Source organism: Schistocerca americana, chromosome 3 (assembly GCF_021461395.2).
Source record: "Schistocerca americana isolate TAMUIC-IGC-003095 chromosome 3, iqSchAmer2.1, whole genome shotgun sequence".
In the NCBI taxonomy this organism is placed as follows: Eukaryota; Metazoa; Arthropoda; class Insecta; order Orthoptera; family Acrididae; genus Schistocerca; species Schistocerca americana.
In genome coordinates, this window is record NC_060121.1 from 660,149,124 (window position 1) to 660,293,302 (window position 144,179).

General features: G+C 41.8%; 2 protein-coding genes and 1 pseudogene across 2 annotated transcripts; 2 read left to right on the top strand and 1 right to left on the bottom strand.

Moving 5' to 3' along the window:
• Window positions 1-14,731: 14,731 nt before the first annotated feature.
• On the bottom strand, window positions 14,732-14,849 carry LOC124607843 (annotated as a pseudogene).
• A 10,667-nt stretch (window positions 14,850-25,516) lies between these two features.
• On the top strand, window positions 25,517-69,480 carry LOC124607274 (trypsin-3-like). The gene is made up of 2 exons (XM_047139552.1): window positions 25,517-25,909; window positions 69,114-69,480. The coding sequence occupies exons 1-2, from the start codon at window positions 25,517-25,519 to the stop codon at window positions 69,477-69,479; spliced, it is 759 nt and encodes a 252-aa protein (XP_046995508.1). The 3' UTR covers window position 69,480.
• Window positions 69,481-94,958: 25,478 nt separating this feature from the next.
• On the top strand, window positions 94,959-107,484 carry LOC124606284 (trypsin delta-like). Its single transcript, XM_047138266.1, has 2 exons — window positions 94,959-95,369; window positions 106,924-107,484. Exons 1-2 carry the CDS (start codon window positions 94,959-94,961, stop codon window positions 107,269-107,271), a joined length of 759 nt encoding a protein of 252 aa, XP_046994222.1. The 3' UTR covers window positions 107,272-107,484.
• The last annotated feature ends 36,695 nt before the right edge of the window (window positions 107,485-144,179 follow it).

The window sequence follows — 144,179 nt, forward strand, 5'->3', positions numbered from 1 at the left end:
GTAGGGTGGATTGGGACATCAGTTGCGGTTTGATAACAAGGGTTTGGCTGTACAGTAAGATGAATAAGTGGGATGGTACTGGTCGTCTGTATGCCGGTGGTGTGGACTGGAGGTTGGGACAGTGTTGATACACGTGGCTGTGTCTGCAGTGGGGGAAGGTGGGAGGATTTTTGCAGTCAGAAGTTAAATGATCACTGTCAGTGAGGCAATTGTTGCTATCATAGGCTTGGGCTTGGGATTGGGAAGACTCAACTTTGTGTTTGCGGTGATACATGAAGACTTCATTCTGTAGGAGGTTATATATGATTGACAGATCTTCAGAAAAGACGCAAATGAGGAATGTGGACCCTGAATGGTGATGAATTACAAGGGCTTTTCGGATTTTGAGGCCAATAAGGCGATGGAAGGTACTCACTGTGGTAGGTAGTTTTAGAAATCAGGATGTGTGGATTTGATGATTAACGAGTCTTTGTGGAACATCAGTTGTGATATGTTGACGTTTGGAAGGCACTTCTGTATTATGAGGTAAAGTGTTTTGAGATTGCGGAATATTACATTGAGATGTGATAAGATGAAAGAATGTGTCAGAGAAGATGTGTTGGATGAGATGGGATCAGACCCCATAGGTCCTGGTGAGTGGGGCTCGTGGGACACCAGTTGGATATCACAGACAGGTGGTCTGTCTGTCCTAGGTGAGTTGCAGGAATCGTTTGAGAATGGGATGTCAGAGGGTATTGACTGTGGAATGCGAAGGGACTTTGAAAGACTTTTCTTAATTTTTCTTACCTGGAGCTGGTGGGTTGAAGCTGCTGCAGATGTGGCTGATGTGGGCACTGCTGCACTATATGTTGTTGATGCTGGTCTGGTCTTTGCTGATGATGGGGGACAGTGGTCATGGCAGTGGCGGTGGCAATGGAGCTGCAGTGTATTCTGGAGTGATGACATCTTCACATGGGGAGTTAATTAAGTCTGAGGATGCTGTAGGCAAGAGTGGGAAGGTAGGTAGGTTTATCTGAGCAGTTGGTAAGGAGGGAAGAGCAGGAGTGGACAGAAAGTAGGGGTTAAAGTAGTAAGTAGAGGTAGGAGTGGAGTACAGGTGTGAGTAGATGATTGTGGATGTTCTTGTAGGTATTAGTTTGATGCAATTAACTGGTACAGAGACTTGGAATTCTCTATGTTTCAGCAGGACAGCGATGATGCAGCTCCTCCTTCATATGGTAGACGAGCTGGTGATAGATTATTAGAATTTCTGTCCTTACCATATGTTGTATGACTTGCTGCAGTAGAACTACCGTATTAATCACATACTTTATTAGCAGTCAGTGAAGTACTTTGAACCATACTGTAGACAATTCCTGTTGTACAGTCTTGATATGGGCAGTTACTTGCTCATACAATTTAAAGTAACTTTAATTTGTTCTAATTCAGATTTTAGCGATTTGTCAGTATTGCTTTGCAAGGATGTGGCACCTGTGACCTTTCAGCTACGACATGCTCTAGCTCTGAATTTAGGTTGTCGTTTACCTCTAATCCTTTTTGAAAAATCCATCATGGAAAATCATTTGCAATGTGGTTGCTTTGTTCATTGAACTGGTTTTGAGCCTATATTCCTTGCTCCTCTACGGAAGTATCGACTTCATTTTCCTGCTGCACAGTCGTAGCTTTTAATTTTTTTAAACTTTAGACAAGGTCTGTACAACTTCCAGACCATGATAAGTTTTCTTTAATTCTTATACATCATTTGCTTGAGTTTCATACTGTAATGACAATGTGTTGAAATTAACAGCCAATTTCTCTATGTTACTAGATTGTTCTCTTTTTTTCAAACTGTTAGGATGTTATTGTAAGTCTTTGGGTTGGTTCTGTGATTCTTTGGATTGTTTATATGATTATTTATGAGCCATTCAGCATGTTTACTCTGCAGTTGGCTTCGTCAAAATACATTTTACATATTCATAAAACGATAGCTGTTATTGGTTTTCTTATTCTTTGGAGTGGTTCTCAAAATTGCAAGGTTATGGCATCCCTTGTTGCCTTAAAATTTTGTGACAATAGTGCGATGACATCATTTGGTTGAGGAGCTATTTTTATGTTTGTTTCACGTGAAATATCGCCTCTTCAAGTGAAACATTATCATCACATTGGCGAATTACACTATGTGAAGAATCACCTAAATGAGCGTCATTTCCACACAATGAATTATTTGTTTAATTTCTGCATCAGTTTCAGAGCAAAATTCCATTTCGGTTTCCAAAATGCATCAATTTTAAACTTCCATGTTAGCAAACTCATTCTGTCTACACTAAGCTTTACACCACTATTTGCCTGAGTAGTCATTTTAGAAATCTGTCCTGTTTTCACCATAACATTAATGTAAAGTAAAAATAGTTTTGCTAAAATTTTGAATAACTACAATCCGAAAAAACATCTACTAGGTAACAATATCCAACTCACGATTGCTGGTACAACAAAGTAAAGCAGCATACTCCATTACTGAGAAATTGTTATGGAGTCAGCTCTCTTGTGATTTACATTCAATTCATCTCACTGACGGCAATGCCAACACAGAAGATACTGTTAATGAATAATTTGGACGAAAATTTCAGTATTACACATGATACGCAGCATGAGAAGCCAAAACCAATCGCTGCAGATTTCTCTTACCTCACACAGTGATGCGTTGACACTCTCAAAATGTTACCTGAATCTAATAAGTAGAATTCTCTAGGTTTAATCGGGACTTTTCAACTTTTTTATTGTTTACATTTTTCCCTTTTTATATGTAAACTCGCCTTTGCGATACAGTACATGCAACATAGAAAAATAAACAATGTTATGGTAGATGATTATAAGCCCTTTCGCAATCTCACGGTTTGTAGTCTAACTTTTCGTTTAGTAAGTTGTTAATACTGATTATAATGAATATGAAAGGCAAAAGCAAATAAGGGTGATTATAATAATAAGGGGAAGGACGAAAACCGGTCAAGCCTTAGTTGTACGCCTTTTTCTGGCACGATGTATAACAGTAAAAAGATGATTAATCAGTTTTGTGGGTCAGAATTAGCTTTGCAGTAGAATGACGCTCATAAATCGACATCGGACTTCATTATCATGGAATCGGAAAAAAAAGAAAAAAGTTATTTATCTGGAACGCGCTGTGAGCACTTGAGACTGGGACAATAGCTCCTGATTCATTGTATCATCGTATTAAGAGGACCAACCACAAACATTTTCTGAAAAACATTAAAAATAATCGGAAGAGGACAAAGAGGAAATTAAGTAATATCAATGGATAAAGTAATTATTCATATTAGTGTAACTCAGCTTATTTAAAACAACATCATAAGACACCACCTTTTAGTCTATTCATTGACTAAGAAGACATCAGGAAGCTGATTATAAATTGTGGGATTACAGCTAGCTGAACACTCACCAGTAACTGCAACCTGATTTCAGATGCAAGACTGTGGTCCTGTCTGCCGGTGTTTGAGCCATATGTCAAGTAGAGCGCAAAAAATCATGTGCAAACGTAATCAGTCACATGTTGTGCTACTGGTTTAACTAGTCAGCGAAAGCAGAGGTGTTTCCAGATAGACTAAAACATACGATAATGATGCCATTCCACAAAGGTGGAGAAAGGAATGTAGTGTTCAACTAACAGCCCATCTATCTCTGCCAGTGTACTTAAAGGTATTTGAGAGAATAATGTATGATAGGCTTTATAGCCAACTATTACAAAATGTCTTACTGACACATAAACAGTTTGGCTTTTTCGACGGAATCTCTACAGAGAGAGCTGTAGTTGGCTTACAAGATGACGTTTTGTGACCTTACTAAGGTATTCTACTGCATAGATCCTAGCACATGGTTAAAATGTTCCACATTATGGAATCAAAGACTAATCTTTCACCTGTCTAGAATCTTATTTACACAATAGAAAGCAAAGAGTTCCAGACTGTGGGACTGTAAAATATGAAGTACCTCAGGGCTCGAAACTTGGGCTGCTGATGTTCTTGATCTACCAGTACATTAATGATCTGTCAGTTATAATTAAGGACAGGTTATAATTATCATATTTGCTGATGATACCAGCATTCTGATCAAAGGCCCCAACTCCATAACACAGGGTACCACCCTGATGGTCGCAAACCAAGTACACAAATGGTTTACAGCAAATAGCCTAAACCTAAATTTTTCAAAAACTAATATGAGACAGATTCAGGCAACAAATGAAAAACCTTAATTTCCTGAACGGGACATTAACAATCAGCTAATGTTTGAAATCACTCATACAGAATTCCTAGGAATCCAGATAGATAGTAGAGCTAAGGCTGGAAGAGCAAATTGATCAGCTGATGAAGAAACTTAGCTGAGAATCCTTCACACCAGGAGCCATTTCTTACTTTGTTGGCACAGAAATAATGCTATTACCATATTTTGCATGTTTCCATTCTATACTCTGCTATGATATGATCTTCTAGGTAATGCTGCAGTAGGTGAAAAAGCCATCAAATTTCATAAACAAGCAGTGAGATCAGTGTATGGATTTTCTACTGGAATATCCTCCAGGGATCTCTTCGAGTCTCTTGGGTTATTTACTGTTACATGTCAATGTATCTACTCACTGATAATGTTTGTAGCCTAAAAAAGGGAATTATTTCAGAAAAACGTTAGTACGAGCAACCACAACAGAAGTCAGCATTATATTTCCACCAATCCTCTGCAATTCTTACAAAAGTACTCATGGAATTACTGAGTTCGGTGCAACTGTACAACATAAACTTCCCATCAATACGAAAAGAAAATTAATAATGTACAATTATTCAAAAAAACATTCCTCATTGAACCAAGTTTTTATAATATGAATGAGTCCTAAGAGTTATATAGCATCCTTTAGTGTAAGAACAGAAGAAACCGCTTTTCTAAAAATACACTCTTAAAGAAAAAGTGTAATATTTAGATCAAGATGAAAATATTTTGTATTTTAACTCAAATTATGAATGTAAGTGTGAATTTGGTTTATGTCATTAGGATAAAAATATATACTCTTATGAGAAAATATGTATTTCAATTTGATTAATGATGATAAATGTAAACTTATTTATTTATATACACCAATAGGATAAGAATGTGTGTTTCCACATATTTAAATCCTTTAATCACTTACTTAAACCTATGCCAATAAATAGCAGGTTTTAGTATTATAAGCATAGAACTGTTCTTAGAAAATAAGTAATATATGTCTGTCATAAGTAAAATGTTCATATGATACTGTATTAACCTACTTTTCATATATTAATATTACACTACTTGCACGAAGGCTCACCAATGGCCAGGCTGCTTTCTGCTGCGCCACTCAACAGTTTAATGGGGCGCCCAGCCGGCTCTCGACTTGCAACACATTACACTGTGTAAGCCACAGCTCCTTTCTTCTACAGCCACTTGCACCTGCCACACCACCTAACAAGTGTCGCAAGTACTGGGTGCACCCTACCTATCTTCCCATGTTACTGTGCAGTCTACGTGCCTGTGTAACTGAATATGTTCGAAGCAACCTTAATTAATCCACAACACAAGTTTACACATATAACACTTCTTTATCATTGTTCAATAAAACAATCAAGATAAATACATGCTATTGTCCTTATAAGAAGCAAATCTAAGACTAGCCACACATTACTGACACTATTTATTTCTAACAGTCACTTATATCACACTGAAGTCTTATTTTTTCAACATTCTTAATTTCCTGTTCTATTTTTCCCTGCTTCCTCTCCTAAGACTGTCCAAGAACTTAAAAAATATTTCTTTACATTATCAGTATCTTCATTGTCATAGTGCTTACCACTTTATTCTTCAAGTTAGGATGTTTCAAGTTAGGATGATTCAATGCTATTATTTTATATGGTCCCTTACAGACACAGTGGAACTTTTTTATGCTTCAGCCCTCTAAAAGTCGTGTGTTCAACCCTCTCGATCTTTTCTTCTCATATAACATCTTAATCTGGAGTGTTTTGTAACTTTTCTCTAATTAGCTGCTCACAACTTAGTTAAAGACCATCTCCACTGGGGCACAACCCCATCAAATCATGAGGGACATTGTTGATGAACTCTTCAAATGTGCTAATCCATTGTAACCAATTGCTTCGTTAGTTATGACAATATACTCTGCATAACCTGCTGATTTCCTTCATTACTCTTTTGGCAGGGTCTGAAGCAGGTCGGTATCATGATGTATGTAATGGGACCACATTACATTGTTTCAATACATCGTTCTCTACCTTACTAATGAACTGACTTCCATTGCCACTGATAATGCTATTAGGCAAGCATATCTTGCTAAAGGAATCTTTGTCCAACTTCTCAACCATCTTTCTACTAGTGGCTTTCTTTGATGGGTGTAACCAAACATAATGTGAAAATATACAATGGCCATCAATATATAAGCTATTAGCACACCTGGGGGTGTTAGGAGGTCTACCACAATGTTTCTTTTGGTTCTTTTGTACTGTAGTAGTCCTTATTTTTTGACATATTTCGCATTTACACAAGCATTTTCTTATTCACCTCTCCATATTCAAAAACCAACATTATTGTTTAAGGTTTTCCATAAATTTCTTCAGACCAAAATGCCTGCAACTTAAGTGGGTATACCTTGTTCCATGATACACATTCTCCATTCCTGTTCATTTGCACTGTTTTGGTCGTACAATACTCCATCATACACAAAATGATATGTTTTGATTCTATCTTCCTCTGAATTTTTACATTTTCTCTTGATTAGCACTAGCTCTTCATTTTCATTTTGTTCTCTCCTAATGTTTCTTAACATTCTTTGCACCACTCCTTCGTGAGTCACCTCTTTATAAGAGTAATACTATTTTTCCTTGGTGGAGGTGGTGTTGGTGCTTTCTCTAGCCCTCTAGGCAGACATGACAGGGCATCCGGCACTAGCTGTTGAATACTGGCACGTAATGAATATCAAAATCAGCATCCACCTTATCAGTCTGGTGTGCCAAAGTCTACATGTTAGTAGTTGGCAGCACTGGCGCAGATCGCACACGCTTGAATATTAAGCTCTTCAAGATAAGTAATTAATTCTATAATAACTGTCAATTAAGTTAATATTACACTATTACGAAGTTAATTAGAGTCTGTTTTATATTATCTATTGAAGGTTTCACTCGTTTCAAAGAATTTCTCGAAAAAAAAAAACATAAGGGCCAGTCTCCATGTACTTTATTTAGACATAGGTTTACATACAAGTTTAAGACATTTCTTTAAGTATTAAGTGACGAATTTTGGTTGTTTTAATTACACATATATTTAGTAGTACCGTACCTACTCGAGGAATTAAAGGTTTTAACTCCTATCTATTTCCTTTCAAAACGCGTAAACACGATCTTAGGCCTAATTTTTTGCTATACAAGTTTTGATTTTTAACATTAGATTGACTGCATTACATTACTATATTAATAGTATACACATAACTTTGGTTGCTTTTATGATCTGCAGTTAATAGAATATTATTGTTATTACCTAGATAAATTTTGTAAAAAATATTGTAAACAACCATGAGCAAGAAGTGTTTGAGCTGCCATAGGAAAGTCAGTTCTGGGGTTCTGTGTTGTGGCAGATGGTTACATTGGGGTGAATGTAGTGGCATGGGATTCAGGGAAGTAAATGGGTCTCTTCCATGATATTGCAGATTATGTTCAAGGGATAGGAAAATAGCAGAACAGGAAGGGAAGATTAGAGCCCTTCAGACTGAACTGGACAGTGTTAGGGAGGAACTGATGAGGTTAAGGGGGGAGGAGGGTGAAGACAGGTGGGAAGTGGTAGCAAGGAACAGGGGCCACAGAAAGAGAACCGTATCAGACAGTTTCATCATTGGCACAAACAATAGATTTGCCTTGCTACCTCAGTCAGCTAAGGAAGAGGCTCAAGTAGATGTAAGTGTAGTCAGCACTTGACAGACTTTCACTAGGAAACCAACTGCTGCAAAAAATGTAGTAAGTAGGAGGAAAGTCCTGTTGTAAGGTAGTAGCCATGGAAGAGATGTGGGCCAGATTTTGCAGGAAAAATTGGGTGACAGGTACCAGGTCACAAGTATTTTCAAGCCCAATGCATGTCTTAGCCAAGTGATAGAGGATGTAGGATCATTGTGCAAAGAAGGATCATGTTTTGGTAGTGGGTGGAGTGGGAAACAGTATTGATAGTGATCAGGGGTACAATATTGAATGTGACCTGGTAAAAATAGCACCTCCAACGGACCATACAAATGTTGGCTTGGTTCCTGCTTTCATGCGGTATGACTGACCCCATTTTTACAACTCTGTCAGGGGGTTCAATATGGAGCTAGATCAGCTGCTTTGGGTGGCTACTTTATCAGGGATAGGTTTGGTTCCTGTTGATGGTATTGGTAGGTGGGACTTCACAAGACATGGCCTGCATCTCAATAGGAAAGGGGAGGGTAAACTGGTTAGGATGATAGCAAAATCATTAAGGGGGGGGGGGGACTGAAACACGTGGGAGTACTTTTTTAGGATAAGATTAGTATCCAATCATCCTACATTGATAGAAATTAAGCTTAATGAGAAGTTCAGACAGGCAGGTACTAGTGATGTGAAAATATCATGAGAGAATCGCAAGATTCTCATAACAGCACAGTGAAAAATAATGTTAGTATGTCACAAGATTCACATAAAAGCACAGTAAAAAAGGCGCTGTCAGCAGCAAATTGAAGGAGGTGAACACACGGGGGAGGTTTGAGCATATCGGCAACTTATAGCAGATAGAGGAAAGGGGAAAGGACAGAACCTTGATGCACTCCAGTGGTGGGAAAGAAAGTGTAGGAGTTGGTATAGTGGATAGTGACATAGAAGGGGCGACAGGAAAGGAAGGAAGTAACGAGACGGACGAAATCGATGGGAAGAGCAAAGGTCTGGCGTTTGAAGAGGAGCCTGGGTTGCCAGCCATGGTTGCGTTCTGGATGATCGAGGGAAACAAAGACAGTGGAGCGATGGGAGTTAAATTGGAGGAAAAATTGGTAAGGTTAAGGAACTGGCCATCTGTGATACATAGTACTTACTGGAATTAAGGAAAACGTCGAAGGGAGGACACACCAGTATAACTTTCTTTTCACACAACCTGTTCATTTAACAATATATAAACTGTGTTTCACAGATAATCGAAGCATTTAACCATAAAATTTTCTTTAACAAAATGAACAAATTTGCAAAATTGTTTTGACCTTAAACCTTAAGTTGAATAAGCTTTTAATCCTTGCAAAAGAAATCTGAAGTGCTGTATTGTAAAACAGAAAACAATATGACAATGATTACAAGGTGGCCAGACCTGCAGCCCGCCCATTATTGGGTGAAACAGTGATGTTTACTACTGCGCTGGACACAGTCCATCTTATTAAATACCCTTCTGCAACACATGAAAACTATATAAGCACCACTAATGACAAGAGCAATTCAGTTACTCAAAACAGGTGACTTAACTTATAATTTGAAGGGAGTATGTCGAAAGGTTCAGGGTTAAGATGCTCACCTGTGCTTAAAGGTTAAACAGATTAGCAAACAATATGAGAATGACAAGGCTCACTTCAAAGCAACCAACCTCTTAATTTCAATCGGCAGCCAAGGTGAGACAAGATCCCAACCCATCCATTCTGACAATTTTATTTTGACTAAAACCGTGGTGACAGTTAGCTGTTAATATTTTCAAAGTTAAACTGAATGTCAGTTATTAAGACCACTCTGAAGGAACGTCTTAAAACATTACTTATTACAAGAAAACTCACTTGGTGGAACCACAAAATCCAGCTAAAATACACCAATAATGACCCAGTCTTCACATAAACGAACAGCTTAGTACAACAGCTTGTTGAGGTTATAACTAATGACTAAGAAATGCAATTACAGTCAAAGAATTGAACCAGTTAACAGCTAAATCTAACCACATGGTCCCTCTTTTGTTTAACAGCAACTTGTACCTTAGTACAATTGTTACGGTTGTATTTACAACCAAGAGCTGAGTAATTAGAACATTAATGATCTGATACAAACCAGAAAGGGAAGGCAGTATAATACTGGGACAAATTTTCAAACAACATCTAGTGGCTTAGTTCAATACTACTGCCTGTATTTACGACCAGAGAGCTGACTGAGTAAAACTCTGAGGGCCAGGTACAAACCAAGAAGTAATAAGGAGGGCAGGTAGACAATGAAATAAATGACCATGAGGATTACAGGATGTTACTCCCCTTTATCAGCAAGCAGTTCCATGGATCCATTATGCATCACAGCAGTTACTGAGTGATGCCGATGAAAGCCAGGTAGGGGAGGGCAGCCAGGGCATGAGTAGTTGGCCGACACAAATGTTGCCAACCAACTGATGTGATGTCGGCCTGCTGCTTGTAGTCGATGCTGACACCGGCCCTCATTGCATAGCTCATGGCTTCGGCTGTTTGGACCTCATAACCACCTCTTGTCATGTCACTACCACTAATCCCCAAACTTCATGCCTCACCTCATGGGCCACGGATCCCTGTATATATATCGGGAAATAAAGACGTTCTAAGGACAGAACCCTCAGATACCAACTCTTCCTCATAGATAATGGCAATGGAGCCTGCAAGAGGAATAGTCGATGCTACACCTGAGCCAGTGGCCAGAGAGAACAGTCTACTAACTGAATGGCGCTACAGCTCAGTCTGTAAAATAAGGCCAGAAGCCACACTGGGTAAGAGGAAGGAGGTGGTGCTGGTTAAGGTAGGGATGAATACAGTGGGGTAGGATGGCCTCACAGACTTTACTGAACATGGGGGTGAGGCAGGTGGGACGATAGGAACAGGTGTCAGAGGGGCATTGTTGGGTTTATCGAATAGCAGGACACAGGAAGTCTTCCTCTAATCAGGGTAAAAACCAGTGGAGAGGAGGACATCATACATGGCAGCAGAGACAGCTAGGAATGAGGGGGGAGCCCTTGAGGTGGCAGTAGGTGATACCATTGTGACGAGGTGCGGTGTTGCATTTGAAGCGTAGTGTGGCATGGTGGTGTTAAAATAGTTCACTAGCACCGAGTGAAGTAAGTGGCAAATTAAAATTCACCTACCTCAGAATAGTGTCTGCCCAATGTCTCTTCACTCGGCAATGTAGATACTTAAAAGATGATGTGAAAGAAGTGTTGATGAAAAACACCAACTAATATCCACAATTACTGAGGCCGCAAAACTCTAGTTATGAAAGAAATTTCTGTAGAAATACAGTACTAAAATATAATTGGATGGTAATAAACTGGACTGACTTCTGGAAAATAATGTCCAAAATTTCCACACAAAAATGTTTATTTTGTTCTTCATAGCCAAAGAAAACGTACTATTTAGTCAACATTTAAAATATTGGCTATTTCCTTCCAGTTCACGATTCACATGCACAGCAGCAAGAAATCTGTCCAAACCCGACCTGAGTTAAACAACGTTTTCACAGTCATTAATCTCACCGCTAATATGAGTTATTAATTTCGGTCCTTCTTGTGGATTTCTAAAAATCTGCTCGCCAAAAGGTGCTCAGTGGTCAAATACTGAAACATGCCATGCAGATACTATGAAGGCCAATATTTCACACGCAAATATCTGTCAACAGATTTAGACAAAATCTCTGAAATGTTGCCAAGCAGTCCTCAACAACAAGTGCTATCGACTTAGCTCACCAATAGCTCAAACACTAAGTAATTCTTTATCTTACACATTGTTTTGATGGGCACTAGTAACATGACCGACTGCATTCAAAGCTAGCCAGCAACTCCCTTCTTCCAGCCTCACTCACAGTATAACTATTAGGTAACGAGCGGGAACTGCCTCAATCCTGATTGGCTGACCAAACTCGCTGCCAATCAGAATGCTCTCTCATGATCAAACTCTCGTCAAAACTGACCTGCACCAATCCTTACACACAGACGCATTTGCGTCAATCTGACAAACAAATATTAAAGTAATGTTTAGTAAACGAAAACGAAAAGACAATAATTCTGGAAATACTCTTTAGATACAGATTTTACTCGAGGTGACTTTCTGGCTGCTCTGTTACAATAGTAATTACACCTAGACTTACGTCATCAGCAAAGTGGGTAAATCCCCTAGAATCATTTTCCCACGACAGGCTCGTGTAACTCTTGCAGGTTACTAAAGACGGTATATAACGCAACCTTAAAATTTTACGAATGTTCCACGTACACACTCTCATTTACTCACATTTACTCCTACAGCAATATTAGACACAAATAATAATTTTGTCTGATTTTTATAATACGAAAACGAAAAATAATTAAAATTTTAATATTAATAGGCCGCTAGATGTCAGCCTCCGAAATTACATGCAGCAAGCTATCCTAAAACAAACGTTCGCTCGGAACAACTTGCGATGCTACACACCCCCTAAGAACATAAAACTTCTTTTAATTACGTGTTATAGTTCTTACTGCATCCAAAGTTGAATTTTTAACTACCATGACACTGTCAATCAAAATGTGTTTTCCTCAGTTAACCAAATATGTAAACTACATGACAGTATTATATACAAATACATTGAATATCAAAAGCTAGGACTGAATAGCATACAATCAAATTAATTTACAAAAATTTCCATCTTTCTCCAAAATAACATTTTTCTCACAAAGTTATACTCTTGAATATTTTTCCCAAAACCGAATTAGCAGAATATTTACATTGAACTCTTCTTGAAACTACAATTTGCTCAGAACTAAAAGCTCTCTATCTTTCACATTGACATTAATCACAAATAGTAATTTTATTATGTCGCTTTATCAGCATTCAGTAAAATACAATTGATCCAGTGTGTAGGGTGACCTTTCCTGGACCTTAACATAATATATTCACTTCGATATGTGCGTCGTCTCTGAACTTCTTACAAAATCTTCACGTCGATATGGGGGCCGTTTCGTTTCCTGATAACTGTCTCCCATGAAACAAATGGATTCCAATTACTTCAGATCAAGACTTACATATCGGTAGCATTACGTTCTCGTCACTCGGGTACATAATCCAGCTCTCAGTCATAGATTGGGGTTCTCTCTCGGTCATGTATCAGGATCTGTACAGTTTTTTCGTACCTGCAAAACACAGTATGTCTAAGTGTCCGTACTTAATATCTACATCGTAAGCTAACACACAGATATACTTTAGTCAGCACTTGCTCCTCTCCATTCAAAACCAAAGAACTCCATGAAAAATTTTTCTAAGACTTTACTGTCCTCTACAATTTACTTCTTATTTACACAAAGCTTTTTTCAGACAAATTCATTTTCTGAAAAAATCTATCATCTTATATACAGTAGTGAAATTTAATACCAATCCTCTCAGTAAAAAGTTAATTAACTGTCCCTAAAAAAAATCAGCTGTACCCAAAATTGGCACCACCACTGAATTTTTTTTCCAAAATCTATTTTAATCATTAAGCAGGTTACTGTTACAAATTCTGCTGACTCAAAATATTACTCTTTCTTAACTCTCTTTCAGAAAACAAAATTTACTACTTGCCTTCACACAAATAAGCTATTGTACACAAAGAACAAAATACAACAACATAAAATATCCTGCAAAGTTATCTCCGGCACCACCAGCGGCTCTGAAAAACAACATTACACATTATGTAAAGAAATATAAAATTATTGAGCACTGAAAATCATTCAGCCCACCTCTTACAGTCCTGCAGCACCACCTATATACATCATACAAAAAGAGATAACAATTTTATCATGTTACTAAAATTTACTTCTGTCGGCTTCAGTAGCTCTGAGGCACATCTTACATACTACTAAATACAAAGAATACCTAGTCTATAGAAAGTCCTTATAAAATCTCTGAAAAATATCCTTGCCTTCATCTGTGGCTGGAGCAAAGTCCTCACATTTATCCTATTCAAGAAAATTAAAAAGATCCTTATAGAACAGTACTGAACCTGATAGCCAATTACAGTGGCTCTTCATCATCTCATGATCAAATTACAATATATATAACACATACAAAAATGGTCCTCAAGTTATTATATATATATATATATATATATATATATATATATATATATATATATATGCAAGAAAGGTCCCTATAGATAAACATTAAGCATGACTTACGCCAACTAGTGTGGCTCTCCAACACATCTCATTCACTATATTCAACAAAACATACATTACTGACAATATTAAATACATTTAAGTCCACCTCTCTCTGGCTTTCAAGTCATGTAATTTATCTTTATGTTAGTTTTGGTCAGTATCTTAGTTCACTATTACAATTAATGTGTCAATGTAAATCTGTGCTCTTTGGTTGAATAACTATTCTGCCGATCACCTATGTCAAGGATAGGAGGGAGGAGTATTGTTGCCAAAGTGTTCACATCACTCAACAGGTGCATAATCTGTTGGTAGTGCTGAGTGGCAATATAAGGAATTGCAATGGATGGATAGAAAAGTGTTCCTTCCCCACTTCCGAAGGTGGGAAGCACTCCGTCATCAGGCCACAAGTGGCCCATCCAGACCATCCGACTGCCGTGCCATCCTCAGTGGGGATGCGGATAGGAGGCGTGTGTGGTCAGCACACTGCTCTCCCAGTCGTTATGATGGTTTTCTTTGACCGGAGTCGCTACTGTTCGGTCGAGTAGCTCCTCAATTGGCATCACGAGGCTGAGTGCACCCCGAAAAATGGCAACAGCGCACGGTGGCCCTGATGGTCACCCATCCAAGTACTGGCCACGCCCGACAGCGATTAACTTCGGTGATCTGACGGGAACCGATGTATCCACTGCGGCAAGGCCGTTGCCTAAAGGTGGGAAGCAAGGTCGCATAGATTAAAGAGGCAGATAGGCGACCGGTTTACGAAAATGAAAATTGAAGGAATAAACCGATCAGCTGGGCGCTCTGCGGGCGCCAACCGCAACGTGCAAGACACATGGCCCTGGAGGAAAAAATCAGGATGGAGAATAGGGTAGTAATCCCGTGTAGTTACTACGGTTTTAGACTTCCTTCTGAATCTATCTTTTTAAATCACTAATGTTTCTTAATCCAAAAAGTTTATGTGATTTCACGTACTCCAGTCTATAGGCATTAGCATGCGGCTTTTCTATAACTCTAAAGGGTCCTATATACTCGTCCGTAAATTTCTTAGTTTCAGCCGTAAGCTTCTTAGATTTTTCCTTAGTCTTTACTAGCACTAGATCACCAATCTGAAAGCTCCGTGGCGGCTTCTGTGGCCGAGCGGTTCTAGGCGCTTCTGTCTGGAACCGCGCTGTTGCTACGGTCGCAGGTTCGAATCATGCTTTGGGCATGGATGTGTGTGATGTTCTTAGGTTAGTTAGGTTGAAGTAGTTCGGAGTTCTAGGGGACTGAGGACCACAGATGTTAAGTCCCATAGTGCTTAGAACCATTTGAACCATTTCATACCTCCTTGGATTAGCTCTCGCATCATGTCTCCTTTTTCTTTCCAACACCTTTTTTCTAATATTGGCATGAGCTACCTTCTTCTTTTCTTATATAGCCAATTCTGTGATTTTAGGGAATTCTACTAAATCAAATAGGATGTTGTTAGGTCCAATCCCTTCCATTAATTCTACTGGAGCAAAACCTTTGGCTTCGTGTTTTAAATTATTAATTACTTCCTCAAAGCTCCCCAAGTAATTAGCCCATGCTGAGTGCTTCTTATGACAGTATGTCCTACAGAGACGGTTAACGTCTTTCATGATTCTTTCACACATTTTTCCCTGTTGAAAATATGCCGAAATTTTGATGTGCTCTGTGTTTTTCTTACTTAAACATTCTTCAAAACGCTCAGATATAAACTGTGGACCATTTGGGACAAAATAGCTGTTGGCACACCAATGTTGACAAAATAGTCTGTCTCTAGTTTACTTACAATTACCTAAGAGTTAGCCTTCTTAAGCGGATAAAATTTCAAATATTTAGTAAATCCATCCACCAGTACGAACACATACTGACAACCTCCTCTTGAAACTGGTAGTGGGCCGAAAAGATCTGTTGCTACTAAATCTAGTTTGTTTTGGGGTTCCACAGAGTACATCAGTCCCTGAATAATTCTGTTACTAGCTCGTACCTTTTGAAACCTGTCACAGCATTCCAGCCTCTTCTGCACACTGCGCCACATGTTGTCAAATATCACAACTTCACTTAACTTTCAATGCATTTACGAGCTCCATAATGCCCATATTTATTATGTACAAAATCAATTAACACATCCACATGTTGTTCAGGTAAACAAATACGCCAATCCTCATTAGTGTTCTTTCTCCTCCTAAAAAGAATGTCTTTGTAAACATGGAAATATTATGCTAGTTTTGGAAAATCGAGGTGACCTATTCTACTTTTCACCAATTTAAGATTATCCTTTTGATTCTGTTCTCGTCTAAGGTTCTTACATATGCGTTTAATCGATCCCTCTTCCTGTGGTTGAAATACTGCGATCAATATCTCATCATAATCCCTGTTCGTTACTGGATCCACTCCCTACTCTTTATTCTTTTCACTTCTGGATAGCACATCTGCCACTACGTTTTCAGCACCCTTTATAAACTGCATCTCATAGTTAAATTGTTGCAAATACACAGACCACCTCCTGAGTCTACCATGTTTGATCTGACAAGTATTTAAATAAATTAGAGCACTATGGTCCGTAAAAATCAACACTTTATGTCCTAACAGGTATTGCTCAAACCTGTGCAAACCGAAAAGAACCGCTAAAGCTTCCAGTTCAGAGATGCTGTAATTTTTCTCCGCTTGTTGTAACGATCGACTTGCAAATGCGATCGTTTTGTGGACCTGTTCTTCTCCAGCCATCTCAATCTGGAAAAATTCTAACCACAGACATCTGATCCTAGACAAAAAGGTTCTGAAAAGTCAGGATAATTCTAAACCTGGCTGTTCACTAGTGCTTCCTTAAGTTTTTCAAAAGCGGTTTGAGATTCCGGGTTCCACTTATAGGGAACATTTTTCTTCAACAATTCCCTTAAACAAGGATCGTTAAATAATTGCCCTGCCACAAATTAGCGATAAAATTCAAACAAACCGAACATTCCTTTTAATTCCTTACGTGTGGCCGGTGCTGTATAGTCCCTAATAGCATTTATTTTACTTGGACTCGGCATAATTCCTTCCCCGCTTACTATATGTCCCAGCAATTTAATCTCTTTTTTTCACAAATTCTGTCTTATCTAACTTCATTTTCATCCCCCCCCCATCCCCCACCCCCCGTTTTAATAGCATTTAACACATTGTCTAATAACAAACAGTGCTCTTCCCAAGTGGAAGTCTAAATCAATTCATCGTCCACATAAATAGTAATTCGCCTCAATAACTGAGCACCTGAAACCTGAGAGATTGCCCTGACAAATGCACAAACACTGATATTCAACCCATAAGGCACAACCTTATACTGGTAACATCGTCCTTCAAACAGGAACGCTGTATACTTTCTGGATTACTTAGCCAGAGGTAGATTCCAGTATCCATAGAAGCAAAAAATTTAGCCCCTTTGAACTTTTGTAATAGTTCTTCAATGTTTTCTGGCCGGTCACTCTGGTAAAACAATCTTATTCAACGCCCTAGCGTTTAAAACCAGCCTAACTGAGCCGTCCTTCCTAGGTACTACAACCAATGGGTTATTGTATACACTAACAGCCTTTTCAATTATCCCCCAATCGAGCATTTTCTGTATTAAGTTCCGAACGGCTTCCTTATGCACTTCTGGAACGGCAAACGGTTTTTTGAAAATATATGCATCTTCTTTGCATTCGTAATTTCGAACTAATCCAAGCTGAGCTGAAAATACCTCACAATGTTTATTCAAAATTTGTCTTAAATTGACCTTTCGCATTTCAGTTAATTCTGTAAGTTCCTGTAATATCTCCACGATCCTAATACTGACACTCTAACTCAGAAGGATCCACTTCTTTTCTTTCACCATATTCATTATATCCTTCGATCAATGTAGCTACCCTACAGTATCGTATTGGAATGTCACTTTGTTGACGGCCGGAGTGGCCGAGCTGTTCTAGGCGCTTCAGTCTGGAACTGCGCGCCCGCTACGGTCGCAGGTTCGAATCCTGCCTCAGGCATGGATGTGTGTGATGTCCTTAGGTTAGTTTGGTTTAAGTAGTTCTAAGTCCTAGGGGCCTGATGACCTCAGCAGTTAAGTCCCATAGTGCTCAGGGCCATTTGAACCATTTTTTTTTGTCGCTTTGTTATTCGTTTACACTCTGTCTTTTTCCAATGAATGGAATAACTACAGGTTTTCCACTGATTCCTATAATTACATCATTGAGTCCAAAATTTAACCATCCTTCGTATTTATGCAAGAAGTCAGTACCCACCAACATTTCCACACTGAGTCCATTTATAACTGGAAAACTCTGTTTTATGGCTACCTCACTTACAGTTATGGGTAATAGGACTTCTTATTTAACCACTTTCTTAGTTTTTCCAGTAGCTGCAATAATGTGTAAACCACTCTCTGGCATGACAACTTCTTCTTTATTGTTTGAGAGAGTATCTACCAAAATCTGTGATACAGCACACACTTCCGAACCGGTATCAACTAGACAAGGAACTTTTTCTTCAAACAACATTACTTCAATAATCGGTTGTCCTACATACTCTCCCCTGATTACATACTCAGGCTCCTCTAACAAATCCTGCACCACTTCTCGTCTGTCAAAGCCTACCTCCCTTGTGGAAATCATACTAACATTTACTGAGTCCTCCTTTTGCTTATTATTAGTAGTGGCAGCTTCCACAAGTCTGTCCACTATTGATGACTTAAAATACTTCTCCAACTTCTCGCCATAATTTTCCTCTGATTCTGCAACCCCTTCCAAGATATTGTCAGAAATTTCTACACCACTTTCTTCTTCCCCTTCTTTCGATTATCCATTCTCACTTTCAGAAATTACTTCAATTAATTTACTCAAAACTTCCTCGACCCTTATTCCCGCATTAATTCCACAATTCATTGGTAGCCTCTCATCTGTTCCGCAGTGCTGATTCACCCCCATTTCCTCATCCGAGTCTTCACTTAAATTTATTTGTTTCTTATGATTATGGTCCTTATGATCTTTATTTGCACTATCTGTATCATATAATGCTACTGTATTTACCGGATATACCTTTAGTTTCTCCGTGTCACTCCCCTCTGCTCTCTCAGTGGCGAAATGATTATTACCAATATTTTGTTTTGTAGGCGCCTTCCTTAGTAAGGGTGTTCAAAAAAATGGTTCAAATGGCTCTGAGCACTATGGGACTTAACTTCAGAGGTCATCAGTCCCCTAGAACTTAGAACGACTTAAACCTAACTAACCTAAGGACATCACACACATCCATGCCCGAGGCAGGGTCCGAAACTGCGACCGTAGCGGTCGCGCGGTTCCGGACTGAAGCACCTAGAACCGCTCGGCCCCACCGGCCGGCGAAAGGGTGTCGCTAGCGGGTTTAACCTGCAATGTTTTCGTCTGCGAGCGCCAGCTTCATCGCAGACAGCTAACAGTTTTCCTGTCGGGTGTTGTTATTGTGTCTAAAATGCCTGCCATCGGGTGGGCATCGCCTCTCTGTTACATCAGCCAACAGCTGATGGCAGTCATAATACTGAACCCGTTCGTTGAACCTATTCCCGTTAGTATCTCCTCGTCCTCTAAATCTACCTCTGTATCCATTACCTCTTTGGACGATAATTCTGTTTACATTAAATTCAACACTGTTATCATTGTGTCTGACAGTAGGCCTATATTCTCTCCTAGCATTTTCTCCTTCCTTTAAAATACTTTCTACCTTTTCCAAATAGTGGATAAATCTATTAAGATTATCTCTAGGAACTGAAATTATTTTGTTTCTCCAGTACAAAGGCAGCTTCTTTTCTATCCCCATAATTATTTGCTCAGTTTCTACTTTTGAACTTAGATACGATAAAGTAGTTACCCATTTTTGTACAGACCTTTTAATATTATCTTTCTTGGGATTATATCTCTCCCCTGACCAAAACTTATTCAAAACATCCATGTTTCCTCTTGCCCCAATATTCTTCAAAAAATGCCTGTTTGAAGTCCGCGAACTTATCATACTTATCAGAAGCTAAATTACCCCAAATTCTAGCTTCTCCCATTAAATTAGATGTAATAAAACATATTTTTTGGCTTGTCATTCAATACTTTAGGTAACACATCATCGAAGTCGCTCCAGAATTCTTTCGGATGCACACTCTTGTTTGGATCAAATTTCAAAAACTGTCGATGAGTTACATACGCTATTTCAGATGAGTCTATTACACTGTTAGATGGGATACTACCACTACTGCTGTTGACTCAAGGTTCTACTTCTGTTACGCTACTGTCATGTTCACTCAACTGTTGATTCACACTGGTACCTAACTGACTAATGTTAGTTTCTAGGTTAGTGATTTTATTAGACACTTGTGCTCCAAACTTCGTACACCTGTCTTTCCCTTCTTTAATTTTACTTTCTAAGGCAGCATGGTTAACCTCACAGTAATTTTCTACACGCTCTACATGTTCATGAATTTTATCCACTTCGGAATTTACATATTCTTTGAACTGTTCGCTACCCTCAGCAAACCTGCTTAATTTGTGAAGTCAGTTCACTTTCCGCTGTTACAATTACAGCATTACATTCTAGCCTGTCCTGATTAATATCGCTCTTAATATTATTGCCACAGTTCCCTCAAATACGAAATTTTATTTTCCATTTTGGGTTCCATTTCTACAACCTCACTGTGTAACTAATTTATATCCAAACCTAGTTTATTCATTTTAGTATCAATGTCAGAACTTATTAAAGCTTTAATTTCTGAACCCATTTGACTCATTTTAGCGTCAATATTTAATCTCATTTTATTGATTTTTTCGTCAGTATCAAAACTCAATGACGTTTTAACTTCGCAACCCAAACCATTTATTTTACTATAAAATCTGATCCCATTTCTTTCATATGCTGGAGAATATTCACAAACATATCTGAAACACGATCTTTTGGTTCACAAGCCACTGACATTGGCTCCTGTTTCATTTCTTTAACAGTAACAGGTATATATTTAGCATCGGCTTCTACCACACTCAGTTCATTATCGACACCATTGTTAGACGACATTGACTCAAGTAAACCACTGTCATTATATTGTGATACATTAAAACAAAAATTAATGGCATCATTTTCGTCCTTTTCCTTATTTAATTCTGTCTTCCCTCCTCATCCACAATTTTCTGCTTACTTTCAGTGATTTCAGACAGTTTTTCAGAACACACACAATGAAGTAAAACACTAGTTAACTTTTGTCTTCAGACGTCTCCACTACAGCAAGATGGAACAGCAGGTTCATACAGCAGGCTCACCAAATTCAAGTCCAGTGTAAGGGCTACCACGTCTGCTATGGCTCCAACCTCCCCATCTGTTTGGTTTGTTTACTGCAGAGGAACGGCGACTGTCGGTCGTCAGTTGTCGGCACATCGTATGCTACAGTGCACCATCAATTGTTCTCGCTGCTTGGTACACTTCACTAATAGCTTTGCACTCGAGTTCTTTGCTGCTGCGCTCCAACAACAATTCATTAGCACACGTGTCTATTGTCCCACAATAGTTCCTTTATCACTCGCATGTGAATACTTTACTAGTCCATTTAAACACTGCTGCTTTTTATAAAGTTCCTACACAGCTGAACTTTGCTATTGTTTTTTTAACGTCCGATAAAGCACAAATTGCGGCGTGGCGGTTTTAAAAAGTTCGCTAGCACTGACTGAAGCAAGTGGCAAATTAAAATTCATCTACCTCAGGACGGCGTCTGCTCAATGTCCCTTCACTCGGCAATGTAGATACTTACAAGATGATGTGAAAGAAGTGTTGATGCAAAAGACCACCTACTATCTACAATTACTGAGACCTCGCAACTCTAGTTATGAAAGAAATTTCTGTAGAAATGCAGTATTAAAAATTTTACTAGGTGGTAAGAAAATGGATTGACTTCTGGAAAGTAATGTTCGAAATTTCCTCACAAAATGTTTATTTTGTCCCTGATAGGCAAAGAAAAGGTACTATTCAGTCCATATTTAAACTTTTGGCTATTTCCTTCCAGTTCATAATTCATACAAACATTTCACATGCACAGCAGCCAGAAATCTGTCCAAACCCGACCTGACGAAGTTTTCACAGTCATTAATCTCACCACTAATATGAGTTATTACATTCAGTCCTTCTTGTGGATTTCTAAAAAAAAAAACCTGTTCGCAAAAAAATGCTCAGTGGTCGAATACTGAAACATGCCACGCAGATACTGTGAAGGCCAATATTTCACATGCAAATATGTGCCCAACAGATTTAGACAAAATCTTTGAAATTTTGCACAGCAGCCCTCAACAACAACTGCTATCGAATTAGTGACTCCCTTCTTCCAGCCTCACTCACAGTATAACTATCAGGTGACGAGCAGGAACCATCTCAATTCTGATTAGCTGACCATACTCGCTGCCAATCAGATTGCTCGCTCATGATCAAACTCGCGCCAAAACTGTCCTGCACCAATCCTTACACACAGATGCATTTGCATCAATCTGACATATAAATATTAAAGTAATGTTTAATAAGCGAAAACGAAAGACAATAATTCTGGAAATATTCTTTAGATACAGATTTTACTCCAGGTGACGTTCTGGTTGCTCTGTTACAATAGTAATCACACCTAGACTTACGTCAACAGCAAAGTAGGTAAATCCCCTAGGCTCATTTTTCCCGCGACAGGCTTGTGTAACTCTTGCAGGTTACTTAAGACATTATATAATGCAACATTAAAATTTGACGAATGTCCGACATACACACTCTCATTTACTCAAATTTACTTCCACAACAATATTAGACAGAAATAATAATTTTATATGAAGATATATATCTATTAGGTACATTACGTATGTAGATTGTGTACAGTTGGCAGTGTTGGTCTCACGGTAAGCAGGCAAGGGATAAGTCCCTGCAGTCGCGCTATTCATCTGTGTCCTCAGTGGCTCAGCTGCCGGCACGGTAGCTCAGTATGTTCGGTCAGAGGGTTAGCTAACCTCTGTAATAAAAAAACTGAGTGAACGGATCAATGAGAAACATGAACGGGTGTCACCGGATGTTCGCCCTGAATGAATTGAACGAACAATATAGAACAAAATGAGATAAAAATAGATGGATAGAGCGTCTGCCATGTAAGCAGGAGATTCCGGGTTCGAGTCCCGGTCGGGGCACACATTTTCAGCTGTCCCCATCGAGGTATATCAACTACACCTGTCGGCAGCTGAGGGTTTCAATTAATAAAAATTTTGTCTGATTTTTATATTATGAAAACGAAAAATAATTAAAGTTTTGATATGAAAATTGAATTAATTAATTCTGCACAGTGAGAGTTCTGTTTATGCTTTTTTAAATGATACCAAAAGATAAACTATTATAGTTCGTAACTGAATTTAATTCCCTAAGTGTTGGTTTTTGACTTTCCAAGTAATTCTTTCTATCTCTGAAACTATGATAGTTACATTGTGAAATTTTTGTACAATCTTCTCCTGAATAACAAAAGGTAGTCTACCGATTTTGAAAATGATTGAATAATATTTAATATCGTTTATTTGTCTCCCGAGTAGGCAGCTAGATGTCAGCCCCCGAAGTTACCTGCAGCAAGCTATCCTAAAACAAACGTTCGCTCGGAACAACTTGGGACGCTGCAATAGGAGGGGGTTGATGTCGTATGCGGCAATGGGAGTGTTTTGTCTGATGGGGGTAACTGATCCAAGTACTGGAAACTGGGGGCAAGTGGCAGGACAGAGATATCGGCGGGTTGAAGGACTGTGGGGAAGAGGGAGTAATCAAAGTGGGGATGTTGGTAATGGAGAAGACCTCTGAGGGGTGGGAAGCAAAATGGTTAACCTTACTGAGGTTGTCAGGGAAGGGGCCGTTGTTGTGGAGAAGAGGGTAATGCGGGTTGGGATGGATATCAGTAAGGCAATGGGCGGCAGACCAGTACTTGGAGCAGCTTGCAGGGAGGGTGGAGTTGAGGCATGTACATGTCTGGCATCAGTTTCAACGTTTCTTTGGTGTAAAGAAGTTTGGATGTGTCGATGTATTTTCCTGTGGCAGTGGAGTGTATTCTGTCCACGGGTATGGAGGAAGGAGAGGTAGAGCCTGTGGGATCACGGAGAAGAAGGAATGCTTGTGGAGGAAGAGTAGGGCAGTGAGGGTGGATGAGTTTGGTAGGAACATGGGCCTCCACAGCGTCAGGTGTGGTGGAAGGTGAGGAGGTGGTTTCGCCCTGTGAGGCAATGGATTCCCAGTTCGCATCCCAGTCAACTCGGTAGTAGTCGAAGTCAGACATTAGAGGGGCAGCTGGGTGGGGGCTGCATCATGCAGTCATCACGTCATGGATATCTGGTACAAATTTGTTCTCCTTCAAATGTATAACATTGTATTAAATGGTACCTCAATTCGAGGAAGCATTTTGGAAAAAAATGCATCAATTTCTTTGTAATTTTTTTTAATAACCCTAAGCAGGTTCAAAAATATTCAAAATACTTTTAATTTGCTTAGAAAGTGTGCTGAACTACCTGATATCAACAAAAAAATCTGTAAAACATATACATTATAAACAGTGCCTGAATGAAATAGGTGTTGATTTTTACATAATATTGTGTGAAATGTGAATCTGGTGCAAGCTGGAATACAGAAGAAAAGGAACTCGTTCTGTTTTATATTGTGGACTTTACCACTAAACTAGGTCTGGGAACCAGCTGAACGCCATGATGAAACGAGAACTCAAAGAATACAGATCAGAAATGTGCGCAAGCGTATGCCAGTATCTTGACCACAACTAGAACACATTTAAAAAGAGGGAAGGATTAACTCGCACAGCAGAACCTCCATTACTCATTGAAGGAAAATCACATCAGGCGACAGTGATTAAGCGGATATTTTCAAAACTATTCTGTTGGAGGGATACAAACTTCAAATAAGAACGTGAACAACTCGTAAACAGAAGCATGGAAAACCTACTACCCACCCAAAACACTCCAGCTGAAGAGGAATCAAAACTTAGAGCTACAATGACGCAAGAAGGACTCGAACAATCATTACTAAAAGTCTGAAATCCGTACAGTCATTCGCTCATAATTAAAGGACCTGCACACGCTTAACGACAAATCTCGTTCAAGTGTTTTCCGTTTCTTCTTGTCATTTGGAGATCACTATCATTAAGAGTCGCTTGGTTGATCGTATCGTCTGTGGTCATAAAATGACGTATTCCTGAAACCCGAAGTGTCGCTTTCCGTGATGTAGCCTCTTAACTTGGTAGTTGTTCTTGACTTGTTTACGTTACAGAAGCAGTCCCTTTGGAGTATGTCAGATAGCTGATAAGAGCGGCTCATATAACAATCGTAGTGCTATGCAGTACCAGCCAGAGATGAAGTCAGCCATTGCTTTGTTGCTGTTAGCTGCCGCGTGCAGTGCTGCGCCCTCCGTGAGGCACCGCCCCCTGGGACGCCGTCCCGGCGGGCGTATAATCTCTGGTGATCTCGTGGACGTCTCGCAGCACCCGTATATGGTCTCGTTGCAGTATCTGAACGAACACGCCTGCGGCGGCTCCATCATAAGTTCCTCGTATGTGCTGACTGCTGCACACTGCATCTATGGCGTCGGCTGGAGTTATTTCTCAGTTCGGGCAGGAAGCTCAACGCGCGAGAGCGGTGGGACCGTGTACGAGGCCTCTGGTGTTTTCTGGCACAGCGGCTTCAACCTCGCCACGGGAGAGTACGACATCGGCTTCGTCGGGTTCTCCGACCCTATCTCATTTCAGGTATGAAAACCAGAATATCTTACGATCATTTCCAAACTCTAATGAGGTTTCCTGTGTCACGCTGAAACGTGTCTGCCTCTCCCCTTCCCCCCCGCCTTTTCATTAAACCGTTTCTGTGGTAATTTGATTATGTTTCGAGTGTATCCAACAGAAATTATAAAATTTTGAATAAGGCTGCCATTTCCGAAGAAATCTGACACCGATTACTTGGCAGAAAATCCTAAGAAATTTTGGTCTTACGTCAAAGCGGTAGGTGGATCAAAACAAAATGTCCAGACTCTCTGTGACCAAAATCGTACTGAAACGGAGGATGACAGACTAAATGCCGAAATACTAAATGTCTTTTTCCAAAGCTGTTTCACAGACGAAGACTGCACTGTAGTTCCTTCTCTAGATTGTCGCACAGATGACAAAGTGGTAGATATCGAAATAGACGACAGAGGGATAGAGAAACAATTAAAATCGCTCAAAAGAGGAAAGGCCGATGGACCTGATGGTATACCAGTTCGATTTTACACAGAGTACGCGAAGGAACTTGCCCCCCTTCTTGCAGCGGTGCACCGAAGGTCTCTAAAAGAGCGTAGCGTTCCAAAGGATTGGAAAAGGTCACAGGTCATCCCCGTTTTGAAGAAGGGACGTCGAACAGATGTGCAGAACTATAGACCTATATCTCTAACGTCGATCAGTTGTAGAATTTTGGAACACCTATTATGTTCGAGTATAATGACTTTTCTGGAGACTAGAAATCTAATCTGTAGGAATTAGCAAGGGTTTCGAAAAAGACGGTCGTGTGGAACCCACCTCGCGCTATTCGTCCACGAGACTCAGAGGGCCATAGACACGGGTTCACAGGTAGATGCAGTGTTCCTTGACTTCCGCAAGGCGTTCGATACAGTTCCCCGCAGTCGTTTTGCCGGGATGGTTCCTCTGAAAGGGCACGGCCGACTTCCTTCCCCATCCTTCCCTAATCCGATGAGACCGATGACCACGTTGTCTGGTCTCCTTCCCCAAACCAACCCACAGTCGTTTAATGAACAAAGTAAGAGCGTATGGACTATCAGACCAGTTGTGTGATTGGATTGAAGAGTTCCAAGATAACAGAACGGAGCATGTCATTCTCAATTGAGAGAAGTCTTCCGAAGTAAGAGTGATTTCAGGTGTGCCGCAGGAGAGTGTCATAGGACCGTTGATATTCACAATATACGTAAATGACCTTGTGGATGACATCGGAAGTTCACTGAGGCTTTTTGCAGATGATGCTGTGGTGTATCTAGAGGTTGTAACAATCGAAAATTGTACTGAAATGAACGAGGATCTGCAGCGAATTGACGCATGGTGCAGGGAATGGCAATTGAATCTCAATGCAGACAAGTGTAATGTGCTGCGAATACATAGAAAGATAGATCCCTTATCATTTAGCTACAAAATAGCAGGTCAACAACTGGAAGCAGTTAATTACATAAATTATCTGGGAGTACGCATTAGGAGTGATTTAAAATGGAATGATCATATAAAGTTGATCGTTGGTAAAGCAGATGCCAGAATCCTAAGGAAATGCAATCCGAAACCAAAGGAAGTAGGTTACAGTACGCTTGTTCGCCCAACGCTTGAATACTGGTCAGCAGTGTGGGATCCGTACCAGACAGGGTTGATAGAAGACAGAGAGAAGATCCAACGGAGAGCAGCGCGCTTCGTTGCAGGATCATTTAGTAATCGCGGAAGCGTTACGGAGATGATAGATAAACTCCAGTGGTAGACTCTGCAGGAGAGACGCTCAGTAGCTCGGTACGGGCTTTTGTTAAAGTTTCGAGAACATACCTTCACCGAAGAGTCAAGCAGTATATTGCTCCCTCCTAAGTATATCTCGCGAAGAGACCATGAGGATAAAATCAGAGAGATTAGAGCCCACACAGAGGCATACCGACAATCCTTCTTTCCACGAACAATACGAGACTGGAATAGAAGGGAGAACCGATAGAGGTACTCAAGGTACCCTCCGCCACACACCGTGAGGTGGCTTGCGGAGTATGGATGTAGATGTAGATGAGATGTAGAAGATGTGTTCAACAAGCTGTTTTAAAAATAACTTGTTCCTCTCCTAGTACTCTGCTGCTATTATACTTTATGTTGTCTCAGTTGATAATTAGTGCAATCGCTCGCGTGAAGTACTAATAGGAAAGGAGTGTCATAATGATCGGCTTGGCCATAACAACTCATGCGTAATGATTTAAGATAATTAATAATTACGGTCACCAGCCCATAGGGCATTTACTGCTCGATAAATTAGTAATGGCCTGAACAGCAGTCGCTTGAAACAATATTGAAATAATCGCAGTGCAGCACAAGGTGTACACAGGCATAGTTGAAACTCCAAGCAAAAAATAAAAATAAGTGATTACTGCCAGAAATAATTTAAGATAATATAATATAGTTAAATGAAATAATTAGGAATGTGCTATGAAATACACGACACTCAATTTCGTAGAAGTGTAGCTCGTTATTCCTACGACAAAACTTACGGAACCTCACGCTGCTGGTAACTAGATATTTGCATTTCTGAGAAAACATAAATTAATTGAAGTTTAACAAAATATTTTCTAGTAGAATTCTTCATCACTTTTGAAAGTTAATTGGACTGGAAACTAATCATGTGCTTGATTATGGGAACTGCAACACATACCGATAATGAACTTTGAACCAAGCCCATACACTCAAGGGTAATGACATTCAGAAATTATTATGTGCAACTGCTAATTAAATTTTATTCTAAAACTCAAAGTGAACAGTGCCTCTGATTGTTATGCAAGAAAACTGTTAGCTAAAAGAGGCATTTCTACCGGTTGCATTTAACTAAATTTTAAATAGAAAAGCTAACTGACAGACTTACAATTTACTTATTCAGTTCTTTTCATCCACTCAGGACACTCGGATTAGCACACATAGGAAAGGTTTGGACCCTATCTAGGTTACGATGACTTAGATTAAAGAGTGTAGTAGGAAAATGATATTGTCACACTTATTATTTGGAAAATGATCAGAATCAAGTCACTGGGAAATTTCTCACAATATCTACATAACGCGAATGATTGTATAATATCTTGCAGCTTTTTGTAGTCGTCGAAATGCTGTAGTCGGCGTAGGCGACAATGTTCCAACAACTCCAACTTCGACGAGCGCACTCGCATTAACCACAGCAGATTTAGGGCCACGATCTCGCTGTATAGGTGTTTCCTTAATCTGCTCGCACCCGCCATGGAACAGTGCCTCGCAGTATATTATATTAAGTGGCTTCACATAACCGTAGCCACATAGAGCACGCCACTTGTGCGTGAAACTTCTTCCACCACTCAGCCCTCAGTGGATGTCTTCAACCTCGCTTGTTCTCTGACGTCGCGTCTGTCATTGTCAGTTATCCAGTATCATTACAATGTCTGATATTAAGAAATATGCATTACATAACACAACATCTGACGTATTTACAGTTCAAATAAATGCAAAACATTACAATTTTTCATAATATAGATTACACAGTACATAAACTGGCGAAAACTTATCTGTCCTTTTGTATTCTATGCATCACAAGATCAGAATCTGTGATTTTACAGTTCAGTAAGTCTGGTAACAGACCAGATAAAAATTAGGTAGCATTACAACTACTGTGGCAGACATATAAACAACCCAAAACAAATTTGGTACCATGCCAAGGGTTTCTATCTCAACATGGAATACGCAAAACTGACTTACAGCAAATTATAGTCATTCCTTAACAAATTAACGAATTGCTCATTATTGATACACCTAGGAATGGAACACAACGAAAAGACAGAAAGCATAAATGAAACTTTCATTATTTCTTAACCATTTTTCTATTACTAACACCATCGTACAAATTCATGAAGGTGTAATACATAAACATAAAATTAAAGCATATAGAATGTATTGAGCTAAGAACAGAGGAAGTAATTTGTCAATAAACAATAACCTTAGTGCCGAAAAATCCTTTGTGTCTAAGGTCGCCGGCCGGTGTGGCCGAGGGGTTCTAGGCGCTTCAGTCTGGAACCGCGCGACCGCTACAGTCGCAGGTTCGAATCCTGTATCGGGCTTGGATGTGTGTGATGTTCTTAGGTTAGTTAGGTTTAAGTAGTTCTAAGTTCTAGGGGACTCATGACATCAGATATTGAGTCCCATAGTGCTCAGAGCCATTTTTTTTTGTCTAAAGCCAAAGGCTACAATAGAGCTCAGGCTTATCTCAGTTTTCAGAGAGCAAGCCTATAATTTTATTCCTAGTGTTGAGGTTCAGGTCCTGTTTGCTATTAGTAAGCTGCCAGAAGAGAAGCCGTTTACTTAAATGGTTCAAATGGCTCTGAGCACTATGGGACTTAACATCTGTGGTCCTCAGTCCCCTAGAACTTAGAACTACTTAAACCTAACTAACCTAAGGACATCACACACATCCATGCCCGAAGCAGGATTCGAACCTGCGACCATAGCGGTCACGCGGTTTCAGACTGAAGCGCCTAGAACCGCACGGCCACACCGGCCTGCCCGTTTACTTAATTTCGGTACAGAAGAGGTACACAGGGTGTTACAAAAAGGTACGGCCAAACTTTCAGGAAACATTCCTCACACACAAAGAAAGAAAATATGTTATGTGGACATGTGTCCGGAAACGCTTACTTTCCATGTTAGAGCTCATTTTATTACTTCTCTTCAAATCACATTAATCATGGAATGGAAACACACAGCAACAGAACATACCAGCGTGACTTCAAACACTTTGTTACAGGAAATGTTCAAAATGTCCTCCGTTAGCGAGGATACATGCATCCACCCTCCGTCGCATGGAAACCCTGATGCGCTGACGCAGCCCTGGAGAATGGCGTATTGTATCACAGTCGTCCACAATACGAGCACGAAGAGTCTCTACATTTGGTACCTGGGTCACGTAGACAAGAGCTTTCAAATGCCCCCATAAATGAAAGTCAAGAGGGTTGAGGTCAGGAGAGCGTGGAGGCCATGGATTGGTCCGCCTCTACCAATCCATCGGTCACCGAATCTGTTGTTGAGAAGCATACGAACACTTCGACTGAAATGCGCAGGAGCTCCATCGTGCATGAACCACATGTTGTGTCGTACTTGTAAAGGCACATGTTGTAGCAGCACAGGTAGAGTATCCCATATGAAATCATGATAACGTGTTCCATTGAGCGTAGGTGGACGAAACTAAAATGAGCTCTAACATGGAAATTACACATTTCCGGACACATGTCCACATAACATCTTTTCTTTATTTGTGTGTGTGGAATGTTTCCTGAAAGTTTGGCCGTACCTTTTTGTAACACCCTATATATTCCTGTCATGGTCATGGGCATTCATCTGCACTGTATGGTAACAGAATAGATAATGTGTTGAAAAACTCAAAAGCATAAGATCTGACGAGAATAGTTCTGTCGAAAACGGCCATTCAATAAAATGTTTTTTTTATGTTTTTTTTTTAGCGGTCTTTGCTCATGACGTTTTATTTAGTTACCAAACAGTAGAGGTAATTCCCATCATTATTCTGACTTGTTTCTTAAAACTGGAAACTATTAACTTCGATGATTTAATTGTCGCTGCTTTATCAGGTAAAAAAATGAGTAGTGAAGGAGAAAACAAAGGATGATGATCAAAGCTACATGGAATTAAGGATTAAAAAGGGTTAATTGCTTTGCCTGATAAGTGAAGGTTCTTTGTTTCTCTCTCGGTTCGAGACAATTTTTCAAGCAGTCAGAAAGTTCATCACAGTGTACACTCCATTGCACAACTGTCGAATCATTGTAATCGTGACAAATGAAAATATACTTTTACCTTTGTTCCACAAGTCCTTCTTGCACAGGTCTAGATTTCACTTTCCGACAAGTCCATCTCCAGAGCACATTGTTTCAGCGATGTTACTACACAATAATGTTCTACCATCAATCGAATTATCTACAACCAACACAAAATATAAATTATAGTTCTGAGTACACTGAACATCAAACACGAAAGAAATAATAATAAACAATTACGAATGTTACGGCATACGAATTACAACGCCAGTTATCAGTGCACCATGTTAGCATTGTTTATTACAGAACACAGAGGATGGAAATTTATCAATGTTTTTGAGCTATTCCCACAATATTTCAAGATGGTATGTTACTATGAAGTACATGAACCATAGAGTGGTACTACACAGGGCTTAGGAAATCAGAGGTGACCCCTCCACTATTTCAGCATTATGTAGAAAAGACAAGCTAGAAAACTGGAATGCTAATTCAACTGCTTTGGTGTTTAATCCAAGACTCAATGTATTTAGAAATATATCATAGATTCTTTTCTGACTGTGTATTCATCGCTGAGAATGCAGTGATGACACATCTGAAATACTGTAACACAAAAGAATCGTATAGAACATAAATTGCAGGTCGTTTCACATTTCCTTACATTAATAGTGCTCCGTGGATACCACAGATAGTGGCATCTTGGAATAGAAACAAGTCAAAGAAATCGATGTAATTTAAGTACAGTACAATGTAATGACTTACACTGATGAAAATTATTGTATTATAGTGCTAGTTCTAACTACAAAATGACCTAAAATATTAAATTATGAGTTTCTATAAAAATTCTCTTTAGTGGAGTAGAAGTTGTCCAATAGAAAACTCTTTTATTGAATCTTACAATCCATCATATTATCTACATTTCATTTAACATGCTCCTGCAAGTCACTGAATACATGCATCCCCTTGTTCTGACTAACTTAAGTTAACCCCTTGAAGACTTTTGAGAGATATTTTTGGTCCTATTGTGTTATATATGATGTATGTTGTGAAGAAATTGCTAAAATAATAAGTTTCTTTGAACAGGTCTTGGCAGGATATTCCAAAATTAAAAGCAGGTATCACTGATATACCATTCTCCTTTGTTTAAAAAGATATTGACCCTTCAGGTTCAGTATTCCCAAAAAATAATTAGATAACCCATTACAGATTGAGAATATGCAGAATAAACTAGCTTCTTCAATTTAAAATCACCTATAGTAGTCATCATACATACTACAAAAGTAGCTGAAAGCATGGTGCACCATCAATCCTAAGCCATCAGTTTCACAAAAAACGTTGTGCTCTGTATGTAATTTTCAACCTCTTAACACTTCCAACTTTTTATTTCATTATTTGAGTGTTATAGCTCTTGGAGTTCTATCAAATTACCGAACTGTGGGTACGATCTCGCCAAAATTTTCATCATTAATTTTTATGAGATCTCATAATGCAGACAACTTATCTTGGAGGTGTAGTGATAAGCTGAATGATATCAGACTTATTTGGGATGGTGTTTCTTAGATCTATGAACTGTCTACTGTGTGGATGAAAAGTTAGTGAAAAGTGGGAAAAAGTGCCTTTTCTTGTGATAAAATATATACACATGATCCTTAAATGACCATAAAATACGAAAATATGAAAATTTCGCTAACAGATTGCAGTGTACAGTCAGGGAAGTGCAGGACATCAGTGCAGAATATATCACCAGTTCTTGCTCATAGGACACGGATATGAAAACTGTATTATTGCGGCCCTACAAATTAATTGTACTCTTGCGTTAGGTGGAACTGTTTGAATGAACGTAATTTAGTAGTTGTAATCACCTATTACGAAACTAGTGACGGGAATTCGATTCCTAGTCCTGAGACACCTAGGAATTTGGTTCACTAGGAACGTATTGTGGATGTGAAAGTCACAAAAATTTCATGTAAAAGCTTTTTTCTTAGGATAATTAATTTACTTTTATACTAATGTGTGTGTACTGAGCGTAAAAGATCTTTCCATAGATATGAATACCCAAACAATTTAATATTCTTATTTTTCCTCAGACATCATCCACTCGTGTTTTGCGTCATTTAATTAAGGAAGACTCCACTCCTGTAAACACACACACACACACACACGCACGCACGCACAAACACACACACACACACACACACACACACACACACACACACACACATTCTCACATACTCATAAATGCTCTGTATTCAGAAACAATTGCGACAAATTATCTATGGCGCAAAATTCGTTCAATGATTCCATAAATACTCTGAAACAGTCTGTCACAAGACTTGAAAATAATTCAGCATAGCTCTAAACAGAATTATTTGGTACTGCTTGAGAAAATAAGAGAAATTTGCGAAAAAACTTTCAGTAGCGTTCATTTAACGTGGAGTATTTACGATTACATCTATTTATTAATTTTGATTCCATTTCACCAACCAACCACTCAGCAAATCTACTTAGACTACCATGATGACCTCAGCTTTATAAAATCTAACGTCATTTTTCATGGTGCTGGAGTTAGTTACAAGAGGAATGGTCTTATTTAAGAAAAATGACATCTTTATTCTTCGCTGAGTATATTTTGTTTAAAGATTTGTGGTTAGCTAAAGCTTTGTATTGTATCAGAACTAGGAATCAGAAATGTGTCATTTTCCTTTAATGCATGCAGGCATACATCATAGACTGACTCAAAAATTGATACAGTTTGGTAGATACGGACAGAATCATTTGACTTGTCCAGTAGGTTGAATGATCACAGCGTCTGTTACCTCGGTCTGTCATGCATAAATGTACGTCAGATATAGTGTTTTCTGAAACGTGAAATCCACAGTTTCCTATTTTAGCCACTATTATGCTGATGTTGTCACTCTACCTTGTGCATAATTTTCCTCTTGCCTCATTTATCTTCATAGTCAGTTGTATATTCCTGTGTGACAAAAAGAGTCAGCTACTTCTGCTTGAATCATGCTGTGATAGCTCCTAGCATCCCTCGTTACGTACTGTTGCGTTGACATTTAATAGTATTGCAATTGTTACTACTACTTCTTCACTTTTACTTTTTCTACCAATACTGATTACCAGCGCTACTACAATTACAACTTCGGGTTGAAGACCCATGATTCTATGCAGAAAAAATTGCTTCTACGGCATGTGCCATTACGACGCCTTTCACGACTATTTAAGTTTGTCAACATCTTAGCACCTGTCAGTGAACTTAATAAAATCATGAAATGATGTATTTCATTGTTTCAGTTTCATAGTTGTCCACATACACATTATTTGAAAATGCACAGTACTGTTCAAAGATCGCATCTAACTTGTCATTATGTCCTGTAATAAGTCGCCCATGTCATCTGATTCGATGTTATTTTACCGAAGCCATTGAGGGATGGATCAGAATATATTTTCTGGGACAGGAGCTTGTCGATTGTTTTGTTACATATTACCTTCCTCCTTTCACATCTGTTACTGGTGCAAGTGGCCATACGATTACCGTTCTAGATCTACTTCTATATCTATTCGCTGCAAACCACTGTGAAGTGCATGGCAAAGGGTACGTCCCAATGTGTGTGTTATTATGGTTTATCCCATTCTATTCCTGTATGGAGAACAGGAGGAATGATAGTATAACCCCCTCCCCCCCCCCCCATGCAAGCTGCAACTAATCTAATGTTGTCTTCATGATCTCTACTGGAGTGATACGTAGGGGACTGTAGCGTATTCCAAGAGTTGTCATGTAAAGCCAGTTCTTGAACCTTGTAAGTAAGTTTTCTTGAAAAACTTCAAGAGTCTTCAAGAGTCTGCCAGGTCAGTTTCTTCAGCATCTCAATGACACTTTCCGGTGGGTCAAAGAAACCTGTGACCATTCCTGCTGCCCTTGTATAAATGCCTCCATATATGCTGCAGTTAATCTAATCTTGCCCCCACAGTCCTACTGCAGAGATATGTGTGGTGTTGTAGTATATTACTAGACTCATCATTTAAAACCAGTTCTTGAAACATTGTAAGGAGGCTTTCTCAGGATAGTTTACTTCTATCTTCAAGAGTCTGCCAGTTCAGTTTTATCGGTATCTCAGTGACACTCTCCCATAGCTCAAACAAACCTGTGACCTTTCGTGCTGCTCTTCGCTGTTTACTTCCGACATCCCCTGTTAGTCCTATATGATATGGGTCCAACACATTTGAGCAATAATTTGGAGTGCGTCCCACGAGTGATTTTTAGGCAATCTTCTTTGTTGACAGACTGCATTTTCCAGTATTCTGCCAGTAAATTGAAGTACGTCAACTACTTTACCCTGAACTGAGCCTATGTGATCATTCCAGTCCTTATCTCCACAAAGTGTTACACCCAGGTATTTATGTGAGTTGACTATTTCCAACTGTGACTCACTGATACTATACGTTTGCTCGTTCTGTGAAGTGCTCAGTTTTACAAGCTGTCAGTTTCTGCACCACACTGAGATCTTACACAGTGACATTTATGGAACTATATGAAAAAAAAAAAATTACAAACTACGGCGTGCACACACTTTATTCGACACGTAAAAGTCACTGCAGATATTCGAATTTAAGTTATTACATGTTCGATGCGCCTGCCACTATTGGCGATGATGTGGCGCAGATGAATAGCAAAATTCAGCATGACCCGCTGAAGTGTCGGAACATCGATGCTGTCGATGACCTTCTGGATGGCTGTTATCTGCTCAGCAATTTTTTGGGGTTATTGCTGTACACCCTGTCTTTAATATAGCTCCACAGAAAGAAGTCTCATTTGTTCATATCCGGAGAATCCAATCGAGGACCTTGCCAGTGGCCTCTGGGCACCCGAGAGCCAGAATGTAGTGCTCAGAGTGAGTGCTCCTCCAGGACATCAAACACTCTCCTGCTTCGAAGGGGTCAAGCTCCGTCTTGCATGAACCACATCTTGTCGAAATCAGGGTTTCTCTGGATAATGGGGATGAAATTATCTGCCAAAACCTTCACGCACCGTTCGGCAGTCACTGTGCCACTAAGGAATATCGCACCGATTAGTCCGTGACTGGACATTGCACACCAAACAGTCACCCGCTGAGAATGAAGAGCCTTCTCGATCGTGAAATGCTGATTCTCATTACCTCGAATGCGACAGTTTTGCTTATTCACGAACCTGTCTAAATGAAAGTGGGCTACGTCGCTAAACCAAATTGTAATAATTTCCATCATGCCCTGTGGACAACCGTGTAGTTTGAACGTCCTAACTCAAACTGTTCAGGAGTTATGACGATTCTATTTGATATAGTTTAATAACTGTCACCATGTATCAAGATCTGACTGAAAATTTATTCAGCTTTTCTCAGACAGGACTTCGTTATAGAACATTGCACCAATTGCAGAAAGTCTGATGTTACTATTAACTTTGTTCGTAAGCTCATTAATATATAATATGAACAACAAGAGTCCCAACACATTTCCTTGGGGCACACTCTAAGTTACTTCTACGGCTGTCAATGACTCTCTCAAAGATAGCTTGCTGCGTCCTCCCTTCTCAAAACTTCTCATTCTAGTCACAAATTTCACGTAATATCCCATACGATCGTAAGCTAGCCTTACTTGGCATAATGCTCCAGCACAGCAACAATATACAACATAGGCAAGGCGATGGCTCCATTGTTGGGGTTTCCATGGTGTTGCGACCAGGAATGGAACATAGCTACTAAAATTGCGCTGCTGTCTGGCACAAATAACCCTTTACTTTGTAGCGGTCATTTAGAGTCCAGCAGTACCACCAAAATGTAGGTACTGTGCCAGATGAGGAGAAGACACGGAGACGCCAGCTGCAGCTGCAGCCACATGTTTGATTCCCAGCTGGGCTGTCTGCCTCCCACACTAAGTTCACACCCCTCTCCCCCACCCCTCCCCCAGAATTGGTACCACAGCGCAGCAGGCCTGTCGGTCCACTACAGTAGTAGTCAGGCTGCTGCCAGGAAGCAATGCGTTGCACCCCAAGCACAGCAGCTGCCTACTGAGGACATGGTGGGCACACCTCTTGCTGCTCGCCTTGGCCACCTGTGTGAGCTCATTTAGCACAGAGTGGCTACGTCTGCAGACCCCAGTATGCACTGCTGACATCAGTGCTGTAGCTCACGCAAAACAACTGCGGGGTTAGTATTGGTTGAAGACATTAGCAAAGCAGGATACCAGCAAGAGCTGTAGCCATTTGGATGGGCGCTGGCTACCAGCGTTCACTTCTGTGGGGCAGGTGTGTGGTCGCTTCCCCACCACGCCGCAGAACCGACGTGGCAGTTGGAAATAAAGTGTTAATTCCGGCAGCCACTTCTTGGACCCTATCGGCCTGCCATTCGATCTCACCCACGGCCACTTAACCCCCGTCAGCGTTGCTGCCTAGGGTTGGCTATATAGTGGTGTCGTTCTGACGTCGTTTCAGTGGGTAGCAGGGTGTGCGTCGTCCACACAGCATGATGTCTGAACCACGGTCGTCAGTATCGACATAGGGGGTGAGTGGAGAAACTGTTTGTTACTTTTTGTATGTGTGGCAGGCCTAGGATTAAACAGTGAGTGTCATCGCAACTTTAGGGTGACTTTGTATAGAGCAGAAGAACTGGCTGATCTTTCTGAATTACGTGGTAACAGTAAAGAGCAATGTTTAGAACTGTGATGTGTTCATAGTGTAATCTGCTTGGTCATTCTGCACCTTGTGCTGAATCTGTGGATGTTACTTCTTTTACATGTCATAGTTTGGGTCATGTTGGGAAGCAGTGTGGGCAATGTAGATAGTAGATAATAAGGCTCAAGGTGTAATTTTTTCTTTATTTTTAATTTTTTTAATCAGTTAGTAGTTATTACGTATTTGTATTGCATGTGAATGCAAAATAAATTTGTTGTAATAGCAGAGACACAGGGCGTCACTGAGTCAGAGGCAGTTCAGGCATTAATTAATGAGTGCGATGGAGATCAGAAAATTTAGTCTTGATTAATAAGCTTGTAGAAAGAGGTGAGGAGTTTGCTTTGCTCAGGATACCGACCCTTCTAATAGATCCAGCTCTCACTAACCTAGCTAGTCCCTTTTCTAAAAGATCTTATCAGGATCTGATGTTGTTTGTGGAGGAGCTGACAAAGTCGGCGAGTATTGGGTGTTGGTCCGATAAACAGTTGTTGGATGTCGGGAATCTGCGTTTAACGGGAGATCCGAAGACTTTCGTGAAATGTACAAACGAGTTGAATAAGGTGGAGTAGTTTGAGTTGTTGTAACAGGGGCTTCTGCAGAGGTGTAAGAAGCTGAAAAATGCGAGATTCTTTTGGGAGCAGGTCTGTGCTACTATGAAGCGGTAATGCGATCCCGTGCAAGATTTTGCCGACAGAATAAGAAAAGTGAATGTCTAGGCATATGAACTGACTCAGAGTGACGATGCGAATAAGGTTTTGCTGCAGGAGGCCGAGCAGAGGGCCCTCGAGGCTTCCCTAATAGGTTTGACACCGGATATGTCGAGGTGGGTGCGCAAAGAGGGGACTAGGGATCTACATTCGTCTGTGAGTTTAGTGATGGAACGTGAGGAGATCGATGTGTCGGTGGTTGTGAGGTATAGACGTGGTGTACTCTCAGCAAGTATGAAATGTTACAACTGTTGGTGTACAGGGCATGTGTAGAGGCTGTGCAGCCGCCAACCAGCAGTTAAAAGGGTGGTATGGATCATCAACAACATTATTCAGTGGTCGCAGGGGTGGACAGGGATGAAGCAAATAGCAGTTAAACACAAGAGGGAACTGGAAGTCCGCCGAAAGGTGTTCCTGTTAAAATTAGATGTAAGAAATGTTCATGCAGAGGCGGACTGTGCAATAGTGGGTGTGGTGAAGGAACGAAAATATAAGCTTTTATTAGATACAGGGTGCATGTGTCGGTAGCTACTAGGGGCCTGGTTGGTCAGAGGTGATGGAATCCATCACGCTGTAGGTTATGTGGGGGCATGGGACAATGATATAAGACCACTGGTATCGATGGAACAGATTTTTCGTCATCCTGGGACTATTACATCTGAGGATGCTGTACCTCGTCTCCTACCTTAAAAACTTTACAGAAGCTCTCCTGCGAACCTTGCTAGTTCTGTAAGGTTCGCAGGAGAGCTTCTGTAAAGTTTGGAAGGTAGGAGACGTAGGTACTGGCAGAAGTAAAGCTGTTGAACCGGGGCGTGAGTCGTGCTTGGGTAGCTCAGATGGTAGAGCACTTGCCCGTGAAAGGCAAAGGTCCCGAGTTCGAGTCTCGGTCTGGCACTCAGTTTTGATCTGCTAGGAAGTTTCATACCAGCGCACACTCAACTGCAGAGTGAAAATCTCATTATGTAGTTACTTTGTATCTGAAAATACATTTGAATAAACCCTGATTTAATTTCTGCAAAAATTTCTGAGATGCAGCACGAATAGTGCTACTGACTAAAGGTTGCTATTATTAGAGCATTAATAGTCCAATATTAAGAGTAAAAATTTACTAGCAGAGTCTGGTATATGCAGGATGTCCCAAAAAAATGCGACCAGCTTTAGGGGCAGGTTCCTTATACAGAAACAAGAAAAAAATATCTAGTAAACATGGGCACTAAAATACATACCTCAAGAGCTATGAGCACTTGTTCATCTTTGATACTATCAAACAGATCTCTTCTACTACGAGGACTTTATTTTCCATATTTTATGAGGAGGTAATATGGACCAAACCAAGAAAAAAGGACCAATGAACATGGGGACTAAAATGCATATTTTAAGAGCCATGAGCGCTTGTACATCTTCACTAAATTCTACTGAACAAGTAACCATAGCTTTTAAGGAATGCATTTTATAGCTCATGTTTACTAGACATTTTTTTATCGTTTTGGCCCAAACAACCTCCTCCTGATGTTTTTTCTTGTTTCGGTGTAAGGAAACTACCTCTAAAAGTTGTCGGTGTTTTTATGACATCTTGTCTAATTGTAGAAATTTGCAGAAACATTTTGTCACTCTTTACTGGGAATACGAGTAAGCTGGAATACATGTTTAACCTCAGATTTGGATCTCAGTGACTAACGAAGGCCGCAAATTGTTAATACTATCTGTATCATTACCACTGTTATCTCAATAAGAACGTTTCTAATATATTTTATCCCTTGCTTAAATATTTTTTCATTATAGGCGTTGGCTTCAGTAAAGTTATAAAACATAAACTCTACTTAAATGTGAAAATGTGACATGCATAAGGTGGATGTAATTTCTGACAGCAATATCAAAAACATTTTTACACATGATTCTAATAAAGCTAATTCGAACGAAGTGTTTGCTACCAAACTGATCCGTTGTCCAGCCATGTGTGAATGGTGGAACACTTGATGCATGATTAAGAAAAAAAGGGAAAATCCACTGGATAAAACATGATTACGAAGTACGCACAAAAATAAAATAAAATAAAATGGTTCAAAATATGTGTTTTATTGTTTTACTTGATCGAATATTATAACTATAACTGTTGCATTAGTATTGGGAATTTCTTTAATTCTTTTTCTTCTTCTTCTCATACTCCTTTGCCCTTCCTCCTTATTTTCTATGGTGTCAGTACTGTTATATGGGTTGAGGCCTTGTTAGTGTCAGTGGGTGGCTGGATCCTCTTCCTGATACTATACAGGAAAACTCCTTTGGCGTCCCATAAAACGGTGAGTAGCATTTTACCTGCAGATGGAGTGCTTTTGAACTTCTTTCGGACAGGTGATGATGGATGTTTCCACTCCATGGATGCAGCCTTCGACTCGGGCGTGTAATGGTGGACCCACGTTTCATCCCCCGCCACCATCCGAAACAGGTTATTGCCAGATTCATGGTAACGAACGAGCCGTTCCAGGTTGAACGCCGTGCGTTGTTCCATGTGTGTCACGGTCAGTTGGTGGGGTACCCATTGTGCTGACACCTTCCTGTATCGAAGAATGTCGTCGATGATCTTGTGAGCTCGCTCATGTCCGATTCCAAGTTCTGCCGCTACACCATCGATGGTGATACGCCGGTTCGCTTTAATCATGTAATCCATCTTCCTGACATTTGCACCTGTAGTGACCGTGTGCGTCCGTCCAGGTCTCGGTATGTCCTGCCGTTGCTAACGTCCATCATTGAATTGCTGGCACCATCTCTGCATCATTTTCCTCGACATAATACCTGACCCATACGCCTCAACAAGCCGGTTATGAATTCCTGTGCCTGATACTCCACGTGCCCATTCATAGCGGATAACAGCTCTTACTTCCGCCTTTGATAACGACTCCAAAACGCACCTTCTATCCATAGCTTCGGGAAAAGACCGAGCGTCTGGCCTCCCCTTTTCACTGGCACTGCGACAGCGCCATCTGCTTGATCACGGTCGACGTCTATCCAATGGTGTATGGGTGTCTTGCACGTGCGCGTTCACCTGCCATGTCGTCTTTCGCCCATATCACACAACTCTGCCCACAGTCGAGAGGGAAAACTTATTTTCCAACTCCCCCTCGTACATACATAAATTCTTGTTGCAAGCTTCAGGACTTGTAGAGGGGAGTGAGTAAATAATATTTTGAATAGGAACCCATGTCCAGAAATGTACCGCTTCCGTTCTACGACGGTTTCAGTTGAGTCGCTCGAGGAACTGAACTGGGCTTGCCGCAGTACAATTATTAGGCAACAGTTCGAAAGGAAACATAACGCAACAACCATTTATCACTTCTGTTTGTATTAACACTTAAACATTACGTATTTACGTTATTCCAAAATAAAAAAGAACCCAGCATACTGCGCATACAGAACAGTAATGATGCATTACAACAGCGGCTCGATGTGCAGACTTCCAACGTTCTTACAGACCTTAAACCGACGAAGCAAGTTCTAGTACACACTGTCAATCCCACCTGGTCCCTCTTTAATTTCTAGAGCAGTGACCAGTGGCCAGAACTCTTGCAAGCAGATCTTTCTTTGTCTCTACACGAGTCTCGTAAATTAAACATTGCATACGACCCCATAAGAAGTAGTCCATTTGGGTTAAATCCGGTGATCACGGCGGCCACACGGTTGGACCACCTAGGCCTATCCATGTCTCACCATATTGTCTGTTGAGATGTCCCTGAATGGCACGTGAGAAGTGAAGGTGGTGCACCATCATGATGAAACCATATACGCTGACGGACATTCAGTGACACAGCTTTCAAGAACAGATCACATGCGCTTTGAAAGAAGATCAAGTATGCAGGAAGTGGGTATGACCCAGTAACATGACCGTCCAGAATATCTGCCCACACGTTAATATCAGACCGCTGCTGAAATCCCTGCACCCGTGTCACACGACAGTTTTCGTCTACCCCGACATGTTTTTTCGCAAATTCAGAACACACTCTCTTCAGAACTAACATTTATCTGTGAGCAGACCTCGAGATGGGAACAGAGATGTGTCGATGCAGCAGTGCGGGAACCACGTTCAGTAGGCAATAAATTGTAGAAAATCGGTTGGATCCGTAGCGAGGATCCTTTTCAACTGCTGCGGATGTAGTTGTTGCTCACGCAGAACGTCCCACGATACTACTACTCACACCCGTTTCACGCGTACTTGTTCGAGTACTCGTTGACGGATTCTTTTCAAGGCGATGCAGAACATTATCTTCAAACTCGGGTGTGCGGCATTGCCATGGAGCACAGTACCACAATTGTGCCTTCTCGCGGTGAAGGTACCTGTTTCTCGGACCCGTTGCGTAACTTGGGCAAAAAGTTTGTGCGATTGGGTGCTACATTGCGAAAACGTCCGTGATACAGCCGACTAGCAGCTCTTTCGTTACCTCGAGCTTCGTCATACACAGGAGCGTGTCAGTATATTCCGAAAACTCGTACCGAACCATGTTTACTGTATCGGAGACGCATAGGCAATGAATAAGTCTCGCAGCAAGGTAGACGTTGAGTGAAATCGGGTGACCATATGACGTAGTACATGTCATCCTGTCTACCCTACTGCATAGCAGGACAAGCAGTTCTGAGACGTTTCTCTTTATCTCAGCGGACGTGGACGCATTACATATCTGAACTGAAACCGTCCTAGAGCAGAAACGGTACGTTTCCAAAAATGGTTTCGTATTCAAAATATTACACACTCATTCTCCTTTGCAAGTCCTAGAAGTTTGTAACGGGAATTTCTGAACACCATGCACACACATACATAAGTTCATATGCACCGTGTTTGTTTTAACCTGAGTCAAGTAAATGACTCGAAACGACGCATCTAGGTGAAAAGTTGATTTTTGTGAAGGGGGCATTGTGTTGCAAATGGCCCCTTCCTAACCAACCCTCCTCCGTGGACAGGGTCAACTTTGTATTTTCAAATGGGATTCCACTATTTTTATTGCGTATTCGCATTCTAAGACAAAAAATGCGTATGGTTTACTTAAACCATTATTTTACATTCGTGGTAGATGGCACTGTAATCGACAAATCACAAATGTGCTTGTCTTTATAATTAAGAACGGATGCATTTGATTCTACATTTCATTTACGATGTAAATGTTAATCTTTGTGTTCTAACGGTTGATATTTATGTTAGAAATTAATTTCAGTGTTATAAATTTGGCTGTACGTTACAATGCGCTTAGCAATTTCTGTGTGTGGCTAGAAACTATACTTAGCGTGATCAAGGAATAACGAAGTGGATGCAATAGTTTTCTGTTCCCATCAAGCCGAAATCAAACACCCCAATGGTGAGAGGCAAGAGGATTCACCGACATCGAAGACTATTACATTCACGTCGTTATTCCTGGATCACGCTAAACGTGGTTTGTACCCAGACATTGAAACGGCTGGCCATATTGTACTGTACAGTCAGATTTGGAACACTTAAGTAAATTACAAACATAAATATCAACTGATTTGATCCATTATAAATGGTTCTGAAAGCCTGCGTCTGTGAAAACAATAGGTTTGTTTATAAATAACTCATCTGCTACCAGACACGATTTTCTTTATTTTATTTTCCGCACGACGTGTTTCGGGAAATGATTCCCATTTTCAAGTGCGTTTTTTGTGTTTGTTGTGTCATTCTATGTGATGTTGTCGACGTGTGAGATTCTGCTTCATTTCGTTGACTTTACTGCAGTATATACGAAAACAGGCGATTTTTAGTTGGTTGTGGATCTTTTTGTGAATTTAGAAGAATTTGTACTTACAGTTTCCTTATGGTCCATTTGTACAGAGTCTCTCACACACACACTACCATCACACACAACTTGTACACTTTTAAACATCGAAAACATTTTACACATACAAAACAGTTACACAGATGTTCCTTCAAGTAGTCAACAGAGATGACACTATAGGTCTTTCACAGAGTATGATGTGCTTCTGTACAGAGATTATTTACCTTAATAATTTGGATCATAATTTACATATGTCTATTCTACAATTGTGCTTATTTCTGTGTGTTATTATTTTTATTTAAGTATACTATCGAAGCATCTGAAGAAATTCACTGATTCATTTTCAAGTTTTTCGTTTAATATTTTATCTTCATATTTTCTGTAATGTGAATATATCTCCAGTTCTTCTAGCAAATCCTTTTTATGTCCTTTATTTAGTCGGTGGAGTACTTTGACATTTTGCTCTATTTTTCCAAATGGGTGTCCTGTATTAAGTACATGTGTTGCTATGGCTGATGTAGTGTGTCTGTTGTGTGTGTAGGATTTTATGTCCTCTGTGCACATGGTGTTGAAATTTCGGCCTGTTTGTCCTAGGTATAATGGACCATAAGGAAACTGTAAGTACAAATTCTTCTAAATTTCGCCACTAACTTCACAAAAAGATCCACAACCATCTAAAAAAGCGTGTTTTCTTATATATTGCAGTAAAGGCAACGAAATGAAGCACAATCTCACACATCGACAACATCACATAGGAGCAAACACAAAAAACGCACTTGAAAATGGGAATCATTTCCCGAACACGTCGTGCGAAAATAAAACAAAGAAAATCATGACTGGTAGCAGATGAGTTATTTATAAATAAATAAATATCAACTGTTAGAACACGAAAGTTTACATTAACATCATAAACGAAATGTGGAATCAAATACGTCCGATATTAATTGCAAAGACAGGCATACTTGATATTCGTCAATTGCAGCACCAACTACCTCCAATGGAAAACATTGGCTTGAGTAAAATGTCTGCATTTTTTGGCATAGATGATGGTTTATGGCGGAGGGAATCGGCATATGCAATAAAATGGGGGTTCCCATTTGAAAATACGAAGTTGCAACGGTGTTATGATAGAGACATGACTCACAGAAAAGAGGATTTGGTGGTCTGTTGGGCTGATGATAGGTTTTTATACCTATGGTCTGGGTTCGATTCCCACTTCTGTCAGTGATTTTAGATAGGGAGAGAAAGATTCCATTCTCTTCTGGCTACACCAAGTGAAGAGGATATAATGGCAGTGTGGTCTGAAATTCACATTAAAGATGATATTCTTTCTCTGCCAAGTACAGGTTGAACCACAATAAAGTCTGGAGTGGCGACATGTAGAAACTCTATCACCAGTAACCTTTCTTATACTAGTTATTTATTTCTATTGACGAAACAAACGCTATGTAGTGTCACAGGACACTTATTCCATCTTTTATCTGAGTTTTTGTATGTCGATGAAATTGGTTCTGAACTGAGAATGCAACTCAGACTGCCCTTAACTCGGAATTTGATCCCTTCGTGACAATACAGGTCGGCTACAATTTGTTGTTTGTTCAAAACTGCAGATTCCTCAGTATCTCCACATTTTACGCGTGAATGGGTTCGAATCCTGGCCCGGCACTGAAGATTTCATTATGTATTATCAGGCTCTAGCATGAGAACACCTATCTGCTGTTGGCTAATAATTTTGATTTTTAATGTTTTTTCATTCGTTGTCAACAGTAGCGATACCTGACGTTTTTGACTCCCAGTGGGACACAGAAATATTTGCGAGATCACTGTAAGTTGTTATTCCGAGCTGCTGGTGGAGAAAAATTCGGTAGCTGACGTCTCTTTGTGTGTAGTCAACAACGATATGTGTGGGGCTCTATTCCCAGTGAGCACTGAACTCTTCGTCATATTATTTCTAGTTCAAACATGCTCACATGTCGCTGCTGGTGCGACCAACCCATATTTAACATTCGTTTTCTCTAGAATATAACAGCCATAGGTGCCGGGTTGGAGTCCTGGGAAGGAAAAAAATAATGTTTCGTCTCGTCATTTCAGTTAAAACATCGAGCTACTGCCGAGAAAATCCGATATGTCACAGTTGGCTGTGCTTCGATATCAATCCGATTAGGTTCTGGGTTCGAATCCCTGTCCAACATAAAGCTTTGCCTCACGGCCTTTCAGGTAAGTTACTTGTGAAGAAGCAATATTTAACATCTCTCGTGGTTCGTTAACAGGGACAGTAGATGCTGGGTAGGAATTCGCGTCCGTTAAAAACGTTTGCGTTATGTAATTTAAAGTTGATATTTGCTAACTGATACTGCCTAAAATCGAGGTATATCACTCTCTGTATGCCTAAACAGGAATGACTGTTAGTTTGCGTCAGTCACGAAATCTTTGCTTAGTCTGCCTGACCTGGGTTTGAATCCATATGCAGAACGAGACGGTTCGTCGTGTCATTTGCAGTTCATACATATTCTCAACTAGCTGCTCGTGGATAACTTAAATCTTTAATGTCATTTTGTGTTAAATAATAAGTACTATATGTTACTTTGAAGAGGACATCATGAATACGACAAACTTACTACGTGCATCACCTATCTGACGTAATAATGAGAGTGGTAACAGTTCAGGTATGTCATTTATTGTAATAAATGTGAGCTTACAAGCCTTAACGACAGTCTTATCTGTGATAAGGTGTTCCCTGATATTTGTGGCATCGTAGTATTACTTTACATCTTGAGTTACTGCGATACAGAGCAGTGTTTTCTAGTGGTGACATGTTGGAACCATTTTCAATAGTCAAACGACTGTACCAAGGAGCGATTAGAGGACCTGCTAGACAGCCGCGTTATGCCGGTAGCATGCGAATCAGGCGAAATGCAGTTCAGGTCGTTCGAAAACTTTTGAGTATGACTGTACATTCATTTATATAATATGTATGATTATGATACATGTTTAGATTCGTATAATCATGTGTAATGATTGCCGATTTCTTAACCGAGTGGGGTGGCACAGTGGTTAGCGCACTGGACTCGCATTCTGGAGGACGGCGGTTCAAACCCGCGTCCATGCCATCTATGTAGATTTAGGTTTTCCGTAAAATCGCTCCAGGCAAATGCCGGGGTGATTCCTTTGAAAAAGCACAGTCCACTTCCTTCCGAATCCTTGACACAATCCGAGCTTGTGCTCCGTCTCTGATAAACTCAGTGTCGACGGGACAATAAACCCTAATCTTTCTTCCTTCTTATTTTTTGCAAACTGGAATGCTCCAAGAAACAATTTGACGATAATTTTTTTATGTTCTAGTTGTTTTATCTGTAGAAGATTATACTACATTAAAGATATCGTGGCACACCAGTGTATCGCAAACCGTGGTTGAGAAACGTTGTGTAAGAACATAGTATGAAATCGTCTCTAGCTAATTATGTTGTGCATATACACTGATGAAAATGGTGTTATGCAGTGAAGCACCAGACCGATAGTTATCGAACAGTGATGCTATGTTTGTCACATAATGGATGCTAAATGATTAAACTTTTATTCTATGCGGAAAGGATGTCCAACATCGGTATCAGTATAAGCTCTGACATTCATGAACAAAAATAAATGTACTAATGATGGAACAAAAGCAAACACCCTCAAGATGTCGCCATGAGCAAATTTCTTGCTAAACCTGAAACATAATGCGTCAGTTCATGGATATTACTGCCTGGTGCTCGTTATGAAAGCGTAAATTTCCCATCGCATCCCAGACATAGCCGGCCGGTGTGGCCGTGCGGTTAAAGGCGCTTCAGTCTGAAACCGCGTGACCGCTACGGTCGCAGGTTCGAATCCTGCCTCGGGCATGGATGTGTGTGATGTCCTTAGGTTAGTTAGGTTTAATTAGTTCTAAGTTCTAGGCGACTGATGACCTCAGAAGTTAAGTCGCATAGTGCTCAGAGCCATTTGAACCATTTGAACCCAGACATACCCAGTGGGTGACAGATCAGGGAACAAGGAAGGCCTGGCAAGAACTCATGCATTCGTCGGGGAATATTTTGGTATGAACTGCAAAGTGGGATCTTGCATTATCCTGCTGGAATACCCGTTTTGGTACCCCTGTCAAAACGGAAGAGCAGATTGATGAGCACATGTCTCTCCATACTGCATCCAATGATGCAGTTAGCAGAGCATGACATGGTGGTCGATCAGTCCCGATTGGCGCGTCTAGGGCCAGAATGCGGAACTTTACCTCCAGTCAAGATGGTGATAAAAATTATGTACCACTCTTGCCTTATACTGGTGAGTATTTAGCTTTCCAACAGTTATCATATGAGTCTTCAAAAAATGGCTCTGAGCACTATGGGACTCAACATCTTAGGTCATAAGTCCCCTAGAACTTAGAACTACTTAAACCTAACTAACCTAAGGACATCACACACACCCATGCCCGAGGCAGGATTCGAACCTGCGACCGTAGCAGCCTTGCGGCTCCGGACTGCAGCGCCAGAACCGCACGGCCACCGCGGCCGGCCATATGAGTCTTCTTGTCATATCAGTTAGCTCCTCATACCATGATTCCAGGTGTTGAAGAAGTGTAGGTCTCGAAAAATAGTGTATTCTGTGATCCCTCAGCAGATCGTCTACATACATGTTGATGTCAGTATCACCACCACAAAGAAGAAGGAGACTCAGCTCTGTACACTAGAGAATGCCAATGTCCCAGTGCCCTCTGGCTCTACACCTTTGAAGTGTCTGTTGGCTACGATGTGGTGCCAGCAGTGCACGGCGCTACGCAAAATGAAATTACTACTTAGCTTCCAGCAGTGCGTTGCTCTGCTATAGAGATCTATCTATTCGTCAGGAGTAGTCCTTCTAGAATAACCCACGCACACTCTTCTTGCCACGTTGTTATCCTGAATCCATATCGTCACCGTCCATTGTGCGTCATTGCACAACAGCCAATTGTATGTACGATCCGTCGGCATAACGTTGCTCTGTCTCTTAAGCGAATGATTCGACCAGTCTCTAATTCCAAAAGATGATGATATGCTGCAAGTTCACTTGCTCTGGGCATGCTCTGCTGCAGTCCCCACCTGAAAAGTTCCAATACCGTTAAATGCTTCCAGCAACCATCGCGTACTCACAACACTCTTCGTGTGAGGGAATTGATTTATTTTCTGTACTGAAATTATTTATTTATTGACAAGGGGGAGTCAAGCGAAACCCTTCAGTAATTTTTAATTTCTTAATACTCCAGCGCATTGGAAATGCACGGATTCCTCTGAAAAAAAAAAAATCTTTTGGTCGTGAGCGCAGCCACTCGCCCGCTACCTATTGCATCTCTTCATCGGAACGAAATTTCTTTCCTCTCACCGCCTCTTTGAGTGGTCCAAACACGTGGTAATCACCCGGAGCGAAGTCTGGTGAGTATGATGCATGTGGAAGAGTAACAAAGTGCAGTTGATCGATGGCTGCAAGTGTTGCATGGGCAGTATGAGACCGGGTACTGTCATACTGCAAAATGACACTCGTAGTCAGAAGTACCCGATGCTTTGATGTTGTTACAGGCGAAGCAGATTTTTCAACATATTGGAATATGAGACACTGGTGATGGTGTTTTCCCTAGTCATGTAGTGTTCCAAGACAATGCCTCGTTCATCCAAAAGGAGAGTGCAGATGGCTGCGTCCGGAACTTTTTGAGTACCGAAAAAGTATACTTTTGTGTCTACAGCAGCAACTTATTTATTTCAGTAGTGTATTGGTTGCTGTTCGACCGAAAACGTGTCAGGAACAGATTCTTGGATGCTCTCTTAGTTTCGAGTTGTTGGTAGTGTACCCAGGATTCGTCTCCAGTAACGATTCTCACGAAGAAACCGTCACGTTCCGCTTCGCCGCAAAAGCTCTTCACAGACGTCAGTGTGTTGCTTTTCAGTTCTAGAGTGAGCTGCCGTGGCACCCATCATGCAGACACTTTGCGAAATTTTAGCATTTCATAAATGGTGTGATATACTGAGCCATGACTAACGTTCAGATGTACGGTTATTTCATCAACCGTCGTGGGATGGTTTTCCATCGCATTGACTTCAACTACTTCAGTAAACTCTGGTGGCACAAAGCGGTTTGCCTGACGCGGGCGCTGAGCGTCTGTCACATAAGTCACGCCATTTTCAAACTCTCTGTGACTCACGGACCTGCTGCTGTGATAGACATGCATCAGCATACTGGACCTTCGTTTGCCGATGGATTTCAGTAGGTTTCGTACCTTCACCGCTCAGAAACGTATGACAGAATGTTTTTCCTTGGTGCATGTCGCAAGCAGAGCAGCCATTTTGAACCGGTACTATGACAGCGTTTCGCTTGTCTGTGATATATTGCGGCCTATAGGACATTTATGAAATCGTTGGTAATAGTACTGCTAACTTATACTGCCACCTTACAGCCCAGCGGGCGAATCGTCGATTTTTAATTATACTTTTTAAGGTTTTCATTTGACTCCAACTCGCATTTAATCTGGAAGGATTAGAGGCATCAGGTCCCATCTTCCATGTAAGTAGGAATTCTACACTCATGCTAATAAATTAAGGATAATGATAATACATGGTGAAACAACGCTCTGGTGCGCTTTTTGTGGGTTTCGATCACCTCGGGGTATGACTGTGCGGTGCATTTGAGCTGCTGTCGTCGCACGGTTGCGCTGGCGGTGACACATACGCACAGGTGTATTGGTGCATGTCAGAGTAAGTGTGCAGACGTTTTCAGACGTGCTAATGGTGACTGTGTGTTGAAAGTGGCTCAAAGAACACATATTGATGATGTTATGAGGGGTAGAATACTAGGGCGACTGGAGGCTGGTCAAACACAGCAGGTCGTTACACAGGCCCTCCGTGTGCCACAAAGTGTGATCTCAAGATTATGGCAACGATTCCAGCAGACAGAAAACGTGTCCAAGCGCTACAGTATGGGACGTCCACAGTGTACCACAACACAAGAAGACCGATATCTCACTATCAGTGCCCGCAGACGGCCACGGAGTACTGCAGGTAGCCTTGCTCGGGACCTTACCGCAGTCACTGGAACAGCTGTCTCCAGACACACAGTCTACAGACGGCTGAACAGATATGGCTTATTCGCCTGGAGACCTTCAAGGTGCATTCCACCGACCCCTGGTCACAGGAGAGCCCGTAACGCCTGGTGTCAAGAACACAGTACATACATGGTCATTAGAACAGTGGTCCCAGGTAATGTTCACGGACGAGTCCAGGTATAGTCTAAACAGTGATTCTCGCCGGGTTTTCATCTGGCGTGAACCAGGAATCAGATACCAACTCCTCAATGTCCTTGAAAGCGACCTGTATGGAGGTCGTGGTTTGATGGTGTGGGGTGGGATTATGATTGCTGCACATACACCCCTGCATGTCTTTGACAGAGGAAATGTAACAGGTCAGGTATATCGGGACGTCATTTTGCACCAATAAGTCCGCCTTTTCATGGGTGCAGTGGGTCCCATCTTCCTTCTGATGGATGAAAACGCATGGCCCCACCGAGCAGCCATCGTGGAGGAGTACCTTGAAACAGAAGATATCAGGCGAATGGAACGGCCTGCCTGTTCTCCAGACCTAAACCCCATCGAGCACGTCTGGGATGCTCTCGGTTGACGTATCGTTGCACATCTTCATACCCCTAAGACACTTCAGGAGCTCCGACAGGCACTGGTGCAAAAACGGGAGGCTATACTCTAGCAGTTGCTCGACCAACTCATCCAGAGTATGCCAACCCATTGTGTGGCTTGTGTACGTGTGCATGGTGATCATATCTCATATTGATGTCGGGGTACATGCGCAAGAAACAGTGCCGTTTTGTAGCACATGTGTTTCGCGACGGTTTTCTCAACTTATCACCAATACCGTGGACTTACAGATCTGTGTCGTGTGTGTTCCCTACGTGCCTATGCTATTAGCGCCAGTTTTTTGTAGTACCACGTTGTGTGGCACTACATTCTGCAATTATCCTTCATTATGAGCATGAGTGTACATATATTGCATTACTTGATTTTCAATGAACGTGTTATATTACATTCATAAATTAAAAATTACAAAAATACAGATAAAAAAACACATGGACAAAGTTTTTGTTTTTACGTGATGCATACAGTAATAATTAGAAATTAAGGTAGGGCGAGTTTTTAATATGAGTGCCAAGAGCAATGTGCATGAGAGAAGAGGGTGGAGGAGGGAACGAAAGATGAACGTGATAACACACTGTTAAAGAATATAAGGGAAAAGAAGATGGCGCGACTCACAGAGAAAGGAAAATAGAAAGGAACATAACTTGGAGGAGACAGAAGCGTTGGCGTCACTATTTGACAGAGAACTTACGTGTTAATTTTCGAGGAAATGTTGTGGGGGTGACAGAAGGAAGTGCTTCAGCTGCATCTTAAAAGCAGCAAGGCGTTGAATTGTGCGCATGATGCAGAGCAGCATGTTCCAGGGGCGGCCAGCAGCGACAGAGAAGGAGTATGCTGCGTTTTCTTTTGTGAATGGCACAACTAAGATAATAAATGAATAGGACCGTGCGTTTCATTACGATCGTATGAAAGGTGATTAATTTCTGATGTGGAGTAATGGGGTCTTTGCACACTCAGGAGCTGGTAAATTTGTCATAGCGTGCTGTAGTCACGTAATTTGTCTGCCCTCAATAATGGTAACTGGGCGTATGAGACAAACGTGGTCATGTCGACAGAGGTTGCATATGTACTTACACACGTATTCTTTGTTAGTTATTATGTGTTAAACTTCTCGTGCCTTGTTGAACTGCATGGCGATAGTGGAAGTTCGATTGAACGAGTGCTTGCACGAGTTTTCGTTCCACATACTGTGGAAATATATCCCGAAACTTTTTGTGGGTATACTACCAAGCAAAAGTCTTCCAGCACATTGCGACAGTATTCTCTGTCCAGTTTAGATGCTCATCCAGAGTTATTACCAAATTCTTCACCGTTTTCTGGTACGGTAATGGAATATCGGCCAGCTGAATAGGAGGTAAGTGTTCGCAGAATTCTGAAGTTGTTAATTTCTGATGGGATACTAAGATTTCTTGCGACCATTTCTTCATTTACTTTAAACCTCAGATTTATTGCCCATGTTACCGCTGGAGAAGGATCACTATTCATGATGATCGCAGTATTTAAAGCTAAACATCTGGCACTTAGGTAAAGGTGGAGATCGTCGGGGTAACATTTACAGAACAGAATCGACGATATATCATTGCCATACACGGACAACAAACGTGGGCATACGACTGGCGTCAGTGGGATGTGGCGTTAGTTAACGGTTTTCTGCTGCGTAATAGCTCTCTAACCAGCAGTCCATAAGAGCAAACCACTTGCAACGTAAACCGATGTTGCTCAAATTGGGCTATGCATGGCTCTGTTTAAAAAGAATACCTCGATAATGGCGTGGGGTCAAGCAGCACATGCCTGCTTTCATGGGTTGAGTTGTTTTGGGGAGGAGACCAGACAGCAAGGTCATCGGTCTCATCGGATTACGGAAGGATGGGGAAGGAAGTCGGCCGTGCCCTTTTCAAAGGAACCATCCCGGAATTTGCCTTGAGCGATTTAGGGAAATCACGGAAAACCTAAATCAGGATGGTCAGACGCGAGATTGAACCGTCGTCCTCCAGAATGCGAGTCCAGTGTGCTAGTCACTGCGCCACCTCGCTCGGTCCTGCTTTCATGCCCAACAGCTAACTCGCTGCAAATGATAAGCTGTACATGTGATCTTATAGTCTAATAGTCTACACATTAGCTAGAATTGCGAATTACTAAAATGCACAGACATGTAAAATAAAGATAAATGAGTATTTAAAAAGAAGGTTCTATTGTAATGTCTGTAATTGATGTAGACCATATCAGAGAATTATGGTGAATAACGTTTATTCATGAAAGTTATCTCAAATAATCGGAAAAGTGGTCCTACGATAATTAAGTATAATACAGACAGAAAATAACCTTATCAAAATTAATAAGGTTGCGCTGAGAGTGTTACAAAAATAGTGGCAGAATGCCCAAGCGAAAGAATCATCCAAGACGTGCGAAAACTATGTCAATTTGTGATCACAACAGACGAAATATTAACCGGCTCATAATAGTTCAGAGTTCAACATGATGATTTACAAAGTAATACACTGGAGATAACGAGTAGAAACTCATATTCCGTCTACTCTCAAGTCCGTAGCGGCCATTCACTGCCCTACACGACCAAATCACTCACCAGGGGCAGATCAGCCTTCTTCCAGAACTCGACATAAAGTGCCTTTTTTCTTCGAGATCTAACTCACATGTGTCTCGAAAGTTAGTAAAGGCCGTTCACCACCCAGAATCCAATCGTTTCCTAGCGCACTACCCAAAAAGAGTCTCTCTCCACTTGACTCCTATGGTGTCCCGCCACTGCCTGCCTCTCCATGGCTCAAGGCCATCCCCGTCAAAAATAAATCGTTCTTAAGTTCTACAGATGATCTGGCTCAGCTTGACCACGTTTCGCAATAAACTAATGTTTTATAACTATATTTAAATTAAGAATTGCTATAAATATTGAGTCACACTTAGACCATTCACAATAATTAGCAATAAAGGTCTGTTCATACATAAACAAGCTAGTATTCTGGGGTAAGTGTACTTACATTAAATGATAACAAATTGTCGTTAAATATTGTTTAAACAATGATTTATGTCTGCATGGTAGAAGCATCCTTTGGTTCTCCTTTTGATGCGACTGGCCACTTCTTAAATTATCATGACTTTGTATTAGCAATTGTAATCAATAGTTAAATAAATATCTGGCAAAAGTAGTAATATATTGAATAGTTAAATAAATATCTGGCAAAAGTAGTAATATATTCACTAAATAAATACACAAATACGACAAGATATGAGGTACTCATGCTGCATACGTGTGCTGTGTTATTGTGGAGAATACTATGTTCTGACACACAGTTGAATAATGAAAGGTTATAAAAAACGCAATAAATCAAGAATTAATACAGATACAGATACAGAACTTTCAGGGATGATAGCTATAACGCAATGCTGCCATCTGACATATCGTTTGTTGAAATCGCATGAACGGTTTAAAAGTTGTTAATTCAGAGGTTCATTGTGAAAATACATAGTCACTGTGAAATATTAACTTCTGTGGTTTTAGAGGCATTTATTTTATTGCTATGTCATTGGATTCATGTCATTTACCCGAGATTGATGAAGCATTCAGATTTGATTTATTATGTAACTGTGATTTACTGCCAAATTTCTTAGTGCTGTATGAGATCATCTTACAGCCTGTATGACACTCTCCCATTTCTGGTGCATTAGAGTTTTTGCCAAATGAGCGACCACTGTACAGCTTCCCCAGCCAATTATAAAGCATACATATGCGTAACGTTAAAGACATTCCTGAGAAAAAAAGTTTCCAGGACGATTTTTCGTTTCCAGAAACAGCACATTGCTATCTGTTTTTCAAAATAACTTTCAAAACACTTCAGTGCATCAAATGAGATATGTAGCTGTTGTATCCTTCTGAACAGTACGTCAAAGATGACAGTATCAAAAGTTTCCCTAAAGTCTAGTAGTATCAATATTGTTGCCGCATGGTCATCGATAGCATATTTCAGATCATCAGATATCTTAATTAGTTAGTGTTGTGCTATGGTGTTTATGAAAACCAACAGATATTTGTCATACGAATTCGTGTACGTGTTCAGTGATTTGCATGTGAACGATGTTTTACAAGGCTTTGGAAACAGCGGATAGTACGTTAATTGGTCTGGAATCCCTAGGCAGTTGTAGGTTTTAGGTCTTAGAAATGGGTCAGGCCATGCTTCTTTTCTATGTGTAAGGCATCTGTGGGAAGTTTAAAGTACCTTTGCGATACTACAGATTTTATCCCCAGTGACCTATAGTGATAGAAACCTACAAATAACGTCATGTGAATTAAAAGGAAACAAGGTCGTACAACAGATAACGGCTTATCTACCGAAATTACCAGGGTTGGTTCAGTTAAGCATGAAAGTATGGGTAACACACTTCACACAGACGAATTCATAACAGAATCCATCAAAATATGACAGGAAACTAATGGCCACTATAAAAATCTTGTTTATTATGAAATGATATAAAATGTTTCATCCACTGAAACAAAAATAAAATGAACTATTAAGGGAACAGCAGATTGAAAACAAATACAACAGTCTTGGCACACTTTGATGGATACATAAAGAAAAGATGTAAAATTGTGCCATAGATATGGCCAGTGATTACGGAAAAGTTATTAAATTAAAGACAGGGCTCGGAAAAGTATGAACAAATACAAATACTTCCACATAAGCGCATAGCGGGGCAGCTAGCTGGTTATGAAAATTAGAATAGGAAAATGAAACCTGAATCCATGATAATTGACTTCACGCCCAATTCGTCTTGGTGGATGCAAATACGATCTATGGTCACCACTTTAATGAGGCATCGGAGTAGAAGATGATTGCAGCAGCAGCTGAGAACTGTAATTTGAGCCACGACATCTGAATCTGCTCGGAGTCATCTCGCTTTGTAGTCCTAAGTTCAAGAATACTGTCTCAAGCAATGTGGAGAGACATCTTCTAGTGCACACTGAGGGGATATACCCTCTTACTCTGCAGTACAAAACTTCGCTGGTTCTGCCAGCATCAGAATCTCGCCAGTCGATTGAAACAGACGTTGAGAGTTCTGACCAATGATAATTTAAAGAAAATGCTAAAAAATTTCCTGCTCTGACGGATTTTTCCATGGCTAACCAGTGAAATATATTTCTCCCTCGTCGTGTGGAAGGAGCAGAAGATCTCCCTCACCATCTAACATCAGCTACAGCCGATGAGAAGGCATTCATGTACACATATGTAAGAGCTCTCCCCCACTACCAAAATAATTGCTATGGAATAATCACAGACCTTCTTACTGAACAAATATTTCAGCTGGCATCCTTTCGGCCTAAAGGCTGTAATCACACTTGTAGCCTCATGTGTTCTCCTGACCTTCTCATCTCTAGCTTTTCTAAAAGGGGTTGCATTTGCTTTATTCAATATGAAGCCTTATGGTAGGCTGGCCAACCTCACTTGTAGCTCCTGTTGTGCTCAGGCGGCAGACTGCTCTCCCACGTTTTTACGTGCATGAGACTCTGGCTTTCAGCAGAAACATTTTCATAACCCTGTAGTTACCCCTAGTCACTCTTTTATTACTCCAACCAGCTTAAAGCACCAAGGCCTTCACTGCACTAAAAGAAAAGGAGTTAGGGTTAATAAGAATTGCAGTCACTGACAGTTGTTACAATTGCAAGCAGTTTTCATGCAGCATAATGATTTGATTTGAGCTGCTAGACAGATTTGCGAACTGGATTATTAAATAGGTTATGTGACAATTTCTGGAAAAAGATGCCATGGAACACATAGTGTGGGAAGTATTCCATTCACAAGACAAAAATTAAATGCGTCACTTAAGATTGGTACTAAGGTATTAGCGACATTCCTGATCATGGTTAAAGCGGTTTCTGGTCTTGCCTTTCCAGCACCCAAGCTACGGGGATTCTTTCAAAGAGTTACAGGTCTCATATCGTTGTAAGCAGGGGAACGAGTGTGCCTGATTTCTGCGTTGTGAACACACTGCTTTATCTTGCTTCTCTAATCTTCGTAAGGTTTGGGGTTTGGATATGCCTTGAAACATCTGTAAGAGCATTTGGCTTAATTCAGTTGTCATCATGGAGCAGGAGGTTTCCCTACACGGATTGTGCAGAGAGCAGTTGCAAATTCATCGATTTTGCCATAGATTTTAGGCTCTGTGATTATTCGATATTATGAGGGTTCCGAGTGTCACAATATATTTAACGTTTCTACAATATATGTAAAGCAATTTGAGCTTCTCGAACTACTCAGAGTAGGTCAGGAATATTAGATCATGTGCTGAGAGGCGTGGAGCTGAATCTATATTTTTGCGTTTGTTAATGTTTCTCGTTGTGGTTAGATCTATACGGATGTGAATGTGCACTTTATGGTGTGTACGTTATAAAGGAAGGATGTCCATGTTGTTGTAACGAAACAATGTTCTTAGGTTTATTGTGGAGGGCATGTCTCTCAACAAACGTATGTACATGTCTGCCATTACAATGATGTATTCGTATTGACATTGCGCTGAATGTAATTTCGACTGAAAATAAGTCAATGGGGTAAGTTTTGGTAGCTTATAGATGACACCTCTGAAGCATTTCAGACTCTGTACACGTATTTCAATGAACAGCAAATCACCATCTCTTTCTTCAGTAGAGTTTGACATAGTTAAGACTTTGAGTCTATGGTTCAAATGGTTCAAATGGCTCTGAGCACTATGGGACTCAACTGCTGAGGTCATTAGTCCCCTAGAACTTAGAACTAGTTAAACCTAACTAACCTAAGGACATCACAAACATCCATGCCCGAGGCAGGATTCGAACCTGCGACCGTAGCGGTCTTGCGGTTCCAGACTGCAGCGCCTTTAACCGCACGGCCACTTCGGCCGGCCTTTGAGTCTATCATTTCTTCTATATGCGCCAACATCCCCATGGCTCTTGTTTGGTCTGCCTACCCTGAGAAATGTACGTCCTTCTGAGAATAACTGCTGTAGCTATGTTTCGGACAAGAGGATTAAGTGGATGTTAAATCGGTGGAAGAGGACTGTCAATTTTTTGTAATGTGCTGCTAAGGACTGGATGTTAGAAAACGCTACTAACATCTCTGATCCATTCTGCCGAGCGGCCTGCAGTCTTTTTGGCAGGTTCACCATTTCGTTCGCCCTTACTTCTGGTGAAGGGTTGCGACTAGCATTTCAGGGGAGCGGCATTACTCGGAGGTTGTCAAGATTTTTCACGCGCTGTTGGTTGTCACTGAAGGGCCCTGAATGAAAGGAGATAATAAGGTTAAGATTTTGTGGTACTACAGAGGTATGGGGAATAGGGAAGGAGTATTCGTTGTGAGGAATTATGCCAAGATAGTGTCGATCTTGAGACAATTTACCTTCTGCCTTTAGGACGAAACGTAATGGTGTTTGTAGGGCTCACGATGGAAAGAAAAAGAGGGATAATTTACAAGGCCGCAGCTGCCAGCAAAGAAATATAAATTTAATTAGCGCATAATCTAAAATTAACTTGTTTTTGTTTTCTGTTATTGATAGTTTAAATCAAGAAGGTGAATGAGTAATGAACCCAAGGAAAATAGCATAACTTCAGTGCTACCATTACAAAAGAAGTAAAGAATTTTTGGACGAACGAAAAATAGTGTTAGCAGTAACTAAAATTAAATAATAGTTACAGCTACTGTTAAAAATACAAAGTGAAACGTCCCCTTTGAACAATTATACAGGACTGTACTTAAACTGACACACAAAATTTTTAGCGCAACGCAATCTGACTTTCGAAAATCCCTACAAATGAATGGCCCTGACTAACATTAACCTATACCTTTCACAAATCACTTATCTCACAAAAATCTTCGTTACTCGAACTACTGCAATACAGCGAGCGCCACTACTGCCAGCTAAATAAAAGATTCAAGATGAAAGATTTTAATAGAGAACAAACAATATATTTACCTTAACAGTCATAATATATATAGCAGTTCATGACATCCAGTCTTACAAATTTCAAAACTCCGCCATTTCTCTCCCCACATCCACCACTGCTGGCGGCTCACCTCCAACTGCCGAACGCTATGCGCTGTTAACATCCAGCTGCCAAACACTACAATGGCAGACAACAATGCAAACTAACCACAGACTGCACACAGCACAGCCAGTGATTTTCATACAGAGCGCTACGTGGCGTTACCAATAAGAAAACCTAAACAGCCTACTTACAAAAGATAATTGCAGAATTAATATAATTACAAGAACATTAGGCGAAGACAGAAGTATGAAGATAACTACAGTGTTAACACAATAACAGGATAGTATTTAAGAGTATGTGAGATGTAACACTGTTTCTATTAAACCAAAGGAAGTGGTGTTACTCGCATAAGTATGAACCAGCATACGCCTCTGGCGTAGAAATGCAGGACTATTAGTTCGGCAGCTCCGTAGCATGAGGCGAAGGTGTTCCAATGGCTCTGAGCACTATGGGACTTAACATCGGAGGTCATGAGGCCCCTAGAACTTAGAACTACTTAAAGCTAACTAACCTAAAGACATCACACACACATCCATGCCCGAGGCAGGATTCGAACCTGCGACCGTAGCAGTCGCACGGTTACGGACTGAAGCGCCTAGAACCGCTCATCAAACGAGGCCGGCTTCGGCGAAGGTGTCTCTATTGTAACACTTTTCATTTCCATTAGTATATAAAGGTTGTTTGCCTGTTATAAGTACAAGGAGAGGGTGAGTAGAAGGCAATGAAACAAGTGAATAACCCTAACAAACACAGGTCCAGTGATCCAAAGTACTGAATGCAACTGAGGACAGTTGAAGTACAAGTGTTCCACGCTGACACAGTTCGTGTAAAGGTAGACAAGACTCTTTGATACCATGCACTTTCTGAATGCGTTGACAATAAGCCTCAATGTGTTCCCAGAGTTCATCGACACTATCAACAGGTCTAAAATACAACAAAAGTTTTAAACAAACATACATAAAAGAATCAAAAGGATACAAGTTTGGGGATTTGGGAAGCTGTGATGTAGGCAAGGCATGATGGATACATTTGTTGTCGAAGTTTCGTGCTGCGTATTCACGAACATCCACATGTAACTGTAACCAGTGCGCCATCATACATTACCACATACGCCTCCTTTCACCACAGTGAGCATCATATAAACATCATTAAAAGTGTTGTAATACTGGAATGGCTGCACTTGTTAATATATCTTATCAGGGAGACCACTGGTATTATAGATATGAAGTGTGTTGGGGTTATAGATACAGATATTTTTCTTACTGACTGACGACAGTGTACTGAATAATATAACATTAGTATTTATTTCATTTGGAGGCTAATAATTATAGCTGGTAGATGATGATGATGATGATGTTTGGTTTGTGGGCGCTCAACTGCTCTGCCATTAGTGACCGTACACATTCCCAATCTGTACACAGTCCAGTCTATCCAATTACATGAATGATAATGGAATGATGGGGACAACACGAACACACAGTCCCCAAGCAGAGAAAATCCCCATCTCGTCCGGGAATCGAACCCGGGACCCCGTGATCCAGAGGGAGCAACACTATCCACTAGACCACAAGCTGTGGACTATAGCTGTTAGAAGTCGTGTGTTAGTAGGTCACATGTGGCAAGAGCAAGCTATTAATGCTTATTTTCCCTTGAGAGCAGGTCAGATGTTGAACTGTGAACACATGAATACAAAATGGTTAGTTTAGAGTGACAGGCGTAGTCCACATAATGGTGCAGCTACAACTAGACAGAAAACAACAGGTAGTTAACTATGTGACGTGTTTGCAGAAAGACTGATAGACGCGGAGAAAAAAACTATTAACAAGTTGAAGTGGCTAATTATTAAGTTATCAATGATCACAGTATTTGCACATACTACATTTAAACGCCTAACATCCTGTACATACGTACAAAGTGTTCCTTGTAACTGAAGACATTGAAATTCTCGAAAACTATACATCGGATCAAAAAAAGTCACAATTCCAATTTGTTTGTCTCGAAGGGGGACATCCAGCGTTACTACACTCGATCCGCCACCCCACCCCATGCATGAGTGATGGGGAGAAACTTTGAAATCTTCAGTGGGAACACCCTTTTTTATTGCAGATTAGGCTTCTGTGGCAAAACCTACATACGTTTCGTATGAAGCATTTTCTTCGTTTCGCCTCAGATGACGCTGTAATAGGCGGAATAGAAATGGGAACACAATCGTAATTTACGACATGCTATTTCATGGCCCTTGAATATCCAATGCACGTTGGATTCCATCACCATGCTACGAGGGTAGGAGAGGCCAATATTTAATATCTTCGCAAAGTTGGGTTCCTCCGACATAGCCGGCCGGCGTGGCCGAGCGGTTCTAGGCGCTACAGTCTGGTACCGCGCGACCGCTACGGTCGCAGGTTCGAATCCTGCCTCGGGTATGGATGTGTGTGATGTCCTTAGGTTGGTTAGGTTTAAGTAGTTCTAAGTTCTAGGGGACTGATGACCACAGCAGTTAAGCCCCATAGTGCTCAGAGCCATTTGAACCTCCGACATATCAAACAGGCAACTACTCGACGCGCCACCGACACCATGTAGTGAACTACGACGTACGCTATGTGATCGAAAGTATCCGGACACCTGGCTGAAAATCACTTACAAGTTCGTGGGGCCTTCCATCGGTAACGCTGGAATTCAATATGGTGTTGACTCACCCTTAGCCTTGATGACAGCTTCCGATCTCGCAGGCGTACGTTCAATCAGGTGCTGGAAGGTTTCTTGGGGAATGGCAGCCCATTCTTCACGGAGTGCTGCACTGAGGATATGTATCGATGTCCTGACGCCTGGTACGAAGTCGGCGTTCCAAAACATCTTAAAGGTGTTCTATAGGATTCAGGTTAGGACTTTGTGCAGGCCAGTCCATTACTGAGATGTTATTGCCGTGTAGCCACTCCGCCACAGTCCGTGCATTATGAACAGGTGCTCGATCGTGTTGAAAGAAGCAATCGCCATCCCAGAATTGCTCTTCAACAGTGGGAAGTAAGAAGGTGCTTAAAATATCAAAGTAGGTCTGTGCTGTCATAGTTCCACGCAAAACAACAAGGGGTGGTAGCACCATCCATGAAAAACACGACCACGCCATAACACCACCGGCTCCGAATTTTACTGTTGGCACTTCACACGCTGGCAGATGACGTTCACCGGGCAATCGCCATACCCACACCCTGTATCGAATCGATACATTGTGTACCGTGATTCGTCACTCCACACAACGTTTTTCCACTGTTCAATCGTCCAATGTTTACGCTCCTTACACCAAGCGAGGCGTCGTTTGCCATTTACCGGCGTGATGTGTGGCTTATGAGCACCCGCTAGACCATGAAATACAAGCTTTATCACCTCCCACCTAACTGTCATAGTACTTGCAGTGGATCCTGATGTATTTTGGAATTCCTTTGTGATTGTCTGGATAGATATCTGCCTATTACACATTACGACCCTCTTCAACTATCGGTGGTCTCTGTCAATCAACAGACGAGGTCTGGCTGTAAGTTTTGTGCTGTAAATGTCAATTCACGTTTCCATTTCACTATCACATCGGAAACAGTGCACCTAGGGATGTTTAGGAGTTTGGAAATCTCTCCTACAGACGTATATCACAAGTGACACCCATGTTCGAAGTCCGTGATTTCCGCTGAGCTCCCCATTCTGCTCTCTCACGATGTCTAATAACTACTGAGGTCGCTGATATGGAGTACCTGGGAGTAGGTGGCAACACAATGCACCTAATATGAAAAACGTATGCTTTTGGGGGTTTCCGGATACTTTTGGTCACAAAGGGTATCAAACAGGCAGTACACTGTACCTATCATTTGAAGAACAGACGTGCAAGTGGACGATGAATGTAGCAATCACAGAAGAAAAAACCGGAATAATCCTGATTTACGAAGAATCTAGGAAAAACGTTGAAGCTGCGGTCGCCTTGTGTGCCAAGAGTTCTTCAGGGAAAACTCGCTCTCGTTCGTTGTTTTGCAAGGTTGTGGACGCGTTTGTGTCTGATGCCAGCGTACAGACTGGCATAAAGGAACGAAACGTGTTACAGGAGATGCTAATGAAATGGCTGCACTAGCGGCAGTACACCACAACCCACGGATAAGGGCCCGGCAATTATACTGCCATTTCTGAATGTTCGTTGATAGTATTGTCACAATACTGCATCGTCATAAGTATTATCCACACCACGTGTCACTGAATCAAGAACTTCATGGCTCTGATTTCCATAACCGGCTAGTGTTTTGTGAATGGGCACGTCAGTAAATGCGAATGACCCCCACGTTCCTTACTGAGGTACTATTTTCCGATGAGTCTACATTCGCAAACCTTGGTACCATTAACCGGCATAACATGGATTACTGGAGAGCAGACAATCCCCACTGGTTACGGAAAGTTGGTCATCAACGTCCTTGGTCGGTTAATGTATGGTGTGACAACATGGAGAACAAACTCAATGGATCGTATTTTATCGACGGCACGTTGAATGGGAGCAAATATCGAACTTTTATGGAACAGGGCCTACTGGTAGTAAGCAGGATGCTGCCGTGGACGTTCGACAACGTATGATATTTCAGTATGACTGTTGCCCAACGCAATACGCACTTGAAGCACGGGAGGTATTAGACTGTTTTTACATTGGTCGGGGAATCGGCAGATGTGGCACTACTAATCGGTCCGCTAGGTTGCCGATTTGACATCGCCGCATTTCTTTCTGTGGGGCTATTTAAAAGATAAGGTGTAACAGCAGGTGCGAACAGCCTGTGAAGAGGTGGTCAACTGCACCAGAACCGCCTGTGCTGATATTCCCGCAGATACGCTTTTGTCTGATATACGGTCATTTGAAGAGCGGATCAATAAGTGTACTGAAGTTGGCGGTACTACTTTTAAACATTTGCTCTAATTGAAAAGCTTTTAGTATTGTAGATCTAAGAGAGGCCAATTCAACAGAATTTCGCTCTTCAAGATCGTATTTGCAATTCTGGTGGAACAGAATTATTTAGAATATTGGATTTATATATTTTGATTACGAAACAGACTGCTCTCTTATGCTAAATTAGTACTGTAGTACGAAACCGTTGTGCCAGTCTGAAGGCACATTCCAGACTGATGCAGCTAAGAGTGTACTTGCAAAAACGCATTAGTGGAGAAAAATTAAACTTAAAACAGATAATCACTCATGGCTAGATGAGGTTGTACCAAAACGCCAACTAGAAGGTAAACGACAGACATCTAAGTGTGATTCACCAGTTAACTATGATAACAGTACAGCTTTAGTTTATGCCACAAGATTTAAGTAAGGGGTGGCACGTCCAACGTCTGCTGCAATACACGTTTGCAGTCAATGGTGGACGGACGTCTCGACAGACTGAAGAGAATCCTTCCATGTCGTTGCAGAAACTGTCACAATGCAATATTTTAAATCCTCTTGGGTCTCGACAGACTGAAGAGAATCCTTCCATGTCGTTGCAGAAGCTGTCACAATGCAATACTTTAAATCCTCTTGGGGCGGTGGAACTGGTGCATAGTTTTTATCCTAGCGTTTACCTCAGAGAAAAAAGATCGCTGGTGCCAAATCAGGCGAACGTGCAGACCAACTGATAAAGCCTTCACGCCCAGTCCAGCGTGGGTGGGCGCTTACCCGGCCACAAGTGAGTAATGACTCGGTCACCCATCGTGCTGTGTTTCAAGTGGTATCTACTCTAAGAGACCTGGTAACACTTCACCGAGAAACTGCGCGTATTTTTTACGCATTCAGATTTCTCCAATGAAGTGAGGACCAATCATATAGTCTTCAATAATCCCCTCACCAAAGGTTTACACGTCACTGCCTCTGATTCATTTGTTCAGTATCTTGTTTAGTTTTCCAGCACACAATCTAACAATTACTAGCAGAGCAACCCACAGTTTTTGAATGATTTTCATAACGAAAGTCCATATCTCACTGCAGTAAGTCAAAAAATCTTCTGACTGAAAGTTTCCAGTTTCAGATACGCTGGAAACTTCATTCTGAGAAGTACACAGTGTCAGTTTTACTGTTCTGTTTACTTTATTTACTGTGTGTCCACTTCTCATTTTCAACCCTTATCAGTAATTAATTAAAGTAGGATCAGATTTCCTAATTTGGAAAATCAACGGGTAAATACTTGAATTCAAACAGAATTTTCAGTGAGTGAAAGAATACCTTCAGGTAACAAAAAAGTCAAGCCAAAATACAATTCCTCAATTTTCGACGACAATGCACTGGAAGTAGGCTTTGATAGTACGGAAGTGGTAACATTGTAGTAAACAGTTTGTGGTGAGTATCTGTTCTTATCAAAAGCGCCTGATGGATGCTGATTAAACCTGCTACAACTTATATAAGTGAAACTAGATCCTCTGTTCTTGCAGAAATGACGACAAAAATGAAAAACCAAATAAATTTGCTACATGACTTACGATACGCCTGAAACGACTACAAATTGAATAGAAAAACAGTGGTTAAAACTTTTCATTGATTCACTAATTATTAGTTTAATAAAATACCTGCAAAACACAGAAGGTTATTGATTCACACATTAAGTAACATAAGCATCATTTAAGAAATTTTAAATGTTTGTTATTTACTTTAAATTTTAGTTAGGTTCTAAACTTTCTTAAGTTGACATATTTTCCCGTTCACGGATGTTGATCTAAGAAAGGTTGGGAACCTCTTGTTTACAACAATGCCTGCGGGAAACTAGGACTTACACAGCTGGGAGGGTTGATTGTGGAGCTCGACTTTGAAGAGGACGTTCTTCGTCACGTAGAAGAAAATTCAACGACGAGTGCTTGAAACATTATCCATGCCGTGGGTTACTTCAGAGCACACACCTCAGAGCTGCTGTGTGTGTACCGTGAACCGAGGGATTTGAAAGTGATCCGATATTCAAACTTACCGTTATTTAACATCGAAACCACAAATTTTCGGACATTGATTGTTTATCAAAACATCATCTGCCAAGTTCCTTCGTAATAGGAATTGTTTGTCAACCTAAGAGTTCTCAGGCGTACTTTCTATGATGTTTTGACAGATATGTGCAATTTACTTTTTGCAGTGTGTAACTGGAGCCAGTCCAAAGGAAAGCTTCTTATCAGGACTTTCATGCGATGCCTGGAGTCGACGAAAAGTGTCGGCTTGTTTCCTATTAAAAATAAAATAATTTTTAAAGCGGAGTTTTACTTGGACATTCGGGAGAGTGGTCGAAAATTAGTACGATATTCGTTTTATCGGTATAAATTAAAAGGGACAGCAAAAAACGAGAAATAATCAATGTTCCGGCGACGGCCGCACCACCCTGGCCTGCAGTGACTGCTAGTACCATACAGCAGCGGTGTTCAGTCCCTAATTTGTCGATTTATACCGATAACCCAAATATCGCACTAGATTAATGTGGGATCGCACTGTCGACTCGGCAGGTAAAATCCCTCTTTAAAAATGATTTTGTTTGTAGTGAAAAACAAACCGATGCTTTCCGCCGGCACTGGGTGTCGCATGAAAAGACGCGATGAGCTGTTTTCGTTTGGGCTGATTCCAATTGGACATTCCAAAAACGAAATTGCAGATATCTGCCCAAACACCAAAGGAAACGTGCCTGACGACTGTTAGTCTGTGTGTATGCAGAGTGTTTCAAAGTCTTTGTGACAGACTTCTGGGGTGGTAGTGCACGTTAAAGGAACAACATTTGTTCCAGACAAAATTTTCGCTGATGCTTCCTGGCTACACTAGGACTCATTTAAGAATGTTACGCCGCTAGAGGCTACAGGGCATGGGTGGTTTGCGGCGTCGGTATGCAATGCATGTTGCCTAACGTCCCGTCACCTGCTCTGTGTGGCTGAGCCACTTGCAAGTTCCATATTCGCTTCTATTTTTCTTGTTGAAAACCACTGTATCAGTTTGCTGGGGTAGGTACTGCGCTGCACGGCTGATTAGTAGACCCTGTTAGTTCGGTGAAATCTAATCGTCCCAGGGTAGGCGAATACTAAAGAACACATAGCGTCACCGAGAAGCGTTAAATGAACATTTCGTCTCTAACTAACGTTACCCCGGCAGGTGACCCAACAGTCAGCACACCGGGGAGTGGTTCAAGTCTGTGTCCGGCCATGCAGTTTTACAGGTTTCCCATGATTCCCATAAATCACTCCAGGCAAATGGTGGGGTGGCTGCTTCGAAAGAGCGCGGCCAGTATTCTTGTGCTCCATCTCTAAGACCTCCGTGCTGACAGGACGTTAAACCTCACTCTCTCTTACTCCCTTTCTAGCGAAATTTGTTCCCCCATTACGTGATCTATCATCCCTAGACGTTGGCAGTAGAGTCTTTGGAACACACACACACACACACACACACACACACACACACACACACACACGCACTTTATTCATGGTTATCTGCACACAGAAACACTGTTGACACCTTCGTCGTTTGTAGGCGGTGAGCCTCGCAACGTCGGAACTTGAGGCTGGCAGTTCTGCGACCGTCACCGGATGGGGCAGCGTGGCTTCTGGAGAGGACGCGTCCGAACAGCTGCGCGCTGTCACCGTGTCCATCGTGGCACGCTCCACGTGCAGAGAGAAGTTGGGGTCCGGCATCACGGAGAACGTGGTGTGCGCAGGCGACGCCGACGGCGACAACGTGGCGTGCGACGGCGACGACGGCGGGCCGCTCGTCGTGGGCTCCACGCAGTACGGCGTCGTTTCCTGGGGCCGGGGCTGTGGTGTGCCTGGATACCCAGGGGCCTACACAAACGTCGCCGCCCTCCACGACTGGATCACTGCGGCGACGGGTGTTTTCTAATTTGCTGATCATCGTTCTTGTTATAGTAAAGTAACTAAATCAAAATAAAAAATTGATTTGTGTACCTTTTTTAATTAACAATATCACTTCAGGTTCCAGAGAAATGTGGGATCATCCATAAGGACACTGGATACGGAAGAGAACATCCATATTAATAACATTTGTAAATGTAGACAAAGCCTTTCGCAGTGTCCTCTGGAATAAACAATCTGAAATTTAAAGTTATCACAGGACTAAACTGCAAGGAGCGGAAGGTTATCTACAACTTGGCCACAAAGCAGGCTATAGGTCCAAGAGCTGCAGAACATGAGAGGTGGACAGTACTTGAGAAAGGACTTGAGACAGTACTTGTGTGGCGGCGGGTTGATTTATCAAAGACAGATGGATGACGGTTGTTTTGTTTGGTAGTTCACGCAAGCTTGGCAACTATTTTTGTGGTCAGCCAGAAAGCGATGGAAAATATACTGACCTTAGTTTCCAGTCTGCACGGCCACATTCTGGTCCAGCCAACTGAAAGAAATGTTTCTATTCTCTTTCTATTTAGCGGGATCAGAACTGTGATTATATATGAAGGTATAAAGTTCTGGTAAAGTTGAGTAAGTTGAGTAAAGTATCTCAAGTACAACACTTTGAAAGTCGCTATGTTCAATAGACAGTACATCTTTCTATTCTAATCAGCACAACTAGCCATGCAGAGGCGACCTCTAGTGTATGTTCTTACCAATTTGTCTTTCGCTCTGACTACTAATACTCAAATAAATATTCAAAATAAATGCTCTCCTGAGAAGTGGAAATAATGGTCACCACAGATCATGCGGATTTGTAATTACCACGGACGGCACACCAACTGTTACCTTACCGAAATCTAAGCAATCCAGGACGGTGCACAGTCCTCACGAGTTCACTATCTGTTATTACAGAATATACGCGTTTTGTCACAGGTCATCTCTGACGTCATCCGAGGCAGAGCGTGATCCGACTTTTGACAGACGAGGATCTTACAGTGGTTGAGTGCGAAGTGAACCTTTTTCCTGCCTCTCGGGCTGTATTTATATAGGTACTGCAGCGGACGGCCGAGAGAACATCTGTTGTCATCTGGCTTATGGACACGTCAACAGCCTCTGAACGACAACTTTCTCGGACACATAACCTTTAATAATAAAGTTATGAATTAATTTAGAATCTTCTTAATATTTACATGTATTTAGGTACGTAGTTTGAAAGCTCCATAGGCTTGCTTGAATAAAAACTTTGCCTTCTATAATTTTTGTAGTGGAACTAACGGTAGATCGTTACCTCTGAAACATTCATTTATTAGAACTTGTATTGGATGTTATTTCTATTAAGGTTCTACAATTTGGTATAGCTTTATTATTTAGTAGGTTTTATCATGTGCTGAAACTAAAATTTTGTATCATTAAAATTAGAGGTACTTAATCTACTACAAATGGGTATATTTTTGTTACAAATTTGGTTTCCATTAAATTACTCAAAAACTATCAGAGGTAGCTTAACGTGGTCTCTTAGTTATGGTTTTTAGGGTGAACTTAAGCAAAAAACAAATTTTTACGTTTCTAAGTCCAATTTTCAGCACCTTCCATTTTTCTTAAAAACGTGTATTCCGGTTTTAATTTTCATTCCTTTACTTTGAAACTTGCGCCAGTTATTTACGAGCTCAATAGGAACATTCTGTCCAAATTCTGGCTTTCTAGCTTTATTATTTAGCGCCACTTACTTTTTTCATAAAACTGCATTTCTACGGAATTCTAATAAAGTCTGGGGAAAGCAATAAAAACGTTCATGTTTGAGGATGATATTGTATATTAGATACGACGAAGGGCTTGGAAGATCAACTGAAAGGAGTGCATAGTATTAGCAAAGATGTTATAAAATGAACACGAACAAAAAAATTACTGAAAGTAGAAGTCTTCCTATTTGGTCTGTCAAACAACTGACAACGGCAGAAACAAAGAGTAAATAAAATTTAGAGACGCATTAGCAGCAAGAGACTTTCAGCACAAGAGAAATTTTTTATGGTAGAATACAAATTTAATACTTGGGTGAAAGTTTCTAAAAGTTTGTAGAACGAATCTTTCACTCTGCTACAAAAGTGTCGTCAAGCAGGCACTTGGATCTTTCCCAGGTAGTTCAGTAAGTAAGAACCCTGCCTGCGAAAGGCTAGCTGTTTTATAACGGATTAGACGATGCAGTCAGTTTGTTTCTAGATTTGTATATGGTACTGACGTTTAAATTCTCTATCAGCACCATTTACTTTAGTTTCAAGTCGTTTCGTTAAACCATGATTTCCAGGACGTACCCTTCATCTTCTGCAGAAGAGCTTTCACCGCAAATGACGCCAATGTTGGTACTACTTCCTTTCTTTCAAGTCAACTTTTATCTAATTGGAGAAAAACTTATTTCGGATATATCACGCAAGCGCAATTTCACCAAGACTAGTCCCTGTTACAACACTATAGTAGTACAGCAGTGCTTCTGTCACAGTAACAGAATATACTCGTGTAATGCAGTCATGTCGCGCCAACGACAAAAATAACACTCGACTGAATTTCTGATTCCGTAAATTCAGTTAATGTTACCCCTTTTCACACGATTGTAACTGACCGTCAACATGTATCTAATTGAGTAAGCAATCGGACTATGAACGTGTTTTCATAACTAAGTCTCGTACAAAATGGAGTGAACTGAACAATAAGGAGATTAGAACCAATGTTCCTCGAATAACAGCAACAATAAGTGGCAAAATGAATAAAGACGACCACCAATTGAAATCTAGTTGATAATTTTGGAACAACTATTGACAGTATTTACACACAAAGAATGAAAGAAAGAATGAAAGAAACTCTCTACTTCCAGAATGCAAAAGAAAAATGGAATCTGGCGAGAACCCACTAGCAGGTTCAACTTTTTACTATCACTTGGCATTTATCTGTTGACAAGCAAGACTAAAGCAATAAACTCTGTTACAGTAACATGTGCTAACGCACAAAGTATGTTCTCGAATGAGCATTATTTGAATTATACCTAGCACACTTTTTAGCATACACGAACCCAGCATCTGTTATGTTGTATACTTGCGCTGTTGACTAAACTTTTATCATACACCAATATGCAAAATGTAGCCAAGCTATTATTATGCGAAAGTTTCTCTGATTGTTAAAACTCACAGTGTCTGACACAAGGGGACCTGAAACTGTTATCATATATAAATGCACTTCTAGTCAAACTTTCACTATGTTCAAACACATAAAAGTTTATCAAGACAGTCTTTAATGAAATTTGATTGATTAAACAATGTGCACTCTGTAAAAATTATGAAGGCCCTCGAACTATTATTCTCTACTACCCACTCTTCAACAAGTGCTTTATTACAGATCAGCTTCTAAAATGTAGATACAATACATTGAGATAAAAGTTCTCTGATTATAAACCTCCATAATATTTACAATATGATGTAATGTGTGTACTACGTATTCAACAAGCAAATGCAATGCATAGTTGCCTCTCTTATCTGGTGACACAAGCCAAGAATGTAAACTACTTTTCTGTAAGTTATTGTGAAAGATAATGTCTGAAATAGGTTTCGAAGTTGCAGGCCCAAACTATTACCGCTATTGATATGAATCTGTACCGTCTCCACTAATTGCTTTTCCAGATAAGAACAAAATACATTCACACCTTAAATCAATTATGAATCCTACCTATCCCTGAAATTTAACTTCGCTTTAATATGGAAACATATCTGAGCGAGTGAAGGTTCGTAATGAACAAGCAATGCGTGAAGAAAAAGTGTAACACCAATTCACATTTATTACTCAATAGACACTTGTAACTTCGATGTTCATCAGCCAATGGAGGAAGCAAGGCAAAAGTGAGTTTTTAGTATGACCGTTCTAAGTTTTATAATAATTTTTGCCAACTAGCGAGTGGTACTAGAAGACGACAGCGATTCATATTGTGCACGATACCTATGGAGGTAAAATTGAGAGCGTCATCATGTCACAAATATAATGCGAGTACATATTCAACAAGTAAACGCAATACATAGTTACCTCTCTTACGCAGATGTCCGCCACCTTAACTAGCGCAAAACATTAGGGTCATCACATTCATACCCCATAGTACACCGCGGTGACACTTCCTAGTGATGTCACTCTGACATGTCCGTCCCCAGTTTCGACCATGTTAGGTGCTATGATGGTGCGGAGACATAGTTATTTCATAAAAAATGCCAACTTGCGTTGTTTACAGTCATACTAATCGATTCGATCGTTATCTTAAGTTTAAACGAATCACATTTCATTCGTAAGTGGAGCAATAAAGGCAATATTATCTTTTGTATACATGAATTATTGTTGCAGTGTTTACTTTTATTGTAATCGTTTTACTTCTGTCATTTGACTTTAGATTTGCCTTACTTTACTCAGTGTTCGTGCTTTCTCTTCTTTCCTGTGTTTTACATTGCCTTCTAAATAGCAAACGCACCGACATCCGGGTTACACTGTACCAACGGTCTCGTCCCCACACAACACATGGCAACGTAACGGCGCTGAATGTTGGGGCAGCATCTGATGGCCCTAAATTCCTCTCACCGATAATTATTATTCATCGTTCATACGTCCTCCCCCTTTAAATAAAAGATATGGATAGAAAAGCCGGAGATAGCGGTCATGTGTGCGTGAGTTTCGTGTGTATGACTGTATGAATGGGCATGTGTGCTGTGGTTTCCGTCTGAAGAAGGCTTTGGCTGAAAACTTACGTGAATACTCTTTTCGTCGTGCCTGCCTTGTGCTCGGTGTGTGAGTAGCAGTTTATCCGTTTCACAGTATAGTTGTTATCTCACGAAGTTTGTTGTAAATAATTCACTGCTCTTCAATAGGAACAATTATGTATGTAATTACAACGCCACAAGAAAAAAATGACATTCATTACACCACATTAAGGTTATCTGTAGCACAAACAGGGGTTCACAATGCTGCTTTAAGAGTTTTGATCATTTACCAATTGATATAAAATGCCTGACACTCAGGAAAGTAAAATTTGAAACTAAACTGAACCATTTATCTTTGATATCTCCTATTCTACGGAAGATTATTTATTACTATAATATCTAAAGTGTTGGGTAGGAATTATTGACTAACATCTGTCTGTATTTAATTAAGAAACGTAACAACCAATAGGTGATCAGCATGTAAGCATATTTATAAAAAGATAGTGACATCAATACATAATAATTTGTTCCATATCATTACGATTTATCGTGTAAATGATACATGGAACATGAAACTAAATAACAAACTATTGCCGCGCGGGATTAGCTGTGCGGTGTATGGCGCTGCAGTCATGGACTGTGCGGCTGGTCCCGGCGGAGGTTCGAGTCCTCCCTCGGGCATGGGTGTGTGCGTTTGTCCTTAGGATAATTTAGGTTAAGTAGAGTGTAAGCTTAGGGACTGATGACCTTAACAGTTAAGTCCCATAAGATTTCACACACATATGAATATTTTTTGAACTAACTATTGGTATATCACAAAACATGGTATAGACTTAAGCGAGTCAAGTATACATCACACAGTGTTCGAACTGTTCCATTTCATTTCGTGGAAGTTATTTCGTTATTCTCTCTCTCATAACTTAAAAAATACTATCAGTAGCAGGGCAGTTGTAAAAGCAAGCAGTGAGATGACAGAGCGCTGAGGGTGCATATTCCATCTAACGGCAGCTGTAAGCTGCTGCCAGCAGCCTGCGAAGTACACAACCAATAATCTGTAACTGTGTTTTAAATGTATATCTGTAAATAATGTTTTTTGTATTAATCTCTATATACTGTTAAGTAGATCTTAGTATTGAAAGTATAATGAACCTGTGTAATTAAAGCTGTAACGACTCATGGCTTTACGCTTAAGTTAAAATATAAAGGGACTTCCCCGCAGAAGGGTGAGGTGGGAGAAACGTTGTGACAGAAAGTTCCAGAACAGTTCTCTTTGTGAGTCAGAAGGATTGTAAAGTAGCTTGTGGTGCGATGCCCATGTACTGCATTGTGTGGTGATTAAAATGAGTGCAGTCATTGTTAAACGGCCTCGGATGGACGGGAAATTATTGCTACACTTAATTCTATAGTATTGAGCAGCTATTTGTCAGCGAAGCAGAAATAGGAATGTTACTATGAGGATCAAAGGGAAGTCGTTGTTTGATGTTAGGGAGGCAGACATTTCGTTGCAGCATTAACCACTGCACTGACCAAACATTACGATGGGAATTACGACTTGGTAGCCACTGTGTAAAAGCTGCTAAACCATCCATCGGCAGCAAAACCTTGTCAGAGGCTGCAGCACGTTGCTCAACAGCACAAAAGGACTGAAGTATTTATTTCTATGGTGAAGTTCAGTATATTCTATTTTTCATACTGACGGACATATTGTAAAAGTAATGATTCGTCGTCCTCTGGTACAAGGCAAGTAACACAAGTTAAATATGTAAAAGCAACAAGCTTTGTCACAGTGTTGTTAATTCAGTGGATGTTTAGTATGTCCTTTTCACTTACTGTGATATTTAACCAGCACCATTTTCACATCAAAAGCTGGTTATATGTAGGCCTATTGTTAGTGTCCGCAGAAGAAAACATAAATATACCAGAGTTCCATGAACTGAAGAGGACTGTATAATGGTTCACATCCATTCAGACTGTAATGGAGCACGAGAGTTGAGATCTTATTATTCATAGGTAAGTCAACAACCAAAATATACATCTTTGCCGTTTACATGGCGCACGTGGCCACGAGCTAAGGACAGCCGCCTGGCCGACAGCCCATTCATCACTGCCAAATCTCTCACGCCGCGGCGAATGTACTGTTGGGTGCCCTTAGAGGGGTGGCCCACTGACTGACCACTGTCTCTCATGTACACATACCTCCAGAGAGGGCAGCACTGTCCAGAGACTCAGTCAAACGTTACAACCGAATATACCGGACGCCAAAGAAATATTAATTTCTTTCCAACATAATACATGTAACACAAGTCCTGCTAAATCACAGAAAATAACGTAAGTAAATACACGTGAGCAAGCTCAGGTTGGCTGTACCTACATCTGGCTGAGGGCGCTTGTGATTGCGGTTACAATCAGGAAATGACCTGGGATGAGGGCTTGGGGATCAATAGGATTGCAAGACAGTGGTGTGAGAGGACGAGAGTTCAAGCAAGCCTCAATCTGGCAAGTCAGGGTTGTCAACTCTTCGAAAGTTGGACATTTGGTTCCCATCGTTTGCCGCAAGTGGTACTTGAAGGACTTCATTCCAGCTACTCATATTCCTCCAAAGTGTGGTGATGCAGGAGGAATGAAGTGCCAGTCAATGCCTTCTTCGCGCATATAACTTTTCACCTGTATCTGCTGATAATGACAGCTCACAGCAGCTTGTAACTCAAGAAGTTCCCGACTAGCTCCCACGAAGTTTTTCCCATTGTACAGGTTTTGGCACCTACTCCGCCATGAAACAAACCTTCCGAGGGCCGACAGGAATGTTTCACTCGTCATCTTGCCAACTACCTCCAAATGCACTGCTCACGTAGCCAGGCACAAAAACAGGGCAACGTAGCACTTTTCCTTTAATTTGGATCTCTGTGAGTCTATTTTCACATAGAGCGGTACTGTGTAATCAATTCCACAATTGAAGAAAGGCGTTACAGCTTCTACACGTGGGTGTGACAGGTGCGAGCACTGGTGCAGAACACGCTGGATTGCATTTCGTCCAGTATCCAGTATTGCTTTCTGAGAGACGTAAACAGCAGTTGACACCCAGCATGGGAAAGATGACGATGTTTACTTTCCACTATCAGTCATGTGAGGTGATGGTTAGGTGGCGGTACGAGTTGATACTTCTACTCATATGACAGATCAGCATTCTGTAGCCTGCCTCCAACCTGCAACAGTCTTATGTCATCGAGGATAGGATGCAGTGATTTGAGCTTGCTATTTTTATCCACTAGCTTTATGGTCTTCAAGTGGTAGATTTCCTTTGCGTATGTATCTTCTTGTGCTATCCTGACACACTGTAGCAAAGTGTACTGAAGTTCATTGCGAGACAATTCAGCGGTTACTCTCATTTTCTTTGCAGTATTGCAGTTATTAACGAAACTAAGACAGCATGCCATAATCCGCTGTAGTCGTGACAACTTTGAGAATCGACAGATGATTCCTTCTCGAATTGCTCTGCTGATGTGACAGAGGATTTCAGCCCATTCTTCTGGCAGCTCCTGGGCTGCAATATCACTAGAGGTGTCTATCACTGACCGTGAAGTGATGTCTTCCTTAAGCCAAGTTGGTCCTTCCCACCACAGGCTGTGTTTATGCAAGTCTGCAGGAGACACGACTCGCGAAGTCAAATCAGTTGGGTTTCCCATTGTAGATACATGGTTCCACACCGCAGCTGCTGTATTTTACTGTATCTCAGCAACACGGTTCCCCACAAATATCTGCCACCACGTGGGTGGAGATGCGAGAAATGCCAGTACGATGGATGGGTCAGTCCACAAGTAAGTTCGTTCTATACCTATACTCAGCGCGTGAACACCACAGAGCTGTAGGCGAGGTAAGGACAACATTTTCAGTGGAGATACTTGTGTTTTGGAGTTTAAGAATTTGACACATGTGATTTCATGATGATTAGTTGATCGTACATATATACAACAGCCGTAGCCCTACTCTGCAGCATCACAGAATCCATGCAGTTGAATGCTGACAAGTTTTTCTTCTGTATTGACTCTCCGATGAACACGAATATTATCTATCATACGAACCTCTCTGTATAGTGTCTGCCACATGCAATTAATTCAACTCTTGAGGCAAGGGCTTGTCCGATGTTAACTGAAGCTGCCACAGACATTGCAAAAAGGTTTTGAATGTGATAACAACGGGACTGATTAATCCCAGAGGATCAAAAATGACGTGACAGTCAGTACAATTCGTTTTGTGAACCTGTAGACCTTACGTGCTGACTTGACATTATTCACAATTTGGAACTGATCTGCAGCTGGGTACCAAAGTAAACCTAAAGTTTTAATATCCTCGTCGTTGTCAAGCCGTAAGGGTACTTGTGCCTCTCTAAACTCTGAGGGGATATTTTCGAGGAATCCCACACTGTTACTAGACCACTTCCGTAATGAGAAACGACCTTTCTTCAAAAGCTTCGTGAGATATTGCTGGACCTTGATTGCAGCCTCTACTGTATCGCAACCTGAGATACAATCGTCCACATAGAAGTCATTAGCAAGAACGTTTTCTGCCTTGTTACATATGCTCTCTTCATGAGCTAATTGTAACAGACATCGTACCGCAAGGAAAGATGCACAGGTCATTTCGTATGTGACTGTCTTTAACTGATATTCCTGCAGTGGTGCAGATCTGTCACTCCTCCACAGTATTCGTTGGTAGGCGCGATCTTCATCCGCTACCAGAACTTGTCGATACATCTTCTCTATGTCAGCTGTGAAGGCAATGCGATGCAGGCGGAAGCGCAATATTATGGAGCACACATCTTGTTGAATCGTTGGTCCGACCAATAAGGAACTATTTAGCGACATATTAGAGCTCGTTTTGACCGAACAATTAAAAACTACTCATGTTTTTGTAGTCGAACTGGCTTCCTGACGAATTTCATGGTGTGGCACGTAGTATGAAATGGCAGCAGGTGTGCAGCTTTCTTTAAGCTTCGGGTGTCTCACCAGTTTCTGTTCAATCTGAGAGAAGCGTTTTGCTGCAGTGTTGAAAGATTCGCCTAATTTATTTGACTCTTCGCGAGTCGGAAGATGGACAACGAATCTGCTTGTGGAATCTTTCGTTGTGTGTTGCACGAACTGTACTTCACATTGTTCCTTTTCTTTCGTCATTAGAGCATGATTTAATTCTTTCATCTCCAGAATTTCTTCAAGAGCGTTTGAACATCAGTATTCGTTTTTACAAAGCACGACATGACCGGCCACCATGACGAAATGTTGTGTTCTACTGGTTGATACTGACCAGCTATGACCCAACCTAGTTCTGTCTCCTGAAGCACAGGATGATCAGTTCCTACGGAGATAGTCCCTGATTTGTGAATGTATGGACAAAATTCTGCTCCTAGCAACAGGTCGATTTTTCCAGGTGACCAAAAAACTCTGGATCAGCAAGTTGTGCATTTGGCAAGTGCCACGTACAGGGATCAATTATTTGTTCAGGCAAGGTGTCAGTTATCTTTGGCAAAACTAAACATTCGACAGATGACATAAAACGGCTTACACAGGAGCCCACTAGTATAGAGACACGGTGTTTTGTTTCTGAGCGGGTTGCACCTATTCCTTGAATCGGTATCTGCTGTGCCACCTTTGATGTATGAGGTGTTGTGCACATGTTTCCGATATGAAGCATGACTGCGACCCAGAATCTAATAGAGCACGACAAGTCTGCCATTTTCCATTGATTCTTGCAACCTTATTCAAGGAGTACTCGTTTGGCCGAACTGATCTTCAATGAACAATAGCTCCATGTAGTTGACTGATGTTTGCCATTGTTTTCGTGTTGCATATCACCTGTACACTCCTTCCTTGCTGCATCTTGTGTAAATTGTGATTCTGCATGTAATAACTTGTGGTGTCGTTTACCACAGGTATGACAGGTAATGGAGTTGCTTTAAAAAGTCCTGTGACCATTCTTCAGACAGTTGTAGCACAAGTTGTTGCGCATCACAACAGCCTTGCTTTCACTACATGTGACTTGTTTGAATTTGCTGCACTTGTGCAGTGCGTGAGGCTGGTAGCACATGACACATGCAGTACCTGTAGCAACGTATGGCTCTTTCGAATGCCCAAACTGCTTGGTGTTGGGCGTATTCTGATGTTTATTAACAGTTGTTTCGTGACGTTGTGGTGCTATAGTCTTGGCTATTTCTAAAGATTTACATTTATTCTCGAGAAGGCACAAGTTTCTTCAAATGTTGGAAAGCTACTCGAACTCAGACTGGCTTCAAACTCGGTTCTTATAGAAAGTTCAACCCTTTCTACAAGGAGCTGTGATGTAATTATGTCTTACAAAGAGACATCTAGCTGCAATGCCATCAGCACATGCACATTGCTTAAAACTTCGTTTAGTAGTGCACGAAGTTCACTTGAACAAGGCTATGTCATTGTCGGTAGCACTAGTAGTTTCTTTAAGTGTATTGATGCAATCGGTCGAGGATTATTGTATCTATTACAGACAAAATCAAAGGCTACCTTAAAGTTAGTGTTAGTCACAGGAAGATGGACAGTTACATTGGCTGCTACACCTGTTAGTGAATTCAGCAAATGATGGTACTTAGCAACTTCCTCTAGTTCCCCATTGTTTATGACGAGATTCACAAATGTGTCGTGAAAATGCCGGAATTGCGTTACATTACCGTTAAATGGTGGCAGTTTTATGGTGGGCAGCTGGATGCTACGTTTTGATACACTCAAGGCAGACTCAGCATCTGACGAAACCTTGTCAACTGCGTTTGTGTGATTCATCTGAGCCAGTCGGAGTGGTCGTGCGGTTCTAGGCGCTACAGTCTGAAACCGGGCGACCGCTACGGTCGCAGGTTCGAATCCTGCCTCGGGCATGGATGTGTGTGATGTCCTTAGGTTAGTTAGGTTTAATTAGTTGTAAGTTCTAGGCGACTGATGACCTCAGAAGTTAAGTCGCATAGTGCTCAGAGCCATTTGAACCATTTCATTCATCTGAATCGCTCTCATTTGTTTAGAAACCTCGAAGACTATATTTTCGAAAGTTTCTCTGTCCCTAGCACGACTCTTCAAACAATTAGAGCTGTGACTGCCCGTCTTCATACTTCTCCACGATCTTTGGCAACTGTTGTAGCCTGACAGTAATGTCCAAAGTGTCCGATTTGCCTGTTACATCGAATTCGTTTGCAAACTTAAACAACCGTGTGAGGCTTGCTTTCGCCACCGAGCGTGTGGTTACAAGTTTCCTTCTTAACACTTCGTCCATCATGGAAAGCTAGCGGTGTCAGGCAACAGCAGAAGAAGCAGTTACAATGAGTGGGAATTACAGGAAGCAGATACTTAACTTTCAGATGCGTCGTCTCGACGCTGCATGCTGCGTCTCCGTGTTGCTCCGTCGACACTCGTCGCTGCCGTTCCGCCGATTGATGGCTGTCTGTGCACTTTACTTCGTCGAATCCATCACAGTCCGGCCCCGAGACCCAAAATGTTAGCGTCGGCAGACGAAAACGTAAATGTACCGGAGTACCATAAACTGAAGAGGACTGTATAATGGTTCGTATCCATTCAGATTGTAAAGAAACACGAGAGTTGAGATAATCACTTATTATTCATAGGTAAGTCCACAACCAAAATATACATCTTTGCCGTTTACATGGAGCGCGCGGCCACGAGCTAAGGACAGTCGCTCGACCGACAGCCCATTCACCACTGCCAAATCTCTCCCTCGCCGCGGAGAGTGTACCGTTCGCTGCCCTTGGAGGGGTGGTCCATTGTCCCTCCAGAGAGGGTAGCACTGTCCAGAGTCTCAGTCAAATGTAACAACCGAACACCTATAGAAGAGCTTAAAATTATTATTGCCATATTAAGCGAAGCACCAGATTGTGTGCAAAGTACAGGCTATTTTATTACGCTGACAAGCATAATAAAAGTAGTGGCAGAAGAAGACAACAAAAGGTACTGTGCACATTTTAATTACTACCAAGAAGATTATTACTGTGGTATTCAGAATATAAGATTTTACTGACTCATGGCGTGTGACAAAATAAAGTTATCTTTCAACAAAAGTGCAGGAAAATTTTTTGTTACGCTGCATTGAATTGCTATCAGTTGAAAAATTCTCACGTTGAAAATTATCAGGAAACAGCGTAAAAACTCATTTTCGGTCAGTGGTCAATTTTGTGTAAAGATAATGTTAAAGAAAGATGTTTAGTAGTTACAAAAATCACAAATAACACTACCACAGTTGCTATGCATCTTCAATGCTTAGGAGAATCTTTTCACTCAACATTTCAATGTTATTATGCATAAAGTGTCCCAAGTTTAAAATAGATTTATTCTGTACTGATGAAACTGACTTTTGCTGCGGTAACGAAAGTAATGCATGTGTAGGATGCATATTGCACATATGCAGTGTATGTCGCTATTTCGAAGTGGTTATGACTTATGTTGTATGCTCTCGTCCCCCTTTGTTTGCTTGTCAGGTTACTATAACGGCTCCAGTTATTCAAAATTCAAGATTGTGTGATAAGAGATTAGCTTTGCAGTGCTTAGAGCGATTAGTGAAATCAGCACTGTGGTCTCACTGCATGTGTGTGTCTGCCCCATTATAATTACGACTCCGGTTGCCAATCGCGGTCATTTATAGGCGAAAACTGATCCATATGAGGAACGAACTGGGTGGGGAATTGCAGCTTTTCGTACGCATTAAAACAAAAGTTAGATTTGCCTTGCTGACACTATGTTATTCATGTGACCTTTATAATTTTTAGTATTTATAGCAGTTTTTGCGCGCAAACGACGGAAATAATGAACAAGAAATAATCGTAAACAGTAGTTGGCTTATGTTTTGGGCCACTTAAAATGGTGGCAGGCTCTGTCCACTCTGGCTTCAAAACAACGTACAGCATTAAGTCTGTAGCGCTACGTCCCTTCTTTTTTTACCTTCAAGGCGAGACCAGTGTGAAATTACATAAGCTCTGACAAAGATAAAATATGTATCGAATTACTGGAATTACCAAAGAGATAGAATACGATTCAACACCGTGACAACAGTGAAGCAAACTACACAAGCTTCCATCATGTTTTCAGAAGTCAAAAGACATGGTATGTGAGAGTGCATAAGGAAGTTACGAAACTGCAGCTGTTATCGTTTATTAACAATATTACCTCTGAGTATAGCGTATTAACACTTTACATACACCATCTTCTGACATTGTTAGTTGCTTTCATCTAAATTCTGTAACATTAGATGGAAACTAGCAGAGCATTTACAACTAAAAGGTACCGTCTGTAAAATTTAGTTTAGGATCCAGTTCCGTTTGTTTTAGTATGCCATTTCCTACAGAAACCTTTCGAAGGATAACAGTCATTTCAGTGAAAAACATAATACAGATAGATTACGTTTGTTTCGATTGTACTTATCATTCATTTCACATTCAAAGCAAAAGCTGTGCTACACAGCGCAGGGAGATACCACCCTATCCAGTAGGTATAGCAAGATCCAAACCACACAGGCACTTGAATATATAAGGATATTTTTGACTGTTGTTGTTGTTGTGGTCTTCAGCCTGAAGATGCATCTCTTCATGCTACTCTATCCTGCCAAGCCTCTCCATCTTCGAGTAACTACTGCATCCTACATCCTTCTGAATCTGCTTACTGTATTGAACTCTTGGTCGCCCTCTAAGATTTTAACCCCCTCCCCTTCCATGTTTCCCTCCAGTACTAAATAGGTGATCCCTTGATGTCTCAGAATGTGTCAGTAGGGGGACAAGCTTCGTTCTGGCGCATTTTGTTAGTGTTGGTTGCCTACATAGGCAAACCTACTGTTCTTCTTTGACTGACAGATCATTAACCTAATGTTATCCTTTGACTGACAGGTCCTTAACCTATTGTTCTGCTAAAAGAATACCTCCTTTTGATTGACAGGTCTTTAAGATATTGTTCCCCACCCCCATCCCCTCACCCTCCCCCGATCCCTCAGCAAACTGCCCTCCCTCACTGTTACAGGTACACTTTCAAGTCTGAGTTATTGGAATATCCCCACCCACTCTTATCAATTTGATTGACTACTTAATTAAATTGATCAATTGATTAATCTCTCCCCCTCTGGCAAGCTCATCACCTCCCCCCTCACCTCCTCACTCCCAGAAAATGGCAGTAAGTTTAAATTCCAGCTGGACATTGTGACACACCTTAGCTACCTCCACTAACCTAAGAAAATGGCGGGAAAGTAGGTCACTTGGGCCATCTCCACTAACCTAAGTCGTCCGACCGCCACCTCTGCCTAGGAATTGGCAGAAAAAGGGCTGAGCCTGTGCTGGGCTGCTGGATAGGATGGATGTAAGTCTTTATTTTGCAGATACTCTTTATTTAAACAATTTGAGGCAGTAGCTTCACCCACTGTGTTCACCATGAGGTCCAGAGTCCAACTGATCTAGTACACAGTCATGCCGCCAGAGGGCGCTGTCGCCCCCTCTGTGATGTAATCCAAGATGGTGGTCTGGAGGGGGAAAATGGCGGGAAAAGGACTCAGCTTGTTCTGAGCTGCTGGAGAGAGGAAGGAGTGTACTTCATTAATTTTTGGAACCGTTTATTTAGGGACTGATTTCACGTAGTTTATTTATTACACTGATACGAAACAATCGCTCTGACATGCTTGGGGTCACAATACACAGCCTACAGACCGGCAAACTACTCGTAAATTATCCAAATAATGCAGTACACTGATGTACGGACATGAAAATAGCTCGTAAATCGTCAAAATAATGCATGTATAACGCTCTGCAAACACGTTTACTAAATGTAAACTGTCAAATAATGGACAGCCCGCAGAACTGCAAACTACTCGTAAATCACCGAAATAATGCAGTTCACTGATGTACAGACACACTCACTAATTATAAACTGTCGAATTAATGCATACAATTTATTTAGAGACGGATCTCGCGTAGTTTATTTATTACACTGATACAAAACACTCACCCTGGTGTGCTTGACGTCACAGTACGTAGTCTAAAGACCTGAAAAATACTCGTAAATCACCGAAATAATGCAGTACACTGATGTGCAGAGACGCAAACATCTCGTAAATTGTCAAAATAATGCATGTAAAAGGCACTGCAAACATGCTTGCTAATCGTCAACTGTCGAAATCATGCATTGCACAGCCTACACACTTGGTCACAAAATAATGCAGCAGACACGAAAACAGCTCTTAAACTGTCAAAAGATAATGCATGTGTAAAACTATGCAAAAATGTTCACAGCATGTTTGCATAGTGTGCATAAGAACCTCTACATAGCAGTGAGAGCGTTTGCGTTTCTGACACATATGTTGAAAGCAGGACATCTCGATTTCCAGGAAGGGTAACATGTGATGGATGGGATTCCATGTTACAACCATCAGGAGGAATGCATTCGGCGTTATTCTGGGCTATTTTCGTAAACAGGTTCTGTTAGGACAAGAATTTCCATGCGGACAAGCTGAGACATCACGAAAGCTCCTACAAAAGCGACCGTTAACCCTTTCTGCAGCACTCCAATTTCTGAGAGGTCGACTTGGCTCTTATTAACATAGCCATGTGACATCAGTATAACATTGAGAACGTTTTAGATGGTGAGTTGCCATATGAAAATTTCGTGGCAATGAGTCAGCCACACTGGGGAGGTAAACGTGTGCATGGCTAGACGCAGCCTGCATATCCCATTAGGATCGCTAGGAACAATACACCCTGTGCTATTCTGTGAAGCATTGGAACAGATTTCTATAGCGCTGCCTGTGACGTCAGTATCCACACGTAGAGAGGTATCGTGCCACCAACGGTAAACATGCACGTGCTGCCCAGAGGCGGCTTTCATATGGGACTGGTGTGAGCAAGCCACACAGTGTGTGCACCTTGGAGTTCTGTAGGGGGACAGTTTGCTGATACTTCACAGTTGACAATAGTTCAAAAGCATTTTCTATGTGCAATGAGTGTTTGTGCACTGCATTATTTTCAGCTATTTACGTGCTGTCAGCGTGTTTGCATAGCGCTACACATGCATTATCTTTTGACATTTTACGAGCTGTTTTCGTGTCTGTTGGATTATTTTGTGAACAGGTGTGCAGGCTGTACAATTCATGATTTCGACAGTTGACAATTAGCAAGCGTGTTTGAAGAGCCTTTTACATGCATTATTTTGACAATTTACAAGATGTTGGCGTCTCTGCACATCAGTGTACTGCATTATTCGGTGATTTACGAGTAGTTTGCAGGTCTGCGGGCTGTCCATTATTTGACAGTTTACATTTAGTAAACGTGTTTGCAGAGCGTTATACATGCATTATTTTGACGATTTACGAGCTATTTTCATGTCCGTACATCAGTGTACTGCATTATTTAGATAATTTACAAGAAGTCTGCCGATCTGTAGGCTGTGTATTGTGATCCCAAGCATGTCAGAGTGAGTCCTTTTTCCGCCACTTCCCCCAGACCGCCAAGTTGGATTATGTCAGAGAAGGGATGACAGCGCCCTCTGGTGCCATTACTGAGTACTAGGTCATTGGACTCTGGACCTCATGTTGAACACACTGGATGGAGCTACTGCCTCAAATTGTTTGAATAAAGACTGCCTGCAAAATAAAGACTTAAGTCCATCCTATCCAGCAGCTCAACACAGGCTGTGTCCTTTTCCCGCCAATTCCTAGGAAGAGGTGGCGGTCAGATGACTTAGGTTTGTGGAGAGGGCCCAAGTGACCTATTTTCGCGCCTTTTCTTAGATTAGTGCAGGTGGCGTGATGCAGTGTTCTGCTGGAATTTGATCTTACCTCATTTTGTGGGGTAGGGGGTGAGAGGGGAGGGGGTTTTCTAGAGGGGGAGAGGTTAATTACAAAACATCTGGGCAGATTAAAACTGTGTGCCGGACTGAGGCTCAAACTCAGGACCTTTGCCTATTGCGGGCAAGTGCTCTACCAACTGAGCTACCCAAGCACGACTCAGGCCCTGTCCTCACAGGTTTACTTCTGCCAGTATCTCGTCTCCTACTTTCCAAACTTTACAGAAGCTCTCCTGCGAACCTTGCAGAACTAGCACTCCTGAAAGAAAGGATACTGCGGAGAGATGGCTTAGCCACAGCCTGGGGGATGTATCCAGAATGAGATTTTCACTCTGCAGCGGAATGTCCACTGATATGAAACTTCCCGGCAGATTTAAACTGTGTGCCAGACCGAGACTCGAACTCAGGATCTTTGCCTTTTGCGAGCAAATGGTAGAGCACTCCATGCTGTGCCTCATTCAACACACACTGGAAATCTTTCAAGAAGATATCCTAAGTGGTGTGTTGCCTTCTGCAGTATATCCTGCAGAGGTTCCCCAACTCGTTCTTTACCCACACGGCCGGGTTGGAGGTCGGGTGGTGGTGCGATGACGTGGTTACTTTCGTCCATTACCTGCAGCTACCTGTGAATTCGTACAACAGATCGCCGGTAGGAAAACCGAGCAGAAACCTACTGTACTGCGATTCGCACCAGGATGCATACAATGTAACTATTCTAAAAATCGGGAACAGGTCTTAATTTGGAATGAAAGGTGGAAATACTGGCAGAACTTCGATATATTCTGTAGTCGAGAGTTACAAGTTCACTGTCAAGCCCGTGCTAATTCTGACACAGTCATGCACGAACCCTTTCATTCTCGTTAGCAAGTTTTTGTTCTACCCAACAGGAGGCCCTAGCCACACGACATTGCATTTCATTTCATTTCATTTATGGTAACGTATTTCCCGAAATCTGAACAGCTACTATGCACGGATTGTTCTTAAATGAAAATGCTCGCCGTATTATTAATTGGGCACCGATCTGCTCGTATGCCACGCGGGATCACTGTCTTTTCTCATACACAAAATTGCTTAACAAATCCGTACTTTCTAATAACACACACCGGAATAAACATGCCTTCACTTTAAAGCACTTTTGAGGCATGTGGCACAACTAAAACCGGCAAACTATAACTTCTTTCGGAGGTCATACTACACACGACCGTATCATTGAAAGGCTGGGCTCCGACTACTTCATACTGCTGTAAGCATTCTCTGTCTCTAAGAGAAAAGACGTGCAAAGAATACTCTGTTCTGATTGGTCAATTTTATTTAAGGCCAATAGAAAAATATTATTCTCCCGCGTTAGTCCGCTCTTTTCATAACTAACCAATCAGCAAATGACACACTTCCGAACTGTACTTTTTCCCGAAATAAATATTTAACATTCTGATATTTGTACTCGAATTAGCTTTCCTTTTACCATAAACTTAATTAACATATTATGATACAAAATTCCCCGTCGTCTACATTCACACTGTCTTAAAAAATTTTCACGCTAGTTCGTACAGCGTTTGTCGGTATAACAATTATCTACATATTTCCTTAGATCATCACCATTTATACTACTAAAAACATATACAAAACTGTACAAACATAAATAAACATTAAAACCTTCAAGAAATAAATAGAACAATTCACAAAACCATTCTCTTGACCTGTATCTTCAATCTTCCATGTCTCTGTCCGATACTATACTCTGGTGGATGAAAATTAGAACTTCGTACTAGACTGAACCCTCTTCAGACCATCTGTCAATGCGCACGCATGAGTCATTCTCCCGATACACAGCCTCCAGACAGGAGCGATATAAAGGCGCCACGTCTCACAATTGTCTTCAGCACTTCAATTTTGCTATTATTTCCGTTGTTGTAACATAAAACTGCATCATAGACACCTATTTTGAGTACTTCAAGTCCACAGAATGTCCGTTTTGAGCATCTAATTTAAATTAAATTATTGAGACTTCCATTTGCATTTTGTATCTTTCCGTGCAGACACTTCCTCAATAAATCAGGGTTTGCGAGAAACCTGAATGTGGGCTTAATTGTGTTCATAACAGGTTCTGGTAATGAGCGTTTATGTGAATATGTCTCGTTTTTGAATTTACATCAATCATCTTTTGGACACAGATTGTGCATTGGTGTTTGGTCAGCGAATAGTTTGAGAAAAAAAGTTGCCCACACAGCACACCTCATTGCCTCTAAATTAAGTGTGTTTTTCCTGATAGCTCTCTCATGCAATAACTGAAGAGAATCAGTTTCTTTCAGAGTAAGCCTGCCTTATCTTCCTAGTGGTTTTCCATCCTCAAGTACTTCACCTTTCATCTCTTTCAGCAAGCGTAGAAGCCTACCATGAAGTCTCTTTTGTATGTGGCAAGCACTTTCCAACTTTTCTATTGTTGTATTGTATGGATTTTTATCTGTTACAGCTTTGAACGAAGAGGAGTCCCCATCACCAAGGAATTTAGTATATCTAACATCATACTGATCCTCAGATCTGGTGAACATATGCAACTCCATACAGAGATGTGTGACCCCTTTTCATTCAGGTCCCATCTACAGACACATAGGCCAGTAACATTTGCATGAGTTTCACTGTCATGTATATATATCCCAGGATCTATTTTTTTGGTTTATTTCCATCAATTCCTCCACTGCTTTCTTCATAGAAACTTTGGCAATATCGCATATAGCATCAGACATTTCTTTATTTATTTTTACAAACCTTGCACAAGGTGGAGGCATGTTCAGAAAACCACACAATAAATTACCTCCTTCCCTGCCCTGTCCAAGGCATCTCAGAGCATATGCTAATCTAAAATTGCTTTGATACGTACCAGTGTCAGTTTTTCTTGAGGAGGAAAATGAGCCGGCCGGTGTGGCCGTTCGGTTCTAGGCGCTTCAGTCTGGAACCGCGTGACCGCAACGGTCGCAGGTTCGAATCCTGCCTAGGGCACGGATGTGTGTGGTGTCCTTAGGTTAGTTAGGTTTAAGTAGTTCTAGGTTCTAGGGGACTGATGACCACAGATGTTAAGTCCCATACTGCTCAGAGCCATTTGAACCATTTTTTGAGGAAAATGAAAATTCATAGCCCCACGAATTACAAATTAATTTAAAATCACAAGCTATTTCCACTCTTCTTTCTTCAACAACAATCATGTATTCGGTACTTTTACAGCTAACACATGAATATGAAATTTTACAGCCTGGCAGAGAAGCTCTAAAACAATACCTCTGAATCCAGTGGAATTCATATCATCATCATTCATACACCAGTACAGTACTCCTGCCCCAAGTTTCGATGCTGAAGTTCAGAGCTTATGTTCTTCATTTCGAGCTGCTTCCTCTTTTTTGTTGGTAAACCGATTTCCAGGAAACCTCCCTTTCCTAAACACAGTTTTTCCACCACCCGTTATTCATAAATCTTGATTTCCACATAAAGATTTGCGAATTCAACCTTCCACCGACTAATATATGTTAGTATTGTCAGAACGTAAATAAACCAAAAGACAGTTTTCAGGCAAAGATATAGATATCAGCCAGAGATATAAATGTCAGCCAAAGATATCGAAAGAAAGTAGCCTTCGCACTGACAAAAATTCCGCTGAAGCAAGCAGTTTCTCAAATGCCGGAAAAGATGGGAGTGGCCGCCAGTGCAGAGTTAATCAGCTTAACAATTTAAAGGCATTTCTAAAGCTGCTATCACGATAAAATTCACACACAACATAGATTAAATTGTGTAGATCAAGAAAATAATATTTTTGTAAAATCTATCTTTTGTCCAAAGTCCATTACATCCCCCCTTAAGGTAAATGGGGTCGTCTAAAATTGACAGATGAATCGCAATACGACGGCTATGGTTTGAGTTGTACATTACACCATCCGTACTGTACAACGCGCATGAGTGTGCAACTTCGGCTTACAACAGTTGTGGCTCATTCACCACGGCAATATCATACCACATCGGATGGGAAACATCGGTATTTAACTGTCCTGAGGCCAAAAACCGCATAGAAAGCAAAACTACATCGCTTTTTAATTCTCCTTGGGCCAAAATCCGTATAAGAAGCAAAATGGCGCCGGTTTTTAATTTCATAAGACTGCCGCAAAACATGTTCGATATGCTGTGCACCGTTTTCTGCTACAAGTTGAAATCGAGAAGTGGCATGCTCCGCAACAGCTCGGAGTCTCTCGGGGAAAACATCCAGAATGCGTTGCGCATTGTTTTCCCTGAGTTCAGCTACGCTCGTAGTTGGACTACTGAATACGACATCTTTCAGATAACTCCACAGCCAGAAGCCACACAGATGAAGATCAGATGATCCGCGCGTCCAGGCTGTTGGGAAGTGACAGCTGATAATTGTAGCTTTTCCGAAATGCCTCCTGTAACAGCCGCTATACTGGCTGTACAATATGCATACAAATGATCCTAGCGCTGTTGAAAGGTTGGAATGATGTTGATGCGCAAGATACTGTCATAGCGTTTACCAGTGACGGTACAGGTACCAGGAGCCGCAGGACTCATGAAAGAAATACAGCCCTAAGACCAACGATGCCGTCAACAACACCACACAGTCACCTATGCAGAAAAATGTGGTACCGGCTGCTGTGCGCGCAGATTTTCCATTGCCCATATTCTGCAATGTTGCACATTGACATGTCCTCGCAGATGGAAATGAGCTTCGTCTGTCACAGAATATTCCATGGCCATTCATTGCCCACTTCCACACCAGCAAACGTTTGTCTCGATGGCAGGTCAGCAGGAAGCAATTCCTGAACGTGGACAATTTTCTCTATATAGCAACGCAGGATGTTTCGTAGGATTTTATGCACCGTGCTCGCAGCTACGTCCAACGTTCGGGCAGTTCTCCGTGCACTGTATGCACAGCAGCGCTCGACCCCTCCTGCAGTGCTGTGGCCACATATTCGACAGACGTCGGATCAACTGCTTTCCTCCCTCTGCCGTTTCGAATTTTGTAATCATTTGCTCCAGATGGACCAATGGCTTTTTTCATGCCCTTGAGTGTCGGGAACTTCTGCAGTGCTAATGGCGAACAGTCAATGTTGTTGTAAACGAGCTTTCCCAGCAGCGGGCGATCCATCATGGAGACAGCAATGTTTGGCGTATGTTGGTGTGCGTAGTTTTTCGACACTCGCCTTGCGTTAGTATGACCGGTCACAGAACCTATTGGCGACAGATCTGAACTCGGCGAGGTTTCTCGTGGAGACATGCATGGAGACATGCACACCGAGCGGGGTGGCGCAGTGGTTAGACACTGGACTCGCATTCGGGAGGACGACGGTTCAATCCCGCGTCCGGCCATCCTGATTTAGGTTTTCCGTGATTTCCCTAAATCACTACAGGCAAATGCCGGGATGGTTCCTCTGAAAGGGCACGGCTGACTTCCTTCCCAATCCTTCCATAATCCGATGAGACCGATGACCACGCTGTCTGGTCTCCTTCCCCAAACCAACCAACCAACCAACATGCACATCCTGCGTCTTTAAGATGATGATGTCCCCTCGGAGCAGTGGAAGCGCTGGCCATAGACTCGCCAGGCTTAGAATTCGGTGATGAATGGCTGTAACGATGTAGAGTGATGTGAAGTCGAACAGGAGTTAACAGTCGAATAACAGCGCGCACGTTGTTTTGAAACGACGGCATTTTCAATCTAGTAATTTCCCTTGTGGTGGCTTACAAAACACGTTTACAGAATCATCCATCTGCGTTATGTGCAGATTACAACGGTCTTGCACTTGCGTATCGCGCCTAAGCAATGGCAGTTACGCTATGTGATCAAAAGTATCCGGACACCTGGCTGAAAATCACTTACAAGTTCGTGGCACCCTCCATCGGCGATGCTGGAATTCAATTGATGTTGGCACACCTTAGCCATGATAACAGCTTCCACTCTCGCAGGCATATGTTCAGTAAGGTGCTGGTAGGTTTCTTGGGGAAAGGCAGCTCATTCTCGAAGGAGTGTTGCACTGAGAAGAGGTATCGATGCCGGTCGGTGAGGCCTAGCACAAAGTCGGCGTTCCAAAACATCCCAAAGGTATTCTATAGGATTCATAGGATTCAGGTCAGGACTCTGTTCAGGCTGTTCATTACAGGGATGTTATTGTCGTGTAACCACTCCGCCACAGGCCGTGCATTATAAACTGGTGCTCGATCGTGCTGAAAGATGCAATCGCCATCCCCGAATTGCTCTTCAACAGTGGGAAGCAAAAAGGTGCTTAAAATATGAATGTAGGCCTTTGCTGTGATAGTACCATGCAAAACAACAAGGGGTGCAAGCCCCCTCGATGAAAAATACGACCACACCATAACACCATCGCCTCCGAATTTCACTGTTGGCACTACACACGCTGGCAGATGACGATCACCGTGCATTCGCCATACCGACAACCTGCCATCGGATCGCCACATTGTGTACCGTAATTTGTCACTCTACGCAACGTTCTTCCGCTGTTCAGTCGTCCAATGTTTACGCTCCTTATACCGAGCGAGGCGTCGTTTGGTATTTACCGGCGTGATGCGTGGCTTATGAGCACCCGCTCGACCATGAAATCCAAGTTTTCTCACCTCCCGCCTCATTGTCATAGTACTCGCAGTGAATCCTGATGTATTTTGGAATTCCTTTGTGATGGTCTGGATAGATATCTGCCTATTACACATTACGACCCTCTTCAACTGTCGGCGGTCTCTGTCAGTCAATAGACGAGGTCGACCTGTACGCTTTTGTGCTGTACGTGTCCCTTCACATTTCCACTTGACTACCACATTGGAAAAAGCGCACCTAGGGATGTTTAGGTGTGTGGAAATCTCTCGTACAGACGTATGACACAAGTGAAAGCCACGTTCGAAGTCCGTGAGTTCCGCGGAGCTCCGCATTCTGCTCTCTCACGATGTCTAACGACTACTGAGGTCGCTGATATGGAGTATCTGGCAGTAGATGGCAGCATAATGCACCTATGAAAAACTTATGTTTTTGGGGGTGTCCGGATACTTTTGATCACAATTCAAGAAGTTCTAAACAGTGCCATAATGTAACTGATAAGGCATATTGTACAGTGATCAGCGACCAGTGGGGTGTATGCCCGACACGCAACCACTAACCTCCGCCCATCCCAATTGCCGCTTAGTTACCTTGATACAGAGTAGGAAATTGCTTCCTTGTGTTTCGAGCGAATCAGAGCCCTCCGTTTTGTTGGCTATGTGTATATGTTGTCTTCTGGGGTTGCCGAATGGCCATCTTCTTTTGTATCTGATGTAACGCCACATCCCCAGGGACGCTACACATGACGCTTTCTGACCCCTGCTCATTTAGTTTCTCTCTCTCACAATCCATTGGCAACGTGTGGCTAACATAGCGTTATCATAGGTGTCACCCACTGAGTACCCTCTGTTAACATGATCATTTCATTTTGACGCTTACAACGCCATGTATTTGTCAAATTTTTGTTGCTTTTTTTTCAAAATTTTTGTACCATGTGGTTTCCCCCTGCGTCAATAGTAATACGCGGTTCAAATTTGACGTCGTTCTGAGTAGTGGTTCTCTTTGTACAGCGTTTTGATACTGGACACCCTGCATAAAGACTGAACATTGAACGAATGGATGAGTACAAACATCACCAAGTTTCATGGCTGTAGTTCGATTTTTTCGAGATGATAATTAAAACGTTTTGTCTCTCTGTTTCTCCTCACTTCTGCGCTACGATTCGACAGTGTTAATGACGTCATCCTCATCAGGTTTGAGTGCCTCTAGAGTTGTTCTTGATGAGAATGAAAACAGCACTTTGACCTAGACAATTAGAGATAACAGATAAAAGAGACGATTATAAAAAGCTATTCGGCTACCGGCGCGCCAGAGTCATGTTTACAGCGGCCGCCGTCCTGTGCCTGCTGGCTGCAGCCTGCTACGCCGCACCCCCCGCCAAGCCGCCCCTCTGGCTGGGGCGCGTCCGCGGTCAGCGGATCATCGGAGGTGAGCCCGCCGACATCTCGCAGTACCCGTGGCAGGTGTCGCTGCAGCAGCTCGACGCCCACTACTGCGGCGGCTCCGTCATAAGCCTCAACTGGGTGATCACGGCCGCTCACTGCCTCTACTTCCAAGACATAACGCTGTTCTTCGTGAGGGCGGGGACGTCCACGCGCGAAAGCGGCGGCTCCGTCTACGGCATCGCTGCTGCGCACCTCAACGAAGCCTTCGACTACGGAACAGGGGATTGCGACATCGCTGCCGTCTCCATATCTGGCTCCTTCACCTTCGGCCCTAGCGTTCAGGTATGCTGCTGCAATTACCTCTAACAAAGGGAGTCTCTGACTGAGAACTCGGCTTTCGAAGAGTGCAAAAGAATCACATGCAGAGGACCGTGGGTGTAGTGCGTCTTAAAAACTGTAGACATTTCCCATCAGCAGACTGTCTACAAAACGTGTTTAATTGTTTCAATTTTGAAGTGGTATCAATGTTGTGTATTTATTAAAAGGTAAAATTTCATAGATATGGACAAGCAATTGTAATAATATTTTATTATACGGCCGATAGTACATTTAGTAAATTCAGTTATATAATTTGCCATTGCTCTCTGTCGTTGGAATGTGCAAAGCGGCCTGAACTGCTGCTGCCATCTAAGTGATGCATGTAACATACTAACGTGATATCCCTTTAGCTGCATTTTATTGTACAATAAGGAAAACTTTTCTTCGCTGATAGAAGTTCCACAGCTCCAATGTGCTGTTTTCATTTGGATAATTTATATTTATTTTCCTGCGACTAGTTTGAGGACCGTAGCACGATGCGCAAGTGTTGGTGTGGAACTTTTGTCTCACAAAGAAAAATACATCATCAGTTATGGATCCGAAAATGAAATTACCCTTCGATTGTAGAGAAGATCATGAGAAGGAAAAACTTGTACAGGACTACTGTCGTTACGAAGATGTTTGATGCTAAAAGAAAATGACCGAATCCTTACCATTCGATGTTTTCGCGGTACTTATACCCAGTGCCAAACTACAGAAGCGAAACACGTAACTTAATTTGCTAAATAAACTGTCGACCTTCGGCTGAAATGACATAACAGCACTTTTGTTTCTCATGAGATGTCGCAGAAACTAAATCACTAGATATCGCAAAAAAAAAAAAAAAAAGAAACTGCGACTACTTCTAAATTTAAACCAACTGATGATGAGAAAAGCCTACTGTTTTGCAGACGCACAACGCTCAAGTTTGTTCTTTTATTTTCACACTTTGGAAGTCAAGGTCTCATTCCAGGATTACCGTTGTAAGACAAGACCTATTAGATCAAAGTGTTTTTTGAAACTAGCATTAATTTATTTATTTCCATTTTCGAATATTTGTCTCGAAATGGAGGAATCTTTTACTAAGCAAACAATTTACATGTAGAACGAATTAATAATAAAATTTTTATGCCTTCAGAGATCACCAATTAGGGTGCTACACAGTGAGGTGACAAAAGTCATTCGATAGCGATACGCACGTTTAGAGACCGCGGTAGTATAGAGTACGCAAGATACAAAAGGGCAGTGCACTGGCGGTGCCGCCATTTATACCCAGGTGATTCATGTTAAAAGGTTTCCGACGTGTAGATTGGCCGCACGACAGGATCTCACAGACTTTTAGCGCGGAATAGTAGTTGGAATTAGTCGCATGGGACATTCTGTTTTGGAAATCGTTAGGGAATTCAATATTCCGAGATCCACAATGGAAGAGTGTGCTGAGAACGCCAAGTATCAGTCATTACTTGTCACAACGGCCAACGCAGTGGCCGAGACCTTGATTTAACGCCGGCCGAAGTGGCCGTGCGGTTAAAGGCGCTGCAGTCTGGAACCGCAAGACCGCTACGGTCGCAGGTTCGAATCCTGCCTCGGGCATGGATGTTTGTGATGTCCTTAGGTTAGTTAGGTTTAACTAGTTCTAAGTTCTAGGGGACTAATGACCTCAGCAGTTGAGTCCCATAGTGCTCAGAGCCATTTGCACCATTTGAACCTTGATTTAACAACCGAGAGCAGCGGCGGTTGCGTAGATTTGTTAGTGCTAACAGACAAGCAACACTACGTGAAATAATCGCAGATATCAATATGGGACGTACGACGAACGTATCCGGCAGGACAGTGCAATGGTAGCAGACGACCGGCGCGAGTGCCTTTGCTAAGAGCACGACGTCGCCTGCAGCGCCTCTACTGGGGTAGTGAGCATATCGGTTGGACCCTTGGCGACTAGAAAACTAGGGCCTTGTCATATGAGTCCCGATTCCGTTGGAGAGAGCTATGGCATGGTTAGAGTGTAGCACAGACCCCATGAGGCTATGGACCCAAGTTGTCAACAAGGCACTGTGCAAGTTGGTGGTGGCTCCATAGTAGTGTGGATTGTACTTGCATAGATCATTGACGGAAAATAGGAGTGTTCGGCTACTTAGAGACTATTTACAGCCATCCATGGACCTGATGTTTCTAAACAACGACAGAACTTTTATGAATGGCAATGTGTAGTGCCATGTCAGCGGGCCACAACTGTTCACGACCGATTTGAAGAACATTCTGGACAACTCGAGCTAATGATTTGGCCACCCAGATTGCCCGACTGTATGAAATACGCCGCCGAGTCACAATAAAGTATTAAAAGCATTTAATTACATTGTGCATAACATTCTGTCAGTAAAATTACTTTCTAATGAATTAGCTTGTGTATAATTTTTCTAACTTCCTTGTTACTTAAGTAGAAGAACGCAGAATGTAATGCTGTATTGTATAGGAAATTCACAGAGGAATTTCACATCATCCTCTTGAAGATGAATTCAAATGGCATTTCACACAGTTCAGTCATGGATTGTTGCTCTGCATGAAGGGTATATAATGTTATTTAACTTTCAATTAGTTATTTTTGCAGATTGTGCAACCATTTGTTGCCAAGCCCAAAACAATAACAACAAGAAAGAACATATGAACTTTTATTAATAGGTCTGGGTTGGGTACGTCGATGAAAATTTTAGTTACAGAAAACCTGTAGCCTACCCACAAAACTGTTATGATACATTGATGTGATGGAATAATATTTTTCCGGAGACATATGCGTCTCAGATTTGTGTTAGGTAGGTATAGAAACTGAAGCAGGAATTAAAAGTTATGCCACAGCCAGGACGCGAGCACTGACTTCCTGCTTACTAGGCAAATATGCTAGCCATCACATCACAGCAGCGTCGGGGTTACTGTAGCTGCTAAGTCCAATGATCTCCCTAACACAAACTACAGTTCAAACCTTCAGTCTATTTTTCCCTTCTCACATCGTCACCATTGACGGAGCTCTCCGACAATGAGACTCACATGTCTCTCTGGAACAACGTTATTGCATCAGATCAATAGATCACCTATACCTGGGGTACAGGCAGGATTTCCCGATTAAGTGCAAAGCTGTGGTGCTCTTGCAGTGTAGGAGAGCCTTGATCATAGTGACAATACGAGAAGGGGAAAACGGCCTGCAGGTTTGAATTGACGTTTGTTTCAGGAAGGGCGCTGGCCATAGGTAGTACATGCAGCTGCTGCAGCCTCAAAGCTGTTGCGTGACTGCTAACACATCTACCTAGCAAGCAGGAGATCCGGGGTTAAGTCCTGGCCGTGGCGATAACTTTAAATCATTGCTTCAGCTTCTATCCTTATGGAAGATAATTTTATGATAGTGTTTCTTTATCCATAATAATGGTCTGGGTTATGGAATCAATATATGAAAATATTTTGTGTCTTTTGCATTGGATAATAATACTTTCGAGCAATTTATCATTTAAACGAAAACATTTTAGTTTTACAGAAGAGAAATGGAATTACTTAATGATTTTGTTCACTTATATCTTGTTATGATCTATTCATTCACTGGGATATACTAATTACGTAACCAGAACATACTGATTCACTGATGAACTTTATCATTAATGATTTATTCGAATTTGAGAGTAACAGTGATATTCACAGAAACAATCGTCAAGAAAAAAATTATCTTTGATGCCTATAATGAATCTAACTTTGACGCAGAAACGTGTGATGTATAACTCACAAAATTTTTCGACGAACTTCCTTCGAATATACATCGGTCACCGAATCTGTTGTTGAGAAGCGTACGAACACTTCGACTGAAATGTGCAGGAGCTCCATCGTGCATGAACCACATGTTGTGTCGTACTTGTAAAGGCACATGTTCTAGAAGCACAGGTAGAGTATCCCGTATGAAATCATGTACATGCTCCATCGAGCGTAGGTGGAAGAACATGGGGCCCAAAGCAAAATGAGCTCTAACATGGAAATTAAGCGTTTCCGGACACATGTCTACATAACATCTTTTCTTTATTTGTGTGTGAGGAATGTTTCCTGAAAGTTTGGCCGTACCTTTTTGTAACACCCTGTATATACAGGTTGACAACAGCCATGATTTAATATGAAAGTTTTCGTTGATTTACATGACAAATGTTTTTACATCACAGACAAATGTTGAATAGAACAGAGTAGTCAGAACACACTGACTGACAAAAAAAAAAAAAAAAAAAAAAAAAAGAAACACATGGTCGGATGTCAACGTAACTTCGTACATATAAAGACCATCGGCAAGTGTCTAAGTAATTAAGATTTCCAATTCTCTGTGACAGATACAACAGCTACAAGAGTGCATTAGTGTTATTCATGTTTAGTGTTGTCACTAGGTCTGAAAGCGTAAATAAGGGGTGTGAACAGCGTCCAGTGTTGAGTGATCACTGTGAAAGACACGGAGATGCTGCATACCTCTGTGAGACAGCATTATCAGTACCCGACAGGTTTTGAAAGGGGCATCATTGCGTGTCTCCATTTTGAGGACAGGGCGAATCGCGTAACAGAGAGATTTGTGGGGCATTCAGTTGTGAGAGTGACCCGATGTTGGACTACATGGGGATGTGAGGGAAACATACTCGCCAAAGTTCCTGTGTCCAATAATGACCACCATAAAGGAGGATCACCATATTGTGCACCAAGCACATCATCCCTTCTCATGCCACCTGAGAACAAGTGATGGACTCCGTGCTATATCTGTGCCATCCTACGGCGTTAGTCAGAGACTAAGAGCAGCAAGAATTACAGCCGCATGCATAGTTTGCCATTAGCGCCACAACAGAAGCGGCTGCGTTTTGGGTAGTGTTGTGACCAAGAAGCATGCTGGCCGTGTGGGCGATCGGTTCTAGGCGCTTCAGTCTGGAACCGCGCGACCGCTACGGTCGCTGGTTCGAATCCTGCCTCGGGCATGGATGTGTGTGATGTCCTTAGGTTAGTTAGGTTTAAGTAGTTATAAGTTCTAGGGGACTGATGACCTCAGATGTTAAGTCCCATAGTGCTCAGAGCCATTTGAACCAAGAAGCATGGACTGTTGATAAATAACGTCGCATTGTGTTCACCGTTGAAGCACGTTCTGTACTACTCCGGATGACCATCGTCAGAGAGTGTGGCTGTGACCTGAGGAAAGATCTTAGTCTTCCACTGTTGTTGACAGGCACAGTGGTGTTGCTCCTGGTGTCACGGTGTAGAGAGGCATCGAGTATGACTTCGGGTACCTTCGGGCATTCATTGAGGGAATGTGATAGCATAACCGTAGGTCAGGGACATCCTTAATGTGTTGCCTGGTATGCAGCAGTGTAGTGGTGGTATTTTGCTATGGGACAGTGTTTGCTCACACACGGAACATGCCTCTATGAACAGCCTCACGATTTTGAGGCACTCCTGTGGCCAGAAAGAACCACATATTTATGTAAGTCTGCGGGCTTTCGTGGCCGTTGTCACTGAAATTAAAATCTTCTGGGTTTTTAGGCTACGTCGTGTTTCTTCTAAAATGATCGACGTTTCGACCCCTCTGTTGGGATCTTCCTCAGCATCTGATGTCCACTATTGTCAGAGACGAGTGTAGCGTCCTCTAATAAAGGGGGATTTTTCGCGCGTTCGTACTGGGGAAGTGATAGTATTGGTTACAATTCATATGGCTACCATTGGTGGGCCATAGTCATAGGCTAATATTCCCGCTCTGATGCAGAAGAAGAGGCGTTGTGAGCTAATCTTCTGTGGATACCATTGGCGGCCCATCGTCATTGGATAGAAAGGCACTATTCCACACTTACGATGGAGAAGGGTTATCGGTTGAAATTCCTGCTACTGCTATTGGTTGGTAGTCGTCAGTGGCTAGATTCGAAACGGACAGAGGAAGAGAGGGGAATGTTTACCCAAAATCTTATTGTCCGCCGAGGTGACTTGCAGCACGTTGTTTATGCCGCTCACACACCGCAACCGCGTATTTACTTCTTGATGGCGGGGACCCACGATGTCGGAAGCCTATAGCCGTCCTCTCTATTAAAATTAGATGCATTCTTAGAAATTTCAACCGCTTCTCGAATCTTGTTTCTATAACTGTTTGTTTTCTTAGCCAGTACACGTACGTCATTAAAATCGATGTCAGAGCCACAGTTCTCATGATGTTCCGCTACTGCCGATTTTGAACTTTGTTTTAGCCGCATGTGCCGTTCGTGTTCCTTAATGTGTTCTTTAACAGTTCTTCCCGTTTCGCCCATATACACTTTGCCTCAGTCACATGTCACTTGATGGACGCCTGCATTGTGGAGGCAATGAGGTGCATCCGTTTTCCGTCGGAAAAAATCTTTTATTTTGTTTTTACTGAAGAAAGATGTCTCAATACCATTTTTTAAAAATTCTGCTTATGCGGTCAGTGACCCCAGAAACGAACGGTAACCTGACGGAGTGAGAAGGCGGTTCCTAGTCATTCTTATCAGCGGTATAAATATTCCGCTTAAAAGCCCTGTCGATTGAATAACTATCATTCCCATTTGCCTTCAATGTCCTCTCTAAAAAATTCAACTCTGATTCCAAGTTGTCGTCATCACTGTGGCCATATAACAAATGTATCGTCCACATAGCGGAACCAACAAGAAGGCTTCAAAGGAGCACTACTTAACGCCTGTTCCTCAAAATGTTCCATAAAAACGTCAGCTGCAACTGGCGAAATGGGTGAGCCCATAGCAAGGCCATCAGCGTGTTCATAGAATTCACCATTGGATTTAAAATATCTCGAACGAAGACATAATTCAATTAAGTCACAAACATCTGGAGCAACATTCTTCCTTATGATCTCCGTTGTATCTGATGCTGAGACGTTAGTAAATAACGATGTCACATCGAAGCTAACAAGAATGTCACCCGCAGATATCTTCAGTGTGCGTATAATTTCTAAAAAATGATTCGAATCTTTTATAAAAGTATTTCTTTTACCAACTAGATGCCTCAGTTTGCCAAATAAATGACGTGACAAAAAATAAGTCGGTGAGTTAATCCCACTGACTAAAGGCCTCAAAGGAACCGATTCTTTAAGCATTTTCGGTAGTCCGTACATTCTGGGTGAGATAGGTATTCGAGGTGTTAGATTCTTTGTAATAGAGATGTCCAGTCTGGAGTCTGATATCAGATTTTTCACTTTACTAACGATTCTGCTCGTCGGATCGCTTTTTAACTTGCGATACACAGGATCAGCTAGTAGTTGTTCCATCTTCCTGTGATAATCCACAGCGTCCAAAACAACAGTAGCATTCCCCTTATCCGATTTTGTTGCAACGATGCTTTCGTTTCTCCTGAGTTCAATAATAGATTTCCATTCGGGCGCCGATATGTTGCTTTTCGGAGAATTTCCGTAGAACTTTCGACACATCTTGTCTTAATTCTTCCACCTGCACCTTCGGAAGACTAAACAAGGATGCTTCGACGGCACTTACGATTTCTCCAACAGGTATTCTCTTCGGTGTAGTTGCGATATTCAGACCTTTACCGCCGGCCGGAGTGGCCGAGCGGTTAAAGGCGCTACAGTCTGGAACCGCACGCCCGCTACGGTCGCAGGTTCTAATCCTGCCTCGGGCATGGATGTGTGTGATGTCCTTAGGCTAGTTAGGTTTAAGTAGTTCTAAGTTCTAGGGGACTTATGACCACAGCAGTTGAGTCCCATAGTGCTCAGAGCCATTTGAACCATTTTTGAAGACCTTTACCCAGAACTGGAACAGTTGCTTCATCGAGTACTTCTGACGAGGGATTCACCACCACTCGCTTCCGATCCATAGCAGTGTCTTCCTTCTGAACTTAAACTGCTAACTTCCGAGGTCCGAGAAGCGGTTGAAATTTTTAAGAATGCATCTATTTTCAGTAGAGAGGACGGCTATAGCCTTCCGTTATCGGGGCTCCCCGCCATCAAGGAAGTAAATACGCGGCCGCAGTGCATGAGCGGCATAAACAACGCGCTGCAAGTTACCTCGGCGGACAATAATACACTCCTGGAAATGGAAAAAAGAACACATTGACACCTGTGTGTCAGACCCACCATACTTGCTCCGGACAGTGCGAGAGGGCTGTACAAGCAATGATCACACGCACGGCACAGCGGACACACCAGGAACCGCGGTGTTGGCCGTCGAATGGCGCTAGCTGCGCAGCATTTGTGCACCGCCGCCGTCAGTGTCAGCCAGTTTGCCGTGGCATACGGAGCTCCATCGCAGTCTTTAAAACTGGTAGCATGCCGCGACAGCGTGGACGTGAACCGTATGTGCAGTTGACGGACTTTGAGCGAGGGCGTATAGTGGGCATGCGGGAGGCCGGGTGGACGTACCGCCGAATTGCTCAACACGTGGGGCGTGAGGTCTCCACAGTACATCGATGTTGTCGCCAGTAGTCGACGGAAGGTGCACGTGCCCGTCGACCTGGGACCGGACCGCTGCGACGCACGGATGCACGCCAAGACCGTAGGATCCTACGCAGTGCCGTAGGGGACCGCACCGCCACTTCCCAGCAAATTAAGGACACTGTTGCTCCTGGGGTATCGGCGAGGACCATTCGCAACCGTCTCCATGAAGCTGGGCTACGGTCCCGCACACCGTTAGGCCGTCTTCCGCTCACGCCCCAACATCGTGCAGCCCGCCTCCAGTGGTGTCGCGACAGGCGTGAATGGAGGGACGAATGGAGACGTGTCGTCTTCAGCGATGAGAGTCGCTTCTGCCTTGGTGCCAATGATGGTCGTATGCGTGTTTGGCGCCGTGCAGGTGAGCGCCACAATCAGGACTGCATACGACCGAGGCACACAGGGCCAACACCCGGCATCATGGTGTGGGGAGCGATCTCCTACACTGGCCGTACACCACTGGTGATCGTCGAGGGGACACTGAATAGTGCACGGTACATCCAAACCGTCATCGAACCCATCGTTCTACCATTCCTAGACCGGCAAGGGAACTTGCTGTTCCAACAGGACAATGCACGTCCGCATGTATCCCGTGCCACCCAACGTGCTCTAGAAGGTGTAAGTCAACTACCCTGGCTAGCAAGATCTCCGGATCTGTCCCCCATTGAGCATGTTTGGGACTGGATGAAGCGTCGTCTCACGCGGTCTGAACGTCCAGCACGAACGCTGGTCCAACTGAGGCGCCAGGTGCAAATGGCATGACAAGCCGTTCCACAGGACTACATCCAGCATCTCTACGATCGTCTCCATGGGAGAATAGCAGCCTGCATTGCTGCGAAAGGTGGATATACACTGTACTAGTGCCGACATTGTGCATGCTCTGTTGCCTGTGTCTATGTGCCTGTGGTTCTGTCAGTGTGATCATGTGATGTATCTGACTCCAGGAATGTGTCAATAAAGTTTCCCCTTCCTGGGACAATGAATTCACGGTGTTCTTATTTCAATTTCCAGGAGTGTATTTTGGGTAAACATTCCCCTCTCTTGCTCTGTCCGTTTCGAATCTAGCCAATGATGGCGACCAACCAATAGCGATTAGCTAACAACGCCCCTTCTTCTGCATCAGAGCGGGAATATTAACCTATGACTATGGCCCACCAATGGTAGCCATATGAATTGTAACCAATACTATCACTTCTCCAGCACGATCGCGTAAAAAATCCCCCTTTATTAGAGGACGCTACACTCGTCTCTGACAGTGTTCTAGCAGTAGTGGACATCAGAAGATCCTGAGGAGGATCCCAGTAGAGGGGTCGAATCGTCGATCATTTTACAAGAAACATGACGTGGCCTAATAACCCTGAAGATTTTAACTTCAACCACATATTTGTATCCTCAATAGAACTGATGTGGCATCAGCTCACGTATAAGCACCGTCCCATTGCTAGTGTCCAGGATATCAAGGACCAGTTACAAAGATTGCGGACCAGCTTGCCTCAGGAGAGGATACAAGACTTTCCCGGCCGAATCATCCGTACCATCGATGAATGGGAACGATGTTAGTGAAAGAACTGTCCTCCGCATTGTTTGAAACTGCCCTGCACCCAAGAGAAGCCCTCTGGAATTGACTAGCGTCAGGAGAACTTCAGCTAGTGTTCATCAGAGGCAAGGGTATCGTCAGGAGTGCTCCAGAGAAATCTGATAGGACTGCTATTATTCACTCTATATATAAAAGCTCTGAGAGACAGGCTGAGTAGCGATCCCTTTGGTGATGACGCTGTGGTATACGGGAAGGCCTTGTCGTTGAGTGACTGTAGGTAGATACAAGATGACTTAGACTAAATTTATTGTTGGTGTGACGAATAGGAGAATGTAGAAAAATATAAGTTAATGCAGATGAGTGCCAAAAACAGTCCCAGGAAGTTCGAATACAGCTTTAGTAATGTGCTACTTGACACATGTCAGTTAAATATCTTGGCTTAAAGTTGCAGAGCAATATGAAATGGAGCGACAAGGGAGACAACGTACAGGACACCGGTGTGACTCATTCTCGAGTACTACTCGAGTGTCTGGAATCCCCATCAGGTCGGATTAGAGGAAGACATTGAAAAGCAGGCTGCTAGATTTTTTGCTGGTAAGTTTGATCAGCACTCCAGTATTACGGAGATGGTTTGTTAAGTTAAACGGGAATCCCAAGTCGAATGGGAATCCATGGAGGAAAGGCGACTTTCTTTTCGAGAAACGAATTGAGGAGATTTGGAAAACCGGCATCTGCAGCTGACTGCAGAACGATTATATTGTCACTAACGTACATTTTGCTTAAGGACCACAGAGATAAGATAAAGGAAATTAGGGCTCGTACAGAGGTACATAGGTAGTTATTTTTCCCTCGCTCTATTTGCGGGTGCAACAGAAGGGAAATGATTAATTGTGTTACACCCTTCCGCCGCAAACGGCACTGTTGGTCGTAGTTGCTGTTGCACTAGTCTGTATCGCACCCAAATGGACCGAGGAAGACGTGCAGACGTTCTCCACAAGAGAGGCAAATCTTCATCACCAACTTGTGAGTGTGATGGTGAATGACAGACAATTGTTCGTCTTGTATCAATATATTCCACACTTGCCTACAAGGGTCCATTCTGAGATTTCCTAACAGTGATGAGTGATGTGGTAAACTACATAAAATACCTTGATATTCTCGTATAGCTATTGTCATTTGTGTTATGTTATGCTGGAGAGCTGAACTGAAGTCTTCTTGTGATTGAAAATTCTTCATGTATGCAACATTTTAAGGCATGCATACAGGCTAGAGGGTATACAACGTCATACTGCTAGGTAGACTGATAGTGCCAACTTATTTGTAAATTTGACTAGATTTTGTAATCACTGAATAACATCATGTAGCCTTTCAACCCATGAAGTTTCATTTCTTTTCCCTCCTCCCCTACTGCGTGCTGCTCTTTTTTTCATCTGGATATGCATATTACTGAATAAATGCTTGTGGATATTGGTAAAGTGATACGGTTCACCTGCTACATTTATGGTGTGTATAACATTGAAGCACATAGGTAACTTATTGCTTTTTACTAGGCTGTGAACATTGGCGATGTGGAACCTGAAGAGGGTGTACTGGTGACTGTCTCTGGTTGGGGCGCCCTGTCATCCGATGCGGATGTTACCGAGCAGCTGCAAGCTGTGACGGTACCGGTCGTGGGCCGTGACACGTGCTACAGTGTCTGGGGAGCCACGCAGAACATGATCTGCGCTGGTGGGCAGGGCGCTGGCATGTGCTGGGGCGACAGCGGCAGCCCGCTGGTGGCCAACTCCACGCTGCTCGGCGTCGCCTCCCAGGGCTTCTGTGCTACTCCGGGGATACCTGAAGTCTACACCAACGTCGCTGCCCTGCGCACCTGGATCAGGGAAACAACTGGTGCCTAGCTAACGTTCCTCACGACAGATAATGAAAGTTTCTTCAAAAGTGCTGAATAAAATAATTTTTTGTCAGCCATGTAATTGCTCTATAAGTACTTGTTACCTCTAATGACAGGATCTCATTTTATCACCCTTGTAAACATAAAGACATGTTATAACTATGCAACTCGAACAAAACTTGTTGTTAAAGTCAGTCATTAAAACAACATGATGCCTGAATGAATACTTCAGTCTGTACCAAAGTGGTCTGTGAAATAGTACGTCTGCCAGATCGAGACTGATACCGACAGGATTCAAAGATCTAGGTTCGGCTCCACATCAAATAACCAACTTTAACTCGTCATAAAGTTTCTTTCCTGCTTGTGCCCTGCTGCAAGGTAAATATATCGTATCAAGGTCAAGGCAATTCCACAAAATACTTGTTCCTAATCCCGTGAGGTACGCATGTTATTCTCTAATCGTAGCTTAGACCAGTTTTTGAGGCGTTCTACGACGGATAATATAGCAGAACGTTGCTTGAGGAAGATTATGATTCACGTTCTGTCTGGCAGAAAGTTATCAGACTATCCGCATCACAATATCATTATCTCAATGGATCTCTCATGGAAAGCTTTTTCTTGTATGCTTAAAGAAATGCTACCTGCCAATATTATTCACAGCCACTTCTGAGTAAGATTAACACTGAGGTGACAAAAATCATGGGCTACCTCCTAAGATCGCACTGGACCTCCTTTTGCCTGACGTAGTGCAGCAACTCGAGGTAACATGGACTCAATAAGTCGTTGGACGTTCCCTGCAGATATATTATCCCACGCTGCCTCCATAGCCGTCCATAATCGCGAAAGTGTTGCCAGTGCAGGATGTTGTGCACAAACTAACCTCTCGATTATGTCCCATAAATGTTCGATAGGATTCGGCAGACAGTCTGGATGTCCAAATCGTTCCCTTGAACTGTCCAGAATATTCTTCAAAGCAGTTGCGAACTATTGTGTCCCTGTGACATGCCATTATTATTTGGGATCATGAAGTGCATGAATGTCTGCAAATGATCTCCAGGTAGCCGAACATAGCCATTTACAGTGAGTGAACGGTTTAGCTGGGCTAGAGGAACCAGTCCATTCCATGGAAACACACCTCACCGTTATGTAGTCATTACGAACTTTCATAGTGCCTTGTTGAGAACTTGGATTCATGGCTTCATGGGGTCTGCGCCACACTCCAACCCTAGAGTCAGCTCTTTCCAGCTGAAATGGGACTGATCTGATCAGGCTACGTTTTTCCAGCTCTTTAGGATCCAACCGATATGCTCACGACTCCAGGAGAAGCGGCGCAGGCGACGTCGTGCTGTTAGCAAAGACACTCGCGTCGGTCGTGTGCAGCCTTAGCCCATTAACGCCAGATTTCGCTGCACTTTCCTAAGAGATAAGTTCGTCGTTCATCCCATATTGATTTCTGCGATTCTTTCATGCAGTGTTGCTTGTCTGTTAGCATTGATAACTCTGCGCAAACATCGCTGTTATCGTTCGTTAACTGAAGGTCGTGGGCAACTGCACTGTCCACCGTGAGGGGTAACGAGCGAAATTTGGTATTCTCGCCACATTCTTGACATTTTGGATCTCGGGATATTGAATTCCCTAACGATTTCTGACATGGAATGTCCTATGAAACTTGCTCCAGTTAATATTCGGCGTTCGAAGTCTGTTAAATCCTGTCGTGCGACCATAATCACGTCGCAAACCTTTTAACACGAATCACCTGAGTACAAATGACAGCTCCTTCAATGCACAGCCCGTTCATACCATCCGTACGCGATACTACTTCCATCTGTATACGTGCATATCGCCATCCCATGACTTTTGCCACCTGAGTGTATATTGTCATTATTAATTTTCAGATTGCATTTTTCTCTATCTATTTTCGTCCTAATGCGGAATGTAACAGTAAAGAATATGACTGCCTGAAGATCAGTAAGACGTCTAAAAATGTCCGAGGAGAGGAAACCATACGCTAATGTGACTACCAATAATGTAACTCAGTAATAATTGGCAATTGCAGTGACTTTAACTTTCGAATAACTAAAGAATGAAGACATTGTTTAAATAACTGATGAAGAAGTGAGTTGTTTCTACCTTTCATTCAAAAATGTATTGCGCCACTCAATTTTACTCCCTCTCCCTCTGTGCATTTTACGTTTCATTCTCTTTCTGACTACCTTTTATTTCCTCCTTCCCTCTCCCCTCTCTCCTTTAGCTCCGTTGCTAACTTCTCAGTCTCCTCCCAATCCTCATCTCTTCTACCCGCTTAAACCCCTCCCATTTTCTTTCTCCTACTCATTTTCTGTCCCATAATTCTCCCATCATAATCCGTTTCTTGCTCTCCTCTCCCACTTCTCCGTCACTCATTCACTCACTGTTTTGTATCCTAGTCAATTTCCACTCTGTGTCACATCTCCCTCGGTTTAACGCCTCTACCCGTGGTCTAGGGGTAGCGTCTTTGATTCATAATCAAAACGTCTTCGGTCCCGGGTTCGATTCCCGCCACTGCTTAAATTTTGATAAATAATCAGCATTGGCGGCCGAAGACTTCCGGCATAAGAAGTCAGCTTCATTCTGCCAACGGCCTTGTCAAAGAGGGCGGAGGAGCGGATAGAGGTTCAGGGCACTCTCTTGTCCTAGGGGTGGGAAATTGCCCCTAAGGGCGGAAGACTCAGCAATGGTCAACGACATGAGGATGCAGAAGGCAATGGAAACCACTGCATTAAAGACACGTAACGTGTATCCACAGGACATGTGGCCTGTAATTGAAGAAGTGTCATGATGATCTCTCCAGTGGCAAAAGATTCCGGAATAGTCCCCCATTCGGATCTCCGGGAGGGGACTACCAAGGGGGAGGTTACCATGAGAAAAAGATTGAATAATCAACGAAAGGATAACGTTCTACGAGTCGGGGCGTGGAATGTCAGAAGCTTGAACGTGGTAGGGAAACTAGAAAATCTGAAAAGGGAAATGCAAAGGCTCAATCTAGATATAGTAGGGGTCAGTGAAGTGAAGAGGAAGGAAGACAAGGATTTCTGGTCAGATGAGTATCGGGTAACATCAACAGCAGCAGAAAATGGTATAACAGGTGTAGGATTCGTTATGAATAGGAAGGTAGGGCAGAGGGTGTGTTACTGTGAACAGTTCAGTGACTGGGTTGTTCTAATCAGAATCGACAGCAGACCAACACCGACAACGATAGTTCAGGTACACATGCCGACGTCGCAAGCTGAAGATGAACATATAGAGAAAGTGTATGAGGATATTGAAAGGGTAATGCAGTATGTAAAGGGGGACGAAAATCTAATAGTCATGGGCGACTGGAATGCAGTTGTAGGGGAAGGAGTAGAAGAAAAGGTTACAGGAGAATATGGGCTTGGGACAAGGAATGAAAGAGGAGAAAGACTAATTGAGTTCCGTAACAAGTTTCAGCTAGTAATAGCGAATACCCTGTTCAAGAATCACAAGAGGAGGACGTATACTTGGAAAAGGCCGGGAGATACGGGAAGATTTCAATTAGATTACATCATGGTCAGACAGAGATTCCGAAATCAGATACTGGATTGTAAGGCGTACCCAGGAGCAGATATAGACTCAGATCACAATATAGTAGTGATGAAGAGTAGGCTGAAGTTCAAGAAATTAGTCAGGAAGAATCAATACGCAAAGAAGTGGGATACGGAAGTCCTAAGGAATGACGAGATACGTTTGAAGTTCTCTAACGCTATGGATACAGCAATAAGGAATAGCGCAGTAGGCAGTACAGTTGAAGAGGAATGGACATCCCAAAAAAGGGCTATCACGGATGTTGGGAAGGAAAACATAGGTACAAAGAAGGTAGCTGCGAAGAAACCATGGGTAACGAAATACTTCAGTTGATTGATGAAAGGAGGAAGTACAAACATGTTCCGGGAAAATCAGGAATACAGAAATACAAGTCGCTGAGGAATGAAATAAATAGGAAGTGCAGGGAAGCTAAGACGAAATGGCAGGAAAAATGTGAAGACATCGAAAAAGATATGATTGTCGAAAGGACAGACTCAGCATACAGGAAAGTCAAAACAACCTTTGGTGACATTAAAAGCAACGGTGGTAACATTAAGAGTGCAACGTGAATTCCACTGTTAATTGCAGAGGAGAGAGCAGATAGGTGGAAAGAATACATTGAAAGCCTCTATGAGGGTGAAGATTTGTCTGATGTGATAGAAGAAGAAACAGGAGTCGATTTAGAAGAGATAGGGGATCCAGTATTAGAATCGGAATTTAAAAGAGCTTTGGAAGACTTACGGTCAAATAAGGCAGAAGGGATAGATAACATCCCATCAGAATTTCTAAAATCATTGGGGGAAGTGGGAACAAAACGACTATTCACGTTGGTGTGTAGAATATATGAGTCTGGCGATATACCATCTGACTTTCGGAAAAGCATCATCCACACAATTCCGAAGACGGCAAGAGCTAACAAGTGCGAGAATTATCGCACAATCAGCTTAACAGCTCATGCATCGAAGCTGCTTACAAGAATAATATACAGAAGAATGGAAAAGAAAATTGAGAATGCGCTAGGTGACGATCAGTTTGGCTTTAGGAAAAGTAAAGGGACGAGAGAGGCAATTCTGACGTTACGGCTAATAATGGAAGCAAGGCTAAAGAAAAATCAAGACACTTTGATAGGATTTGTCGACCTGGAAAAAGCGTTCGACAACATAAAATGGTGCAAGCTGTTGGAGATTCTGAAAAAAGTAGGGGTAAGCTATAGGGAGAGACGGGTCATATACAATATGTACAACAACCAAGAGGGAATAATAAGAGTGGACGATCAAGAACGAAGTGCTCGTATTAAGAAGGGTGTAAGACAAGGCTGTAGCCTTTCGCCCCTACTGTTCAATCTGTACATCGAGGAAGCAATGATGGAAATAAAAGAAAGGTTCAGGAGTGGAATTAAAATACATGGTGAAAGGATATCAATGATACGATTCGCTGATGACATTGCTATCCTGAGTGAAAGTGAAGAAGAATTAAATGATCTGCTGAACGGAATGAACAGTCTAATGAGTACACAGTATGGTTTGAGAGTAAATCGGAGAAAGACGAAGGTAATGAGAAGTAGTAGAAATGAGAACAGCGAGAAACTTAACATCAGGATTGATGGTCACGAAGTCAATGAAGTTAAGGAATTCTGCTACCTAGCCAGTAAAATAACCAATGACGGACGGAGCGAGGAGGACATCAAAAGCAGACTCGCTATGGCAAAAAAGGCATTTGTGGCCAAGAGAAGTCTACTAATATCAAATACCGGCCTTAATTTGAGGAAGAAATTTCTGAGGATGTACGTCTGGAGTACAGCATTGTATGGTAGTGAAACATGGACTGTGGGAAAACCGGAACAGAAGAGAATCGAAGCATTTGAGATGTGGTGCTATAGACGAATGTTGAAAATTAGGTGGACTGATAAGGTAAGGAATGAGGAGGTTCTACGCAGAATCGGAGAGGAAAGGAATACGTGGAAAACACTGATAAAGAGAAGGGACAGGATGATAGGACATCTGCTAAGACATGAGGGAATGACTTCCATAGTACTAGAGGGAGCTGTAGAGGGCAAAAACTATAGAGGAAGACAGAGATTGGAATACGTCAAGCAAATAATTGAGGACGTAGGTTGCAAGTGCTACTCTGAGATGAAGAGGTTAGCACAGGAAAAGAATTCGTGGCGGGCCGCATCAAACCAGTCAGTAGCCTGATGACAAAAAAAAAAAAAAAAAAAAAATAAATGCTCCTCAATTCTCCCACTTATGCTCGTCCCATCTGACACATTGTCACTACCTCTTGCTATCTCCCTCTCTTGTTCTCTGTCTGTTCTCTGTCACCCTCAGCTCCAATCAACTCTTCCTCCCATCCTCCTCATTTCTCTCTCTGTCTCTTTCTCTCCCATTCCCCTTCTGTTCTATATCTCCCTTCCTCTCATTTTCCCTCATTCTCACACCCTTTCCCCTCTCTTTCTCCATTCACTCCTCTCTCAAACACACACACACACACACACACACACACACACACACACAGTGAGAGAGAGAGAGAGAGAGAAGAGAGTTCATCTGTCCGGTTTGGTGTGTATACGTGATTATTTCATGTGACCCATTAAAACTCTGGGCTTAGGGGGAATATGTATTAGGATATATACTGCCAGTTTCACTGTATGAGGAAGACACAAAAACCTACTTACACCTTCAACCTTCGACAGGCTACTCCCCTTTCCCTCCTAAATTCTGCTCTTTTTCATTTCTAACAGATCTACTCTTAACTAGTTCCCTAGAAAGACGAGTCAGTCTAGTATCTAGCATGATATTCTTAGTACTGACTAGCATTAAAAATAACTGAGAAATTTCCTTGTTCGTAAAAGGATTGCCACATAGTTTGAATTTTCTGAGCTACTGATAACTGCTGTCATTGTTGTTAAAAGTTTCCCTAGTGGTTTCGTACGTCGTAAGTCGTTATTATAAATAACGATAGTTCGACTATAATCGAAAACCTACTTACGTGATACAGCCAGTCACACACTGAAGATTGCAGTCTTTTCTCTTCGTGATGAGAGTAAGGTAATTTTCAATTCAGTTTTTTATGTATTAAATAAAATATATGTCCAAAATTGTTATCCATAATGAAGGCTCTCATGGTTCCGAAAAATTAAAGAAACCGGAGAGTCGTAACAGAGGTGACATTTAGCTCAGACCAGCTTTGAAGCCTTAAACATTGCTGTCGACGTTTGTTAAGTAATATGCAATTAGCAGAAAACTGATGAAGCTGAATGGTACTTAAATTCAGAGATGAACACGTTATTTCACACCATGAACAATCACTAGCTGATACTGATAGTTTCGTTACCTCCAAAAGTGAATCAGAAATAGTTCAGAAAGGAGCTCAGAATTTGACCCACGGTAGGAGGCATGCAGTTATCTTGAGACACTGTGTAATGATCATGTTATCTGCATTAATTTATTTATTTTTATTCGTTTTGTTTTCTAAATCGAGACATTATGATACTGTGGCCAGAGTATTCTAGATTGTCTGTTAGCAAGGAAGTGGAACTGGTCACATAGTTTTGTATATTTAATTTAATCATTTATATAAACTTTTACATGGGCTAAATTATTAAAAAATTGACGGCGTGGCTAAATTCTGATGTTAGTGGTGTATAATATTTGCGGGAATGTTTAGTTTTCATTTTATTAAGTACTGTATTAAAAGAATATATTTGATCTTGATTAATTGAGTGTTTGTTGAAACGTCCAGGAACATATGCAAATTCCCTTGATCAAGTAGTCACTCAGTTACACTTCCCTATAATTGCAAATCTGGGTCAGCATCGCCAGTGGTTCATTTACTTTTTCTTCCCTTCTCTCTGCAGTGCGCTGGAGGCCTCCAAAAGTTGAGAGCGAGGCTAATAGAAAAAGATAAGGGCTTTTTTGAGGAATAGGGCTGAATTGTAAACATGATGAGGTCTAGAGTGAGTTTCAAGATGCGGCCACAGCGACATTCACCAGGCACCCCAAACCCTCACATGAGCAGTGTCACCAGGGTCGTTTACTGTGAAAGACACGGATTCTGGAAGGAGGCCCTTTATGGACACATAAAAAGCTTCTACTCTGGTATTGCTTCTCTTAGCCCTCTGTGGGAAACACCATTGAGTCCGTGGCATAGTCAGTTAACGTCTGGCTCAAAATTGTTAGAATACAGAATTCCTCTTGTTTCAATCTCTAAACCTCTATTTATCAAGATTTCATGCGCTTTTGACTTGGGGCCTACGTGCCGAGTTTGCCATTCGTCAGTTTCAGAATCACAGCCTGGGAAGGGAGAAGTCTCCTGTCTCCTTTTGCTATCTCTGATCGATTAGCTTAAGAGTGGTGAGATAGGATAGAGTAGGAGATTCTGGTGATGAATTTTTAATGCGTCGTAACTCGCGATCTCCGCATTCACTGGCCAGTGAGTTCCCGATCTAGTGGAAAGTCAGGCAAATTATGGAGCATTTACATAGAAACACTTCTCTTCAGATGTTCAGAGAGTATACTTCACGTTAGAATTTGACAGAGAAAAGATTTCATGTTAAGCTTTTGCAGAATTTTGTATGAGACAGAGATTTATTAAGATATGACTGATGAGACGAGCTTTCCTGTCACCGGAGGGATTTGTGCACATGAGCATTAAGTACGAAGGGAGGGCTGAAATCATATTCTCCAACTACTGCTGCCACAGGTTTCGTTATTCACACTCTGTAACCAATATCGTTCAGCCAAATACACGGCTTTAAATAAACGCATCCAGCTTGTTGCTCTCAATGCACATTTTGGGAATCTTACGGAGTTTGCTCCTATCTTTCTGTCTAATTCCAGATTTAACTAACAACATACGCAATCGCTGGCCATGTTAGCAAATTATTAATGTAACTGCGTTTCATCGTCCCCACCCACCAGTTCTAAGGTTACACTTTAGAGTTATGATCCCTTGTCTGTCTGTCAATGGTTCTTTTGATATATCAGTGGGTAATTTTCATGTTTGAAGACAATAAATGTAATTGTGATAGTGAAAATTTTTTATGGTCTTATCTAGGAGATCCTTCCCCACCCCCCCTCCCCCCTCCTCCCATTAATACACAGCTGGAAAAAAAATTAGTACATCCCTTTAGAGGTTTCAGTTCACTCGAGATTTATTGTTCAACAGTGCATATGAAGTACATGAAATGAATAGATTTACAGATCAGTAGCACAAGCAGTTCTGAGGTACCAGGTATCGACCCATGCTGAAACACCCATATTAATACGCAGTGTCGTCTGCATGAGCGGCAGTGCACGCGCTGACTCTGGTATCCAGTCGATCATAGAGATGGCGAATACTGTACTGCGATACCATATACCACACTTGCCCGACTTGTTCAGGTAGTTCTGTTAGTTCTGTAAGAGTTGTTGGCTGACGAGTCGCACGAATCTATTTTGTTCCATCGTTTCCCACACGTGCTGGATTGGAGACAAGTTTGGAGATCGTGCTGGCCAGGTAAGTTGTCGAGCGTCTTGCAGAGCACGTTGAGTTTCACGGGCAGTGTGTAGGTGAGCATTATCCTGTACGAGCAATACATCATCTTCCTGTTGCAAGAACGACAAAATAACCGGTACAACAACATTCCGCACGTTCCGAGCGCCGGTTAGCGTCCGCTGCAGAAACACCAAAAGTGAACGAGTGTTGAAGCTTATCGCACGCCCGACCTTAAGTCCTAGGGTAGAGTAAGTGTATCTTGTGCAAATGCATCTACGAGACAGTGCTCACCATGTCTATGTCATAAAACTCTAACATCACTTGTGTGCAGGTAGAGTCTGCTTTCATCGCTGAAGATCACGGCACGCCATTCCATCTTCCTAGTTATCCTCTGATGGCACCCGTCGATACCGTGGCGTGAGTGGAAGACGGGCTAGAGGTGTGTGTGCCCATAGTACCACCGGTAATAACAATTTCGCAACAGTTCGTGTTGACACATGTCGGCTGACAAGCTCTGTTGTCTGTGCTAGCTGTGCGACCTACCCTGCTGTTCTCACAATACGACCATCCTGGTGGACATCTGTGCTGCGTGTGTGAGAAAGTTCACGTGACGACTGACACAAGCTACGCAGCACGTCCAACTTGTGTGGTAGTTCTCCGAAAGGACCATTCCGCCATTCAGAAGGCAATAATTTGACCTTCTTAAGACTAGCTTAGTTAGCTGTAGAAAGCTGGAGTGCATCTCTGTGGCATGGTTGCCTTCTTGTTTCACATGTTTGCATCACAATGATCCTTCTGGCTGTGAGTACTCCCTATTAAAGGATAGACACAGATGACCACTACACTGTCTGTTGGCGGACGATGTTGAAACGTTGAAACCATTACCAGTGCATGTACTATATTCCAAGTGGCAGATGCAGTCATTGGTTCAAAATCGGTGTCGTCTTTTCAGGTGTACTAATTTTTTTCCGGCTGTGTATGTTAGTGTGAGTGGTGTGCTACCCATTTGTTTCATGCTTAATTGGGCCATCCCTATTCACTTAAATAAGACGTTTCCATTTCGGGAGTGTACGCTGTTGGTCACTCAACCACAACTGACACCCCACATATCTTTAGTCCAAAGACGGTGTGGTGCAGCGCTCAAGCTAGTCTGTGCTGTCCTGTTCAAGCTTATTCATCTCTGAATAACTACAGCAACTTATTTACGTCTGAATCTGCTTACTCTGTTCATGCATACATATATCCCTGTATGTGTCGTATCAACCGTACCACTTTGGGCAAGGATTACAAAAGCTGATACTGAGAGCTGCCAATGTTTATTAGCACTGGCCTTAGATTTCTTTTCGTCCAGGGCTGCAGGCCCACAGCTTCATTAAGGTTAGAAATGATAGCTGAGAGTGGATGCTATAAATAAAAACTTAACGGAGTATTTGTTTATTTGGCTTCTGTGCATAAAGAACAAGTGAGATGCACTGAAATTTATTGCACATCAGTGTTTCCGTGTCACACAAGGTAAAAAAGCTTAGGCTTTCTACACCTATCGATTTTGTGCCGATACTGCCAACCTTAGCTGAGGTGTTTGCTTTCAACGTGGTAACTTGTAACGTAGCTTTTTCTGACATCAGCTGAGTTTGGCTTTGAAACTGCAGTGCGTTTTATGATTCAAATTTCCGTACGTTTGTAACGTAGCTTTTTATGACATCATCTGAGTTAGGCTTCGAAACTGCTGTGCGTTTTATGATTCAAAGTTCCGTACAATTTCATATTGCGCACATGACCAGTTATGTGGCTGAGTGCATCCTTCCCCTACTGCCGATTGTGTTAGTATGGAAATTGTACTTACAAATAGATTGACTGAGCTAGGTTTAAAGCGGGGGACATAGAGGCTTAAAACATGAAAACTAAAAATCACTTCAAAAATCCTAAAATAAAAGATCATACAGAACGTATCTGTGATGTGTATAAAACTGTTCAATTTGCTCAGAAGAATACGAAACTGAAGCTGGATTTCATCTAGGCAAACTATTACGATAATAGTCGTTGCATCTTTATCAATGATAATGTTAATAGTTAATGTTAATAGTAACTAAAACGTCGTCTTGTAAGTAAAATTAGTTATCATAATAGACGTAGTTTGACCTTGTGCTTTTATTGACAAATCTCGAATAGTTCAATGAGCTCTTCCAAAAATGAATCAAAATTAAGATGAGCAGTGCTCTCGTCTCAGGTGTTGTGCGAATAGTTAACTGGAGCTGTCTCCTACAAAACCTGTTATATCATTGTTTTTGACTACCATGAATTATTTCATCTTGTTTATCGATGATCTCAAGAGAGGAATGGCAATATGGGATGCCTGATAGTTGGACGTTAGCGAATACTTCAGTCTGCGCTGCTACTAAGAAACTTTTACTACGACACCGAACAACGGTATCCAGCACTTACCTTTGAATTTTGCTACCTTACCTACCTTAACTTCTAACATCGGTTAAGAAGCTACATAGCGACCCCAAACCCTTTTTCTAACAATCATAAAGCTACAGTAAAAAAAAAAAAAAGCCTTTCTGTTACGTTTAGAGACTGCATGAAGTGCTGCTATCGAAGCTGGATGTCACAGTGAGCAGCAGTGGAATTATTTTAACTACCAAAACTATTTATCCAGTATAAACGGAGAAAATAATACGCGAAGCTTGTTGTATCTTCTGTCACTGATACTTAAATCAAAGGTTCCCATTCTACAATACCAATTGTTATATTCAAAAAGATTTGTTTCGAATCTGGTTGAAATGATGTCATATAAAGCATTTTGTTAATTATATAAACACTTTAGAGCTAGAGCATGTGTAAAATTATTTTATGTATTGCAGTACCCTAATAACGTCTTTATTTTGTAGATATTCTATATAATTCTTTTATGCTTTTCATTCTCCGCACCTAACTGCGGTGTCTTCGGAGGAGCGAGGTGCCAAAGCAACGTTGATACCTTGGCGAGTGAACCACAAGGAAAGATAGACGCTGCCAGAAGCAACGACGAATGAGAGAGGATGGCGTATCGATGGCGTATACACGCCCGTAAGAGTTTCCGTAGACGGCCGAGTCAGTTCGCTTATTTACTTCATAGCGTAGTACCGCTCAGCCGTACCTACAATCATCGCCGAAGACGACAGCATCGTCTCTCTAAGGAGCCATCAGTGCGTCAGTTTACAGTGTGGGGCAAATAAAAGTGGCTCGGAGAACAGAATTCCAGGATACAAAGAAACACAGCAGAGGAAAGGAAATACTGAAATAATGTCACTATAGTAGATACTGAAAATGGCCTCCATTCATGTTTTGGCACTTCTGGGCCCTGGTCAGCACTTTGCTAAAAGCAGATCGAAGCTGGACTGCTGAAATTGCTGCAATCTCATCCGAAATGATTTGCTGCAGTTCTTGAAGACTATCAGGGTTGTTGCGGTACACCTTATACAGGAGGTCTCCCCATACAAAATAATCGCTTACTGACAGGTCAGGTGACCTGGGTGACCAGCAAGGGCCGCTATCGACTGCGTCCTCTGCTAAAAGCTCTGCCAGTCGCGAAGGCCGTGTAAATGTGCTCCTGAGTTCGGTCGGCTGTAAGGGCAGTTGCTCCATGCTGTTGGAAGAAATTGTACGTCTTTTTGTTCTCCGCTGGCATTTTCTGGCGAACTGCAGCCACATTTTCTGGTTTGAGGGCATGTTTCGATATGTTTTTGGCTTGTTCGAAACAGATCCTGTCTGACGCCATTTTCGGACTATACGCTGCTGGTACTCTGACACCATTAAACTTCTCAGCAAACAAATGACCACACTGTTTCCACGACTTTGTTGTCACGTAACTTTGCACAACGAGCACCTGCTGCTCCATTGTGAGTGCCATCGTTCTCTTGTCACTGCTCCACTGACACTGACACAACCTGCACTACGCTCTAAGCCGGTGTGGATCACGTGGGTGCGCACATGTCGTGTGCGCGTCACGGGCTGTGGTTATATGCATACATTAACGTCCAACCGTATCCACTCGTCCGGGCCACTTTTATTTGCCCCAACCTGTGTTAGACAGAACTGTGCATAAACCTTTATAAACAAAACTTCTATGTGTGTTCTGTGTGAAGTGGTACGTTAATATTCAGTGACAGTAATAAATGCTCGTGATATTCCTGTGGAAGTGGATTGTAACAAAGTATTTCATCTTGTTCAAAATGAAATGAAGAGATGTAATAGTTTATGTGTTGTAGCATCATTTCGGCACCTCCAACAGTAAACCTAAGAAACCACTTCTATACCATCGAACGCTATTTCGTCCGGTACAGCATTAAGGGTAGAGCCATTTGTTAAATTCTGACCAACTGCAGAGCCAGCGTCTTTGCAGCCAAATCCCAGACGACCTGGTTGTGTGGCAGGGGGAGACACATTTGAGAAAATTTTGAAGGGTGATTACCATTTTTTGGATCCTTAAAGCTTTGGCCAGAAGTGGAGAGCGGCTTTAAAAGAATAGAGCTCAGACAAAAACGTGAAGGTTTTGCGTATGAGCACGAGTAACAGACTTTACCGACGTTGGCAGTATACAGTCGATCGCAGGCGAAACGTGTGTTGTCCAACCGTAACCTGGACTGTAGTTATGTTAATCTATAGTTCTCTCCGTCTGTGAGAAAACGCACCTTGTTCTTGCAGCGTATTTAAAAACTCTCGTTCCATTTTCAGCGTGTTCAGGTAATTTATGATAAAAAATTGATAATCACTGGCATGCACAGTGTAGATGTTGGAGACAGTACATTACAATACGTCACATTAATTGTATTCCGTAGAACCAATGGAAAGTTGTCTCTGAGATGTGGAAAGAGGCCGAAGATTAACATTTAATTTAATTTAAATATAAAACAGGGAAATGACATTATATTACTGTCTAAAAGTGTTATTTCAATTACACATTAAATTAAAGAGTTTCAGTGAAGATATTATTCAGAAGAGTAGAAGGAGTTGCCAAATAGAAAGTGCTTTATTTCAAACGTTAACTCCATCATATTATCTACACGTTAGTTAATGTGCTCTGTAGTTTGTTGAAAACATCATATCTGCCTTCTTTCTGTACTGCTGCACAGTGAAATAATACACTTCTGGAAATGGAAAAAAGAACACATTGACACCGGTGTGTCAGACCCACCATACTTGCTCCGGACACTGCGAGAGGGCTGTACAAGCAATGATCACACGCACGGCACAGCGGACACACCAGGAACCGCGGTGTTGGCTGTCGAATGGCGCTAGCTGCGCAGCATTTGTGCACCGCCGCCGTCAGTGTCAGCCAGTTTGCCGTGTTATACGGAGCTCCATCGCAGTCTTTAACACTGGTAGCATGCCGCGACAGCGTGGACGTGAACCGTATGTGCAGTTGACGGGCTTTGAGCGAGGGCGTATAGTGGGCATGCGGGAGGCCGGGTGGACGTACCGCCGAATTGCTCAACACGTGGGGCGTGAGGTCTCCACAGTACATCGATGTTGTCGCCAGTGGTCGGCGGAAGGTGCACGTGCCCGTCGACCTGGGACCGGACCGCAGCGACGCACGGATGCACGCCAAGACCGTAGGATCCTACGCAGTGCCGTAGGGGACCGCACCGCCACTTCCCAGCAAATTAGGGACACTGTTGCTCCTGGGGTATCGGCGAGGACCATTCGCAACCGTCTCCATGATGCTGGGCTACGGTCCCGCACACCGTTAGGCCGTCTTCCGCTCACGCCCCAACATCGTGCAGCCCGCCTCCAGTGGTGTCGCGACAGGCGTGAATGGAGGGACGAATGGAGACGTGTCGTCTTCAGCGATGAGAGTCGCTTCTGCCTTGGTGCCAATGATGGTCGTATGCGTGTTTGGCGCCGTGCAGGTGAGCGCCACAATCAGGACTGCATACGACCGAGGCACACAGGGCCAACACTCGGCATCATGGTGTGGGGAGCGATCTCCTACACTGGCCGTACACCACTGGTGATCGTCGAGGGGACACTGAATAGTGCACGGTACATCCAAACCGTCATCGAACCCTTCGTTCTACCATTCCTAGACCGGCAAGGGAACTTGCTGTTCCAACAGGACAATGCACGTCCGCATATATCCCGTGCCAACCAACGTGCTCTAGAAGGTGTAAGTCAACTACCCTGGCCAGCAAGATCTCCGGATCTGTCCCCCATTGAGCATGTTTGGGACTGGATGAAGCGTCGTCTCACGCGGTCTGCACGTCCAGCACGAACGCTGGTCCAACTGAGGCGCCAGGTGGAAATGGCATGGCAAGCCGTTCCACAGGACTACATCCAGCATCTCTACGATCGTCTCCATGGGAGAATAGCAGCCTGCATTGCTGCGAAAGGTGGATATACACTGTACTAATGCCGACATTGTGCATGCTCTGTTGCCTGTGTCTATGTGCCTGTGGTTCTGTCAGTGTGATCATGTGATGTATCTGACTCCAGGAATGTGTCAATAAAGTTTCCCCTTCCTGGGACAATGAATTCACGGTGTTCTTATTTCAATTTCCAGGAGTGTATATTTGGTACAGCTAAGTAAAAATTCGGACTCCTTCTTTGGAGAAGCAAGAAGCAGAGGAAAGTGAGTTAAAATCTTAATAGACGAGGGGAATTTCAACTAGCAGTGTCCATCGCTATTGCAGTATTACGGGCGCACCACGAACTGGTTACCTCAACCTGTAACCGCACTGGGTAGCCTGAGTCGTCAGGCCACCGATGCAGCAAAAAGATGGAGCAGCTACGACTCGAATCGCTTGATTTCCTATTTACAAGTCGCAGTAGTGTTATGAAATGGGTCGAAGAAATAGATATGGTAGCGCAACAAACACGGGCCAGTCTCATGTAAATACTGCTCATTTTCCAGCGGGGATACGTTGGACTGCAGCTAACCAGCCTCGAGAAGGAACCTACAAGCAGGTCTACCATCTGCTACTCTAGCTGTATACAGTTCTATGGAACAGAAAGTCCTTCCCTGGGGACTTGAACACTCTATTAGCCACAAGACAACAATCCATCCCGAGTATGGTGTGCAATGCTTGGCAGCCTTCGATCAGTGGCCTAATTTACACGGCCAGACCTGCAGCTGCTCCTCTGTCATCGCGGGGGTGTGCAGTCTCCAACTCCCGCCTCCTGTTTCTAGGGGCAGACACCTCTGCTGCTCGTCGGAAGCCTTCATTGTGAAGCACGACATCACAAATGACTCCGTGTGTAGTACTTGACTGCCATCGATCAGTGGCCTACCTCATGGGGCCAGACATGCAGCTGTTCCTCCGTCATCACGGAGGTGTGCAGTCTCCAACTCCCATCTTCTGCTTCTGTGGGCAGACACCTCTGCTGCTCGTCAGAAGCGGTCATTATGAAGCACGACATTGTGATTTAGCATGACTTCACAAGTGACACCGTGTGTAGTACTTGGCTGCCTATGATCAGTGGCCTACCTCACAGGGCAAGATGTACAGCTGCTCCTCCATAATCACGGGGTGTGCAGTCTCCGACGCCTAACTCCTGCTTCTATGAGAAGACACCTCTGCTGCTCGTCGGAAGCGGACATTGTGGCACACGACACTGTGATTTAGCATGACTTCACAAATGACACCGTGTATAGTACTTGGCTGCCTATGATCAGATGCCTACCTCACAGGGCAAGATGAGCAGCTGCTCCTTCATCATCACAGGGTGTGCAGTCTCCAACGCCCACCACCTGTTTCTGTGGGCAGACACCACTCCTACTCCTCAGAAACCTCAGTGTCATTTAGAACAACTTTACAAATAACTCTGTGTGTAGTACTTGGCTGCCTTCGATCAGTGGCCTACCTTACAGGGCCAGATGTGCAGCTGCTCCTCCATCATCACGGGGGTGTGCAGTCTCCAACGCCCACCTCCTGCTTCTATGGGCAGACACCACTGCTGCTCATCAGAAGCCACAGTGGTTTGGAACAACTTCACAAATAACACTGTGTGTAGTACTTGGCTGCTCCTTCTTCTATGGGCAGACACCACTGCTGCTCATCAGAGGCCACAGTGGTTTGGAACAACTTCACAAATAACACTGTGTGTAGTACTTGGCTGCCTTCGAATTGTGGCCTACCTTACAGGGCCAGATGTGCAGCTGCTCCTCCATCATCATGGGGTGTGCAGTCTCCAATGCCCACCTCCTTCTTCTATGGGCAGACACCACTGGTGCTCATCAGAAGCCACAGTGGTTTGGAACAACTTCACAAATAACACTGTGTGTAGTACTTGGCTGCCTTCGATCAGTGGCCTACCTTACAGGGCCAGATGAGCAGCTTCTCTTCCATCATCACGGGGGTGTGCAGTCTCCTACGCCCACCTCCTGATTCTATGGGCAGACACCACTGCTACTCGTCAGAAACCTCAGTGTGATTTAGAACAACTTGACAAATAAAGCTGCGTGTAGTACTTAGCTGCCTATGATCAGTGGCCTACCTCACAGGGCAAGACGTGCAGCTGCTCCTCCACCATCACGGGGTGTGAAGTCTCCAACACCCACCTCCTGCTTCTATGGGCAGACACCACTGCTGCTCGTCGGAAGCTGCATTGTGATTTAGCACGACTTCATAAATGACACTGTGTGTAGTACTTGGCTGCCTATGATCAGTGGTCTACCCCACAGGACAAGACGTGCAGCTTGTAGGGAAGCAGCCTACTCACGCTGTAGTAAATTCACATCAGTTTCCATTGTGTGCCAGCTAGTCTGCTGTAACTAGCTCTGACGTCATAAATGTTGCGCAATACTGTAAAAATCAAGAAAAGAACCTAAAACTTTTCTAACATGTCAGGAATAATACTAAATTAATGTGTGTTAAAAATCAGTTCGATAACTTCAGCCATTTTCGAAATTTGGACGTTTTTCTGAAAAAATCATTGGCGCAACAGAAAAGAGCTAGAGACTTCAAAATTTATATTTAGATTCATCTTTCATAATGATTTAATAAAAATAGTACTTCGGATTTCACAAATTAAGATTTTAGTGGAAATTCATGATTTTGTGGTTTTCGTCTCAAAACTGAAGGAAGCAAGATAGATTAAGTAGGCTAATAAATAAGGCTAGGATGTTTAGATTTAAATAGGTTGGAGGTCCGCTATGACTATGAAGATGTGAAAAGTTTCTTTTGAATACCTATAAAATTATAGCGATAGCGGATCTCAAAAGGGCCAGTTCAGAGCTCATCTACTGCGTGCAGTGTAATTTAATTAATTCTCTCGCCCAAAATATTTAACTTAGCCACGTCAAAATTTTATTATCAATACTTACCTGCGTGCTGAATGCACGTTTAAATTAAGAGCTTCATCGGCCATAAGCAAAAGAAGCTATAAATTATTATGTAACTTGAAGTGATGCGTTACTAGCCCAGCGGCTAGTCGGGACAGCCAATTTGATCAGGCGTTCCCTTAGCCGTCCGCACCGCGGCTTTATATATAAGAACGCTGCGCGAGAAGAAAAGGCCCCAGTTCTCTCCAGACGCTGAATGACACGCCATCTGTGTCGGGAGCCGCGTCGCATCAGTGTCACTGCTACAAACAGCCTCGGGTGCCGTATTAAGTTACTAGAGATACGCGGAACCATGAAAACATTTCATGTGAAGTGTTAATTCTGGAATGATTTTCATTATCTAGCTTCAGTTTGCGTATTGTCGTATTTTCACGCGCCGTCGCGGGACAGACATTCTACCAAATATTTAGCGTGGCGTTTGATGAAATAATCTCATCAAATTATGGCGAGCATTCTTTTTAACATTTAATTCGGACATTTATAGTTGCATCAGCGCATTAGACTCTGAACTGCTCTGTTAGTTAGGTTGTAGGGATACTTGTGTTTTTTTATCAGTGAATTTCAGAATATACTCAACTATTTTGGAAAACCGTTTTTGATTAGAAATCCCGGACAATCTCCTAATTCCTCAGAGCTATAAGCTGCAGCTATAATAACATTCTCAGATAAAGTGGGCACTAGGATCTCTAATTACTGGTTCCATGTTTTATTAAATCACTTTCTGGGTGCCAAAAAGTAAATAGAGAGCCAGTGTTGAGAACGGCGAAAGACAGCATTAACAACATTCTAAAAGCCAGAAATGTTACAACATTCAAACAAGGATACAACAATACAGTAGATTATTTTACAAACTTATATCCGCCGCCCCACAAGCTGCTCCTCCATCATCACGGAGGTGTGCAGTCTCCTACGCCCACCTCCTGCTTCTATGGGCAGTCACCACTGCTACTCTCAGAAACCTCAGTGTGATTTAGAACAACGACAAATGAAGCTGTGTGTAGTACTTGGCTGCCTTCGATCAGTGGCCTACCTTACAGGGCCATACGTGCAGCTCCTCCGCCATTTCCACAGGGGTGTGCAGTCTCCTACGCCCACCTCCTGCTTCTATGGGCAGACACCACTGCTACTCGTCAGAAACCTCAGTGTGATTTAGAACAACTTTACAAATAAAGCTGTGTGTAGTACTTGGTTGCTTTTAATCAGTGGCCTACCTTACAGGGCCAGATGTGCAGCTGCTCCTCCATCAGCCCGGGTTTGTGCAGTTTCTTACGCCCACCTCCTGCTTATATGGGCAGGCACCAATGCTACTCGTCAGAAACCTCAGTGTCATGTAGAACAACTTTACAAATAACACTGTGTGTAGTACTTGGCTGCCTTCGATCAGTGGCCTACCTTACAGGGCCAGATGTGCAACTGCTCCTCCATCATCATAGGGGTGTGCAGTCTCCAATCCCCACCTGCTGCGTCTATGGGCAGTCACCACTGCTGTTCGTCGGAAGCCGCATTGTGATTTAGCACGACTTTTTAAATGACACTGTGTGTAGTACTTAGCTGCCTATGATCAGTGGCCTACCTCACAGGGCAAGACGTGCAGCTGCTCCTCCACCATCACCGGGGTGTGCAGTCTCCATCGGCCACCTCCTGCTTCTATGGGCAGACACCCCTGCTGCTCGTCGGAAGCCGCATTGTGATTTAGCACGACTTTTTAAATGACGCTGTGTGTAGTACTTGGCTGCCTATGATCAGTGGCCTACCTCACAGGGCAAGACGTGCAGCTGCTCCTCCATCATCACGGGGTGTGCAGTCTCCAACGCCCACCTCCTGCTTCTATGGGCAGACACCACTGCTACTCGTCATAAGCCTCAGTGTGATTTAGAACAACTTTACAAGTAACACTGTGTGTAGTACTTGGCTGCCTTCGGTCAGTGACCTTTCTTACAGGGCCAGACGTGCGGCTGCTCCTCTGTAATCGCGGGGGTGTGTAGTCTCCAACACCCACCTCCTGCTTCTGTGGCCAGACTCCACTGCTGCTCGACGGAAGTCGGAGTGTGATTTAGCTCGACTTCACAAATGGCACACATAGTCGTCAGCTTGTGGTATTCATGCAGCTGACGCCTGAAGCCGTTTCACTACCTGCTCTTGTCAGTGCAGCGTCCATGTGGATCAGGTGGTGCAGTCGACGCGTTCCTGATGAACTTTACGCTGTTTCAGCTTTGCTGCCGCAGGCAGCCTGGGACGCCATCGCATCATCTTTGTTGACCAACGAATGTTGGGTCTTTAACAGTGTTTTCTTAACACCCATAGAGCGTCAGACAGGCACCCACGCATCAGACTGTTATTCACACATATCCTGGGGTGGTGGTCTAGGGCATCGTTACCTCGACCTGCTCTTGACCACTGTTCTATGTTATGTCCGGAACTGGGCGCTACAAGACTGATGTCAACACCTTGAGACTTTTGTAGGATCGTTTTTCACCCTAGAGTCATGTTCATGATTTCAATTTTTTTTTGGTGATGAGATATACGGTAATGACCAAGGACAATAATGAATATATATGTATTGTAAAGGCAAAATACCTTTCTGTAGCAACCATTACAGGATCACTTTATCATCGTTCTGTTTGTCCCACTGTTAAGAACCCTTTCCCTCAGGAATTGAATTCTACGGTTCCAAGGTATGGTTTTTTGGGAGTGTCAAAAATTTATGATTCTAAGTCAGTGCAGTCAAAAGATACGGCCATTTATGACACAAATTCTGATAATCGTCAACTCACCCGTCAAAACCTGTAGTGTCTTTCCCATTGAACTAGCATCATGATACTTGGGAAGAAGAAAAGTTTCACAGTACACATTGAGCCGTGCTCACTCCCAATTATGCGTTTTCGTGAACTTCGCTGTCTATCTGTGTTTGGTTTCCTGCCTTTGTTGCGGTTACGTCGTGGTTCTTCTTCCTTCTACTTGTGGCAGCAGTGATGTGTATCGATATTTGCGCCGTGTACCATCTTTGGGTTGGGGCATATTGTTTCCGGCTAGGAGGTCCGGAGGCAGCCGCTCGCTTGTTGCGGACGAGGGAAGTTATCTCCACGCGGTTCTGTCGGCTGGGTCCGTTGGCAGCTCCTGCGCAGTGTCGAAGCGTGTGTGGAGCTGTCCGATCGCTACGAGCTTCGTGGTTCACCGACCCAGGACGTCAAAGTTGAGTAGTGGTTTCAACTACGTCTTTTCATGTTGTGGTGGTTCGTTTCGGTGGTTTGCTGTTGGGGAGGTTTTCCTGTGAGCAACACCGAGTATTTCTACTGTTGAAATTTAGCCGCCATGTGGTGCAATTAACTTTTGGTTGACTACAATTAAAGTGCACCAGTCGAATTTTCTGCCTTGTGGCCGTTAGTGTTCTGGTTACCTGCCCTGGGCACTGACATAAATTGAGGCAGTGTTCTTTGGGTGAAGTTAACTATATTACCGTGTTTCAAATTCAAGTGCACCAGCGGAATTTTTCTGCCTAGTGGCCGTTAGTGTTCCGGTTACCTGCCTTGGCCACTAACGAATTGCACGCAGCGTCCTTTCCTCACCTATTGTCGCTGTCCAACATGGTGTGTAATTTTGACAGCTAATACACACTCCATCGTGGATTATCACGTTTGTAAACTTTTCTGTTTGAGTTCTCATATACCGATTGGTGGCAAGCAAGTCGTTGTGTTGGTCGGTCTGTGGCTAGTTGGGTTCCGATGGATCAAGTGTAGTTAGGTTCACGACCTGTCTCGCCTAAGTGAACGAGGGTAGACCGACCCCCCTGGAGGCGTCTGAGGGCCACCGGTGGTTAATTATGTTTTTAGCTGCTTAAAATTTAAGGCTTATGGTTATTTTTTCTATTCATCTTAAAAATTTTGCAAAATTAATTCTTTAATTTATTTTTCAAGCTTGCGGTCTTCTGCCTTCAAAAGATTATGGTAATATAATTTAAATTTTTGAAACTTAATTGTGGCCTTCAGTCTTTGGTATTGCATATTGCATGTGTTTGTTCTATCTACTTTGCTGTGATATTTTTTAAATTATTTTATTGCTGTCTTAACTGGATTTTTATCTCGTTGCTTTGTTACGATTTCTTGTTTGGAGGCCTTCAGCCGTGAAAGAGTTGCATTCGGTAAAGGTCCAGCTATGTGCCGCTTTGGTTGTAAAAGCGCTATTAAATTACAGTAAGTTACAATTAGAAGGTGAAACTGACCCCAACCTTATTTGGCCCTTTCCACAGTCGTAATCACCTCTTCTGCCCAGCGGGTTTAGAGGGCATATCACAAATAAACTAAAAATAATCTGAAAATCGTTAATTTGTAATTACATCAAATCGGAAAATTATTTTTTTGTTATTTTTATGTCTGTTTGGCTGTTGACCTTTTTTTTCTCAGGAACAGGCATGCGTATAAAGCTCAATTTTATGGCACATACTGACATGCAAACATAAAATGTAGGCTGCAGTCACGTTTTAGTAAGTAAATAAAAATATTTTATTAAATCTTATCTCTCTACGTATATAAATTGAAGTTCCATTCTCGCTTCTATGTCCGGAATAGTTTCAGTAACGATCGATATCTAGCCAAAAGGCACAAATCTTCGAGATTCTCTATTCCCGGGATGGACGAACTATCTGTATACATAATTAAGTTTGTACGAAGCCCTCACTATGGAAGTTCTACTCGCACTTGGCAAATTCTTTTAAGAGATCCCGTTTTTGAGTTAATACCAGATATTTCACAACACGTTTCTGTATTCCGATAATACTATCCACCTAAATTGATGAACCTCAGAAAAAGTCTTCATGTGATCAGTTTTTAGAAATAGGCAGACTAAATTGTTCGGTAATTATGTATGGGGCAAACAAAGCTGAATCAGGCCGCTTATTAATTCCAGGTAATGCGTTTTTCAGTTGAGATTGTGCTCTCTAGTACCAAACACTTAACACTTCGTAGCCGGCCGGTGTGGCCGTGCGGTTAAAGGCGCTTCAGTCTGGAACCGCGTAACCGCTACGGTCGCAGGTTCGAATCCTGCCTCGGGCATGGATGTGTGTGATGTCCTTAGGTTAGTTAGGTTTAATTAGTTCTAAGTTCTAGGCGACTGATGACCTCAGAAGTTAAGTCGCATAGTGCTCAGAGCCATTTGAACACTTCGTACTAATTGTAATTCATTGTTCGAGAAATTTATTTTTATAGCTTATGGAGCTATATGAGATGTACTGAACTGTATTTACTGGGTATTGTTAAAATTCAACGATAATCCATCTTCCTTGTGACATGTGTTGACATTCGAGTAAACATGTCTATGAAAATACAGTGAACAGGTGAGAATATCTCTCCGATCATTCGTTGAACTGCTGAACTCTATTTTATTAACTTAATAAAAAGGTTAAGTTGAATTGCTTTATTTTTAAGAAATTGGAGAACAAATTAGAAATCATGAATTTACACTCAAAAGTAATTTTCAGACGAACAGGTTTTACTTTCTTTATTATTTTTTCATCAACGTTGGACACTTATCTTAGCAGGTTATAATACCGCCAGCGCAACGCAGTTTTCTTTGCCTGAGCGTTATAGGTGAGAGTGAAGTTATTGGGGTCTGTCCAATAATGAAAACTTCCTAATATCACGAAGCCTACCGTGAAGGCGACAGAAACTCAGCTGTGCGGAGACGTCTGATTTATCTAGGCAACTATGGGACGACCTCCTCCCGCAGCATCAATAACGCCTTCCACAATTCTCCTCATAGTTAAATAAGTCCTCATTGTTAAGTAATTCAGGCAAATACCGACAACCAATAAACAAAAGAGGTGGAGGGTGCATATTTTTCACTTGCTTGTTGGCAGAAACTATTTGAATGCCTGTCCTGATTATTTATCTGGTGTTAACGATTCTCAATGTTAACATAATTCATTATTGAGAGTATTTAAAGAGAAACAGTAAATATTTAAGGAGCAGGTAGTGTAGGCTAATTCGAGTAAGGCCTTATATGTAACACTTGTTCAGGTTTTTTTTTTCTTTTTTTTTTGGTTACTGATACACAACTATTAGAATGCAACCTAACCAGTGTTGAGCAAAGTCCCAAATTTACGTTAAAGTTGATTTGCATAAAATTGCAGCTCTGACTTCAATGCAATTTCGAATTCTCTTGACAACATCACGTGTAGCTCTTGTGAGGTCCTTTTGGCAGTCTTCCATGACGACAGCATTATGATAATGCGGACGATCGGTTTGTCCCCTGTATTTGCTTCTTCTTGGTAGATTTCGAGTTTCAACGACCCCCAAGGCCAAATCTAATAGGTCAAGGTATTGGGATCTTGATGGGCAAGAAACATGATAATTTCTGCTGATATATATTTTGGGAATGTTAAGTGTCCTATCTATATATAAAGTTCAACTGCATTTCCTTTGATGGATATTTAAGTTGTATTTTATGCCATTGTATCGAAATTAGTCATTACGGTAGATGTGCAGTGATTGAAAGAATTATCCGCAGTACCATTTTCTACGGAGAAGCAATATGGGCGCCACTACTTAGCAACAGAATTTAGGATTTGGATTTATGTACTGACTGCCTAAGACAAAAATTTTAGAATTTAAGTTCAGACTAAAACGCAAAATTTTACTTTCGAATTCACCGAACGCACTCACAAAGCTTTTCGTGCACGTTCCTTCAGCTTTTCCTTCTCAACAAGGCTTTGACTTTTGTTTTAACTTGTAACGAACCTACGCCAAACCTGAGTTTATTCCAGTTTTACAAAGTTGAAATAACTTACAGAAATGCAGTCGACAGACGCCTTCAACAACCGCTGACAAGTGCGCACCTTATAATCTTCAGGGCACAAATGCAGCAAGAAAGAGCTGTACTAGGAAATTTAAAACTTCGATACAGAGAGACATATCTGGAAAGATAACACCCACACTCACACCTAGAATCTCCTCCCCCCCCCCCCCCCCCCCCGCCACACATACACAAATACACAAGAAAGTGAGTATGAATCGTATCACCCTGTCATTCCTTTGAAGCGTTGTTCTGTGACATGATATTTCGAAAGCTTCAATTCTCTTCTTGTTTGTACTGTTCCCTAAAAAAAAAAAAAAAAAGTTGCCTTTGTTTCTTGCTACATAATGATGGGCCGTCTGAAATTCTACATAAGTCTATTTCGCTTACTGTCATTATGAGTGGTAAATATTGTTGATCGCTTGAGATATGTAAAATATAGCAGGCTCGGACAGGGATTATGTTTTTTTCCCATCGTGTTTCGTTGCGTGTGTCGTAAGTTCCACAAATTGTCATTGGTGACTTACTTCAGTTTTGCTTTTTGGGAAGAGTGACATTATTCATTTTACTGTTACCATGGTAAATGTGAGCTAGCCTTTCGAAAAAAAGAAGAAAAACTAATCCACAATTGGAGAGATGAGTATCTCTTTGACCAGTGCTTACACTTAGGCTACAATTGTCGTTAGCATTCCGTCTTTTGCATTAATAAGATTATGAGCAAACATCAGCTTTGAGGCTGTTAACCATATCATCTTGTACAAACTACTATACCAGCTCCAAGTTGCTCTAACTTTAAAGTGTTCAGTTAATTCATTTTGAAAAATCTGTGTTCTTTTTAAATCAATGGTAAATAGTCCTTAAAATTCTATTATCACTTCTTCTTAGGGAAAGGTATTATCTAAGTAGAAATAATTCAATCAACTGCGTATTTTATTTATTTAAACTGTTTCAAATCCAGTTACTTTTTCTCACGACAATGTTAAATTATTTTGCACATAAATGTCAACACCAGAATATTACCTAGGAAAAATAATTCGACCTAGTATGTTACAAAACGCCAGGTATAAAAACAGGATTTTTCCAGGACATATACGTCGGGTTCTATTGGTGAGGTAGGGTCAAGTGTTTTGGAGAGTCCCTGTGCTAGAGACCAACGATCGTCTTAGAGTCACTGTACTGCAGTACAGGGTCCAATTATGAGTATTACGGACTTCCTCTTGCTTGAGCAAATGTAGCAGACCGATTGGTTCGTTTTGCATTTCATGAGGTCTACGGTGGGCCTTTAGAGGCTTATGGAGGCACCACTAATTCATGAGCGGTGTCTTATAAAACCCCAAAAAGGGTGTTTTTAACATGTTTCATACCGAACCCGAGATTTGGATTCCAAGACGACTTTCCAAAGAAATTGGCTAAAGATCTTACGATATATTCCTAATGTGCGGCACTCGAAAGATCTTCAAAACTTTCTTGATATTTTTAGTCATTTACGAAATACACGGATACAAAGTTATCTTACTTCTACATATAAAACATGCACGTAACAACGGGATGAAGAGAAATATAAACAACTGTAGAAAATTGCTCAAATCTTAACGGTATATTCTACAGGCATCTCTCTAAAAGTACCATCTTCCCGTTTTCAAAAATATTTATTAGTTCATGGGTGGTTCATTACAAACTCCAAAAGGCGTTTTTTACCATTTTTCATACCAAAACCGTGGCGCCGCTTCCAGCACAGCTGTGTACAAGAAATGAGTAAAACTCTTAAAACATCCTAAGATCCTGATTTCGAAAAACGTTGAAAATTTATTGATAACCTTATCCGTTCCCGAGATAGAGACCTTCATGTTACCTTACGTGTACACTAAACATCCGGTGTGAGGCGAAATCTAAATAATAAGTAGCCGCATTAAATTGCTCAAATATTAACTTTAAATTTTCTAGGCATTTATCTACAAATGTCACTTTCCAGTTTAAAAACATCTCTATCCGTTATCGAGAAACACCAGAACTGAGCCGAAGATTCCAAGAAGGTTAGGCACAGCAAATGAGTGTATTTTTTGCGATATATTCTTAAGATGCCTGTATGGGAAAGCCTTGAAAATTTTAGTGATATCTTTATACGTTTCGAGGTACAGACGTCCAAACTTACCCCACCTGTACATTTGAAATACATTCGTAAAATCCGGTGCGAAGCGAAAACGTAGTTGACGAAGTGAGGTAGCGCCGAAATGGAAGAGAAATGAGCGTGCGGCATTGTGGATCTTGAGTCCACCATTCGGGGAAGTTCGGCGGCCGAAGGCAAGTACTTATTGCATTCGACGCACATTGGGCGACTTGCCAGTCGGAGATGAGGAGGAAATGATGGCGACACAACACTCAGTCCCTCAGCGGAGAAAATCTCCTGTCTCAAAAGGGAATCGAACCCAGACCCCTTGGCTTGGCATTCCACCGCGCTGACTACTCAGCTAACGGGGGCGGACAAGTAGCGCCGGGAAAAATGCAATAAAAGGGTTGTGGGAACCCCTGGTTGTAGTGCTGAAGCTCATGCAGAATTTTTGTAAATTCAGTCTAAACCGTAAAACTGATTTGCATTATTTAAGTTTCACATAAAACTATCATTTTTATTTGCCCATACAGTTCTTTTCATATGAGTGACATACCCTACTGTGGCTCTTTGTCACTATCATAGACTCTGCCTCTCGTTATTATTGGTTCTCACCGACTTACACTTTCTGTCTCTTTATTCCTCTCCCACTGGCACTGTCCCCTTCACTGTTCTCCTAGCACTGTTCTGTCACTCTCAACTATGTTCCACTGCCACTGTGTTCCTGTTTTTTTTTTTTCCTCACAGTTCCATTGTCTCTTTCGCTTTTTCTGTAGCACGACCACTGTCTACTGTCTACCAGTATTTATTACTTATCCATCTCCTCCCTACTGCCATTGTCTCCTTCTCTATCTGCATAATAAACGTTGAATATGTTCGGGGACCAAAATATTTGGGAAACTTTTTAAGGTGCTGAGGAAGGTGGAATGAGGCAGTTGGTACCTCACCTTTCAGAGTCTTCTAAACAGGAGCATGTTCGCCTTTTCTGTGTTCTGATAGGAGCATTTTTCTGCTGGTACACACGCATTTTACGTTAGTTCTATAGACTATGATATTGAATAATTCCAGAATTTTTCATTATATCTCAGTATAGTGCGTTGGAACTATGAGTTTTGTTATTGTGCATACAGCGTAATAATAATCAGCATATAGCGTAGTTGCAGACGTGACTTCCATAAATTTTTCATCATGTTCAACTTCCAGTATAGTTATCTTACTGAAATCATTCTGAAATTTGTGGTTTTCAATCTATGGGTAACGATTTCATTTGTGCAGACATTTTAGACACGATCACTCTGCTACAGCGGCAGTACTCAGTCCTATATAGAACCGAACAAACGGTTTAATTTTTCGAGCTTAATACAACTCATTTGCTTCTGGCCCATGCACACCTTACCATGGAATCTCTTACATGATATCTAGATGTGATTATCCTATTGCCACATCCCTCAGTTCAGTACTAACACTCCACCCAGATCTGTAGCACATATGTGATGCCTAATTAAATTACAATAGTTCACTTTCTTAAGAAAGGTGAAAATCGGTATTGCTAAGTGACTATCCCAGATGTAATTGCGAACCAGTTACAGGTTGCCTATCTGACGCCTTCCGATGGAATCAAAATTTTTTTTTCAATATTTCGTGTAGATACTAATAGAATCTAAAATCGAATTTAAAATGCTGTCATAGTCTATTCTATAACAGGATAACATTATATTAAAAGTTTAATTCAATAAAACAAGCGTTACTCTTACAAACTGCGTGTTTCTCTTGAGGCAACGTAACTGACAGCGCGCAAATACTCGCAATTTATTCATCGAGTACTTTAAAATGAGAGCACTAAGTAACTTCCAACAAACTCGACTATTAATTTGAAACCGTTAAGAAACATTTTCTCACTGGCAACCCCTCCCCCCCCCCCCCCCACACCAAACAAACGCACGCACAGACACACACACACACACACACACACACACACACACACACACACACACACACACACTGATGAGATGAAAAGATTAAATCGCGAACTACATTTTCGCTGTTCACGAAGTGAAACTTCAGCATCAGACGTAAGATATTTATTATTTCTTTCCTACCGACTCTATTCGCAACACAGTTTTCAGGTAGTATCCACGGATACCACAGAATGTACTTGCAAAATTTCATCACTGTAAGACACATAGTTCAGGATATATGACGTCATACATTAAAATGCGTGAAAATTTAGCCATGACATTTTAATTTACTTACTGTATTCACAATAAACTGTGCAGGCTGTACTTAAATATATTTCTGAATGCACTTGATACGTTATGTCACTCTAAGGCACATAGTTCAAGGGATATGACGTAATAAACTTTGAGATGTGTAAAAAACTTGCTTAAAATGAAGCACAGATTTACCCAGACTATATTCACCTAGCCTTTCGCAATGAGAGAACTTAGCGACTTCTGTCGAATAATCATCATAATTTCAAACATTTTCTAAGCTTTTTCTCGCTTACATACTTAACCTGAAATATTTAACACGTTAGTAAAGTAATTAGGCGATTGAACATGTCTTACACGCAGAGTTCAATTCTTGATAAGATGACGGAAAAAACTCAACACCAAACAATAACTAATGTAAAGTAATGATATTCTACGAATACATTTGTCTAGGTAACACTTCTCAGTGTGAACGTTGTAAGATCGAAAGTTAATATAAGTGCGGGATAAGCTATTGAAAATTTGAAACGCTGGTACCTTAATAACCGGTGTAACCCCCAGAATGTTGCATGAAAGCATGCAAAAGTGCAAGCATTGTGTTGTATAGGTGCCAGACGTGAGTTAACGGGATGGAGTTCCATGCCTGTTGCACTTGGTGGGTAAATACAGGGACGATCAGTGCTGTTTGTGAATGACACTGGAGTTATCGTCCGAACATGTTCCATATATGCTCTATTGGAGACAGCTCTGGTGATCGAGCAGGGGAAGGCAACATGTCGAATCTCTGTAGAGCATGTTAGGTTACAACAGCAGTATGGGGGTGAGCGTTATTCTGTTGGCAAACACCCCCTGTAATGCTGTTTATGAATGGCAGCACATCAGGTCGAACCACCAAACTGACATATAACTTTGCACTCAGGTTGCTTTGGGTAACCACAAGAGTTCTCCTGATTTCATACGAAATCGCTACCAGACCATAACTCCAGGTGTATGACTTGGGTCTCAAGCACGCTGACAGACTGGTCAGACTGTTAATCAACACACTGCCATCAGTGGCACCGAAGCAGAACCAGCTTTCATCAGGGAACACAATAGACCTCGACCTTTCCCTCCAATGAGCTCTCGCTTGACACCGCCAAGGTCACAAATGGTAGTGGTTTGGGGTCAGTGGAATGCACGCTTGCTCGAAGCTGCCCTTGAAAAACCGATTTGTGACAGATGTGATTTGTGATAGATCTGAAGCTAACGACAACTGCCCAATCTCACTTCTGATAACTTTATCCAAAATTCTTGAAAAAGTAATGTATTCAAGAGTAGCATCACATATTTGTAAAAATGAAGTACTAACAAAACGTCAATTTGATTTTCAGAAAGGCTTTTCACCAGAAAATGCTATATGTGCTTTTACTGATCAACGATATTGAATGCATTGAGTAACCGAACATCACTTATTGGGATATTTTGTGATCTATCAAAGGCTTTTGATTGTGTGAATCATGAAATTCTTCTAGATAAGATAAAGTATTGTGATATGAATGAGACAGTGGACAAATGGTTTAATTCATACTTATCTGGACGAATGCAGAAGGTTGAAATTAACAGTACAGATAGTTTGCGAAAACCAGCAGAGTCCTCTAACTGGGGAGGTATCAAGAACAATGTCCCACAGGGTTCAGTCTTGGGTCCCTTTTTGTTCTTGATATATATTAACGACTTGCCACTCTATAGTCATGAAGATACATGAAGATGGCATCATATTTTGGGGCACGTTGTCACTAAGAGAGAAAGTTTTCATTGCACAAAAGCGTGTAATCAGAATAATAAATGGAGCCCACCCAAGATCATATTGCAGACATTTATTTAAGGAACTCGGGATATTCACAGTATCTTCGCAAAACATGTATTCACTTATCAAATTTATTATCAATAACGCATCTCAGTTCAAAAATAATGGCGAAGTCCATAGCTACAACACTATAAGAAAGGATGATCTTCACTGTTCTGCATTAAATCTCACTTTGGCACAGAAAGGGGTGAATTCTGCTGTCACAGCAATCTTTGGTCATTTGACAAATAGTATTTAAACTCTGGCAGATAACCAACCAACATTTAAAAGCAACTTAGAAGGATTTATGAATGACAACTCCTTCTACTCCATAGATGAATTCTTAGATATGAAGTAGTAACTGTAAAAAAAGTTATTTTATGTAAAGAAAACTTATTTTAAAGTGACACATTCCACATCATTATTCATGATCTATGGAACAAGGATTAATGTATGTATGTATGTACAGTTCTTTGTAATACCGAGATACCAACAGCTGCTAAGATTGCTGCTGCAAATGCGGTGCAAGTACCACATGTCTATCCTGAGCCTCGTCTTCTTGCGACCGTACATTCTCGTGAGCACTGCTGCCGGCTATCGTGTGCCGTGTCTACATACCTGCCAAGTCATTCTGCAGAAGGCACCTCCAGCTCTGCGTAGCCCTACTACAATACCTCGATCAGACTCAGTTAGGTGTTGATAGTAAAGACTTTGTCCCCTTAAAGGCATTCTTGACTAAAATCAACTCACTATGTCCAGTCTCAAAGGTAACTAACGCTAACTACTGCTACAGAGTGTATTGAAAGCAAACCTGATTTATATCCTCATAGTAGCGCTACTAGCCCAACTCTTATGCGACTAGCGCGAAATCAGAATAAACAATGTCTTTCAAATGTAGAAACAGGCCTACCAGTTCTCGTGTACGTCACACACTCCATGAGCTCTCACCTCTCTGAAATAATAAAATACGTTGCTTTGCACTATCCTTTATTTCGACACTTAAATTTCTCATCCCCATTTCCCCTACATAAGAACTTCGTACAACTTTTTCTTAACTCGTCATTATTGTTGTTAGGTGAACGTCAGTCTGGGAATTCATTGATTGTACCTGACATTACGTCTTTACTCATCCTTCTAACGTTATATATTCTAGCAACGGTAACTTTAAACATGGTATCTAGAAGTCAAATATGTTTTACGTCAGCTTTTTGTTCATAGTCTGGCAGTTACTTCATCTTTCGTCGTTACAATAGTATTTAATTATTTTGGTTTCAAACTGTTGCCTAATGTTTCCTAACTACTCTGTGCCATCATCATCGAAACTTTCTGACAATTCGATTCACAAACCCGTCAGATTGGGTTTTACAGATTTAAAGAATGCTATGATTCGGCCTTAGTAGATATAGGTGTTGACAGCTGCAAATGCGTTCTCAGAACCAGTTATCAATGATACATAACAAGTCTTCATAGATGCAAATGATTGTACCGTAATTTTATTCAAGTCTGCCGTACTTTCTCCTCTGTTCCTAAGCGATATTTTTCGTAGCAAACGCTATCGGTGTTATCGTAGCGATCTGAGAGTCTTACTCGTGATCACTGGTGAATTATCAGGCGCCTTCCTGTTTACCTCACTCTTATCTGTAGAACTTCACCACAAGCACCCACTCAACGCAGTAGGAGGCTTACATCTGACTATTTCTTGACAATACAGTTGTGGTGGTTAGCGTTTAACGTCCCGTCGACAACGAGGTCATTTGAGACGGAGCTCATGGTCTGGTTAGGGAAGGATTGGGAAGGAAATCGGCCGTGCCCTTTCAAAGGAACCATCCCGGCATTTGCCTGAAGCGATTTAGGGAAATCACGGAAAACCTAAATCAGGATGGCTGGAGACGGGATTGAACCGTCGTCCTTCCGAATGCGAGTCCAGTGTGCTAACCACTGCGCCACCTCGCTCGGTCTTTGCAATACAGTTGCACCGATAGTCATAAGCATACACTTAACTTTAATTTTGTTATGTCCACTTTATATTTAGTTTTGGTTCATTATTGTTGGTATTTTATTTACTTATGGAGCGCATGGCGTACAATATTATAGTTTACAAGCCCATACCTTAAACTGATACAACACAGTGTAAGATAATATGAAACAATAAAAGGTGATATGTAATGAAATTTGGAAAGCTGGCAGAAGCTAAAAGAGATTGTCTACTATTTCATATCATAGTCGGATATTGATAGGCTTCACTCACTTAACTGCTACAGGTGTTGCGTCTACAAAGTTAATCCAGGAATCCAGGAATTTTCTTCTTGGGCAATCGCGCAAAATGTAGTCCAGTGTTCTTTCCGATTTCCACAGTCGCATTAGCCATTATCGGTCATTGCCCATTTGTGTAGTGTTGCTGTTGTCATGGTGTAGTCTGTTCTGAAGTGACTTTGAGAGAATGAAATTTTTCGTAGTTTTTTCGCTGCAGGGGTTTGGGCTGTCGGATCTGTTTTACCGTCTTCTCCTGGCCATGAAGAGACGTCCTCTTATTTTCCCGTTCTTTCTTGGATGATAAATTCAAGGGCGAGTTATCTGTTGTTTGTTATATTCTAAAGTATCCTGGATACACGAATCAACTGCAGCGAAACTTCATTCCGCCACGGCATAGGATTTCTTTTGAATGTGTTATGCAAGGAACTGGATAAATATAGCCTACTTTCTTTCACTAGTTTAATGCTATATATTAATAAATACCGTTACAGCGATTGCACATGTTCTGCTGTGCATTATCCTTGACTTGTTAGTTAAAGGTAATGCACAACAAAACGTGGGCTATCACTGTAGTGTTATTTCTTCATCTCCAGCATTCTTCTCTGCTCTGAAATTTGATGTCACCAATTGGTGATTTTACATGTCGATCTACTCCTGAAGAAAGTAATTTAACAATTTGTTGAAACGATAGTCAATGGTTGTTAATAAAGCTTTATACCTGTGACTGTTTGGCAGACGTTCTCTAATCATTTATTTACATTCACCGTTGCTGAACAGCAGCTACGCACAAAATGTTTTCTAAATGTTCATTATTATTATAATTATTTATTTTACTTATATTTGCTTTATGTTTTAAATTGTTATTGTACCTTGTATTTGCATATATTTTTGTTTTTCAGTTTACCGTTTTACGTACGTGTATTTCGATAATTGAAAATGATAAGTAACTAATTATTATGATACAAAATCATTACAGTAATGATAATCTGTAAAGATATGCTTAAAACGTAACATTTTTTATGATGCACATAAAATGAACGAAATTTCTTTACACATTGTACACCAAGGATAATACAGAATAGAACAAAATTCAGTAGGATTTCAAATTGTCATGGATGATCCTCTAAATATCTTGATTTGTATCAGGCATATTTCAGTTAATTGGTAAGCCTTGTAGTAGTCGCTGCTACCTGATTATATTGTTTGTCTAGTGGAGATTGGCATCATATTCAGTCAGCCGAACTAGATCTGAAAATCTTCTCACAAATTTTTTCCAACACCGAAAGCCATGTACGTCCATTGGCTATATCTGTCTTGACTACCATTTTGGCATCACCTGATCCACAAGTTCCTTGTCCTTAGGCACAATTTTCTCCCTCACTGGGAAAGAAAATCTTTCAAATGTCTTTAGATCTGAAACTTCCTTGCAGATTAAAACTGTGTGCCGGACCGAGACTCGAACTCGGGACCTTTGCCTTTCGCGGGCAAGTGCTCTACCTCGCCCACGAAAGGCAAAGGTCCCGAGTTCGGGTCTCGGTCCGGCACACAGTTCTGATCTGCCAGGAAGTTTCATACCAGCGCACACTCCGCTGCAGAGTCAAAATCTCATTCTGGTCTTTAGATCTGAACAGACTTTTGTTTACTAGATGTAGATGCTGTCACAAGGATATTTTGGGCATCAAAAAGAACTTTTCAGTCCAATCTTACGAACAGTTTCCACTAAAACGATGAAAAGACGTGTGATCTTTGTGAGAAAACAGTTTTGAGCGTCGTACATGACAAGACACTTGTTCATCTGGTGATCCCAAGGGCTCGACGGCACAGGAACAACCATGGGACGTATAAGGCATTCGATGTTGGAAGAATTTCATGAGAAGGTTTTCAAATCTAGTTTATGAAGTCAATATCCACTTGAGATATAATCTAATCGAGCTGTAATCACTAATACTTAATCAATTCTCTTCGCCAAGGTTTAATAATGTACTGAAATGTGCCTGATACAAATCAGGATATCTAGACGATCACTCGCAACAATTTGAAATCCTGCTGTATTTTATTTTATACTTTGTTCTCTATCGTCTGTATTATTTCAAGGAATTTCGTTCATTTTACGTGTATGGTGTAAAAAGGGTTATGTTTTAAACATTCCTTACAGATTATCACTAATGTAATGATTTTTTATCATAATAATGAGTTACATATTTTCAATTAGAAAAACACATACCTGAGAAATGGCAAATTAAAAAAAATGTAAAACGTAAAATAACAATTCAAAAAGTAAAACAATTATAAGTAAAATAAATAATTATAATAATAATGACCTTTTATATACAGCTTGTTTTACAAATTTCTTTAATTTATGTTGCAATAAAAGTTTCTGTTTTTCCAAATTAATTAATGGTGGTGGGATATCTTGCAAAATGTCATATTGGTACAAAAGTTAATTGTTAAATTTTCAAGAACATTAATTTTGTATCAACTTTTATTTGAAAAACATTTTTTATTTATCATCGGTTCACAGATATTTCCTCTAAATCTAACATGCCAAATTACATTTTGTGAAACTGTGCAGAAACAAAAAAAAAAAAAAGTGTTGTGTTATTTTGCCCCCTCTTTACACCTGCCAAGTTTCATCAAGATCGTTTATTTACATTTGGAAATGTCCCGTTGTATGTCCTACTGTTATTTCAGACTACTGTCAGTACTCACATCCGTGACTCAGATTTTGTTTTACAGCAATAAATAAACCGTTGCATACGCAGTAGCCCTATCTGGTGTGCAGCCGTTCAGTGCATCGCATGTTTTACAACCGAAGGTACAGAAAACATTTCATTGCAAGTCAATGAAACTAATTGTCATAAGTCACTAAGAGGTTTGCGCACACTGGATGTCATGTATTGCAGACTAATCTGTTAACCATAAGATTGGAGAAGCGTACTGAAACCGAAGTGAAACTTTCCGGTATACCCCAAAACACTGCCTGGTCACACACATAATTAAGCTCAAGATGACATTTAAAACTATAAGGCAAGGAAGGACAACAAACGATGGAACTTTACTTACTTTGCGTCAGGATAGTAGGAAGAATAAATGTTTAAATTTTAGGTTATTTGGGGGTGTACAGAATGCTAAGCTTAGTCCACAGAACTGATAATCCTCGAAGCAACAGTGGCTCCAACCCATCAGGCCATCGAGCATCGAGTCGAACTGATCTCGATCACTGACTAAAGTACGTCATTCTAGTCTGCTGCAGATCAATGTTGTTGAGAGATAACATAATGGAAACCTCGAAGGTAGAGCCCTTCACTTTTTTTTCAGCCCACCCCGCAACTAAATCCTCGTTTGTGCCAATTTC

Bases quoted from the DNA above. Each gene is read 5' to 3' on its own strand.
- LOC124606284 (XM_047138266.1), top strand. From the start codon at position 94,959: ATGTTTACAGCGGCCGCCGTCCTGTGCCTGCTGGCTGCAGCCTGCTAC. The intron at 95,370-106,923 runs GTATGCTGCTGC...GCTTTTTACTAG, and splicing joins CCTTCGGCCCTAGCGTTCAG to GCTGTGAACATTGGCGATGT.
- LOC124607274 (XM_047139552.1), top strand. From the start codon at position 25,517: ATGAAGTCAGCCATTGCTTTGTTGCTGTTAGCTGCCGCGTGCAGTGCT. The intron at 25,910-69,113 runs GTATGAAAACCA...CGTCGTTTGTAG, and splicing joins CCGACCCTATCTCATTTCAG to GCGGTGAGCCTCGCAACGTC.